Source organism: Trichosurus vulpecula, chromosome 1, assembly GCF_011100635.1.
Source record: "Trichosurus vulpecula isolate mTriVul1 chromosome 1, mTriVul1.pri, whole genome shotgun sequence".
NCBI lineage: Eukaryota > Metazoa > Chordata > Mammalia > Diprotodontia > Phalangeridae > Trichosurus > Trichosurus vulpecula.
In genome coordinates this window covers 205,661,840-205,806,018 of record NC_050573.1, presented here as the reverse complement: position 1 = coordinate 205,806,018, position 144,179 = coordinate 205,661,840, and the positions used below count along the sequence as shown (strand labels likewise).

Genomic DNA, 144,179 nt, shown 5'->3' with positions numbered 1-144,179 from the left:
GTCATATTGAATGTAACAAACCAAATTGATAGGTTATTTAATTGAATTGTAGGGCTTTGATGTTATGAAGTTATTAAGGGCTTTGTAGTTCATTTTCAGAAGATCATTGAGATAGATAGATAGATAGATAGATAGACAGATAGATAGATAGATAGATAGATAGATAGAAATGGCACTTATTAAGTGTTTACTATGTGCCAGGCACTTCACCAAGAGCTAATATCTGGGGATCTAAACCAGGGATGGAGGGGTGGGGGAAGGTTTAACCCATTTAGGAGCAAAGTACCTGATGTGGAGTTGGGGCAGACTGACAAGTGAGCCAAGAGGAAAGTGAGGAATGTGGCTGGAACTTCTGTTGACATGGCAGTTCCAGAAAGGAGTCACTAATCATTGGGGTGGTCTCAGGGTGGTGTTGTCCTCAGAGGGAGAAGACACTTAGAATGGAGATATGAAAGTATGGATTTGGAGCAATCTGGAGAAAAGGCTGTGATGGAAGTGAGTAGCATGGAAGTGAGACCTCTCTGATGATATGGTGGCTCCAATATACAGCTTGTAGGGACAAAGGCCATGTAGTCCAACTTTCTCCTTTTACAGATGAGGAAATTGAGGCCTAAGGAGACTGATTTCTCCAAGTTTGCACAGCATCAGAAGTGAGATTTAAACCCAGCTCCTCTGTCTCCAGAGCCAGTGCTCTTTCGATTGTATCACCCTTCTTCTTGGTCAATACTAGGCTGAGTTCAAATAGCTACATATTAAAGAGATTTTTTTTTCTGTTCTAGGCATATTCCTTCAATATCTCATATGCTGAAATTTTTTTTTATATTGATCTCTCTAGCATTTAAAAATAAATTAGGATTCTGTTTTTAAATCACATGGGAGTTATAGACTTTTTCACAATAATATTCATTCTTTTTATTCAATTAATATTGTATATTCCCACTAGGTACTCTGAAGCAGTATGGAATATAGAAAAAATCCTTGTCCTCAAAGGCCTTGGAAAAATTTGCATTGATTACATAGAAAATTGCTATCAGCAGGAGAGAATGAGATTTGTCATGCTGTATATATTATTTCAGAATAACAATAATAGCAATAATAATAATAGCAGCTCTCATTTATATGATCAGTTATGTTTACAAAGTGCTTTCCTCACAACTGAAAGCTACATTTCTGGATGCCGCAATGACAGTTGGGACATTGATTTTGTTTTTGTCAGAATACGATAGTTCTTTGCCCAACATTCCCACTTGCACATGGCAATGCTTCATCATGTCTGTAACTTGATGCCTCCTTCTTGACCACTTAAGAGGTAATGATACCCTTTGCCCTAGAGATCTCAATGCTAGGCCAAGGAAGGGGAAGGCAACAAGCGTTTATTAAGTATCTACTATGTACCAGGCACTATAATAACTACATTACAAATATTGTCTCATTTGATCCTCACAACAACCCTGGGAAATAGGTGGTTTTAGCCCAGTTTTACAATTGAGGAAACTGGGGCAGACAGAGATTAAGTGATTTTCACAGAGTTAAAAATCTAGTAAGAGTCTCCAGTCAGATTTGACTTTAGGTCTTCCAGAATCCAGGCCCATAGGCACTGTTCTACCTAGCTACCTAATCTTCAAGATTAAAGTCAGAAAGAAAGATCCAAAATAAACCATAATATTCATAGAGGTACTTTTTGTGATACCAAACAATCTGAAACAAAGTAAATGTGCATTTGATTAGAGAATGGCTAAGTAAAATGTAATACCTAAATATAATAGAATATTGCTTCATCATAAGAAATAATGGATATAAAGAATTCAGAACAGAGTGAAGAGACTTCGATGAACTGATAAAAATTGAAGTGAGCAGAAGTAGGAAAACAATATTCACAAAGACTATAGCAATGTAAATGGTAAAGAAAAAAAACACTAAAATTAAATGTCACCTAGCCTGTCCCAAAAAGAAAAAGATGAGAAAATGTACCTCCCTCCCTTCTTGGTTGAAGTAAGCAAATCATCATTAGCAACAAATATTTATTAAGCTCCTACTATATGCCAGAAACTATGAGAATTACTGGTACTGGTTGATTAGAGTAAGGAAGACTAGTAATGAAACTATGACATAAGAGGAAATGGACTGAATTTGGAGTCAAAAAAATCTTGGTTCAAATCCTGGCACTTGCTACCATTACCTACAAGAGAAGTCACACATTTCTTATCTTCTCTGGGCCTCAGTTTCCTCATCTGTCATACAGAATTAATAGTATTTATATTACATATCTTCCTACCAGTGACATTGTAAAGGTCAAATTAGGTCATTTCAAATGCTTTCCTACCCTGAAGTGTTACATCAGTGTTAATTGTTATTACTTTAGCATTTCAAAAGATCCATGATTTGATTATTATGAATAATCCTCCACCAATGTAGACTACAACACTCACTGTTCCACTTACAGACTTGTGAGCTGGTGGGATTAAAAAAAATTCACAGGTCAGTAGCCACCCTTCTGGCAGTAAACTTCTCCAAATAGGTGCTCAGATGACAGATTCACTGGTCCTATGTTCGAAGCTTTCCTAGCTTGTTAAGACTTACTGAAATCCAAGGTCCTCTCTCAAGCCCAATGGGACAAAGCGTCGTGGTTCAAATGGGATCCCCTGAACAGTCTCCTCCCCGGAATAATTTGAGAGGACCCCAAATTCTTTAGACCCAGATCATGGATGGTGTCAGGTATTATCATTATTTCAGGATAGCCAGCAAGGAGAAATCCAGGCTCACAAATCCCGTAGTTACCCTCAATCAGGTTTCCTTTTTAGAAAGAGACAGACCTGATCTAAACAAATCAAAATATAGCATTTGAAGCCAACTGCTCCCATCTGACAGCTCTAAAGAGAACAGCCATTGAACAGAGAAGAAGGTACCAGCTACAACTTGATCGTGTTGCTTAGTCTTTGCCTGGCCACTCCAAGAACCTCTCATAGAGCACTTTCCCAAGGTCAAGATCATAGATTTAGAGCTGGAAAGGGCCTTAGAGGGCACCTTCCCTACTTCCCCATTTTAGAAATGAGGAAACTGAGATCCAGAGTGGCTACGTGACATCCTCAAGGTCACACAGGGAGTAATGATCAGCAGTAGGATTAGAACTCATGTCTTTGTTATTCCAAGTCTAGAATTCTATTCATCATACCATTCTGACTGTCAAGGTACAAATATTGTTTTTCATGTGCTCTTTTCTCTGGTTCTGAAGAAATCCATAAAAGTGTTGGTTTTTTGGGGTTTTTTTTTGGATTTGGCTTGGGGTGGGGGGGAGGGTTTCTGTCCCTGAGGTTCTAAAGCACATTTTCAGGCAATAGTAAATAACTCAGATTATCAAATGGATCTGTGACTCCACTGATGTGGGTTTTCTGTTCAGCAATGATCACAATCAATCCAGGTCTGCCCAAAGTTCCTAAGGGACTTTTGTCTATGTCTTGCCATAAGCTGACACAGAGCTTCTGTCTTATGTGCTGTGGGCCTTCCTTGATTTCCCTTGACAATATGAGAATAACAGGGTAGGAAGCTGTCTTTCAGCCACCCCTCTCTCATCACATGACCAGCCTATTGTATATTTCTTTAATGTTATCCTTTTCGCTTCATGGAAATAAAAATCTGGATAGAGTTTAACATCCGCATGAAAACAGAAGACCCTAATTCTCTTGGGCAGGTCACAACCTATACTTAATATTGTAAAAACAGAGCAAAACAAAATAAATAAGGACAGGAGCAAGGTAAGGTGGCCTTGAGAATTTTAGCTAACTGAAAATGCAGTGTTTTATGTTAAAGTTATAATCAACCTACCAAAAAACTGAAGTTTTTCCTGTTTTCCATGTGGAACACTTTGCCCTACCTTTCACTTTTATTGAGTCATTCAGTTCACTGGAATACTATTTAATGCACACACATCCCCTCTAAATAGACTCCTAGTCCTTTCTACAAAGCAAGAATTAGAGTTTGTCTGCAGACTCAGGAGGTGACTCAGAAAAGGCAGGAAGAAGACACATAGAATGTAATAAATCCTCATCATTTCAGATTCTGTTGAATCAGAATTGATAATAACAAGGCCCTTCTGCATAAAGCAAACCTCACCTTTCTTTGCCCTGTGGGAAAAAAAAGAGCTGCTAAGTAAATGGAAATGTAATTTATAAAAAGCATATATAATCTCCATATAAAGCAAACTCTTTCCCTAGAACCCTCCAACACTTTAGAAGTATCCATTGAGTTATAAATAATTCACAGACTAATTATAATTATGAATTATCATTTAACAAAGCAGTTCTCCCCAAGGACTTCCACTAGGCAACATTATGCATTTAGGTTCACTAGCTTTGTGTGCGTCAGAGTAAAAGCCTTATAAACAAGTTAAGACTTTAGGGCAAAATTACCAAGGTTTTGCTGTTTTCCTTTCCCATAGGCCCACTGGTTGGTTACTTGGAAAGTAATAACATACTGTTGCAATTGAAGTTCTGACTTCTCAGTCAAGTGTATTGGGTAAGATTAATTCAGTTCCTGCTGATGCTTTATGGTACAACTAGGCATCAGTTTGGAATGTAGTAGATCAAAAAGCTATGAAATTAGCTGATACTGTTGATGCCTTAGTCAGCAGCTTTCACTTAGACCAGGAGTTCTTAACCCAAGGTCTGTGAACATTTAAAATACTTGATAACTGTATTTCGATATAATTGGTTTCCTTCGTACTATGTATTTGAATTTATGTACTTAATTATGCGCTTATTCTAAGAAAAGGTCCACAGCTTTCACTAGACTATCAAAGGGATCCACAACAACAAAAAAAGAGATAAAAAAATTCTGACTTAGAGCATATGCTTTTTTTCAGTTGATAATAAAGACAATGATTTGAAGTGCTATTGGCCCAAGTCAAAAAGTGGTAAATAAATGTTATTAAATGCTGAACCTGAATGCACTTCTAGTGAGAAGAGCAAGGGGTCATGGTGGAGAAAAAAGTCCACAAAATCAGGAGTGACACTCAAAGAGAAATGAAGGAATGAACATGGAGTGGTCTGGGCCCTGCCTGCCCAAAGAAGGAGGTTCCAGGAAGAACTCACCAATCAAAGAAAGAAGCTGAAGGGGTGGAGGGGTCTTCCAAGATGAAAAGGCTGCTGGAGAAAGGTGAAATCCAGAGGGCTGAGTGGAGTCCAGTGGGTTATAAAGGAGTATTCAAGAGATTTCTTACATATTTGAGTCTTGAAAAACAAACATATTCATGGTTGTTCAGATTTCTCTCACTAAAATCCTTGAGAAAAGAGACTGTTCCTTTTTTGTATTTTTATCCCTAACAAATGGCACAGTGCCTCATGCATAGTAGGTGCTTGGTAAATGATGGTTGGATTGAATTAAATTGCCCTTGAGACACATTGAGATCATTTCATGATGACTCCCTCTTCAAATGTGCGCGGGACCCTGAAGAAGCCCATTATCTAGTGCACTTTTCTGTAACCTGAAGATATGTACATCATCAATCAGTGTTAATTAGTTCCCCTCTATGCTTATCTTAGAGCATGTGCATGGGAGAAATCATCCTGGGTCTATTCCATTGTGGTTGCTGAACTGCCAACCACTCAATCCTACAGCTGACAGCCCTGAGCTCAGGGCTGTGATCCTTCCACAGCACCTTCCCTAAGATAAAGTGCCAAACAGATCATTGACTTTAAGAAGTCATTACCCTTTGACACTGTAAATAATCACCAGTTCCATTTTAATAATAAATAAGCAGCACAAAACTGGGGGAAGGGCGGGAAGGAGGGGGGAAGGAAGGAAAGAAGGAAGGAAGAAAGAAAGGAAGGGAGGATGGGAAGGGAGGGAAGGAGGAAGGGAGGAAGTAAGGGAGGAAGGGAGGGAGGAAAAAAGGAAGGAAGGAAGGGAGGGAGGGAAGGAGGGAGGAAGGAAGGGAGGGAAGAAGGAAGGAAGGTAGGTAGGAAGGAACGAAGGAAGGAAGGAGGGAGGGAGGGAAATAAGGGAGGAACAAAGGGAGGAGGAAGAAAGAGGGAGGAAGGAAATATGGAAAGAAAAAATGAGAAAACTAAAGAATGAGAAGAGGAAAGAAAAAAGAAATAGAGAATAAAAAAATAAAAATAACGTAGGAAGAAAGAAAGAAAAAAAGGTTTTTTTTTTCAAAGGAGGGAAGGAAGGCCTAAGGACATCTAAATTTTCTTGTTATTAAAAAGCATGCATTCTCCTCCTCAGTAAACACCTTGCTATATTGCACATGATTACCCAAAGCTATCCATTTATTGGCCCATCTTTTTATCTATGTTGGAATGATTAATTGATGTTCATAAAGTTAACCCAAAGTAATGCAAGCTACCGCAGCATCTTTATAATCACCAAAGTGAGATTAATCTTGCTCAATGGTGTTAATGCTAAGTGTATTTTATCATCTTGTTATTCTTTGACAATTGGTAATGCATATGTTGTATATGTGTGTGTGTGTGTGTGTGTGTGTGTGTGTGTTCTTTATTATTCGGAATGTTTGATTAGCCAGAATACCCCTATTTCCAACAACATCGGGACCCAGGGAGTTTTTGATGCTTCTTTTAATCCACTTTTCCCCACCTCCTTTGATGGAGGCTTGGGATTTCCTTGGCATAGGGAATGCCTCAGAGGACATAAGCCCTCTGCATCAATGCAACTCCTCTGCAATGTAGAGTCTTAGACACTTGCTTGAAACATGGAGAGGCTAGATGAGTTGCCCAGGGTCAAACAGCCAGTGTGTGTCAGAGGCAGGGCTTGACCCTGGGCCTTCTTGACTCCACAGCTGGCTTTCTATCTGCCATAATATTTAGAAAATACACAACAAAGTGCACTGCTATTTTAGCACACAAATTCTTCACTATTCATTGACTTGCAGTGATTACTTTCTTTTTGTCTTTTTGGAGGGGAAAGGCAGGGCAATTGCGGTTAAGTGACTTGCCCAAGGTCACACAGCTAGTAAGTGTGTCAAGTGTCTGAGGCCGGATTTGAACTTAGGTCCTCCTGATTCCAGGGCTGTTGCTCTACTCACTGCACCACCTAGCTACCCCTGCTTGCTTTCTAAGGTTTGAGGTGGACTATGCCAATCTTCATTTTCTCCTCATTCAATATGAGGTGCCTTTCCTTTCAGCGTGTTGTAGCACACCAAGATTCATCTGTAACTTAGTCATAGTTCCTGAAGAAAATCAAATGATAATTGATGAACAAAAAAGAAATTAACAGAGGTGAGAGGATGCTCTTGTTCTCTGCAGTCATGGATCTTCCTCTTTACAGGGTTGGAAAGGCAGCATGACTTAGTGAATAGGATGCTGAATAGAGTGCAAGAAAATCACTTCTGATACAATCCATGTAACCATCGGTAAATCATTTAACCTCTCTGAGCCTCAGATTCCTCATCTGTAAAATGGGGAAAATTAAAGCACCTACTTCACAGTGTTGTAGTGTGAGTCAAAGGAAATGATGTCTACAAAGCACTTTGGGGACTTTAATGTGCTACGTAAATATCTGACCTTAATGTGATAAAGAAATGTCAGCTGTATTGCATAGAAGTGAAGTAGAGGAGTCAGGAGAGATAGGAAATAAGAGAGACACACACACATAAAATAAAGATCAGGAGTAGAATTTATTAGGGGGAAAAAAGTGGGGGTAGTAATCATGATCTCAGACAAAGTTAAAGCTAAAATAGATTTAATCAAAAGATAAAAATAGGGAAACTACACTATATGTCAACCATATTAATCAGTATGGTTTTAGACTATTTAAAGTAACTGGACAGTAAAAGATTGAAATATTGCCATAGTGTAGGAAATGATGAATTGGTAGATTTAGAAAAATATGGAAAGACTTGGACTTATGAAGGAAGATGTAGTCCACCTTCAGAGAAAAGAGCAAACATAGATGCATATGAATGTATATATATTTACATGTGTATTAATATAGATATCTAGGTGTATGTATGTGTATGTAAGTGTATGTAGGTATATATGTCTTTATGTATGTACATATGTTTGTGTGTGTGTGCGCGCACGTGTGTGTGCACATGGGTGTGTGTGTGTGTGTGAGTGTGTGAGTGTGTGTGTGTGTGTGTGTGTGTGTGTGTGTGTGTGTGTGTGTATCCATGCTTAATTATAGCCTCCTTGGGGGCAGGGAGAGGGGGGAGAAGAATAAAGTAAAAAGTGCACACAGCGGAGAACAAAATAAAACCTACAAGGAACTAAAGAAAAAATGGACAGCTCTAAACACAATGTGTAGTATTTATTATATAGGCTTTCTTGAAATGGAAATTTATCACTTCGTATTTTGAATCCTCTCATGTTCTGCTGTGCTTGTGGCAAGTTCTTTTTTCTCTTCTTATTTTGTATTTAAGTTTAAAATAAAAAAAAATTACAAATACATAAATGTCAGCTGCTGTTGCTTTTATAGGGCTCAACTCAGAGGGGCTTTTCATCAATAAATAGTTTATTACCAAAGAACCATTTGTTATTTGCCTTTTTAGTGAGTGCCGATGGAACATTGTGTATGACTGATCCCTGATCTTGTGAGACTCAGGAATTCCATAAGGAATAACCAGATTTCCTAAGAAATCACATGGAAACCTGCCCAACACCCCAGGGAAATGTGTGTAGCACTTGAATGACAATTTGTCTCTACCTATATAAAGTGGTTATCAGTAATGTTGTTTAGATTCTGGTCCCACATAGTCCTGGAACTATATGAAGGTATTCCATGAGAAAAAAACTTGGTGTCATGGAAGAGCACTGGCTTCAAATCCTTTCTCAGACACTTACTTACTTAGGCCAGTCCCTTAAATTCTCTCTTTCTTAGTTTCCTAATCTTTGCAAGGAGGGAATTGGATTCAATGTCCCTTAAGGTTTCTTTCAGCTCTAAACCTATAATCCTATAAAGTTCTCCATTATCAGAACAAAAGACTAGAGGATTTTGCTTCACATTATTTTGACTGTCCGTACCTTCTCCCAGCCAATTTCTATTCTCAGCCATCACTGAGAAATAGTGATATTACTGCCTGTGAAGAAATTTGCAGGTCTCTGTACAACAATGATACAACTTTAGTTTCAGCAATTTGAGGAAGAAATGAGTAATTTGTAGGAAATGGTCCATTTCTACTTTTTTCTTTTAAAGTATCTTTTGTCGGAAGTAGGGTTGTTTGTTATCTTGTATTTCACTGTATTCCAAGTGCTTGGTGGGCTTCTCACTCACTGGAGCCTAAAATAAAGGACTCAAACAACAGCCTGGTGCTTACAACACACCCAAATGCAGATTGAACCAGATTAAAACAGAATTAGGAAATATTTAACAAAATAAATAAAAATACAATACAATATAAACAGTGTTAATGTGTGATTTTCTAGCCAATATGTAGCCTTCAGCGATCCTTATGTAAAGTTGTATGACCCCATTTCTATTTAAGTTTGATACTACCAACCCAAGTCACAATAAATTTCTCAGTCTAAGGCAATGGTGCTCAAACCTTTTTTTTTCCTCATGTTTCACTAATATTTGCTGAGGAATTGTGACCCACTGAATTTTTAAGCTGGCAGAAGAAAGGTTTCCAGGGTAATTCAGTCTCCAGACTTACTTCCTTGGCTTTGAGATACCTCCACTTCTTTACTTTCCTCACCTTTTCTTTCTTTAATTACCTGGCACTCTGTGATGTTTTTCCTTCTTTATTTCCCTAGGTCTTGCTACGGAGGAAATGACTGCACCTCCAGGGATAAAGCTGCTCCTGTTGCCTTTCCAAAGGCAAGTTGAGAAGAGCAGCTGCCAGACCACAGCTCTGATTAGAAGTCCAGGGCTGGCAATACGGAAGCTTTCTGGTATACCTAGCCAAAACCACAACCCTGAGAAGCACTGGGTTAGGAGTTAACCAGACAGTGTACTTGGGAGAGAAGGATGGGTAACTTTGGATTGTAGGTGTTCTGGGTCAGGGCTAATTCAGACCAGCCCAGTGGTTCAGACTTGAGTTTGGAATAAAATGAGGTACTCATAGATGGCTTACTATTTAGTAAAAACTATTTCCTTAACAATAACATGGAAAAGATATTCAGCAAGATTTCATTTGGGTGTAGCTCTCCTGCCAAGGTGTCACACTCTTGTCAGAATTTAGTGTCTAGTTAGACCAAATACCAACTCCTTTTCTTTTGGGTTTTTGTACTTAAGTGACAAGAAGCCACATCAAAAAAAAAGTTGAACCTTAATTTTCTGAACCAATTAGGCTTTGAAAAACTAACCTAGTCCATGAGACAGGGACATTAGGAGATATAGCTTTTCCCACAATGGGTTAGGCTCTAATTAGAGTGAGTCTTGTGCAGTTTACCTCTCCCCTCCCAAGATTATAAACCTGGCATAGAATGGGAAAGACTATTCTCACATCCAAACTTCAAGGAGGGTTGATTCCTTTGCCTAAAACATAGAGAATGGAGAGGCATACCTCTGTGAAGATATCACAAAATGTCATTTGTCGTATTACAGCTGTGTTTGGGAATTTAATGTTTTGGGCCAGAAACTGGTACAAAGTGGGGGGAGGGAAAATTTGGCTTAGCAAGAGTACAGAATTTTGATATTTATGGAAGAAGATAAGGAATATCATTTCTTTTCCTCTTTCTGACTGGAAATAAAGCATGCCTTGCTTCTAGAGGCTTATGAACCTTGGTGGAGCCTTCTCTTTTGCTTTTACATCACCTAGATTTCTCCCTATATACTTTCTCTTACCTCTCCCGAAGAGAAAACTATTATAAAAATATTTTTTAAAAGAAAGGAAAAAAACAATCAGCAAAAGCAATCAACACAGTGGGGCAGAGCCAAGATGGCAGCTGGAAAGCAGGGACTTGCTTAAGCTCTCCACTGGGTCCCTCCGAACACCTATAAAATGGCTCTGAACAAATTCTAGAGCAGCAGAACCCAAGAAATAGCAGAGGGAAGCAGGACTCCAGCCCAGGAAAGCCTGGATGGTTGCTGGGAAGGGTCTATCACATGGAGCTGCAAGCAGAGCAGAGCACAGCCCAGTGTGGGTCCCACCAGAACCAAGCAGACCAGGAGCCGGACAGAACAGGCCATAGTGCCCTGAATCATTGAGCTGTGCATTTACCAGACTTCTCAACCCACAAACACCAAAGACAACAGAGAAGGTTAGTGGAAAAACTTCTAGATCTGAGTGAAAGGAGTACGGGGCCCTAGCCCCAGGGGCGCAGAAGTGGTGCAGCTCTGGGGCTGCTTCCAGAGCTCCAGTTGTGGTTGCTTCCAGGTCCCAGGCTCACCCTGTGGGAGGAATTAAGCAGCAGATAAGAGCAGGAGTGCAAAGCCTGCTTGGATCTGAGTCATGGTCTGGGCTGGCAGTTATTGGGGAAGGAGGAGTGCTGGTGTGACAGACTTTTCTGTGTAGAAGTACCTCTGAAAACAGCAGCACAGCCCCTAAAGCTTGGGACAAAGTACTCTCCTCTTGGCAAGCAGTCATATGCTGACAAAAAGCTCAAGGGTCAAGTAGTTGGCTGGGAACATGAACAGGCAGCAAAAATGGACCCAGATTCAGACTCAGACTTTGGAGTCTTTTTGTGGTGACAAAGAAGATCAAAATATACAGCCAGAAGTAGTCAACAAAGTCAAAGACCCTACATCAAAAGCCTCCAAGAAAAATATGAATTGGTTTCAGGCCATGGAAGAGCTCTAAAAGGAGCTGGAAAATCAAGTAAGAGAAGTAGAGGAAAAATTGGGAAGAAAAATGAGAGTGATGCAAGAAAATCATGAAAAAAAGTCAATAACTTGCTAAAGGAGACCCAAAAAAATACTGAAGAAAATAACACCATAAAAAAGACCAATCCAAATATCAAAAGAGCTTCAAAAATCCAATGAGGAGAAGAATGCCTTGAAAGGCAGAATTACCCAAATGGAAAAGGAGGTCCAAAAGACCACTGAAGAAAATACTACCTCAAAAATTAGATTGGAGCAAGTGGAAGCTAGTGACTTTATGAGAAATCAAGATATTATAAAACAGAGCCAAAGGAATGAAAAAAATGGAAGAAAATGTGAAATATCTCATTGGAAAAACCACTGACCTGGAAAATTGATCCAGGAGAGATAATTTACAAATTATTGCACTACCTGAAAGCCATAATCAAAAAAGAACCTTGATATCATCTTTCAAGAAATTATCAAGGAGAACTGCCTTGATATTGTAGAGCCAGAGGGTAAAATAGAAATTGAAAGAATGCACAGATCGCCTCCTCAAATAGATCCCAAAAAGAAAACTAGGAATATTGTCGCCAAATTCCAGAATTCCCAGGTCAAGGAGAAAATACTACAAGCAGCCAGAGGGAAACAATTTGAGTATTGTGGAAACACAATCAGGATAATACAAGATCTAGCAACTTCCACATTAAGGGATCAAAGGGCCTGGAATATGATATTCTGGAGGTCAAAGGAGTTAGGATTAAAACCAAGAATCACTTACCCAGAAAAACTGAGTATATGCTCCAAGGAAAAATATGAACTTTCAATAAAATAGAGGAATTTCAAGCTTTCTCATTGAAAAGACCAGCGCTGAATAGAAAATTTGACTTTCAAACACAAGAATCAAGAGAAGCATGAAAAGGTAAACAAGAAAGAGAAATCAGAAGGGACTTACTAAAGTGGAATTTTACATTCCTATGTGTGCAATTCATGAGACCTTTCTCAGTATTAGGGTAGTCGAAGGGAATATACATGTATATAGACAGAGGGCACAGGGTGAGTTGAATATGAAGGGATAATATCTAAAAAATAATAAAATAAAATTAAGGGATGAGAGAGGAATATATTAAGAGAGGGAGAAAGGGAGAGATAGAATTGGGTAAACTATCTCACATAAAAGTGGCAAGAAAACGCAGTTCATTGGAAGGGAGGAGGGGGCAGGTGAGGGGGAATGAGTGAATCTTGCTCTCATCAGAATTGACCTGAGGAGGGAATAACACACACACTCAACTGGGTATCTTACCCCACATGAAAGTAGGGGGAAGGGGATAAGAAAGGGGGGACAATAGAAGGGAGGGCAGATGGGGGAAGAAGTAATCAAAAAGAAAACACTTTTGAAAAGGGATAGGGTCAAGGGAGAAAATTGCATTAAGGGAGACAGGACAAGATGGAGGAAAATATAGTTAGTCTTTCACAACATGGGTATTTATGGGAGTGTTTTGCATAACGATACATGTGTGACCTATGTTGAATTGCTTGCCTTCTTAGGGAGAGTGGGTGGGAAGGGAAGAGGGGAGAGAATTTGGAACTCAAAGTTTTAAAAGTAGATGCTCAAAAAAAAAGTTGTTTTTGCATGCAACTGGGAAATAAGATTTACAGGCAATGGAGCATAGAAATCTGTCTTGCCCTACAAGAAAGTAAGGGGAAAAGGGATGGGGGGACAGGGGGAGTGGGGTGACAGAAGGGAGGGCTGAGTGGGGAATGGGGCAATCAGAATATATGCCATTTTGGATTGGGGGAGGGTAGAAATGGGGAGAAAATTTGTAACTCAAAATCTTGTGGAAATCAATGCTGAAAACTAACAAAATATTAAATAAAAAAATGAATCATTAAAAAGAACTCCCAAAAAAAGGCAATCAACACATTGAAAAAAGCCTGACATATGCAGTATTCCATATTCATGGATTACTTTTCCCACAACCAAATGCAAATATTTCCCCAAATGCAAAGCAATGGGAAGAGATTCCTTCTTATATCTATTCTTTGGGGCCAAACCTAGGCATTGTAGTTTTGCATCATTGTTTCTATTATTTTTTAGTTTCGGTTCTTTCCTTTTATATTGTTGAAGTCACTGTGTGCATTTTTTCCTTACTTTGCATCAGTTCATGTAAGTTCTTCCCATGCTTCTTCATATTCATCTTGTTTGTCATCTCTTCTGATGACAAGTGTAGCAGTATTTCATTCATTCATGTACCATAATTTGTTTAGCCATTACTCAACCAGTGATAACTACTTGGCTTTTATTTCTTTGCTCCCACAAAAAAAAGACCACTAGAAGTATTTTGGTATATATGGAGCTTTTCTTTTTTGTTACTGACCTCCTCGGGTTATGTAGTTATTTCTCTTGGGTCAAAGGTTAAAATTTAGTGACTTTATTTGTCTAGTTCCATATTGTTTTCCAAAATGGTTATACCAATTCACAGCTCTCCCAAAAATTCATTAGTGTGCACTGTTTTTCCACAACCCATTCAATATTTACTATTCATAACTTTTGTCATCTTTGCCAAGTTGGTGAGGGTCTAGTGAAAGATAAGGGTTGTTTTGATGTGTATTTTTTTATTATCAGTGACAAGGAACATTCTTTCCAATTCTTATTAAGAATTTGTCATTCTGAGAACTATTCGTTAATATCCTTTGACCACTTATCCATTGGAAGATGGTTTTTAGTCATATATTTCTCTTAGTTGCCTATCAAACCCTCAACAGAGATATTTGATACAAAGTTTTTTTCCAGTCCATCGTTTCCCTTTTTATCCTAGTTACATTAATTTTGTTTTTGCAGAAGCTTTTCAATTTCACATAACCAAAATTATCTAGTTTTGCATTTGTTTTTATCATTTGTTTGTTTAAGAATTCACTTCCTACTCATAGCTATGAAAGGCATATGATTTATTTCTCTTCTAATTTTTCTGTGGTATGATCTTTAATATGCAAGTCATAAAAACACATTGAACTGATTGTGGAATACAATGTAAGGTGCTACTCTAAGTCTTAATTTCTGCTAGACTGCTTTCCAGTTTTCCTATAAATTCTTACCAAATAGGAAGTTCTTTCTTAAGTAATTAACATTCTCAGATTTATCAACTCTGGTATTGAGTTCATTTCTTTCTAATTCCTCCTTATCTAGTCTCTTCCACTGATCAACTTTCTATCTTGAAAATAGTGTCAAATGATACTGATTAATGCTGCTTTATAATATAGTTTGAAGTTTGGAAATGTCATTCCCTCTTCATTCTTATCTTTTTTCCTATTAATATTCTAGACCTTTTGTTTCTTCAAATGAATTTTGTTATGATTTTGTCTTAGTAAAAGATTGTTTGGGTAGTTGATTGGTATAGCATTAAATCTGTATTCACCTTGGTATTATTGTTATTTTTTATATTGGTATGGCCTACCCATGAACATTAAAAACTTCTCTGGACATTTTAATTATTTTTTTCTTTTTTCTTTTTTTTTAAGGAACAGTATGGACAATATAAATGTCTCATTTAAGTACCAAAAATAAGATACATGAAAAAAATGTATGCTCATTTCTTCAGACAATTTCACCATAATTTGCAAGTAGGGTTTTAAAAGGGATTGCTCTTCATACTTTTTAATTGAATTTCTTGATAATTTAAATATGAGATTTTTACTTAAAACTGCACTGAAACTTTTAGTGCACCCTGAATTTTAGTTCATTTCTAGCACATTATCTAGTCTTATAATACTGGTTCCCAACTCTTCCTCCCTTCCGCTATTCTACACAGAGCTTTAAGGCTGTACCTCCTCAAACTCTCCAGGGTCTCGCTTGTTAAAGCCTCATGGAAAGGCAATAATGTATTTCTTCAAACAATTACATTGTTCCCTTCTTTCTTAATTAGAAAGGGTTTTTTATCTTTTATCAAGTGTTCACCAGACAGGACCATAATTTTACAATGTTTAAGACTTCGTTACCACATTAAAGCCTCACAACCTGTGACTAAATCCTCTTAGGCTATCAGCAGAGTTGGTGAATGGTGAATCATATAACTCCAAAAGACAACAAATGATGAAAGCATATTGTTTGTATTTTATAGATTAAAGTTGCAAGGACTACTGTCACCTAGGATTTGAAAAGCATATTCTTTATCGTGGCAGTAGAATGTAAGTTCCTGGGGGGCAGGAATTTTTTTCCATTTTTGTCTCTATATTCCCAGTACCTTGCACAAAGAAAGCATATAATAAGTACATCGAGTTGAAATTGAATTATCAAAAAAGTTTTTATCCCTCTATCTCGTTTTATTCTCATACCATTCCTAAGATTAAGGAATGGTAGGTGTTCAAAACAAATTTTTTTCTTTCTTTTTCTAAAAATATAAGAATTTATTTTCTCTCCCTCTCTTTCCCTCTCCTCTTGAACAACAAAACAAAATAAATTGCAAAGCAAAACCCTCGTAACAAATATAAATATTCAAGCAAGCAAATTCCCCCATTATCCAACCCCAAAAGGTATGTCTCATTCTGCATTTTGAATCCATCATCTCTTAAGTCGGGATGTGGAGAACATGCTTTATTTTCAGTCTTCTGGAATCATGATTTGTCCTTACATTGATCAGAGTTCTAATGTTTTTCAGAGTTGTTTTTCTTTATAAAGTTTCTGTTAAGTAAATTGTTATACCAATTTAATAATTGCTTACTGCTTACTTCAATCTATATCAGTTCACAGAGTTCTTCCTAGTTTTCTCAGAAACTGTCTGCTTAGTCAAATTTATATCTGGAAGGAACTGCAAAAGTTAACTAATATAATTCCCTCCTTTTACAGATAAGGAAACTGAGGCCTGATGAAGTTAAATGATTTTTTTTTTCCCAAGGTCACATAACTAGTAAACATCAGAGCTAGGATTTTAATTCAGGCTAATTCCCAGACCAGTGTTTTTTCCCCACTACATCACAGTTAAACTCACATTCAAACAATCTGTGAGTTCTATGATTTTTATCACCAATGCTTCTCTTTTGTGTCACTCCCTCCCCCTCACTGCAGAAGCTGAAGGGTGTTGCCCAAAATTATAAATGATTTTTATTTTTCTGCTAAATAAGTGGCTGTGGATATGATTCCCTTTGTGCTTAAGTTGGCTTATCCTCAGACAGCAGACACCATTTGTCATTGGAACTACACATGAAGCCCTTTCATTTTAGTAGAACCTGCAGGAGTTTGCACTTCCATGGCACAGCCTTTGAGAACTTAGGCCCAACTCCATGACATTAGAGAGACATTGGACTAGAACTCTTGACTAATTAAGAGAAGGATTACCTTAATAATATTTGAGTCCATTCTCTGCCATTATTTAATTTAAATTTTATTTGTTTAACTTAGACACAGAGGAAACAAAACTATACTTTTTTGCTGATGAGATGATAATTTACCTAGAAAATCTCAGGAAATCAGCAAAGGAACTAATTGAGACAACGAATGAATGAATTTCAAGTATGTTGGAGGCCAGAAAATAAACCCACAAAAAATGACAGCCTTTCTGTGTAATAATAACAAAATCCAGGAGGTAAAATTGTAAGGAAGGAATCATGTAAAATAAGTACAAAATGCATAAACTATTTGGTAGTCAATCTACCAAAGTACACTCGATATATGAACCTCAATTATAAAAACATTCCCCAAAGAAAGAAAGAGAGGCATCCATCTCAGGGCTTCTGCCACAGAAAGAGAAAGACTCTGAGCAGCTCCCAGTATGGGACAGTCCCTGAGTCTCATAGCAGCAGAAGAAAGGCACTAGCATCTGGGCAGCCCCTGAGCTCTGGCCACAATAAGAGAAAATCCCCAAGTTGGCCCAATCCAGTGTCTGGACAGCCTGGTTCTAACCACAAACAACACCAAACAATTCCTGCAGAAGTTAAGGCCTAATCTTAGCCACTGAACTTAGAAACAAACAGGGCCTATGCACACCATCTAAGTTTGACTCAAGTACAAACTCCTAAATCAGATAATGAAGCTGATAACAGGAGTAAACTAAGGAAAATGCCCAAATACAATGAAGAAAAAACTTGAACTAAGAGACACTCCAGAGGGAAAGGCAAATGAAGAGAGTAACTCAGCAATAAACTCAAGTGGAAACTTAGAGAAAAAATTGTCATGGACACAAGGTTTATAAGAGCACCCTGAAAGATATTAAGAAGTAGGTCAAATACAAAGAGAAAGAATCCACCAGCCAGCTCTTGAAAGAAATATCAAAACAGAAACCCAGGAACATCATAGGCAAGATCCACAGCTTCCAAGTCAAAGAAAAATTACTGCAAGCAGCAAAAAATAAAAACTTCAAGCACCAAGGAGCCACAGACAGGAACACGCAATACTTGGAAATTGCCAACATAAAGAATAGTAGAGCTTGAAATACAATATTCCAAACAATAAATACTCACAACCAAGAAAAACCTATCTGGTAATACTGAATACAGTTCTACAAGAGGAAAAGAACCTTTAATCAAATAGAATATTTCCAAAAATCCTTGATAAAACTTTAGAACTTTGCAATGGGAACACAAGAATCAAGAGGAAAATAAAAAGGTAAACATATTTAAACAATTGGAAAAGACTGTGTGGGTATGAATTTTACATATCATGTGTACATGATAATAGAAGAAAAAACAACATATATCTTCTCAGAATCCAAATGTCTACAAGGGTCATAGAGAAAGAGAAATAAAACAGAGAGAGGTCGAAAGGTGGTTTTATTATATTTTGATAGCCTTGGAAGAAGAAAAAAATGAAAGGAATAAAGGACTATACTGAGGAGGAAAGGAGGAAGAAAGAAAGGGAAATCACTATCTCACACAACAGGGTTAGATGAGAAGAAGAATATCCAAATGTAAAAGAAGAAATAGGGATAGCAAGCATCCCATGAACCTCACTTTCATCTGAACCAGACAAAGAAAAGTTGAACACAATCACACACACGCACATGCATACACACAAAGACTGTGGGATATTTCCCAGGGACCCATGAATTACTATAGTGCTGGAGAAACCTAAACACATTCATATTAAATGAATCCAAAAGACTTAAATAATGGAAGGATTCTCAAAGAGGACAATAAAAGAATTGACTGATTTGGATCTATCTCTGGAAAAAATGCCACAATCTTTGTATGTATGCACGTGCATGTTAAAATCAGATACAACTGAACAAATGAGCAACAATAACAAACACCCCTAGGCACAATAAGAATTACCATTTTCTTATATACTTGGTCTTCTTGTCTGGTAGTACTGTCCTTGTGAGAGGCATAGTCAATGAAACTATCACTAGCTGCAGCTTATGTGCCAGTATCTGGAGTAGAGGATGAAGAAGCAGAAGAGTTTTATAAGAAATAAAGAATTCTGAGAGTTGGAAAGGAGCGTAATCCATCCTAGAAAGAAAGAGTTACTCTAATTCGCCTGACAGGTGGTCCTCCAGCATCTGATGGAAGACCACCAATGAGAGAGAGCCTACTACTTCTCAAGGCAGTCCATTCCATTTTTAGACAACTCTTAATTTTAGAAATTTTTAATTCTGACATCAAGCCTTAAACTGCTTCTTTACAACTTCCATTCACTGCTCCTCAATCTTCCTTGTAGAGTCAAAACCCTTTTCCCTACAATAGCCTTTCAATATCCCAACACAGCTGTCATATTCTGCTCTAGTCCTCACTTCCAAGCTAAATATCCCCAGTTTCATCAACAAATCCTCATGGACTCAAGGCCCTTCACCAATCTAGTCGCCCTTATCTGAATGTCCACTGATTTATCAACATTCTTCTTAAACTGTGGTGCCCCAAACTGAACACAATACTCTAGCTGAAGTCTGACAAAGGCGGAACACAGAGACTACCACACTCTTGTTTCTAGAATTTCTTCCCTTTTTAACAGAGCCTAATTGGTCTTATTAAATGAAACATTTTGGCTGTCACATTTTGGCAGCTAGGTGGCACAATGGATAGAGTGCTGGGCCTGGAGTCAGAAATACCTGAGTTCAAATTAGGCATCAGATACTAGCTCTGTAACCTTGGGCAAGTCACTTAGCCTCTGTTTCCTCAACTATAAAATTTGGATAATAATAGTACCTGTTATATTATAGTATAATAATAGTATCCCCAGCATTGTCATGAGAATCAAATGAAATAATATTTGCCTGGAATACACAGTAGGCCCTATAATTAATGCTAACTATCATTATTATTGTTATTACATCATACTGCTGACTCATTTTGAGATTGCAATCCACTAAGACTCCTAGATCTTTTTCAGACAAATTGTTTCTAACATGGCTCCCCCATCTCGTAATTGGACAGTTTATTTTTTTTGTACCCAGGGTAAGACTTTACATTTATACCACTTCAATTTAAATTTCTTATTAGATTCATCCCAATGCCCAAGATCCTTTTGGACTCTCACTCTGTTATCCAGCGTGTTAGCCTTCTCTCCCAGTTTAGTATTATCTTCAAAAATGATCAGGATGAGCATGTGTACCATCTATGCCTTTATTCAAGTCATTGATAAAAAAAAATCTTAAACAAAGCCAAGGCTTTGATCCCCAAGACACTCTAATGAAACTTTTATCATGTTGACATTGAACCTTTAATAACCGCACTTTGAGTATGGCCAACCAACCAGTTCTGAATCCATCTAATTATATCATCATCTAGCCCATATCTCTCTTCATAAAGCCTTGCTAAAATCCATGTGACTAGATTTTTATAGGAACTTAATATAATCTTTCAAAACAGATCCGCACATACCTTTACACTTAGTGTCTTTAATGCAAAGGAGAACATTGAAGTGGTTAAAAAATACATTAGAAAATATGATTTTGGACTAAGAAATGGAAGAAGACAAATATTTGTGGATTACTTGGAAGTCTCATACTATATAGCACAAATACTATCTTTAAGAAGAGACTTGGAAAGTGCTAGACATTTTGAGCACTGAACAAAATTACATATACACACCCCCACACACACATATGTATACACACACACATGCACACAGAGTGAAACTGACTGTATCTTAGCAATAATAATAATAACTAATATTTATATAACACTTCTTATGTGCTAGGTACTATGTTAAATGCTTTATAATTTGATCATCATAATAACCTGGGGCAGTAGGTACAATTAATATCCCCATTTTACAGTTGAGGAAACTGAGGTAAATAATGGTTAAATGACTTTCTCAGAGTCACACAGCTAGTAGGTAGTAAGTTAGTAAGTGTCTGAAACTAAAGTTGAACTCAGGTTTTCCTGACTCAAGGCCCAGTACTCTATAATGTACCTATAATGTACTCTATGATCTACCATGTAGCTGCCTCAGCATACAATCAATGACTAGTTAGTGAGATAGTAGTCATTTCAGAATAGGTTGAGTACAGCCAGATAGTTGACTGGTTAAGGCACAGGTCAAAATTAACCTCAAATTGGAAAAGAAGAAATTTTTTAAACTACATCTATGATTTCATCTTAGGGATGGACTTCCAGTGCTGGAAGGATGGAATTCCAGTGAGAATTGCCTGGAGGTCCTCAGAGGTGGTGACTTACACAGTTTTACAGAAAATATGAGAAGTAGTAATCGAACCCATGTCTTTGTGACTTCAAGGCCATCTATCCATACTGCCTCTATGAAAAGAGGAAAGGATAGCATAAGATGGGGAAAAAATTACTGGGAATAATTTAACAGCTCCAACCTGGTTTGTTTTTTAATTAAAAAAATTTTTTTCAATCAACAACAGTTTGCCTTCTCTCCCTTTCACCTCCATCTGCCCATTTGAGAAAGGAAGAAAAACAAAACCCCTATTAGAAACATGTATAGTAAGGCAAGATAAAATGTCATATTAGTCATGTAGAAAACATAAATTTGTCTCAGTCTATGCTCTGAAACCATTACTTCTCTATCAGCAGGTGGGTTTCATGATTCATCACAAATCCTTTGGAGTCGTGGCTGATCATTGCATTTATCATAGTTTTTAAGGTTTTCAAAGCCATTTGTCTTTAAATTATTGTTGTCAGTTTATAAACCATTCACCTGCAAATGCTGACTTCACTTTGCATGCAAGTCTTCTGAAACTTCTGAAAGTTCTCTGAAACCATCTCCTTCATAATTTCTTAGAGAACAATAGTATTCAATCGCACTTATACATAATAAATTGTTCAGCCATTTCCCAATTGATGGGCACCTTCTCATTTGCTAATTCTTTGCCACTACTAAAAGAACTGCTATAAGTATTTTTGTACATCTTTGGTTAGAGTTTATTTTGCTTAGGATTAATCCTTCCTTTAATCTACACTTCCTCTTATTCTCCCTTTCTTCCTTTTCCCTTTTCCCTCCTGTTTTCCTGTTGAATAAAATGACTATGCAACTCTGTGTGTGTGTTTTCTCTTCCTTTAACCAGTTCAGAGTGAGGTTCAAGTGTCACCTGCCCTCCCACCCCTTTCTCCTTGACTTGTACTTGTGTACTCCAATTATAAGATAATTTTCTCCTTTCTTTCTCTCCCTCTTCCCCTCCCTTTCCATTCTTTATTTAAAACCTTCAAAACATAATAGAACCACTCCCGGACCCTCAAAATAATTAGACTATCTCCATGACCCCTGATGATAATAGAGTTCTGAGGGAATGTGTTATCCCCCCACCATTAGATTGTAAACAGTTTATACTTATTTAGTTCTATGTGACTGCTCATGTTTGCCTTTTCATGTTTCTCTGAACTCTTGGTTTTGTACTTCAAAGCTTCTATACAGCTCTGATGATTTTACCAGGAATACTTGGAAGTCTTCTATTTCATTGAAGATCCATTTTCCCTCTCTAGACTTATCTCCACTTTTACAATATGAATTATCATTGGCTGCAAGCGTATATTCTTTGATTTTTGAATATTGTATTCTAAGTTCTTGAAAACACTTTATAGTGGTGGCTACTAAACTATGTGTGATCCTGACTATAGTTCCTTGATATTTGAATTATTTCTGGTTCATTGTAGTATTTTTTCTATTGCCTGGAAGTTCTGGATTTTGACTATGATGTTCCTGGAGTTTTCATTTGGAGATTTCTTTCAGGAAGTCACTGGCAGATTCTTTCTATTTTATTTCTACTTTATCCTCTAGTTTTCTCTTAGGCCAAATCTATCCCATTTGTTTTTATGTGGCACATCAGCTAAGAATATTTTCGGTTTTGGTTTGTATTTTTTTTTACATTTTGAAGTATTATATTTGTAAAATATCATTCTAAATTATTCTGAAAGATCCATTCTAAAAGATCTGGGTAATTTTCTGACATGATTTCTAGTGTCTTTTTTCTTCATTGCTTTGAAGCACTCCAATGAATTCTTAAATTATCTGTCTTCTTTTTGTTTTCCAGGTCTGGCTTTTTGTTTGTTTTTCGCAATGAGATACTTTATATTATCTTCTATTATTTTCAGTCTTTTGACTTGGTTTTATTATTTCTTATTATCTCATGAAATTATCTTCTACTTGGTCTATTTTAACTTTTAGGGAGTTTGTTGCTTGGGTAAGGTTTTGTACCTATTGTGCCAACCTATTAATTCCCTTTTCAAATCTTGCATCCATAAGTTCCATTTATTTTCCATCTACCACTCTTATTTCAATTATAAAAAATATCTTTAATTCTTTAAAAAAAAAAACATCTTGCTTTGGGGCAGAGCCAAGATGGCAACTAGAAAGCAGGAACTGGCCTAAAGCACTCCCCCAGGACCCTCCAAACACCTATAAAAAATGGCTCTGAACAAATTCTAGAACTGCAGAACCCACAAAATAGCAGAGGGAAGCAGGGCTCCAGCCCAGGACAGCCTGGATGGTCACTGGGTAAGGTCTATCACACTGAGGTGGGAGCGGAGTACAGCAGAACCCAGTGTGGGCTGCGCCTAGACCAACCAGACTGGGAGCTGGGCTGAACAAGCCCTAGCGCCCTGAATCAGTGAGCTGTGGAAGTTACCAGACTTCTCAACCCACAAACACCAAAGACAACAGAGAAGGTTAGTGGGAAAAATCTGCGGGGACAGAGTGAAAGGAGTTGGTGGTTCAGCCACTGACCAAGGGGCAGCAGAGGTGGTACAACTACAGAACTACAGCTGCAGTTGCTTCTGGCCCAAGGCCCACCTGGTGGGAGGAATTAAGTGGCAGATCCGAGCGGGAGTGCAGAGCCTGCTCAGAGCCGAGTTGCGGTCCTGGTTGGCAGTTCTAGGGGGAGGAGGAGCCCTGGTGTGGCAGAGCTTGCTGTGTAGAAAAAGCTCTGAAAACAACAGCACAGGCCACCAGTCTTGGGACAAAGTACTGTCTACTCTACAAGCAGTCATACCCTGATGAAAAACTCTAGGGTCAAGTAGTTGGCTGGGAACATGGCCAGGCAGAGAAAATGGACTCAGATTCAGACTCAGACTTTGGAATCTTTCTTTGGTGACAAAGAACACCAAAACATAGAGCCAGAAGAAGTCAACAAAGTCAAAGAGCCTACATCAAAAGCCTCCAAGAAAAACATGAACTGGTCTCAGGCCATGGAAGAGCTCAAAAAGGATTTGGAAGAGCAAGTTAGAGAAGTAGAGGAAAAATTGGGAAGAGAAACAAGAGTGATACAGGAAAACCATGAAAAACAAGTCAATGACTTGCTAAAGGAGACCCAAAAAAATACTGAAGAAAATAACACCTTAAAAAATAGACTAACTCTAATGGCAAAAGAACTCCAAAAAGCCAATGAGGAGAAGAATGCCGTGAAAGGCAGAATTAGACAAATGGAAAAGGAGGTCCAAAAGACCACTGAAGAAAATACTACCTTAAAAATTAGATTGGAGCAAGTGGAAGCTAGTGAGTTTATGAGAAATCAAGATATTATAAAATAAACAAAGGAATGAAAAATGGAAGATAATGTGAAATATCTCATTGGAAAAACCACTGACCTGGAAAATAGATCCAGTAGAGATAATTTAAAAATTATTGGACTACCTGAAAACCGTGATCAAAAAAAGAGCCTAGATATCATCTTTCAAGAAATTATCAAGGAGAACTGCCCTGATATTCTAGAGTCAGAGGGTAAAATAGAAATTGAAAGAATCCACCGATCACCTCCTGAAAAAGATCCCAAAAAGAAAACTCCCAGGAACATTGTTACCAAATTCCAGAGTTCTCAGATCAAGAAGAAAATACTGCAAGCAGCCAGAAAGAACCAATTCGAGTATTGTGGAAACACAATGAAGATAACACAAGATCTTGCAGCTTCTACATTAAGGAATCGAAGGTCTTGGAAAATGATATTCTGGAGGTTAATGGAGCTAGGATTAAAACCAAGAATCACCTGCCCACCAAAACTGAGAATCATGCTCCAAGGCAAAATATGGATTTTCAATAAAATAGAGGAGTTTCAAGCTTTCTCAGTGAAAAGACCAGAGCTGAATAGAAAATTTAACTTTCAAACACAAGAATCAAGAGAAGCATGAAAAGGTAAACAAGAAAGAGAAATCATAAGGGACTTAATAAAGTTGAACTCTTTTATTTACATTCCTAATGGAAAGATGATGTGTATAATTCATGAGACCTCAGTCTTAGGGTAGCTGAAGGGAATATACATACATACATATATATATATATATATATGTATGTATGTATGTGTGTGTGTGTGTGTGTGTGTGTGTGTGTATATATATATATATATATATATGTATAGACAGAGGGCACAGGGTGAGTTGAATATGAATGGATGATATCTAAAAAAATAAAATCAAATTAAGGGATGAGAGAGGAATATATTGAGAGAGGGAGAAAGGGAAAGATAGAATGGGGTAAATTATCTCATGTAAAAGTGGCAGGAAAAAGCAGTTCTGCTGAAAGGGAAGAGGGGGCAGGTCAGGGAGAATGAGTGAATATTGCTCTCCTTGGATTTGACTTGAGAAGGGAATAACATACACACTCAATTGGGTATCTTACCCCACAGGAAAGAAGGAGGAAGGAGATAAAAAGGGGGGATGGTAGAAGGGAGGGCAGATGGGGGAGGAGGTAATCAAAAGCAAACACTTTTGAAAAGGGACAGGGTCAAGGGAGAAAATTGAACAAAGAGGATAGGATAGGAAGGAGGAAAATATAGTTAGTCTTTCACAACATGAGTATTGAGGAAGGGTTTTACATAATGATACACATGTGGCCTATGTTGAATTGCTTGCCTTCTTAGGGAAGGTGGGTGGGAAGGGAAGAGGAGAGAGAATTTGGAACTCAAAGTTTCAAAAGCAGATGTTCAAAAAAAAAGTTTTTGCATGTAACTAGGAAATAAGGTATACAGGCAGTGAGCCATAAAAATTTATCTTGCCCTACAAGAAAGTAAGGGAAAAGGGGATGGGAGGGAGTGGGGTGACAGAAGAGAGGGCTGGCTGAGGAACAGGGCAATCAGAATATATGCCATCTTGGAGTAGGGGGGAGGGTAGAAAAGGGGAGAAAATTTGTAATTCAAACTCTTGTGAAAATCAATGCTGAAAACTAAAAATATTAAATTAAAAAAAGAAAAAAAAAGAAAACTTATAAAAAATAAATTGATTAATTACACTTGGGAAAAAAAAACCTCTTGCTTCATCTCTTCCAGGAATTCTAGTCGAGCTTGTTCCCAAACTGTGTTTTAATTTGAGGCTTTGCTTTTAGATGTTTTGGAATCATTCTCCTCTCAGTTTGAGTCTTGAGTGCCATATAGTCATAACAGTTTTTAGGCTTTCATTCTTTTTTTCTTTTTTCACTCTTCTTTCCTACTTTCTCACTTCAGAATTTATAGTAAGACTTACCTCTACACACTTCTGAAGGGGATGTCCAGGATAGTCCTGCTGATGCTCTTTTGGGGTATTGAGTATTGTGTTACTCCAGTATCTCAGGAATGGTTGAAATGGGGACCTGCAAGATTTTGGTTAGTCATTTAATAAGCATTTATTATGGGTCTATAATGTATTAAGTACTATGCTAAGTACTGGGGATACAAAGAAAGGCTAAAGAAAGACACCACTAACCTCAAACAGTTCACAATCTAATAGAGTAGTTCATATTTCAATGCTCTCAAAACAGTCTGAGCTAGGGCTTATTTCTGCCATTCTGATCTGAGTAAAAGACCTATGGGCTTGCTCCACTTGGAGTTTCAGTAGACTGCTGCCGGACTCAGACACTATTAACCCACTAAGAAGTTTGGCTAATTCAAATGGACAGAACTGCAGATTTCCTTTTAATCTGGGATTTCTGCCCTGGTTGTACACTTGCAGACTTTAGACTGGACAGGAAGCTGGAACTTAGATCTAAATCCACTCTTGAAGTCAGAGCCACATGACTTGCTTAAGAAGATACATCTTGCTTGGTACACAGTCTAGTACCTGTGATTGTCCCTCACATTGGAATGCCAGCTATAAACACAAGTCCCCTCTTCAGTCTTCCCTGGATCTGTGACCCAGGATCAGGTAGTGAGCAAAAGAACTTCCAATTGACAATGATTCCTGTACTTTGCACAACTTTAGGCCCCTCTACACTGGATTTAAATTTTATTGTCCTGGTATACAGCCTCTTCCTGCACTTGAATGCTCTGTGTGGTTATTCATGTTTTGACCTTATCTCTTTGACCTTATTTTATATGTTCACAGATCTCTCTGTCTTTCTCTATCTGCTAAACTGAGCTGGAAATGAATGACTCTATGATTTTTCTTCTATTTCCTGACCAGGATCCAGTCTGGCGTGTTTTCTAGATCTGTTTAGAGGAGTTTTGAGCTAGAATTTGGCTGTACTTCTTTCTGCCACTGTGCCATCTTGGCTTTTCCCCTTCCCAAACCCCACCCCTCAGGTTCAACTTGTGTCAATTTTATTCTGGATCTGAAAGTACAAAAGCATAGTCATGTCCACTTCTGCTCTAACTGCAGGGTTTATTAATAACATGCAAAGCACTGATAGAAAATTCACCAGAATGATAGACAAAGAAGGAGCAGGTGATAAATTATATAGCACTTATAGATTGTCTACAAATATTATTTTAACTGTGGATGTAGTGGGGAAAGCCCTGGAGTTGGAATCAGAGTCCTGAGTGGGGAAAAAGAATATCATAAAGAAAAAGATATGAGGAGACCTCTGCTTCCACTTCACTAACATTATTGATTACCATCCTCTCTTTGTTTCTGAAAAATGAAACCACACTTGTAACCACAACCGGCTCTGGGCAGACAATAGAAGGATTTAGAGTGGCCCAATGGTGAGTGTAATCTGTGTGGTTTTATATTGAGGTAGACCAATGGGGCAGCTAAGTGTGGCAATGGATGGAGCACTGGCCTTGGAGTCAGAAAGACCAGAGTTCAAATCTGACCTCAGGCACTTATTAACTGTGTGACCCTGGGCAAATCACTTAACCCCTGCCTGCATAAAACTGTTTTTCTTGGAGGCTTTTGATGTAGGCTCTTTGACTTTGTTGACTTCTTCTGGCTCTATGTTTTGGTGTTCTTTGTCACCAAAGAAAGATTCCAAAGTCTGAGTCTGAATCTGAGTCCATTTTCTCTGCCTGGCCATGTTCCCAGCCAACTACTTGACCCTAGAGTTTTTCATCAGGGTATGACTGCTTGTAGAGTAGACAGTACTTTGTCCCAAGACTGGTGGCCTGTGCTGTTGTTTTCAGAGCTTTTTCTACACAGCAAGCTCTGCCACACCAGGGCTCCTCCTCCCCCTAGAACTGCCAACCAGGACCGCAACTCGGCTCTGAGCAGGCTCTGCACTCCCGCTCGGATCTGCCACTTAATTCCTCCCACCAGGTGGGCCTTGGGCCAGAAGCAACTGCAGCTGTAGTTCTGTAGTTGTACCACCTCTGCTGCCCCTTGGTCAGTGGCTGAACCACCAACTCCTTTCACTCTGTCCCCGCAGATTTTTCCCACTAACCTTCTCTGTTGTCTTTGGTGTTTGTGGGTTGAGAAGTCTGGTAACTTCCACAGCTCACTGATTCAGGGCGCTAGGGCTTGTTCAGCCCAGCTCCCAGTCTGGTTGGTCTAGGCGCAGCCCACACTGGGTTCTGCTGTACTCCGCTCCCAGCTCAGTGTGATAGACTTTACCCAGTGACTGTCCAGGCTGTCCTGGGCTGGAGCCCTGCTTCCCTCTGCTATTTTGTGGGTTCTAGAATTTGTTTAGAGCCATTTTTATAGGTGTTTGGAGGGTCCCTGCTTTCCAGCCGCCATCTTGGTTCCACCCCACTGCCTGCATAAAACTGGACAAGGAAATAGCAAATTATTCTCGTATCTTTACTAAGAGAACCCCATGGACAATTGGTTCATAGGGTTCACAAATTGGTTCACAAAAATTGGTTCACAAAAATTGGACATGACTAAACAAGAAGAAGAAGAAGAAAAATGGGGCTGAAGCTCTTTACAAAAACAGCAAACTGAAGTAAACAGGTCTGAAGTACTTTTGACTACACCAATCATGAGTAAATCAGAAAAAGTATAAACATCAGATAGAGTAGAATTTCTTCAGTCAGGAACTGCACGTGTGGATTGCAGCTATATTCCTGTCCTCTTCCAGCTTGCATGAGGTTCTACTCTATTATGTAAGCTGTTGACTCTGGCAAACAAGAAATGAATGAAGTTTAAATATTGACTCTGGCTATCACCATTTCCTAGGGGGATTTGACTGATGTAAAATAATTGTCACTATGAAGAGACTGAAAGAACCCATCAACTGCCTTAGCCAACAAGTGTGTGTGTGTGTGTGTGTGTGTGTGTGTGTGTGTGTGTGAGTAAATGTCAGGAGCTTGAAACCTAAACACATTGCCCAAATAAGTGTATGCTGGAGTTTGCAGCAGCATCAGACAATGAGCCACTATAAAGGACCCAATCAAATACTGTATTACACAGCATATCTGAATGGGCCATTTTCAACATCCTACTCCTCTTCATAAGAGAAAGAGGGAAGGCCAGGAATGATGCAAGGGAACCTAGAGCTTAAGAAAATGCAATGAGGTAGAAAAGTGAACATAAATTCCAGGGCACAGCAAGTAGGCCACTTTGACTGGGGTAAAGAATGTTTAAAGGAAAACAAGGTGAAATAAATCAGGAAAGGAAGGTCAAACCCGGAAAATGCTCAAGTGTCATATGTGAGGAATAGCAAAGCTAGTGTGGGATGTATAAAAGCATGAGATAAGGAAAGTAATATGTAGCGAACCTAAAAAGGTATTTGCTCACATTCACCAATACCTTATAATTTCTTACCCATAACATCAAAGATAGACAACCAACTAAGCTGCCTTGATTGAGAACCTTCCCTATGAGATGCATGATGTCCTATGGGCTCAATGATCTGTTCTCATGAGAAGATGATTTCAAACCAGGTATCCTATATTATCTCAGAGTGATGGAGCCATGGGCAGACCTGTTATGTGCCAAGTCTGAGGGTAGGCTTTCCCCATACATCATTGTTAGCCATCTAACTGTCCTTTTCATTCTGAGATCTAAAAGACTGTTGAATTCAAGGTTCTGATGACCACCCTGATTAAATTCCTTCTCCTACCCCTACTCTCCCATGTTCCTGCCCCTGAATATTTAGTTTTAAGGCTTGAGTCTCACTTTTTATGAGGCAAAAGTTACAAGTCTTGAAAATTCAAACCTCTACATTCCTTATATCTATTCCCTTCTGTCCACTCACATGGGCAAAACATTCATTCAGACCTTTATCACCCAACTTCTTGGCCTTCCACTGACTTTCTTCATTTCTTACGGTATAATAATATTAGAGTCTTCCCTTCTAAGATTACCTTGTGTGTGTATATATATACATATATATATATATATACACACACACACACACACACACATATATATGTATATACATACATATGTGTGTATGTGTGTGTATATATATACACATATATACATATATATATATATATATGACACATATACTTACTTATATTTGCATTGTTTCCCAATAAAGTGTAAGCTCCTTGAGGGCAAGAACTGTTTCATTTTTGTCTTTGTATGCCCAGAACCTAATACAGTGCCTGGCACATAGTAAGAGCTTAATAAATGCCTGCTTGAAATAAGGGGTACAAAAACAGGGTCTAGAAGAAACCACACAAAATGGCAAAATAATGGAACATACCCAGTGTTCAAAGCAGAGGCTTCCTATTGTAATGTTATCTTACTAATCACAGAAAGACACACAGGCCTTAGATTTTTCATATTGTCATCAAACTGGAGCAGTCATAGAAGGCTTCAGGGAAGAGATGGAACCAAAGCCAGACTTATTACTTAACAAATGAGTGATGTAATTTTAAGTCTGTAATTTTTTCTCTTCTCAGTGTTCCTCTGGAGGGAAAATATCTTCTCTTTGTTTTCAGTGTCTGCTACTTTGAGAAATCAAAAATTTGATTACCTCATATAGAAACAAATACTTTAGAGCAGTTGGAAAAAAAGCACCAAACTATAATCCTGATTTGCTAGGGTGGTAAAAAGAGTCCTTCCAAGTTGGCTCCAACAGAATCAAGAAGTAATGTGATGGTGAGAGAGGGAAATGATGAACAGTTTTGGGACATGTTTACCAAGCAGTTAACTGCAAAGCACTAAATCTTGCTATTTGAATGATATGCTGCTTTCAAAGGCTCCAATGATCCTTTGGTTTCTTGTGTGTTGGTGAACTATGTGCTCATGGTATTGTCAGAAGGAAACATATTCTGTGTGCACATATATAGTAGTAAATTAACATGAAATGGACAGGCCATGTGTTGAATAATGCAACAGAACTTCTCCCTGAAATAAAAGGTCATGGGTATATTGCTTGTCTGCTTCTTATCTTTTACTATTTCAGTTTATTTATTGTAGCCCAACTGCACTGAGCCATATTGCAGAGGCTTTTTTTTCAAGGGAACCCATTTTTTGAACACTAGTGGAATAAAATTTGGGACTGTTGCTTTGTAATGAGAAATATCTTCAGCATGTTCAATAAGGTGTATTGATTTTTGCAGTTTTTGCTGTGAACTTCCACTAAGTGACAGTGACAAGTAGAATCTTTGTACTCAGTCTGCTCCTCTACCAGATGGAGGAGAGGGCAGAGAGGTTGCAATGACAAGGGGAAAGGAGGAAGCTTTTAACTGGTGCATCAAGATTCTCTTTTATTAGCTTCTTAGAGTCAGTCTATCAGCATCTTTGGCATGAACTAGCTGCAGCCAAACATAAGACACTTTTTTAAAATTTGTGGCCTATGAGTTTGCTCCCATATTTATTCCATTAGAAATTATTTTTAAGAGGCCTTTGAGACTCATTTTTGTTGTCATTGTCAAGTGGATTGAGTAATTTCAAGTAAATTATTTTCATATTTTGCCTGGCTTTTCCAAATGATGTGTGTGTTAGAAGGGCTTTTTTGGCTGCTTCCTCAAGTCCATGGTACCCTACCCTACAGCACTCAGAATGTCTTTCCCTGGTAGCATCCCATGCTTATTTCCCCCCCCATGAAACTTGGGCTTATTCCCTCAAGCCCTGGAGTCTGATTTCCAAGAGATAAACTAATCCACACTACTGTGTAACTGTCCTAGGAGAAGGCACTGTGATTGATTGTGTCAGCATTGAGAGCTCCCTCCAACAACACATATCAAAATTGCCTGTGACTTAGATAGATTATAAGCCCTCAGGCCAAAGTCCTTAACCATGACATCTTGGCTAACTGACTTCCTCAGGGTTACACAGCTAATAAATATTAAAAACAGGATTTGAACCCAAGTCTTTGACTCCAAGCCCAGCACTTTGGTATAATACACTGCAATGATAAGTGTGTTAATAGGTATTAAATGTGTTAGTGTCTACCTCTTCTTCCTCCCTTCTTAAAATATACATTTTAATAATGGCCTTCTAGATAAAATGTGTTAGTCCAAAAAACAATTTTAATAATAAGAACTTCTATCAGGTAAAATAGGAGATTAGTGTCATGACAAGTGGGATTAAGGACTTCCAGTCTCCTAATACCTACTCTGTCTACCCTGGTCCTATCAGTATAAGGCTAGTCTTGAATATCAACTTTCCAAAGGGTAAAAAAAAGTTATTTCTGAGTAATAAAAGAAGGCACCCTGTGATCAGGGAAGCTACTTATTCTCCTCCCATAAACAGAACATATTTATGTTATTTGTTATTTATTTCTCTTGTCTTGATCAATTGGTATGAAGCAGGAATCAATCTTCACATTTTCCATCAAAAATGGCATAAAGTAAACAAAACTTTCTGTTTTAGGAGGAAGCAAGTACAAATTTAGAGTTATAAGGCTCAAAAACAATTTGAAATAGAAGGTTTTTTCTTGGTTAGTCTTTAAATAAGTAATGTTATCATATGGTGTGCTACAGTAGAAAAAGCATTAGACTAGAAATGAGATCTTGGTTCTGGTCCCAGCTCTGATATTACCTAGCTTGGCAACAGTAGAAAAAATGTAGTTTAACCCTCTGAACTTCAGTTCCACCATCTATAATACAAGAGGGTTGGACTAGATGATTACTAAGGTTTCTTCTGCATCCTATTAAACAATTAAATTGAATAAAATCTGTTAATATTTAAGAGGTGAAGAAGAAAAAGAAGAAAATGATTATTTATTAAGTGTCTACTTTGTGCCGAGCACCATACTAAGCCCTTTGCAAATGTTATCTCATTTGATCCTGAAAATAACCCCGCAAAGTAGGTGCTATTATCACCCTCATTTTACAATTAAGGAAGCTGAAGTTGACAGAAGGTAAGTGATTTGCCAAGGGTCAGACAACTAGTCAGTATCTGAGGCGGGTTTGAATTCAGTTCTTCCTGACTCTAGATTCGGTGCTCCATCCATTGTACCACCTACCTGCTCAGGAGCAGGTCTTTAACTTGGAATTCCTGTGGCAAATTCAGTTAAGGAGAATTAATTTTTTTATAACCACCAGGATGACTTGTTATTTAGCAGAACATGTCATGATGTGATTCAAAAAATTTGTTATTTAATTCTCGGGCAAATTCTGAAAAAAAAACTATAGAAATTTAAAAGAGAAAGAGATAGGTTTTTAAAATGAGATTATTTTGAAGATGAAAGATCTACTTTAGAATAAGAAAAGGCTATTTATGTCAGGATGTGTTGGTAAGAAGATATATCTAGTATATATTCTATAATGAAAACTTCTTGGTTATATTTAGGCCCTTTTGAATATAGTTATATTTATGTTTCCATTAAAATAGCATGATATTAACAATAATAACAACAAAAATTGATTTGGAAAGTATTTTAATAAAAACTTATATAATATTAATGTGACACAGGATCCATTACTCTAAGGCAGTAATAAAAAAAAAAGAATGCTTTTTTGGGGAGGTGGGGGAGAGAATGTGTATTGATAGGTTTTCTCAGTGCACGTGATAAGCCAGTCCAAAACCTATGGAAAAACTGAGAACAAGCAAAAAAATCATTTTGCCAAGCAGTAGTAGAGAATAACAATAAAGTCATGCCATTGAGTTTGTTGAATATAAAGTAGTTTACATGTAGATGGAGCCTATGAAAGGGTTAAGATCTAGGAGAAGAATCAAAAAGCCATCAATGGGTGATATCCATATGAACTCAGCCAACAACAAAAAAGCACAGAACAATGGCTGATTCATGGAGATTGGTTTATGGAAATGGAAAAGTTTGTAATGGCAATTCAGAACCAGCTCCACCAGAATTTACAAAAGGGTTAACCTCAAGGAGCCTGGGCTTAGTGATCATTGCCAGTGATGCAAGGAAATGATAAAAACCACTCAACACAGCATTTCAGGCTACAAAAATTTAGCACCTAAAAAACACCTAGTAAGATATGACGTAGTGGCTAGTTTTACTCCCCCAATCCCAGAAACTCACTATCTTTTATAGACTGACAGATGAAAAATTCCTACACTATAAATAAAGCATTTTAAATATCCTTGAGAACATGTTGCTGATGAATGCAGGGCAAATGTAAGAAATAACTTCATCCTTAAAAACAGATTGAGGAACAAGAATTTAATTCAAGGAATTATTAAAATCCAAAGAGGAAAAATTTGAAGAACCTTAGGCCATTGAAAGTCTTCACTTTACATAGACAGACTCCATAAATTCTGCTTCTATAATAAAATGGAGGACAAAAGTAAATTATTGTTTCCAAAGATTTTGAAGAGGAGATGGGCAAACTTAGACTGGAATTTTGAAAAGCCCTTAATGAATTTTATAGCATGATTCCAATTAGTAGGCCAAGTATACCAAAATATAGATATTTTAAAAACTAAAATTGCTATTACCATCATAAGTGAGTAATTTTCTACAATATTTGGCAGAAAGTATAAAAATATTTCAAGATTTTCGCCAAAGTACATATGTTGTGGTATTGCCATGGTAAAAGCCACAGAAGGAAAGCTATCAAAGAATATTTCAAAGGACACATGTCAAACACCACCATGGTGGGAGCACCTTGAGAAAGTTATTGAAGACTTACAAGAAAGACATTGGATAACTGCAGCAATGTCTGGCTGGTATGTGAAGGAAAAAAAAATTGGATGCCTTGTCTGTCACTTAAGGGCAATAAAAAAGAAATATGTATAATGGAATCCAGAAAACAGAAGCTTATCGGAAATTCTAGATTCCCTTAATCAACACTCAAAAGCAAAACTGAAAAGACTAAGGCTATGTAAAAAGTCAAAACAGAGAACAAAATAAACAATTCAGCATCAATCAAAAACCACTTGAGAACTGGGACTAAAGAACTTGAGAACTGTTCTGGCTTTTCTGTTGGTGCCCCTAGTGTTTAGCACTGTGCTTTGCACATAGTAAATGCTTAATAAAAGTGTTATTCATTCATTTGTTCATTCATTCATTGAGAACAAAAGAAACTAAAGGAGAAAAACAACATTGGAAAAATAATTATGTTGAAAATTACTGGTAATCTACATGAGTGCAAGAGGTCTAATACAATGAAAACACAAGTCGGGTGAAATGTGAACTAGAAAGCTTGTGAACTATTAATATAACAAATGACAGAACAATTATATTTAGGGAAATAACTGAAATCTTGGGTTCTTTGTAAAATTGGAAAGCAATGGGGTGGATAAGATCCATAATTATTGGCTCAGATACTTCACAGTGGTATATGAATTACTAGCAAATAACTTTACCACTTGCCTCTGAAAGGCAAGCTTGATCCTCCTTTTTTTTTTTTAACAGAAGGCAACGCATATCAACATAAAAGGCAATATTTGCTAAAGATCTCTCCTCCTCCCATTGCCACTTCTTCCTTTTTTTCTTTAGTCACATTCCCTATCCTCACACAGCATACATCTACCCAAAGATTCCAAGATGCTAGAGATCTGGAACCTTTTCTCAGTTACGCTTCTCCCACTCCTTTGTGTCCCCATCTCTAATCTGGATTTCCCCTCTCACCCTTACAACTCACCTCTTTGCAAAATCACGATCATACTATTATGATTCCCTCTTCCCCATTCCTGTCCCTAGACAGTATAAAGTTTCTGCTGTGCTCCAACATTTTTGGTATCAGTGGAGGTAGAATGGGCAAATAATCAAGGATATCTTCTTCGATTAGTGGGATAGAGATTATAATTAGAATGTGCTTTTGAAACTAAGATGGCAATGAGCATACTCAATCATAGATGTTTTCTCCTCTAATGGCTAAGAATATGCACTTAGATACATACAGTTTGTGGCCAAAAAGAAATATTTCCTTTGAATGAAACTGAGGACCCCAAATCCTGTGATACAGGGGACAGGAGCAATATATGTTACTTTGTGTGTGTGTGTGTGTGTGTGTGTGTGTGTGTGTGTGTGTAATGAATAGTCTTAAGGCTTACATGGCAGCAAGAAAAGTTTTTCCATAGAACTAACAATGAGAAAAGTCCAAAAAATGTGGTTTGGCTGTGTAAAATGTCATTCTAATTACAGTCCTGTGAACTGCTCTCTTTTTATACTTAATGGTATAAAAGTCAATATAAATAATTTAAATGCTTTCTTTGACTGCAATACCAAGCTCAATATCTACGTGCAGGCTTCAAGAGTTGTTGTTTATGTATTTTGGTTGTCTGCTCATGAGATCTGATTCTCCGATTGAAATGAAAAAATTAGAGAGAACATTGATAACCACTACCAAAAAGATCACTATGAACATGTATCCCTGGCCACCTTCTCCATTCTCATTCTCTTCTATGATGTCCTTTAAAGTACTGGACCAAGAATAAAAATCAGCCCTCTCCTATCTCCACACAAGGATCTTTCTCCTTAAATTACCCTCTATTTACCTATCTGGGTACAAGTGTGAATCCCACAGTCAAATGTTAGAGTGCCTTCCTTGAAGGCATGAATTGTTCCAGTTTTGTCTGTAATGCCAGGATCAAGCAGAGTGCTTTGTACTTAGTCAGTACTTAGTAACTATTCGTTGAGTTGAATTGAATGAGTTGAAAGCAGTACATAGTGCTGTGGAAGAAGGTCATGGGATCATGGCTTTAGACCTGAAAGAGTCCTTAAAAACCATCAAATCCAAACACTTTCAGGTAAGAGATGAAGAAGCTGAGGTCCAGACTGGTTAAGTGACTTGCTTAAGTCTGTGAGAGTTAGAGTTTGAACCCAGACCATATGACTCATATGCTGTGCTATTTTTTGATGCACCGCACTTTGGAATCAGAATACCTGGGTTCAAAACCAGGATCTGTCATTTATGGGCTGTATTGGGCAAGTTACCCAACCTGTCCTGGAATCAGTTCTTCATCCATAAAATTAGATGCTCAGAGATGATCTCTAACTGTCTTCTTAACCATAAACCTCTGATCTGATCCTAAAATTTTCTCTAAATGTTATATAATAGGCACTTAATAAATTCTTGACTATCTTACAGGTATAGCAGATTAAGAAGCTGAAATTGTTATTGGTCATCCTTCATTTCAGAAAGGACCAATGACATCACAGGGAGATGTCTTGACTCTTGAGTGAAGTGGACTTAAGTGAGGCAGAGCTGCACAAAGTCATCAGCCTCATTCTCTCTTCCAGAGTCATCAAAGTCTTCAATGTCTGACCAGGCTCTAAGTGCTCCACAGCACTTTATGGATGCCTTTATGGCCATTGGAACAAATCATTCTCATCTGCCCATTACACTGGGGGATGTCCTCACATGCTTGAGGTAGACGTCCCCCTAACTCACTGACAGATTTGCAGATTTAAGACCTGTTGGTTACGCTCGACCTGGTTTGGCCCATCTGCCAAGATAGTTTACAGGGGAGTGGTGCCTACACATGCTACATCTTCTTGGAGCCACAACTGAGAGTTGAGTGAATCAGGTGGAGACCAAAGGTAGAGGAGAAGCCCTGAAAAGGGCTCAGCAAGCCCTCACAAGAGAGGTGCTAGTCCTCCTGAATACCCTATACGCCCTGAGAAATAAATTTAATCTAAAAGAAATTTGCTTAGCAATATGGAAAGTAAGAGAAAGGAACTCAGTTAACAGAATGAGGGAGGTACTTACCATTGTGAATGGACTCAATTTACATTTTGTGGTTTGGTGAAAATTTTTCATGGGCTCAAAGATTAGTTTCATTATAGGGGTATTTGGTTCCTTTAACTAGCCATTTACATGACTTTTCACAGAATTTTTACACTGGAAGTTATGATTTATCATGTAATCCAAAAATCTTGATTTTATTTAATTGAAAACTGAGGCGCAGTGGAGCAGGAATGATATTCTGGGTCACAGAGGGAGTTACATGGGACTTTATATTCCCAGGATCAAGCAAATTGCCTTCCTTGCACTTGTCAGTACTTATTAAATATTTGTTGAATTGAAATGAATGAATTCAAAGTGGTAAATATATTTATGTATGTGTGTATATACATATATATATCTTTTTACAAGTTTAAGTAGCTTTAAAATAATGGTAATTCTTAAATAAATGCTAAAAAATAAGTATTGTAGTTGAATAGATAGATGTGAGTAGATGTTTATGAATGGGATAGATACATGGGGAAAGTACTGCCTCCTTTACTAGTGAGCCTTTCTCTCCACCTAGTATAGAACTCCCAGGGGATCAAACTCCTAAGATCAAATATATTTCTTGGAAGATCCTAAAAACCTACACAATGTATCATTTGTATGTCTTAGGCCAATTCTGAATAGTCTGGATAAGCAAGTCTTTCCCAAAAGAAAGTTGGCCACGAGTATTGAGAGCATGTATCCATGGTGAGGTTAACTTTATCTATGAACTACATTATTCAGCACAAACAGTAGAATGTGCTACTGAGGAAATGAAGAAATGACTGTACCATCAATGACATTCTTCTAAAAGAGGGAAGAGATGTTTTCTGAATCAGCTTACTTCTTGTCTCTTCACTCTCTTCACGCCCCTCCTCCACATACTCTCTACTTCAGCTGTTTTCTACACAGAAACCAGACCTTTAACAGTTTGTCCAGCCATTAAACACTGAAAATTCTCAGACTGACAAAGTAGAGGTTTGACCCTTTAAGTAAAGAACTGTCTTTTCCTAATATCAAAAGAATGCTAACTCATTGGAAATTTTTATTTGTGTAACACTTTCCATGGAAGCTCAGCTTATTTCGATTATTTTCTGAGGTGTTTGCCAGACTTAGATTATCCTATGATAGCAAGGGCCAGTCCTTGGCATAACTGGAGACAACAGCATACTTCTCATTATTATATGAATAGTAGAGGAAGACCTTCCTTCCTCTACCTATCCTCCTGTGAAATTCCCCCTAGCAAATTAGGTAATAAAAATGGATATATTAACTCTAGAAGGCCACAGTTAAAACATATGCATGTCACCTGGGAGCAAATCTTTAACCCCATTTATTAGTACAATAACATGTATTCTTTGATCAGATTAATTATCTACATTTCAAGCTCTAAAACAATAAAATATAGAACAGGTAAATTTCATCCAGGAGACAGGCTGCGAAAGGAGCTAACACCCCAATGGCTAGCCCTGGGAGGTCAGAGAGAGCAGAGCATAATAAGGACAAAAAGGACAGGCTTTGGGGAGAAAAAGAAGAGAGAAATGGAGGTAGGGTGGGGTAGGGGGAGTAGTGCCACAGAGTGTGTAACACTGACTTCTATTTAGCAGTTTTGCCTAAGGTGGTCCACTACAGCTATTGGCTAGTTTACTCAAATTTTCTTCATTCTTCTTTCTTCAAATACTTTAATATGAAATCTTCTTACTGCATACGAACAAAATGATTCTCTTAATAGTAACCTCAATGTAAAAATTTCATTTTCTTTTGAAATTTAGCTTATGATTGAAGTTTTAGTTTGAGACCATATTATAACTTTTTAAAAGATTGCATTTATCTGAGTTCTGTGACTATTTTATTAAACAAAAATTAAGTTGTTTATGTTTAACTTTTTTCAACCCGTTTATTTCTACCATTAGCCTTATTCTACTAGGTTCTTTCCTCGATAAAGAGTAGACCTTCCAAGGAGAGGCAACATTATATAGTAGTTAGACAGCAGGCCTCAAAGCCAAAAAGAACTAGGTTCAGGTCTCACCTCTAGCCTGTACTGGATGCATGACTCTAGGCAAGTCACTTAACTCCCCAATACTCTAAGCCAATGACGTCAAACTCAAATAGAAATGGGAGCCACTAATCTATACATAAGGATCCCTACAGCAGAATATGACTTAATTTTTTAAATGTAATGTTATCTATTTTTTCTTGTATTTTTATTTATTTTGTTAAATGTTTTACATTTCCATTTTAATCTGGTTCAAGCCACATTGGGAAGTATTGGGGGTGCATGTGCCCCTCCACAGCATGCTTGCCACCTCTGCTCTAGGCAATTCCTTAAGATCCTAAGTGGCAGAAGAGATGCCTCTTTACTAATGAAATTACAGCTAGACACCCCAATCCCTCTAAGCTTTTATGACAGGTGAAGCATTCCTTTCTCCAATAGAGGACAGACTGCCACCATGTCTCTAAAGGGACAAAGAGGACTTTTGTCAGAAATGATTCATAAGTTTTCACTAAAGAGAAAAGACTATTCATTTTTGGTAGTGAAGGTAGACTTTCTTCTGCCTTCAGGAAGAGATATGACCTGAGCTTTAGCTAGGTGTCACAGTGGATAGAGTGCTGGGCCAGGAGTCAGGAAGACTTGAGTTCAAATCCAGCCTCAGACACTTACTAGCTGTGTGACTCTGGGCAAGTCATTTGACCCTGCTTGCCTCAGTTCCTCATTTGTAAAATGAGCTGGAAAAAGAAATGGCAAACTACTCCATTATCTCTGCCAAGAAAACCTCAAATGAAGTCACGAAGAGTCAGACACAACTGAAAAACAACTCAACAACAACAACAAAGGATTCCCTAAGACAGAGAAGAAAGACTATAGGTCAATTATTAATCAAACGTTCAAGACACAGAGATAGGAGATGGAAGGTCGTGAATGTAAGCAGGCCGGTTTGACTATAATATAAAATACCCAAAAGAAAAAAAAATGTGTAAATAGGCCTGGAAAGGTAGGCTGAAGTCAGATTGTAAAGGGTTTTAAGAATCAAACAGAGCAGTAAGAGTAGTACGATAAGGTACTCCATAAAAGGAATTTTTGTCTTATTCTGGAAGCAAGAAGGAGCCACTAAAACTTCTTGGGAAGGAGGGTCACATAATCCGAAGTGTGTTTTAGAAATATCAGTTTGGTGGTGATTAGAGGGGGGAACCAACCAGGAGGCTATTGAAATAGTCCAAGTGAGAAGAGGTAATGAGGGCCTGTGCTAGGATGATGGCTGACAAGGGGATAGATTGAAATGATATATTGAGATATATTGTGGAACCCTAGAAATTTTCTAGTCCAATCCCCTCTTTTTACATATGAGGAAACTAAGGCCCCACAATATTAAATGACTTGCCCAAGACCACATAAGGAGTAAGCAGCAAAGACAGAATTTGAGCACATTTCATGGTACCACTCCTACTCGTTGGGATCTTTCAGATATCAGTGACAATAGCTCTGCAATTAAATCCACCAGTTCTTTCAGGATACACTAGATCTAGGAAAGTGATTAAATCTGGAGATTAGGATAGCAAAGTACTTTTTTTTTTACTATCTCCTTACTTATTTTGGTATCAACTTCCTGAGGCCCCTTTTTATTCTGTCTCTTCTAATTCAAAGGTCATTCTCTTTTTCAGGAAAAAGAAAAAAAAACAGACATAAAATGGGAATCGAGAGGCTCTTCATTTTATCTGTTGTCAGTTATCATCACTCCAACTAAATTGTGCCACAGTTCTGTCCCTTGTTTGATTCTCCTCCTTTCCCCAATTTAGCTAAGATTATTGCCACCCTACCAGCACCATCACGAGCAACCTTTTTTTTTTATCCTAGCCTTTTTTTCTTGGACCTCAGTTTATTCAGAGAAAGTATGGTATGGTGGGAAGAATATTATATTCAGAGTCAGGAAGGATGCTCACAGAATCACAGATTTGGTGTTAGAAGGGATTTTTAAGTTCGTCTAGTTCAATTCTCTCATTTTGTACAAAAGGAAACTACAGACAAAGTAGACTACAAATCCTTCCTCAAACCCTTACTAACTTTGTTATCCCTTATCATGCCACTTAATCATCTACATATTGCATTGTTTGTTTCATGTTATATCTTGTATCTTTAATGAGATTACAATAATACTAGCAAACGTAAAATACATGTGTCTTATGCTTTGTGTTTATAAAAACAGAAGTAAATTAATCAAAGATAAAAATTTCATTAGAATGCATATGTAGTCCTAGGTGTCAATATTTCTTAAATCTTGTTCCAGATAGTATTTCTTTCTTTATATGTACATTAGGTACTTCAACAATTCTATTGTTAATTCAATAAAATAATGTATTTGTACAGAAAACATTCAAATATTTGCTTCATCACATATCAAATAACTACATCTGGAAAAGAGCCTAATCCATTTTGCCAGCATTCCATATACCACCAGGTATGTAGTGCCTACAAGAAAAAAAAATCATTCTCCCGGAAGCATTCTTCAAATTCAGCCATATTGCAAAGCTGATCATTTCCTTTAAATCATGGTATTTTCTTTGGTCCCCAATACTGTGTGGGCAGTTGCAGCCTTTGAGGGCAATTGTGTCCTTTATTTCAAAGCCTCACCAGCATTTTGCACTTCATATAACATCCTGTAACATTATGTACTTTTCTCAGAAATTGTAATAACCAACCAAGAATAAGTCATAGTCTGTGAGCAGCTAATGACACATTTAGAATAACTTGACTCAGCAAAAGAGTCTTTTCTAAAAGGCAAGCACTTGGCTGAAGTACAAGTTCATGAATGGAGCAGGCAATTCAAAGTCAGTGAATAAAGTTGGGTCCTAGGCATCAGTGAACAGCAAGATAATTGGAGATCAACTCCGCCAGATTCTGAAGAAATGCTGTCTTATGCCAGTCCTGTAATTTTTGCTACAGTGGCATGTTTAGGGCAATCAGTAAACATGCACAGTTGTTGCTCTGAAGAACATTCAATACTAGGCTAAAATTTAGCTGGCTCTGTGAGGATCTCTAGTTGAGTAGCTTTAAAATAACAATAATTTCCTTTTGAAGGGATAGGGAAAGGAAGTTGAGAATTGTGTCTTGTCCAGCAAAAAGAAAGGGACATGATGTCTTCCTTTAAGAAAATAAAGACAACCAAAAAGATTATTGTTTTAAGTACACCTAAATCACTATTAAATGTCATATGACCAAAAACACACTCCTTCCATCTTTTCCAGTTTTGGTAAGACAAATTAAAAGCCCAAGAGACAGAGCTTCTGGGTAATTAATAATCAATTTATTGACTAAGCTAGCTGATAATCAATAAATTGATGGTTAGCAGTTTCTCTTGGTAACTAAAGACAAAACCATGGAAATCATCAAATGCTTTGGAAAAGTGGGTGCCCTTGACAGGTAGAAACCAACCCTGATTGGTGAATAATTAATGAGGAAGTAGACTTTCAAATGATTAGGTGGAGTGAAAGCCTTCAGCTCCTTCTGCTGGGAATGTGGCTTGATCATGAGACTCAGGTGCCTCCAGCAATCCAGACAAGGAAATCAATCTCTATTCAGGCTACTCTGGTTAGTTTTCTCTTTCATAAACTGGGTTATCCTAAACTCCAATGAAGGACTACAAAGACATGGGCTTATTTCCTATGGGCAGGAATTCACCTAAATTAGATTTTGTTTACACTCTAAAGAGAAGTAAGGTCTTCTAGTTGGATGGGGCCCCACCCAAGATCACAGAGCATGTACTCAGAGGATTTGGGCAATCTCATCTATCCGCAATGTCCTTCAGGGACTGACTGGCCTACAGGGGCTGGACCCTGAATGAGGAAAAAGGGGGAGGGGAACCTTAATCACAATTTAATAATTGGTTACTAATACAATAAAAAAATTTCTCTCCCTGGTCAAAGTCTGGTCTGCCTAAATCCTATCTCCCCTGTCCAGATTACAAAGGATCAACCAGAAGCTACGCACTATGTATTCCTCAGAGGTAGGTGGGGATCTTGGGCCCTATGCTGCCTAGGCATGAAAGATAGTACCACGTGTAATGATGATAATAACAATGATGGTGCTGATAGCATTCAGCTGAAACTGTATGTATTATTTTGTTTGATCCTCGTAATCCTGTGAAGTAGGAGCTATTATTATACCCATTTTACAGATGAGAAAACTGAGGCTGATAGAAATTGTGCATAGGCTATAAGTTTCCGAGGCAGGATTTAAAATCATCTCTTCCTCACTCAAAAGCCAATGATCTTATCCACTATATACATCATCTGTCTGCCTATAATTTAGCCTAAACTTCACCTGTGGCAAATTTGGTTGAAGTGGGTATGGCACCCACAGAACAGTCCAATGAAAGATGGGCAGTGGATGATCCTGCTGTGGATACAGTAACTCTGAGAGATCCAGAGGCTCTGGTAAAGGAAGTTCCTGTAGGAAAAAAGCATGAAAGCACAGCCTCTAGTAGAAGAAGGGCATCTCATCTGGAGGAAGAATGCTTCACTAGACGTCAGCACCTTAGACAAAGTTCCATTCCTTGGTTTTCTAGTTACGGCCAGCGTGCCACAAGGAAGATCTTGAGTAAATTATTAGTCCTATCTTTAATGATATATTATAGAATCTTTCCCATAAGTGAAGTAAGGGTAGAGGTGATGAATTGTTTATCTTCCCCTTTTTGAAAATTGAAACATATGACCTTTCCCACTCAAGTAATACCTCTGTCTTCTCCACAATCTTTCAGATATCACTGACAGGAGTTAAATCTATTAATTCTTTTAGGACTCAAGGATATAGCTCATCTGGGAGAATGCCTTGAATTCAGGCACAGATAGGTACTCTCTTTACCATTTCCTGACTTATCTTGGGTATCAGTTTCTTATTAGTCACTTTTGTTCTGACCTTTCCAATCTTAAAGCCATTTTCCTTGGCAGAGAGAACAGAAACAAAGTAAAAATTGAGAAGCTTTGCCTTCTTTCTGTTGTCAGTTTTTATCATTCCATTCACTAAGACCAGTGATCTTATTCATTCTTTGATTCTCCTTTTTATCCCCCCCCCCATAATAACAAAGCATTTTCATTGTCCTTGATAGCTAATATTCTTTTTACAGGAGTGTGTTGTGCTTTTGTTATATTATCTTCAGTTACTTGCTTTTGTTTCCATCCTCTGTTCTGAATCCTAAGTGGTGCAATGAATAAAGTGAAGGACCTGGAATTGAGAAGACCTGAGTTTAAATCTGACCTCAAACACTTATTAGTTGTGTGCCCCATTTAAGTTCTGTCTACCTCAGTTTCCTCATCTGTAAAAAAAATGGGGATAAAAATTGCACCTATCTCCAGGGTTGTTATGAGGATAAAACAAGATATCTGTAAGGCATTTGCTAGTCTTAAAGTGCTATATAAAGATATGTAGTAGTAGTAGTAGCAGCAGCAGCAGCAGCAGCAGAAGTAGTAGTAGTAATTTGAAGAGGAGGAGTAGATCTTTCAAAAATCAAAATAGGTTCATGAGTTCCCTGTGCATTTATATTAGGTGCTTTATATATATTTTTCCCCCTTCGTGGGGATTTTTTTTTTCCTATTTCATTTTTGAGAGTTCCGTCCCTCCTGTGCTGATTTCTTCTTTAGAATTTTAGTCTATGGGGTCCTAGCTATCCCTCTTCTAAAACTTTTGAGATCTGCTCTCTCTAAATCTAGGTTGTCTATCACGCTTGACTTTCTTATTCTTTGCTATCACAAATACTAGGAAAAAGTCATAACTTTACCCCAAGATTCCCATAATGTCTGCCTGGCAGTTCTTCCTCTGTTAATGGGAGTCATATCAGGTATAGAATTACCTTTTGTTTCTTCCACTTTTTGATGAGTAAAAATATCATTAAGAGCAAAGAGGAAGCTTAGCTAAGGTAAGAATGGCAGGAGAAACTTTTCTCAAGTCCTTGTAGCAACCTAAAAGAGATCCACTGACCTACCCTTTCTTTAACATGTGGAATCAATTAAGTTGTTCTCTATAATAATAATAGCAACTACAACCAAAAGAATAATGTGATAACATAAGCATTCTCTCAGTTATCCACACTTAAGACATTGGCATTGTCTTTTGTTCTTCTCTCTCCCTTGTCCTTCAAATCAAATAAGTTATTGAGCGCTGTCAATTCAATCTCTCTACTTTCATCTATCTGAATATTTTTATTACTAGTATGACACTTCTTCAATCTAGGCCCTCATTCTGTGGTATAGCAACTATTGCCTCCAAATTCATCTTCAGTCTCTTTCTCCCCTCCACTCTGCACTATTTGCCATTTCCAGATCAGTTCTCCTAATCTTCAGATTTGATCACATAACTTCAGTGCTCTAAAATTATCTTCCTGCTCCATCTACAAAATAACATTCAATATCATATAGGGCTCTCTATAGGTAATATCATTAGCTGGGCAGATGGGCTCTACACTTGAGCCAAACTATGTGTCACTCACCTAAACATGCACCCTATTTCTTTGCCACTTTACCTTCTCTTACATTGTTCCCTGTGAACATCCTTTTCCTACTTCTTTGTCTGTTGAAATCCTACCTAGATCAAATGGCACTCCCTCCATAAAATTTTCCTTAGTGCTTCCAGCTGAAAGTAGTCTCTCCTTTTACTGAGCTATCACAAGTATTTTTCCATATCTTCTTTATTCATGTATAATATTCTAGCAGAAGCAGCAAGGCACTCTAGAGACAGGAGGCAATTTAGCTTGCCAGGCAAATCAAACCACTACCACCCTCTTAAACACCATCTCCCCTCAGACTCTGATGGAGACAGTGCAGGACCCTGAACCCAGGAGCCTTTGGAATAAAAAATGCTTGGAAATAGGCCAGTGCCCATAAATCATCATCCTGCAAAGCGACCCCTATGGAGCTATAGCCTGGCAAATGCTCCTGCAGGTGCTAAAGTAATATCATCCCTTGAAGGCCCAGGAAAGAAAGTTCTTGTCACCAAAGTCTTTGGCAATGTAAAATGGTTCAACATCACAAATTTTTATGATTTTATTAGTGTAAGTGACATTAAGGAAGAAGAATTGCCATCTGCTTTGTTGCTACACCCTAAGGACCATGGGACTGTTCCATCTGGCTTCCAGCAGAAACTTTCTATATGTGTTGTCTTCTCTATTTGAGTGTGAGCTTGTTGAGAGCAGGGATGGTCTTACTTTTATATTTGTAACCCCAGTGATTAGCATAGCACCTTGCACAGTGGAACATCTTAATAAATGCTTCATTTCTTCATTCTACCTTGTTTTAGAGCTACTGGTCTAATAGGTCTTAATATGTTCTATTAGCTCCTCTAATTGAGGGACTGTTTCATATTTATCTTTATATCTTATTTAGTGCCTAGCACATTTTCTTGCACATAGTAGACTTAATAAAATTTGCATGAATGAGTAAAAGAGTATATAGCACCTTTGTACAAAACCAGACATCGTATGGTTGTTTAATATGGGTGAATTGAACTCCTTATTTATTCACTAATCATTATTAATTTTGCCATAGAAACTAGTCATGATATAGTGTTGTGGTGTAATTTGGTTCAGAAAAGGCCTTTGACTTTCAAGTTGGAAATACTGCCTTTTTGTTGTGTACTCGATATAGAAGATTCTCTTTTATCGGCATGGTTCCTGTTTAACCTAAACTGCTCAAATTCTTCTAAGGGTATCTCCAACTTCACTAGCAGAAATAATCTTGTCAGCTCCAAAATCTCTCTAATTTTGACAGATTCATCTTAGTAGGATATGCTCAATCCAGTAAACCATACACGCATGTATATAGGCATGTGTGTATGTGGAAATATTTTTCTTTAATTTCTTTTAATTTTAAATTTCTCTTTTTTGTTGCATGGGGTAAAAATATGCTTATTACTCTGGGCAAACTAGTACTGATCTAGCAAAGTATTTCTTTCAACATGGAATTTTAGCTTAAACACAAGATCATGGTCATTTATTCATATACGAAACATGAACACAAAAAGGAGATAAAATTGGATGAAATGACTGCAGAGATTCTGATGAATCTTGAAGGAAGCAATTTTAAACCTTATCTATCAGGTTTCAGTTTCTCAGGCACAAAGGTCCTAGGGAGCTGCCAAAGACAACAGATAGCCACTGGATCCAAAGAGGTATCTTTGATTAAAAGGATCACCTTATCCTTGTTCTGTAGTCTTATTATTACCACCAAACTCAAACCCATCAAAAGGTTTCACATACCTTTGATAATAAGGATTACTTTAATTACATATTAAAAGGCACAATAAGGAAGAAGGAGGTCAGACACGCTGTTCTTCATGATTGGGGTGAATGAGAAAAAGAGTATATAAATATAGAGAAAAGGGTTGGAGAAACAGAAATCTGATGCATTTCATCTTATCTGAAATAGTAAAATGGGGATTTCAGAGAGAGAGAGAGAGAGAGAGAGAAGAGAATTTGTTTGAACTCAACAAGAAACCAGCAGGGATGAGAGGGGACATTAAGAAGGTGGATAATACTGGGGAAGGAATAGTCATAAACAAAATACATTTCTCATCTTTTTATGATATGCAGTGTAGATTTTTTTATATGCAGTGCCTATCAACTAGGGAATGGCTAACAAATTATTGTATAGGGGTGTGTAACTGGGGTTTGTTCTATGCCCATAATTGTGCTTCAGATAGTGTCTACACGTGCAGAATTCTAGAGGACTGCCATCTGCAAGAATAGTGAGGGCAGTACCTTGGACAGAGATTGCAGAGCAAGTGATATTCTTTAGCTGGTTGTGGTCATTTAAGACATATTGAAGAGCAGGCTCTTTGGCTACAAAGGCATGCTAAAAGGTCTGTCTGCTTCAGCTAGAGTCTCTTTGACTTAGCACTCTTGAGGGACCTTGGTGACCCTAAGAGGGTAGAGTCTCTGACCTTGAGAGTTTCAAAAGATCAAGAGAGTGAGCCACAAGAACCCTGGAGTCAAAGTGCAGGCTGGGTTTCTCAGACAGTGCATTATCTATCACTTGGGGAGCAAGAGGAGCTTGTTACGAGTATAATGCAATATTATTACAGCATAGGAGATTATGAAAGAGATAATTGCAGAGAATCTTGGAAAGTATGAATTGATGCAAAATGAAATGAGTAGAACTAGAAGAACAATTTACACAAGGGTAACAATTTTGAAAAGAAAAACAACCTTGAAAGATTTAAGAACTCTGATCAATGCAATGTTTCCAGAGGATATGTGATGAAATGTTACCCACCTCCTGACAGAAAGGTATCACGCAGAAGGAGACATGCATTTTTTTTAAATTGGCCATTGTGTGGACTCATTTTGCTTAACTATGCTTATTTGTTATGAGGGATTTTATTTCTCTACTAATTTTCTCTTAGATTTTTAGTTGGGGAGGTTAGCAATAGAGATACAAAAAAAGAGAGAGTAATTAAAATATTTTTAAGGAACCGAATTCAGAAGGAACTACAACACGTAGATCAGTTTTGAAAGTGTATGTGGTATTTATTATACACTAAAAAAAGTAGCAAGAAATGGCAATTCAGGGTCCATGTACAATCCTCTTTTTGTATTTTGAAAAGACAGTGTGAGAGTAGGGTGAGAAAAATGCCTCGATCTCCCTTCCTTCCTCCCTTTTTTCCTTTTTTACTTCTCCCTTCCTTCCTTCCTTCTTTCTTTCCTTCCTCTTTAAAATATAAATATTGCATTCTATTCAGTGCTGAATACTTCCTATTGTCTTCCTTGTTGCTTTCTAGATTGTTTAAGAAGACTGGTAAGTGCTTCTCTGATGGTAGTTTAGGCTTCTTCAAGTCCCATCCGTGCCCATCAGGTTTTAAGAAAGGTACACTAGCCCATGGTGGGACCAGGCTAATTGATACTAAAGAAGCTTCTTCTGTACAATTACTTTGCTGAATATTCTAAGACTGCTGACCTGGCCTACTCTGCCCCTACAGTCATCTCATTAAACTGCTATAATGCAGTTTGATTACTCATGGCTATATAAGATAAAACAAGGTGATAAATTTTTAGACTGCTAATATCCCCAACAATACACAGAAAAGTACATTTTTGAAGAGGAAATGTTTTGGTTTGTTTCAGACTTCAAGCAAGCAAGGAAGAGGGATTGTATGTCAGAAAAAAATCACAAAAAAGAGGAGATAACACACTCTATTGGAAATTATGGCCATAACAAACATGATCTGCTTTAGAGGCTTTCTGCCTCTAAAATTTTATTCAGAATTTAGGCTTTATTTGTTCTGCACATTGAGTTTGGGGCATATAACTATAATTTTTCTTCCTTGTGCATTCTCGTATTTATTTACCATGAACCATTTACCAGGAGGCATCAGAGGTTGGCTTGATTACCGAAATGCTACGTTCTTAAGAAAGAAGTACAAGAACACCAATCCTCATGGCTACAAAGTGGGTTTATGTAAATTGCATTGACTCACACTATAGTACTACTCATTGTTTACAAAAAATCTGTACCAACAGAACATATACAGAATGACCATCAAAGTAACTAGAGAACCCCAAGCAGCAAATATTTGGGGCAATGAATTTACCAAGCAAGATCCATTCATAAATGTTCATTGGAATCCTGAGGCTGGAAGGCTATCCTGAACAATAAGGTCAGACAAACTCCTGATGCACTTTTGGTTTTAATTAATTTTCTTCAATTCAACAACTCTGTTAAATTTGACAAACATTTATTGTTTCCTGTTCTATGCTAGACACAGAGCGATGTGCAACTCTTATCCTCCAATCAGAGTTTTACTAAACTCAAATGTGACCTCTCCCATAATACTTAGGCCAGTGGCTCTAACCTCCACTCTGCTCCCAGGATATAAGGGAGCATAAGGATGCATGACATGTCCTAACATCAACACAGTTGACCCCTTGCACTGGGCTGAAGGGTCACTATGACTCTTTCCATTTTCTTCCCAAATTGATTCATCAATAAACATTTATTAAGCACCTACCATGTGACAGGCACTGTGCTAAGCAGTGGGGATATAAAAAGGCAAAACATATTCCCTACCCTCAAGGAATTTACCATCTAAAATGTAGAAAGGATATAAAGTAATCAGAGTATTTAGAATTGGGAGGGTCTAAGTGAAGATCTATTCTAATATGCAACTGTTTATAGATGGGGAAATGGAAGTAAGAAAACTGAAATGACTTTGCTCATCATCTTAAAGGAAGTAAAAAGCAGAGCTGGGAAAAGAACTCAGGCACTCTGATTTCCATAACTGTGCAATAGTTCTGAGCAACAAGCACATTGCAGATGATTCACCAATACAAAGTTTCAGGGAAGAAGGAAAAATTTATTAAGTGCCTATTATATGCCAGACACTTGACAAATGTTGTCTCATTTGAAACTCACAACAACCCTGAGAAGTGGATACTATATTTATGACCATTTTACAGCTGAGGAAACAGAGGTTAAATAACTTGTCCAGAACCACAGAGTTAATAGGGGTCTGAGGCCAAATTTGAACTCAGATACTCCTGACCCCAGATCTGGTGCTCTATCCACTCAACTACCTAGTTGTATAGCTGGAGAAAGATACTACTACCCCTGTTTTAGACATAAACATACCATATAGAGTCAAATAATAATTATAACTGTCATTAATGTAATGCTTTAAAGTTTGCAAAGCCCCTTTCATATATGATCTCACTTGATCTTTGTAACATCCTTATGACACAAATGCTGTGGATTATTATCCCCTTTCTTGGTCCCTTTCCCTCTGTTTCCCTCCTCCTCCCCCAATGCTATTTTCTGTATATGTTTTATGTAGAAATCTTAATGTATGTGTTGTCTCTCTCGTCCTTGAAGGCAGTGACTATTTTTGCTTTTTCTTGGTATGTACATCATGGATAACAGCACCTGATATATAGTAAATTCTTAATATATTGATAGATGAGAAAAGCAAGGCCCAGAGAGATCACATGCCTCATCCAGTATCACACAGTAAGTGTCAGAAGTGGAACTGAAGCCCAGGTCTTCATGACCACAAGTCCAGCATTCTTTCTACTCTATCACGTGGCTTTCCCAGGGTAACTTGAGGAAATGAGTCTGGGTTTAGACATGAATTCTTATATTCTTAGAGGCTTTGGATATGTCCATGAGAGCTTAGTGTCTCTCACTTTGTGTTCTATTTACAGCTGCCCTGTCACTAAAATAGAATTTTCTGTTGTCTGTAGATTTAGAAACTTTACTTTGAGACCAAAAGTCTGGTAGGATAATGAGCTATGTGAAATCTCTCTCCTAGTCATTCTGAAAAAGAAAAAAAAACATTCTGTGTCCAATTCTTTTATGGATGGCAACATTTTTAAGGGTGTGAAAAGTTATCCATGTAATTTGAATCCCCTGTGTTTCATGGTGACATGGTGAAGACTATAGCTCTTATGTGCCCAAGCTTACACAAACCTGAAAACCATAGCATGTAATAAATCAATTAGTGTGTTAATAATTGCCATTTGTGTCATGAAACATGGTGATCTTTCAGAAACAGAAGAGACCTGGTATAGCTAGTAGGGAATACGCTGGATCAGGAATGTAGTCTTCTTCTATTCCAAAGATTCCTTGACTAGTTGGTTCACTTGACCTGTCTGAGACTCAATTTCCTCATCTGTAAAATCAGTGATTTGGGCAAGATCTATGTGCTCCCTTTGAGCTCTAAATTTTAATATTTGATGAAAAACAGATAAGAATGGGGAAATTGGTTAGGAATCTAATGAATTCACTAGACAATTAATAGACTGGACAGAAGCAGGGAGGTGTCAACTTTGCGATTCTATGGGCCTTCTGGGTAGACTTAGCAATGGTCCTGCAGACACAGAAGCTGTGTAAAATCCTGAAAATATAGCTGGACAATGAGAAGAAGATGATAGAAGCTCCTGAGGCACTTTCAACTTTCTTTGTGGAAAATAGCTTACTTACCCAAAGAAATTTCCATGGACATATTGAACACAGAAGTTTATCCAACAACAAGAATTTGTGAGCCTGCTGAAGGAAGTAAAAGAGCTTGAAAGCATAAATAAAGATGTGCAAGCAATGAACAATTGTTGTCAAGACAAGATAAGTTGCCTGCAGGCAACAAAGGAATAGACTCAAGATCCGATAATAAAAACTAATAAGCTTCAAGCAAAAAAATCTGCTTGGTTTCAACTTCATGGATCATACTTCACTCAAAATAAGCTGATCTCATCACCATTCAGATTGACTCAGTTTTTGATGTACAACACTCTGAGTGCCCTCTGCTAGGGAACAGAGTAGTAAACTTTCAAAGCCCTCCTTTATAGAGGGCTCTGAACTTTCAGAACTTTCCAGGTAACTCTCCATTCTCCTCTAACAGTGGCTCTCCTTGGTTTCAACTGTGTATATCGCCTGACTGACCCCTACCGACTCCCACTTTTCAGATTTCTTTAATGTGTTGTGTTATAAGTTCCTTGACATCAGAGACTGTATTTTCCTTATTGGTACCAATGAGGAACATTTTATACCATTTTATATCATTTTTGTAATTTCAATAAGACTCAGAGTCTGAACTGATTAACCAGAAGAAAAGCCTGATCCTAACAGTCTCTTTGTTTTCTGAGTAAACTCAGAATACCTCTGCCCAGATGGAGGACTCCTTCCTCAGCCCATGTCCATTAAGGATGAGACCTTTAGCTCCAAGGAATTATCTTGAATTATGTAACTTTTTCTTGTCTTAATATTTTATGGGCATATACTATGTTATGGAACATTAATGGCAAATTAAACACAAAGATCCTGGGTTGTAATTCCAATTGACACTTTGTCAACTATCCTGACTTATCATATTTACAATCTATTCCATTAAGGAAAATCCTCTTCTTGTATCATGGTTAAACATACATGGGTTCATAAAAGTGAGGCTTGTTGAGTCTGCTAAAAATAATGTATACAAGCTTTCTCATTTCTTTGTTCAGACAGTCAGAACTTATGCTCTCCTTGTATGTACAAGTAAGCTAGCTCCACTATGCTTTAAGAGAAGATAATAAACAATATGGATTTTTCTATCACCTAGCTTGTTTGCCTCCTTTAACCAAACTTCCAGATTAACACCCCCAACACTTAGCAAAGTGCCTGGCATATAGTAGGTGCTTTATAAATGTTTATTGAATTGAATTGTAAACCCACACTTAAACATTCTACCAGTATTTATTAAGCACCTACTATGTGCTAGATGATAGGGATCCAATGACAATAACTTACTCAAGGAGTCTAAGCTCCCTTGATAAAACCTAAACCACATGTAAACATATAAGAATATACTATATATACAAAGTAATTACAAATTAACATATACAAAGTAAACACAAAATATATTGAGCACCTACTATATGCAAGAACCTGTGGAAATACAAAGATATATGCCCTCTAGCCCCAATCTCGTTGGGGACAAAGAGGGAAAATAGTACAGTGATAAGAGAAGTGGACCTGGAGTCATAGGACCTGGGTTCAAATCTTGACTCTACTATTTATTACCTGTACTACCTTAACACAAATCATTTAATTTCTCTGGGCCTCAGTTTCCTCTTCTGTAAAATGAAGCTCTAAATCCATGATTCTATGATGAGCTATAATTGGTTGAAAAGCTAAATAAATTATTTCAGCAGCATTTTAAGTAAGCAGTAGAATTGATGTCACAAAGCTACGTGTGATTGTCAAATGAATTATACAAAGGATAATCGCTCTAAGGCAGATGTGGGGAACCTGCAGCCTGGAGGCCCCATGTGGCCCACTAGGTCTTCAAGTGTGGCCCTTTGACTGAATCCAAACGTCACAGAACAAATTAGGGATTAGAGTTTCCCACCCTTGTTCTAAGGGCTCACCTGAAAGACTAGATTCCATCTTAGGAGCCCAACCCAGAACTTCATTTGTCTTTTATTCATTCAACATCTGGAGTTCCTCCAGAAAATATCCAAAGTAAATCCTGTGTAGAGCTTGTATCTAAGTTTTCTCCAAGTGGGAGCGAAAGAGTTCCCTAGCTGCAATATAAGCACTCAAATTAGCACATGCAAATCCAAAGATGCAAAGGACTCACACGAGCCCATAAACAAATTCAGAACTATATACAACACTCAGTTAGCTCATTAGTTCACTTCAGAAGAAAACTGAACTTGGGCTGCCCTCTCAGCCATCCTCTGAAATTCTGTTAAGTCCCTCTGTCCTATAAAATCTTCTGTAGTCCCCCCCCCCCACCAAGACTTGTAGCATCATCCTATTACTTAGACTCCCCACAGAAGGTAAACATACTTTGAAGGCTACTTAACAAGCAATTCCCTTCGTTTTGGACCTATTCTGTCCAAGTAATTTGTGAACTTTACTCTCTAAGTTGGACACTGATCTGGAACTATGTGGTTAATTCTCTTTCTTCTCCAAAGAGCAGACTTCATTAAAAAATTTCCTTCTCTTTCTAGGAGGTCTGTTCCCTGAATTCTTGGGGCATAGAGGTGTTCAGAAAAGACTAGCACCTCTGGTGTGAGGGCTACCAAGTCCTTTTCAAGGTTGCTTTTCACCTTTGGTGTCCACTTGCCACCTAACTCACTTGTGGCTCCAAGAACCTGCAGCATGTGCAGTGCCCTATCAAACTGAAAGTCTCTATGAAACCTGGACAGTATACCAGTGCCATGCCAGGAAACTCAATTGCTTCCATTTGAATTGTCTTAGGAAGATATTGAAGATCACCTGGCAAGATAAGGTACTGGACTCTGACGTCCTTTCTTCAGCTGACCTGCCAGGCATTCTGACTCTACTACAGAGGGGACAGCTCTGATGGGCTGCCACATTGTTTGAATGTCAAAAGTATGTTTGCTTGAAAGACTACAGTGTTCTACCAAGAACTCACACAAGGCAAGAGCTCATGTGGAAGTCAGAAGAAATGATATGAAGACACTCCCAAAGTCTCTCTAAAGAACTTTGCAATCAATTGTGAAATGTAGGAGACACTGGCACAGGACCACCCAGAATGGCATGCCCACATCAAAGAAAGTGTTGTGCTCTATGAGCAAAGCAGAATTGCAATAGCTCAAAAGAAACATGAGATGTGCAGATTTTGAGACATCTTCACTCCAAATGTTCATATGGACTATTTGTGTCTGACCTGTGGAAGAGCCTAATGAGTTCACAATGGTCTGATCAGCCACAGCCACGCCATACCTCGACCAAACATACTGATGTGATTTTAATCCTCCTCAAGCATAAAGGACAACAACCATAGAACTGTCCCTAAACTCTCAAATTTGGGAACTGACAAACCTGAGATCACTTATGGGGCAATGCCTCAAAGCCTGTGTTGCCCAGGAAATCTCCTTCCTAGGCAAGAGAACTAGATTATTAGTTCATGATGACTAATAAATTCAGAATGCCCCCATTTTGCACAATAGATTGGGGTTTGTGAACATTACCTCTGCTGCGTGCTTCTGCAGAAATTTTCTTGGTGCCTTGACTTCTACTTGACTTCTCTTGGGTTGGAAGGATGTGACCTCTAGTGCTGAGGTGAAAATGGTTCTTCAATCCCTAGGGTCTAGAAACTCTCCTTTCAGGTCACATAGGATTTAGCCCCAAGGCTTCATTACCTGTTTGTGGGGTGGGAGCAAAAAGAGAGATCTCTTTCTCCCCTTCCTCCCCTTCCTCCCCTTCCCACCTCCCCACTTCCCAACTTTAGTAGAGAAGGGAATAAGTATTTATGTAGTATATAAGTATTTATATAATACCTAGGCACTGTGGCTTCCTGCGGGAAGGAAGAAAAAGGGGAAAAGAAAAAAGGGAAAGCAGAGAAAGAAAAGCGAAGCAGAAAGAATGACAGAAAAATGGTAGGAGGAGAGACCAAAGGAGTTAGCTAAGGAGAGAAGGGAGGACAGGGGAAAAGAAATAGTCTGTTACTTTTATACATGATGGAGAGGAATAGATCCTCAGAAACAAAAGATTTCCAGAATCATAATCAGCAAATTATCCAGAGGTTTTTTTTAGATGTAATTTTTAATCCATTCAGCAAAGGTGTCAGTGGACATGCCTACATTCCATGTAGGTGATGTTCCTCGGATGCCTCGGAACAAAGGTTCTATAGTCTTATTAGGTGGATTGAGGAACTCATTAAATTAATTAGGGACTCCTATGACCATATCCCTTACTCCTTACACTTTGTTAAAGTATCAGAGAACAGGTCAGAATGACTTCTAATGGTCCCCAGGTCATCCAAGGAGGTATAATTTTGCTTAGGGTAAGAGAATGGAAGAATATAAAGAGTTTCTAAATCTGGGAGTTAGAAAAGACCAGAGTTCACATTTGAGCTCTGACGTGTTACAGTCGTTTGGCCTCAGATAAATCTCACCTCCTTAACCCTTAATTTCTTCATCCATAATATGGAGACAATTGCACTTACAGTAACTACCTCACCGGGTTATTGTGTGGAAAATGCTACCTAAATGAGAGTAGTTAATATCATTACTTTACCTAAATGATACGAACTATTGCATCCATTTAACACTTCTTCAGAATCCCCTGTTAGGTATGTAATCCAACAGGACTTGGTTCTGGAAGGAAGCATTGAGTCAGCTAAAATTACAGTAAGGGTGGGGCTGAGGAGGATACTTGTTAGCTTTTTATGTATATGTCCCACGTCCCCTTCTTGATGGCTCCTTTAAGGTTAGGGGTCAAGTCTAATCCCTCTTTTTATCCTCAGCACCTTGCATGGCTTCTTATATGTAGAAGCAGCTTAATAAATATTTGTCATTGTTATTGATGGCAATGATGATCAATTGTTCCCATGGGATTTTAGCTCCAATACTCTGATTCTCTTGGCCAAGAAAGTGTTGTTCCATATTTATTAATTATGTCAAAATTGCTAAATGTATGTATTTGGAAGAAGGTTAATCACTAGAGAGAGGTTTTTTCAAACAGTTCAATATTGTGTCTGACCTGGAAACCTGCTTAGCCAATGAGAATTTGTGATGTGTCTCACTCTCACTGGTTATGAGTTCTGTCCTGCTCTGTCTTCCTTTTCTGTTTTCAGCATGAAGTTTATTTAATTGTCTCAATAAAACTTTTTATCTTGCCTTTTATGTAGTTGCTATTAAATCTCTTCTGCTGTAATTTTAATGACTCACTTCAACACCACTTATCATAGTTCTCAGTAAGGCATTCCATAGTCCTAGTGTTTATGCCTTATCTCAAAGACAGCATCTCTCTTGGCACTGGCCTGTCATACCACAGAGAGATCAGCAATAACTTAGAGACAGACTTTTTAGGGATTGAGTAAACAGATATACTTCCTACCACAATGCTTTGGATCCTTGCTTTTCTGAAATGTAGCTGGTTAAAGATCAGTTTGCTATAGATTTTAGAACTGAGATTCGTAATCTGGGGTCCATGGACCCTAACAGAGTCCATAGAATTCTGAAGGCCTGTGGACTTGTATGGGAAATGTTACATATTTATTTTTGTTAATTTCTAGCTGAAATTTAATATTCACTCCAATTTACTTAAAACGTTGTTCTGAGAAGAGGTCCATACATTTCACAGACTGACAGAGGGGTCTATGATATGGAAAAAAAGATTAAGAACTGTTTTATTTTGGGGTTTTTTTGTAAACTACCAAACCCACATTGATATTTCTCACTGAATTATGATAGCACATCTGTACCTATAGCCCATAGGGCACTTAACATGTACTAGCTTGTAACATATAACTTTGTGGATATATATATATATATATATATATATATATATATATATATATATATATATGTATGTATGTATGTATGTATGTATGTATATATATGGTTTCCTCAATGAGAATATAAGCTGTCTGAGGGCAGGGACAATATTCCTTACTGCTGGCTCTTTTGCACTTTATACAGGGCTTAAAATAGTGCTTACAAATGCTTGATATGTATTTGTTGAAATGAACTAAACATCTAGGAGACTCTGGAATCCATGAGAGTATAAGCTCCTTGAGGGCAGGGACTATCTTTTGTCTTTTTTTGGTTGCCCAGTTCTTAGTTAGCATAGTACCTAATCAAAGAAGGCACTTAATTAATGATGTTAAATGATTGGTTACTTAATGTGATTGTCTCTTCAAATTTTGGTTTTACTATCAATTCTTGATTATCTATGCCGTTGGAGGAAGTTAAAGATATAGATGGTATAAAATAACAGGTAATCTAAAACCATTTCTCCTTGCTTTGGGAATAAACTCTGTGTGTGCATGCATGCATAAGTGTGTATATGTTTGTGTGTGTGTATGTGTTTGAAGTTGTCAGACCTATCAGATCTAAATTTCTCTTTGCTTAGATAGATGTTAAAATTTGTTTGGATTCCCCAAGCACATTAAATGGGTGTGGAAAAGCCCCAGAGAATGGCTGGTGGCAGAAAAAACCCAAGCTGAGACTTAAAATCTGTCCTAGATAATCCACTAAGTGAATAATCTATACATGTTATTGATAGGTAGATATATTTAAAAACTCATAAAATATCAAGTCACTTTGTACTGCCACAGTTGTGTATGCGAATGTGTATATGTTTGTATGTATACGCATGTGTGTATGTGCATTTGGGTGCATGTGTATCTGTTAAGCACTGACTATCAAAGCATTCTGGAAGAGTTAGTTGGATACCCCAAATAGTGCTAATTTATTTATGCTAAAAACAACTTGAAATTATGCAAAGTAGACTTGCAAACATTTATTATAAACTATATATTCACTTAGGGAATTATCCAAGTGTGTGTATGTGTGTAGTTGTATTTTGTCCTTCATTTTTAAAGAGGACCAATGACATCATGGAGTGATGACTTTTGAGTCAATTGGGTTTAAGTGAAGCAGAGTTGCACAAAGTCATTAGCTTCACTTTCTCTTCCAGAGTTAATTGAAGTCCAGTGGCAAGACAAAAGTCAAGATGGCACATAATAATCCAGTTTGCAGTGGATAACCTTGGCATTTTTTTTAATTTAAATTTATTTATTTAATTAACATATTTGGTTTTCAGCATTGATTTTCACAACAGTTTGAATTACAAATTTTCTCCCCATTTCTACCCTCCCCCCCACTCCAAGATGGCTTATATTCTGGTTGCCCTGTTCCCCAGTCAGCCCTCCCCTCTATCACCCCCCTCCCCTCTCATCCCCTTTTCCCTTCCTTTCTTGTAGGGCAAGATAAATTTCTACGCCTCCTTGCCTGTGTATCTTATTTTTTAGTTGCATGCAAAAACTTTTTTTGTTTTTGAACATCTGATTTTAAAACTTTGAGTTCCAAATTCTCTCCCCTCTTCCCTTCCCACCCACCCTCCCTAAGAAGTCGAGCAATTCAACCTAGGCCACACATGTATTATTATGTATAACCCTTCCACAATACTCATGTTGTGAAAGGCTAACTACATTTTGCTCCTTCCCAACCCATCCCGCTTTATTGAATTTTCTCCCTTGACCCTGTCCCCTTTCCTAAGTGTTTGTTTTGATTACCTCCACCCCCTTCTGCCCTCCCCTCCATCATCCCCCCCCCTTTTATTTTTTTTTATCTTCCTCCCTCTTCTTTCCTGTGGGGTAAGATACCCAACTGAGTACGTATGGTATTCCCCCTCAGGCCAAATCTGATGAGAGCAAGGTTCACTCATTGCCCCCTCACCTGCCCTCTCCCCTCCTCCCACAGAACTGCTTCCTCTTGCCACCTTTATGCGAGATAATCCACCCCATTCTATCTCTCCCTATCTCCCTCTCTCAGTATGTTGCTCTCTCATCCCTGAATTTCATTTTATTTCTTTTAGATATCTTCCCTTCATCTTCAACTCACCCTGTGTCTGCTCTCTCTCTTTTACATATATATATAAACACACATATATATATACACATACATACACATACATACATATACACATAGATATATACATACATACACATTCACATATATATATATACATAAACATATATATATATATATATATATATATATATATATATATATATATATATGCATATTCCCTTCAACTATCCTAATACTGAGGTCTCATGAATCATACACATCATCTTTCCATGTAGGAATGTAAACAAAACAGTTCAACTTTAGTAAGTCCCTTGCAATTTCTGTTTCTTGATTACCTTTTCATGCTTCTCTTGATTCTTGTGTTTGAAAGTCAAATTTTCTATTCAGTTCTGGTCTTTTCACTGAGAAAGCTTGAAAGTCCTCTATTTTATTGAAAATCCGTATTTTGCCTTGGAATATGATACTCAGTTTTGCTGGGTAGGTGATTCTAGGTTTTAACCCTAGCTCCATTGACCTCCGGAATATCGCATTCCAAGCCCTTCGATCTCTTAATGTAGAAGCTGCCAGATCTTGGATTATTCTGATTGGGTTTCCACAATACTCAAATTGTTTCTTTCTGGCTGCTTGCAGTATTTTCTCCTTGATCTGGGAGCTCTGGAATTTGGCGACAATATTCCTAGGAGATTTCTTTTTGGGATCTATTTGAGGAGGGGATCGATGGATTCTTTCAATTTCTATTTTGCCCTGTGGCTCTAGAATATCAGGGCAGTTCTCCTTGATAATTTCTTGAAAGATGGTATCTAGGCTCTTTTTTTGATCATGGCTTTCAGGTAGTCCAATAATTTTTAAATTATCTCTCCTGGATCTATTTTCCAGGTCAGTGGTTTTTCCAAGGAGATATTTCACATTGTCTTCCATTTTTTCATTCCTTTGGTTCTGTTTTATAGTATCCCGATTTCTCATAAAGTCACTAGCTTCCTCTTGCTCCAATCTAATTTTTAAAGTAGTATTTTCTTCAGTGGTCTTTTGGACCTCCTTTTCCATTTGGCTAATTCTGCCTTTCAAGGCATTCTTCTCCTCATTGGCTTTTTGGAGCTCTTTTGCCATTTGAGTTAGTCTGTTTTTTAAGGTGTTGTTTTCTTCAGTGTATTTTTCAGTATTTTTTTGGGTCTTCTTTAGCCAGTCATTGACTTGTTTTTCATGGTTTTCTCGCATCCTTCTCATTTCTCTTCCCAATTTTTCCTCTACTTCTCTAACTTGCTTTTCCAAATCCTTTTTGAGTTCTTCTATGGCCTGGGGCCAGTTCATGTTTTTCTTGGAGGCTTTGGTTGTAGGCTCTATGACTTTGTTGTCTTCTTCTGTCTGTATGTTTTGGTCTTCTTTGTCACCAAAGAAAGAATCCAAAGTCTGAGACTGAATCTGGGCGCGTTTTCGCTGCCTGGCCATATTCCCAACCAACTAACTTGGCCCTTGAGTTTTTCAGTGGGGTATGACTGCTTGTAGACTAACGAGTTCTATGTTCCACGTTTGGGGGAGAGGTGCCAGCTCTGTCAGACCCGCACTACTCCTTCCCCAAGAGCCCCCAGTCCAGACTGGGCTTAGATCTTCAGCTGGCTGTTGCACTCCAGCTCTGATCTGCCACTTAATTCCTCCCACCAGGTGGGCCTGGAACCGGAAGTAACAACAGCTGTAGCTGCCCCACCTCTGCTGCCCCCGGGGCTGGAAGCTGAACCGCGAACTCCTTCCACTCCTGCAGCTTTTCCCACTAACCTTCTCCGCAGTCTTTGGTGTTTGTGGGTCGAGGTGTCTAGTAACTGCCGCAGCTCACATATTCAGGGCTAGGGCCCCCTCCGCCCGGCTTCTGGTCTGGATGGTCCACGTCGCTCAGGCTGGGCTCTGCTCCACTCCCTTCCCAGCTCCCAGCTCCCAGCTCCCAGCTCCCAGCTCCGTGTGGAATAGACCTCACCCAGAGACCATCCAGGCTGTCCTGGGCTGGAGCCCTGCTTCCCTCTGTTGTTCTGTGGGTTCTGCCATTCTAGAATTGGTTCAGAGCCATTTTTTATAGGTTTTTGGAGGGACTTGGGTACGGAGCTCACTCTAGTCCCTGCTTACCAGCCGCCATCTTGGCTCCGCCCCCCTAACCTTGGCATTTTCAACATCTGACCAAGCTCTAAGTACTCCACGGCACCTGCTTCTGCTGCCTTCATGGCCAATGGAAGAAATTATTCTCATCTACCCATTCTGCTGGGGGTCATCTTCACATGCTTGGGGTAAAAATCCCACTACCTCACCAAGGGTCAGTTACCCTTAACCTGGTTTAGCTCATCTACAAAGACAATTTTATTAAGGTGTGACTGCTGAGCATGCTACAGCTTCTTGGAGCCATAAGTAAGAGTATATATACGTATGTATATGTGTGTGTGTGTGTGTGTGTGTGTGTGTGTGTGTACACATATATATGTGTATATATATATAAAATACATATGTGTGTGTTTGCATATATATATACATACATATGCATACTATATATAGTTGGACTGAGTTTATATATGATAGAGTTTAGGGGGAACAGGGGTCTAGACTTGTGATTTCACTGGCCTAGATAACTCCTACTGAACAAACTCCTTCAAACAATTCAGATCAGCAACTCCTCTGTGAATTATAATCTTCCAAAGAGTTGCCTGAGGGGTTTAAGACTTAAATGATTTGCTCAGAGTTGTTTCAAGGCTATCCCTCTATCTACTACATACCATCTACACACTAGAGTAAAATGTCATATATGTACATATATGTTAGCACATAATAACAGCAGCTAATGTTCATATAATACTTTATTATTTAAAAAGAATTTCCCATTCACTGATTCATTTGGTCTTGATAACAGTCCTGTGAGATAGTGAGAACAGATGTTATTTCTGATTTTACAAACAGAAAAGAAGTAAAATTACTTACTCAGGACCACATAACTAGGAAATAGTGAAGCTAAGACCAGAACTCATCTCTCCTAACTCCCACTCAAAATGTTCATTATATGATACAAGCTGCCTCTCTGTAATGTTGTGTATCATGTACCTTCAAAGCTATTTGTCAATGCATTTCTAGCAACACAAACACACAATCATAGTAATATGATTTTATAATATGCCTGCTGGGGACTTTCTGTTTGTGGAAAATAATAATTCATGTGGTTTATGATCTAAACAGCAATATTTTTCACCCAGCTGAGTAATCATTTTTATCCAACATTAGTTAGCTATCTTAGTCCAAAAACTCTTCCTTCAGAAAAGATTTTTTTCTTTTTTACTGCTAGTTTTATATGTTCCCACCTGGCTCAAAGACGAGAAAAAAATAAAGGCTGCATGCGTTCATTTGTTCTAGGAAGTTCTGTGGAGGAGGCTAGTGGATCTGCAATCAGTATGTGGAATGATTTCAGAGGGGGTGTGTGAGGAGGAAGCTGAGAAAATAGATTAAAGTTTATGAAGGTATTTCTCCTTTGCAGAGAAGGAGCATAGAGTCTTTTGAAAGCAGAGTAAGTGATGAATGAAGGGAATGCAAGAAAATGGGGAGACCAACAGAAAAAAAATGGAATCGCTCAGGCTTTCTTCTATGGCCCAGCCTGCAAACGGAAAAAAAGAAATGAATAGAAAGATGACTTTTTCCTACAATGGAATGCATGTAGCTCTATAAGCATATATGGGTTTACACGGAAAGCGTTCCAGAAGTCTTAGTGCATCTTCAACTATTAAAACTTAAAACTACCCTAAGACTTTGAGGACATTCTGTAGACAGAAAGATACACACAAATGCATATTCTTCAGTACTTCAAAAGGCTCTTGATTTCAGGACTCCTTCCACTGACCTTGATCACAACCTCTCCATATTTATTTTTTCCCCTTTCAGACCTGGGATTTCATCAGCACAGGGGACTTCTTGGTGTAGAAACTCTGATCACCAAGTCCTTTTGGACTTAGCTGCCTTGGACATTGAGAGGTTATGTACCTTGGCTGTGGTCACAGAGTATGTGGCAGAGACAAGACTTCAAACCAGGCTTTCTTCACTCTGAGGCCAGTCATCCACTCCCCACTCCCTATGCCAAACTCTCTCTCTTCCTTGTTTTAAAGGATCATTTTCATGAGTTATTCTGCCCAAAAAAATTCCATCACCTCATGAACAACCTTCCGGTAATAAACCTCTCTAACTGACAAAGCCAACCAGTATTCTACCTAGTTATTCTATGCCCCTCAGCTGTCCATTTCCAGTGCTAACTCTCAGCAACTTTTCAAAATCAGGGTGCCAAATTTTCAAATCCTGTTCTACATGTAGGGAAGTGCCAGCTCTTAAGAAAGACCAGGTAATGTGCCAGTGTACCAGCTGGGGGCAGGTACCTGGCACAGGTGTGAACATGTAGGATCTGGAGAAGGAATGTGGTACTAGGCAGGGAGGGGGAGCTGTGAAGAGTGGCACAAGAAAATCTTTGGAGGTATTTGGATGAGTGGGGGGGGGGGTATTTTCAATAGTGACCATTCTGTCACACATGCCTTCTTTGGCCTATATGCTGTAGGTGGTCAACCTCTATCCAGTACTACCCCTTTAGAAACACCAAGGTTTGTTACTGACTTCTGTGCTGCCTCTGATATTCCTGGGTCAGCATGAAAACCTCACTAGTCTCCTTTGTTCTTACTGAGCATCTGGAATAACTTCTAGGTAATCTCAGCAGCAAAGTTTCGCTTCCCAGGAAACCAAATCCTTGGTCTATCTGCCACATGAGTTGTTGTAACCCCACCCCCTCCCATCTTTAATTTTCAGTTTCAAGGCTGTGGAACCTAAATTTTTTTCCCTAATTGTGTGTGTGTGTGTGTGTTATTGTTGTTGTTAAAAGATAGGGCTTGCCATTATAGTAAGTAGTTGCTGATGCAATTGTTCTATTTAGCTCTGAAATAAGATGAAAGGTGAAGATAAAGCTGCTCCTAGGGTTCAAATAGGGTTTGGTTCTAGTTTTTTTATAATATTAAAGGACTCTATACAGCTTGAATACTTACCTACTACTTTCTATGAAGATGTCTACCTGCCCTTCCCTGTTGTAGCAACATGAGGCCAACTTCTACATAGGTTGGCATTAGGGGCACTAGAATGTATAAAAAATACCGTAGCAAACCTAACTCCACGGCTCATTAATCTTCACTGCAGTTCTCAACTCCTAGCAAAGTGACCTGCTTTGAAAATGGCATTGTTCCTGTAGTTAGAGTCATGTCATTAATAAATAAATGCAGTTTGGAGGGCCATGGAGCATGGGCTTGCCTGAGGTACAGGCAGGCAGACAGGAAAAAAAAAATTGAGGTTCTCTCTCCAGGGATTAATGGTCAAGGTTGGCCCAATGTATTGATTCTCAAAAGAATTTCCAGTAGTGTAGTCAAGATGACCCTTGAATTCTATTTTCTCCTGGTCAAAAACATCTTTAGGGGCTGACTGCTGTGAAAGTTGGGAAAAGCTGAGCACTGTCCTTTAATCCAGACACAGACTATGTACCTCAGGACAAATTTAAATGGAACATAATATCTAAGATGAAATTAAGTGCTTTTTCCCCCAGAGCAATAAAAAGATGAGATATTTTCCTTTGATTATATAATTGTTTATCTAACTGCATGGGGCATAAATATGAGTTGTTGTTCTATGACTGGGGAGAGAAATCCAATTTGATTTCTTTTTCTGCAGCATGTTCATTTTCACAGGAAGATTCAATTACTGCCTCACTTACAAGGCTATAAATGAGTTTGCTCGGCCAGTTACCGTCACAAACTCACTCATCATTATTCAGATTAGTTTTCACTTTTCTAAACTGGTCTTCTGCCTACTGCTTTTGGAACCTAGCCAGCCCTCAGGAACAGGATTAAATAATCCTTCTCTCACACAACTGCCTACATTTTGTTCTATTTTGTTCCTTTCCAAATGTCACCCCATCATCACATACACGTTTCCCTTGTGAGAGTGTTTGAAGTGCAAGCTGTAGTTATCTCGTGTCTGGGTCAGAGGAATGGAAGGATGAGAGGGTCCAGTAATGATGGGCGGGCCTGGAACCCGGGAGCCAGCAGCCTTCCCCAGGCCAGCTTCATCTGTGCTTCAAGCTGTTGCCTAACGCTTTTCGTTTTCAGGAAACCAGGCACCACTATACTTACACACAGATGAATCAGTCACACACTGGTGGAAGCAGAGGCTGGGAGAATCAATGGGGATAAAAGCTGAAGACAGGAAGACAAAAGGGGGAAATTTGGAACAGACAGGAGACAATTAATGCAGCTCAGAGAATTTGTGGTCTCTGGGCCAGTTTTGTTTCTTTTTTGTTGTTGTTGGGGTTGTTTTAAGGTAAAGACCATTTGTACAAGTGGATAGCTGGATTAAAGGTTCCCCTCTTGCCACTTGTCATGGACAAATTAAGGGCAGTTTTAAGTGTCCTCATAATACTAGATTGGAAGTGTTTGGAGCAGCTACACATCTAGTGTTTCTATGATGAATCATCTGAGGATTTCCAGGTGTTGTGTCTTCAACAATACAGACTCATTCATATGTAATGGTTCCAAGGTGAGACAGTGGGAGGATAAGCTAGATGACCACTCACAGGCTATTTTAGCTATGGAATTATGTATAGTCTCCTATCCTCTCATTTTTTTTTTGTAGTTATTCAGTTCTGTCCAACTCTTCAAGATCCCATATGGGATTTTCTTGGCAAAGATACTGGAGTAGTTTGCCATTTCTTTCTCTAGCTCATTTTTACAGAGGAGAAAACCAAGGCAAACAAGGTTAAGTGACTTGCCCAGGATCGGACAGCTAGTAAATGTCTGAGGCCAGATTTGAATTCAGGTCTTCATGACTCCAGGCCCAGAAGGCTAGCCACTGCATCAACTAGCTGCCCTATTATTGTCTCATTATTCCCTGCTTAGCCTAGGCAGGTTGCTAGAGGCAATGTGGCATAACGTAAGGAGTACTGGTCTTGGAATCAGAAGACTCTGTTACATATAAAATAAGGATAATAATATTAATATTACCTAGAGATGTTATCAGGTTTCTAAACCCTGACCAAATGACCAAAGAGCCACAGCAGCTCTGAAACTGCTGTCAACTCTAAAAAAAAAAAAAAACAGAGAAGTCACACGGGTTATCAAAACCACAGTCAATTCTAACTATAAAATAAGATACAATCAAAATAAAACCAAAGAGCTAACAGTGGTTACAAACAAAAAGCTTTCTTTATTCTGTTAGAGGAAGGAAACTAGACACATACATGCTGTACCCCCCCCCTCCCAGTAGGAGACCCATGTTAGTGTGGACAAATCTCAATATTTATACCAGTGGCTACACAGTGAGCTGCGGCCCTGACAATGAGGGGTAACAGTAACAATGAGACAAGTTTGAACCATGGCAGGACCTCATGACCAGAACCTGGATACAGCAGGTGCTTGGGTCAGAGACCACCTGATGCTGATGTGAAACAGTTCTGGGATTTTGCTGTGGCTGAGATCATCCAGAGGGTGAGTGAAAAAAGATTGTTGTTATGCTATGCTGAAGGCACAGCTTGTTTGCTGGGTCTTAGTGCTGGAAAACATGGTGTCTCCTAATAGTGAAAAGAAAGAAGCAAAAATAGAGGGGTGATCTTGGTATAGGAAACCTCACATTTCCCCCTTTTGGCCAAAAGGAAGGGGTCTAAAAGAACCCCTCCCATTCTGGCCAATAAAGGAGAGGAAGATATAAGCCAAGATACCATGAAAGGCCAGTTGAGATGTTGAGTTGAGGGACAGCTGTGGTCTTAACTTAGAGGTTAAAGTGGCAGATCCTTTCCCCTTAGCAATGATGAAATGGCATTTTTATCCCAGGAGGTCAGGTCCTTGCAGGGACCTATTGGGAAAGTATGTCTCAGGTTGGAGGGCCAAGAATGTAGAGAGAGAAAATGCCAACACACACTTGAATCAGGGCCTTAGTGGTTGGGTACATAAAAAAAGGAAAAAGGGGGAAAAAAGCTGACAACATATTCAGTCCTCATCTGGAATCTTGGGTTGGCTGCCTCATCTGAATCTCAGCTGCTTCTGGGTCTGCACTAGACAAACCTTGAGGTCCCTGGGGGGTTTTGCCATTCACTCAGGAGCAGGGGCCCTCTTCAGATGGTCCAGGAGTCCATAACCATAAGTTTGGCAGTTATGAGATTAGTCAGAAGGACCTGGTAGGGACCCTTAGAAACAATGATTGATTAATCAGTATGGGGCCAGTTTTCAGATAAGACGTGTGGGTTGCTTGAGATGTACAACTGTGAGAAAAACTCCTTGCATCAATCTTTGGATCTGGGTTTCTGGTCAACATAACATAGGTCCTTGGTTAAGGGTTTCTAAACAGCACATAAAGATTATCCAGGTTCCTAGCCTTGCAGGGCCAGGTTCAAACAATACAATAAGGTTTTTCATAAATTCATAATAATAATTACAATAATGACATTACATTAATGTCAGGTAACAGTCACAATGGACTAGTTTTGAGAAGGGAGATTCACATGTCACCAAGGTAACCAAGGAGAACATAAATATAAACCATGGAAAGCAACACAATAATTTCTGCCAATATTAACTAACATCGTTTGCTTGTATCCTAGTGACCCAGTCTTGATATCCATTTAATCAACATATTTTGAGTCCCAGATGTCTAATGCAATCATCTGGTCCCTAAACATCTTTTCTTGGACAACAGACTTGGTTTTCAGGACAGCTCTAAAGGGGACTCTGCTTCCCTGGTTCCAAAACTGGAGGTTTCTAGATAATTCTGCACTCAAATTTGGTTTTCCAGTTTTGAAACTTCAGAGAATTTCTATTTGTATTTCATTTTCTATTTCTATCTTTACATTAATAATGGGAAAATAATTTTCCTTCCCTTACCATTGTCAATACAATTTATGTGTGAAACTTGAGATGACATCAATTTAGTTAATTGCATTTCCAAAGTATCTCATACAAAAATCATTAATCTTATTACCTTTGGCATTTTAAATCTATTTGTTTTTATCTTTATTCTGGAATCACTTCTAAATTGTCCTAGAACAATGAAGCTATTCATCTTGCCATTTACTTTCAAACTTTTGGAATTTAATTTTTATTTTTCCTTAAAACAAATTCTACAGAGTGGCACCCCAAAACTTGGTAAGATATTTCAGAAAGGAGTGAGTTCCTGGAATTACTCCAAATCCCAGGAGTTCTCTCTTACAATCTTAAAAATGATAAATCTCCAAACTCCTTAAAAATTAACCTCCAAATCTCCAAAATCTGTTAAGATGTTTTTAGCAGTTCTACACACTTTGACTATATGACTTTATTTCTATAATTCCAATGTGTCCAAGGCTGAAATTACAGGATTTTTTTTATTTTTCTCTTTTTTTTCTCTCTCTCTTTTTAATAACCTAATCTCCCTTGGAAAGCCTAATGTAGGAGTTAGTCCTACTTACTGGGACAATTCTTTCCAGTATGTAAGTTCATTCATCTTTCCCACTGTTCTAAATCCTTTAGCTATGGCCCTTAAAAGTTTTTCTGGCTGGATGTATTTTCTTTTTTTAGAAATCTTTCAAGGTAATAGAATATGCAAACAACACAAGACAGAGGTTTTCCTATATTTTACAAAGACACAAACACAGTAAAAACAAGACAGACACATGGAGAGACAAATCTATCTAAGCTTTTCTTAAGGGAATCTAAGATACAAAAGGCTTCTTGCTTGGTTGTTTTGAGTATCCATGCACTATATAAATAGGGAGTTATTCCTAAGTTCTAGTCCACCTTGAACCTGTCAGAATTCCCATATCAAGACCACCTCTCTCTTTTTATTCCTCTCCTTTTACTATTAGGAGACACCATGTTTTCCACAGCTAAGACTCAGTAAGCAAGCTGTGCCTTGAGCTTGGCATAACAACAATCCTTTGCACACACCTCTGGATGATCTCAGCCACAACAAAATCCCAAAATTGTTTCATACCAGCATCATGTGGTCTCTGAGACAAGCACCCGTAGTGCCCATGTTCCTAGCTGTGAAGTCCGGCTATAAATCAAACTTGTCTCATTTTTGCTGTTACCCCTCATTGTCAGGGCTACAGCTTACTGCGTAGCCATTGGTATAAATATTGAGTGAAAGAAATAATATGCTGGCTTTAGAAAGAAAGCAGAGTAGCCAGTAGGTAGGGGGAGAACTGCATCAGTAATTCTTCACGATTGACATATACTCCTGGATAAACAACCTGGATGTAGCTGCAAGGGAGTAGCATGTTGGGTGAGAGAAAGTCATTTGCCCAGGGTGACAGGATCCAGGTGATAATAATGTTACATGTAAAATAGGAGTAATAACTGGAGAAAGTATTTTGTATATGGTGGACAAGAACTTCCTAATAACTCATATTTATATAGTACTCTAAAGTTTGTAAGGTGTTTTCCCCACAATTGCACTGTTAGGTGGGTAAGAGATAGGACTTGGACCTAGGATTTCATTACTATAGGGAAATCTGGATGAAGAAACTTCCTATACCAACATTGGTTGGCATTTTCTCTGTAACTTAAACTGATAAACCCTAAAACTGTAGTTCTTATCCTGGGATTTGTACACTTGTTGTTTTTAAATATTTTGATAACTTATTTCAAAATGATAGTTTTCCTTTGTAATCTTATGTATTTTATTTTATACATTTAAAAGCAGTATTCTGAAAAGGATTGATAAGTTCTACCAGAACGAGTCTGTGACTTAAAAAAGGTTAAAGACCACTGTCCTCTAGGACACACAAATGTCAAGTAACTTGCTTAGGGTCACACAGCATGTGTCAGAGACAAGACTCGAAATAAGGTTGTCTTCACTCTCAGGTGGTCTCTCTGTTGACTGTAACTACTGTCTTCCTGGGCTAGGTAAGGAAGGTTAAAGAAGAAAACAGAAATGGAAACACACTCAAAAAAGGTGAGGTACAGCCCTGACAATCTGAATAACGGGTTGGTACAACAATGTCAAGTGACTTTTTCTGCTTTCCTACTTAGCCTCTATACTTCCTGTCTGGCAAACACCCTCAAACACTAAGGTGATGCCCACCTGGAATACCTTATTTCACAAATATGTGCTTGCCTCCAAACTAACAGTTTCTTTTATCCTAGATATCTACCTATTGCTTTCATAAAAAACTAAAAACTGAAAAAATCAATAGCTAGCCTTCCCCTCTAACTGCTTGGCTCTTTTTTTCCTCACCAGAACCTGCATTCCAATTGAGCTCACCCTCCAGCAATGTTTTTCTCGTTTCTCTCTATATGTTCACTTCAATAGGAGATTGTATTCCTATAGATCAGGAGTTCTTAATTTTTCTATGACTTAGATCCCCTTTTCCAATCTGGTGAAGTTTATGGACCCCTTCCCGGAAGAATATTTTAAATGCATAAAATAAAATAGGACCACAAGGAAAGCCAATTGTATTGAATTACAATGATCAAATAATTTTTTTAAATCAAAGACTCCTTGAAATTTATCTAGGGACCCCCTGTTGGTCAATAGATTCTAGGTTAAGAACCCCTGCTATAAATAATGTGCCCTTTGCTTTTCTCCAGTCTCTTTCTTTCTCTCCCACCTCACAATTCAAAGGGAGAATAAGATCTATTGACCTGTTCCTCACTCCTTGGTGCCACTTTCAGACCCTTGATGTGTAACCTGGATTCCTTTCCTTTGAAATTGCAAATGCTTGTACCTATCTTTTCCAAACTCCCACCATGTTTACTCAGGGCCTTCCAAAATCAGTTCCACCCTTCTCAGTGACATCAGCACTTGGCTTACATTCTGCTGCTTCACCTCGCCCTCTGCTCTTATCCTTGGCAATTTTTACATCCACATGGATGATGCATCTGGCACTTCAAAGAAATTCAAGGGAGGTGTTGTATGAGGCAGCAGGATAGGAGGTCTTCACTGAAAAGTTCTCTCTTGGAGAGGATGCTTTGCTAACCTCCTGCCTTGGCTCACCAAGGGGCATGTAGCAAATTTGTCACTGCTTTGAAATAGAAATAGGATGAGTATTTCAATACTGTTGCCATTCATTGATATCAAACTGAACACAATTCTTCACATGGCTTGGAATAGTAGAATGAAAATCAGAAGGGGCCTTAAAAGTCATCTGGTCCAACTCCCTCATTTCACAGATGAGGAAACTGAGACTCATGGAGGGTTAAACATGGTCATCATGAGTGACTCAGCACAACCCTTTCCCAGGTTAAACAGTACCTGTACACTCTAGACAACAGTGGAGTTAAAAGTTAGGTGCCTATTATTCTCCCTTTACCAACAAGAAGACAAAATTCCAGGCAGAAGAGCTTGCTTGCCTCACCGAGTCATTTGAAAATATGGAAGTAGAAACAAAAAGTCATTATCTCAACTTTCAGTCAACAATCGATTCCCTAGATGATCCATTATATATACTTCTTATGTAATCTAAATATTTAAGGTGTTTTAAAGAAATATACTTTACCAACCAACATAATTAACTTGCAGGAATAAATAGTACATATGTGGAGCCTAGGCATTTGGAGTCCAAATGATTCAATGTCCATCTGTTTCACCCGCCATTTGCCTGATTTATTATAGAAGGATCAGTGAGTGTGGGTATAAGATCACAGACTCACACAGTGCAATTAAGTGTACATCTGTCTTGGGTATGTGCCCAGAGGCTTGGTGATGGGCGATTTAAAAATCAATAATAACAGTAATAGTCAAAATGTAAGGGAGCTTAATAATAATCCCTAGTAAAACATGTCCTAACTTTGTAGTCCTACTACTAGTAGTGTGCTGGGCACTTTCCATCATTTAAGACCCAGTTTAAATGCTGTCTTTTTCTTATGGCCTTCCCTCCTCCCCTAGACAAGAAAGATCTTTCCCTCATTGGATCTCAAGTAGCACTTTGTTCATGCTTCTGGGGGCCCTTTCTAATTTAATCTTTATATTTTCCCCAGCTCTTAGCATGATGTATGCATATTTGTATGCATGTGTGAGCATGTGTATGTGTATGTGCATGTGTGTGTGTGGTCAGGATCTGTGATTTCATCTGTATAATGACCTGTTTCTGTAAGCTCTATCCATTGATAAAGAGTGGCAACTGGTCTATAACTTAACCTATATGGTCTATAACCCAAAGGCCATAGATTTACACCTGGAAGGGACCCTGGAGATTGATTTATCCAACCCCCTCACTTTACAGATTAAGAAACTGAGGCCCAATGAGGTTAAGGGACTTGTCCCAGGTCACATCAGCTAGGACATCCTGATAGGTTAAGTACCTCCCCAATGGAGACACTGCTAGTATGTGTGAGAGGCAGGGCATGAACCCACACTTTCCTAACTTCAAGGTTGGACCTCTGTTCACCACCCCATGCTGACTCTCAAATTACATATAAAATATATTTAATAAATATTTGTTGAATGAAGTATTTTGAGTATTCAGGACCAACTATTAGGTGGGTGAGAAGTAGTGCTAAATTGTATTAAACTGCTGATGAATATCTTCGTTATTGTTCATGCTGATAATATGTTGTAACAGTAAACTTCACCCAGTAGTTCTTCCAATTCTTTCTAGTGATTTCCTTCCAATCTATACACCCTTTCCATCTCTGTCCCATCTTTCCCTTGATGTAATTACTATTAGAATATTCAACCTTCACCCCAAGATTCTGATTTTGATTTGCATCAGCCTCAAGCCTAGCTGCTAGAATCTTTTGACTACTTTAATGGCCATTTCTCAGTCCTTATGTACCTGCAAACAGATGGACAACCTAAGTGCATCACAGGTAGCCACAAAATGTAAAAAGACTCTAGAGGAAAGCTTCCAGCATATTAAATAAATCCTCTCCAGAGTCTCTATGGCACAGTGTGAACACGATTTACACAACACAAAAGGACATGTCTGCTATGATAGAGAGAATACCCATATAGACAAATTCATGAATGCTTTGAAAGACTGCAGTATAGATTTCACGTAAATGTATAAATGTCAGTATTTTTTTATCTGTTAGGATTTCTACTGCATAGTATAAAATGCACAGATAGTAACTATATCATTAACTAAAATAGAAGAGCTCAGAACAAAACAACTAAAAAAAAGACCCTTTTCCTGGATTAACCAATTTGACTATTTAGATTGAATTTAATTAGTTGATTAATTGATCTCCCTTTAACTTTGTAGCACACACACAGCCATATAATTACAAAAATAATGCCCATTCTGGCTTTCTTTCTTTTCAGGCTTGAGCTAGTAGTTCACAATTTCAACAAGGCATTGTCTAGTGTGGGTCTACCTGTCAGTCTTCCAATCTGACTTTCCTAAGCCTGAGGCCGAGCCCAGAGCCCTGATCCCATGTCCTACCATGGCTACCTACAAGCTCATGCTGATCTAGCATGAACATCTGAAACTGATGGAACTATTTCGATAACTGGTATGTCCTAAATCTGAGTTCTTCTGGGTAGGAGGAGGCCAAGTGAACAACCAAGTACTGTGAGATGCTGGCTATGAATTTGATATCTGTTTCACCTCATTTCAGAAGAGAGCAATTCATACCCTTTGGACAGTGCTAGATGCCACTGACCAGATATAGTTGCCTGTGGTTAAGGCTTAGTTCCTCAGTGAGAAGCTCTATGGGGTTCTGACAGATCCCAGGAAAGCTGAGATGGATGCTGAGCAAGAAGACGTCTAGCTGAAGAGCACGTGATGCTCCTAAAATATCCCACCAACTCCCATGGCATCCAACCACCCCTCTCTGGTGACATCAGTAAAGATCATTACTCTGAGGACCAGCTGCTCTCCTGTGAGAGCCTGAAAGACACCACTGCTCAGGTTCTACCCTTCTAGAACAAGGAAATCATTTCTCAGACCTAGGAAAGAAAAAGTGTTGTGATTGCATCCCATTATAATAATAGCACTGTCAAATATCTTGAGGTTCTGTCTGAAACCATCAAGGAGATAAATCTGCCTGCTGGCTTTCCCATGTGCATGAATTGGATAAGAATGTGAAACCCATCAAGCCCATGTGGTTTCTAGAAAATGACAAGACTGTGGGCAAAGCCATAGAGGCTGTGACAGCATAAGGCAAAGCCAAGAAGTCAAAGAAGGCTACTGGCACACACACACATGAACCACTTCCTTCCCTTTTTCCTATCCCTATCCCATCTCTTCCCTGCCTGCTCCTTGCGCTGACCCCTGCCTTAGGGATCACAGAGTATAGCTGCAGGTGGGGAACTGATGATTCCTCTTCTCAATTCTTTATTATTTCAAACCAATCAATTTCTCTCCTGTAGCCCCTCCCTTCAGCTACTCAGTCAAAGCATCCCCTGTGTGGTTTAGCTCAATAAGAACCTAGCTGGGAGTTAGAATAGGAACATGGCAAAAACGTATCAAAAGGGAAAGGTTAAAGAATCAATTTCTCCAGTTAGCCCTATGAGCTAGTCCTGCCAATAGGGCAACCCTCCCGGGGGGCAAAAGAAGCTGACTATAACCTCAGTGGTAATTTAAGAAATGATTAAAGTCTTATTTTGATCATATTTCAACTCAGAAGAAGTGGATTCTGGGAGGTTGTGATTATGCCCAAATATTTATTCATTGCATGTAATTTTACAAAAGAACCTTCTCCTAGACTGTTTAATATTAGTGACTTTTGAAATTAAACTGACCTATATGATAGTCATCAGAGATCTCAAGCCACACCAAAGATTTTCTTGTTTTCTAAGGGATTGAGGAGTACTGAGGAGTTTTTTTTTGAAGCCCTTCTCTGTCTAGTGGCAGTGAAATGTTTCTAGATCATGTCAAATGGGTCTCACATAGTCCCATTTCCTTTCCACATCATATCCCAGCTACCTGGACCTGTCACCTGGGTCTTGTTAGCAATTTTAGCATAACCATATTAACCCTTTTTTGTCGTTGTTTTGTTCACTGTAGCAAAGGAGTGATGTGCAAATTTTTAAAAGATATCATCTTCTGCGTTTGAATTCCTGGCCCCTCCTTGTCCTGCTATTTCTCCCCTGCTGATCCTCAATCCTGGCTTATCCCCTCTCTACCTTCCTGCCCCACCCTCGTATACCTTCTCTGCACCAACACTAGCTATGAGTCACGAAGGACAACTGGAAGAACTCACAAAACTTTGCTGCAAATTTATTTTCTTGATCCTTAAATGCATCTTCACTGTTAATGTGGTAATTCCTTTAGTTATCTCTAAATAACTTTTCATCACATTCCCCATGTCAGCTATTCCAAATTCCATCCCCAACCTCCTATCTCTCAGTAGATCTCCTCTGCTTTACTGCGAAGATGGGGCAATGGCAAGCTCTCTCATTACCTTTCCTTCACATCTCATTTTTCCTTATGTCTTCATCAACCATTCCCTCTTTCTTCCTCAGAATAGGAAATGACTCTTCCCTTTGCCAAGACATACTCCCTGTACTTGTACTTTTCATCCTTTCCCTCCTGTCTCCTCTGGGATCCCCTTCCATCAGTTATTCTGTATCTCACCCTCAAGTTCTCCCTGTTGCCTGGGTCCTTCCATGATGCCTGTAAAAGGCTCACAGCTCTTGTCCTAAAATGAAAAAAAAAGCCTTCCATTGAGCCTGCCATTAACTCAATGTCTTATTGTTTCTTCCCTTTCATCGCTAAACTACAGAAAATATGTCTCCACTTCATCCTCATCCTTGAAATCTGATTTATGGAGCCCCAAACAACATTGAAACTATTGTCTCCGGTGTCACAGTAACACATTAATTGCCGAAGGACAATTAACTCTGCATCTTTCTCCAGTCTTTGCCACTATTGGCCACCTTCTCCTTCTGGGAATGACACTTCTTCCTTGGCTCTCTCGTGGTTCTTCTACTATTCCTTCTTGGTCTCCTCTGCTGGTTCATTGTGCTCCTACCACTCCTTAAGTTTGAGTGTCTTTCAAGGCATTCTTATTTTCTCTCTGTTGTCTTTCTTGGTGATTTGATTTACTCACAAGCCTTCAACTTTCATCTCTCTGTAGAGGACAAATCTCCATTTCCATTTGCAATTTCATCCCTGAGTACCAGCCCTATATCTTTAATTCTTCATTGTCCATGCATGAATGACCCACTCATACCTCAAACTCAACAAGTTCAAAACTGAACTTATCATAGTAGTACCACCATCCTCTCAGTTGCTCAGGCTTAAAACCTTGGGATTCAACCCAATATATTGTCCCTTTCTTTTCTTTTATCTATCACATCCCATCGATAGTCAGTCTTTAGCGATCTGACCTCCACAAACTTTTTCAAATTCATAGCCAAACTATACAACCAGCTGTTTCCAGATTTTGTACTGTACTTCTATAACTAGTATTTAGAATTCATATATGATTTCAGGTTTACAGAGCTCTTCACTCATACCATCTCACTTTATCTTCATAACAGTCCTGGAAGGTATTATTTTATCCTCATTATATAAATGAGGAAACAGGAGTTAAGTGACTTGATCAGGGTCAAAAAGCTTCTAAGTGTATGAAGTTGGGTTTGAAGTGAGGTTTTCCTGATTCTGAATTGAGTTCATTCTCTCCCTCTCTCTCTCTCTCTCTCTCTCTCTCTCTCTCTCTCTCTATATATATATATATATATATATATATATATATATATATATACACACACATACATACATATATATGTATATATATACACACACATATATATACTACTCTGCATATATAAATTTACATCCATATACATATATATCCATATGTATCTAGATAGATAAAGATATATATACACATATGTACATATATATACATATATACATATACATATATACATATATATACATATACATATATATATACACATACTATGCCTCCTATCTGCCTTTCCCATCTTGCCTCTGTGCTTTCACACATGTGTCCCATGTCTGGAATGTACCTCCTCTTATCCTCAGCCTCCTGAAATTCCTCTTTGAAAGGGAATGATAATATTCACAATACCTAGCTCACAATACCTTGCTTTGTAAACATTAAATCATTATATAAATGTGATTTTCCAAAAAAATTCTTATATCTTACCTCTCCCCCCCCATTAGACTATAAAGGCAGTGTCTGTGTCCTCTCTCATTTTAGTGCCTTCACCTTAATAGACACTTAACAATGGGTATTTAGTAATACTTGCTACTTAAATTTCAGTTTGTGGAATGGAAGAGATCTTTTTGTAAGAAGTGGGGGGAATCAAGGGTTTCTTATAGCAAATAGAGCACAAGAAGCAAGACATATTAATACATTTATATCTGCAATAAACCCTCTCTTTGAACACAGCTCTTATCAATACTGACTCATTTTCATTGTCTAGCTTTGGTATTAACACAATTAGCTGTCATTTAGGAGGATGAGGTGGGGCTCTCTGACTGTTTTGTGGATCAGATGAATAGAGTTAGGCCACTTGGGACTGGATTAAAAACCCACAGAACCACATAGTCCAACCAATTTTTGTAAGCTTTGCATCATTCAGTCTTTTTTTTCAACATCCCCAATGTTTTTCTTCCTGGAATCTTGCTTTGATCTTTAATCCTGATTATGACTCTCCTGTCTGATAGCATTGCCACCTTGTGCTGAATGTTCAGGCTCTAGAAGTAAGTGTGAAAGTCCCTGATACATGGTACTTCATTGCAGGGGTTAAAGCTGTCATGTTTCTGGTAGCAAGCTTTTAGTTGTCTGATTTATATGTTCAAAGTGATATTTTACTACTTTTATTGGTTTCTATCCTTGTTTATAGCCATGATGGACTCAAGCAATTCATCCAGAGGTATGCTGGAGCCAGCCTGAACTGGCTGAGGAGCCAATTGTTAAATTTTAAATTGTTGCCATTTACACCTTGGAAATCAGCAAATGCTATAAATCAGAGCTTGCTTTATTGTTTTGTTGCTTTATAGACCTAAGAAAGTGATAGAGAAAATATTAATGATGATTAAATTTAAAAGTGTGTCATAAGAATATTTTTCCCTTGGAGAACCAGTTAAACATTTACCAGCATACCTCTGAATTAATCCCATTGCAATTCTGTTAGTGTTGGGCTTACAGGGAGCCTGTGGGAATTGGCCTTTTTCTTTGGTGTTTTTAGGGAAGTTATATCTTTTAAGGGTGATTCTCTAATATCTTACTTTGATGTAGGAATGGAGGCTGATTTTTCTTAAGCTAGCCATTGGATGCAATGCAGGACCGACACTGGGAAGTTTTAATGATTGTTCACCCTTCTCATCAGCAGTTGTCCAAGCAAAGTGAATGACAAAATGCATTTGCTTCCTTTGCTTTTGGAAATTGGTTATACCTGATTAGGATTCAGCTCCATTTCAGATGACCTTTAGGTTCATGATTTGGACTGAATTAATTTTTTTTGTATTAGCTTTTGTGTTTAAAATGCTTGGAATCCCACCAACCAAGATACAAATTAAAGGCCTATTTCATATAGATTGATTCATGACCATCTTAGTCAGTTTCTGACCAGGGTGGCCAGAAAATGAAAGCCGGTCCCCAGGCGGGCAATAAACAACACCATAAAATATCCTCTGAAGGACTGGTATCTTTCGCCATAAAAATTCATTTGAATTTACAGCAGTCGATATTATTCTTCCCAGCTGGTTCTACGAACTCACATTCTGCTTCTAACCAGGCAGTAAAAGAACTTGAGTCAGGTGGATAGTTCATTATATTATGTAAGTGTGAAGGCACTTTTCATGGATATAAAGAAGCTATAAAAATGCATTAAAATTCAAAAGGCTTAGATAGTTTCTGTAGTTATTCAAATGCAATAAGAGACAGATTGAAGTATATTAGTTTTGAACCAAATATTTCTTCTTTTATTAATACTCTTTCTGGGTATCTCATTATTTGATACTTTATTTTCATTTAGCAAAACACAGAAGTAGTAGAATGTTTAAGAAAATAGAGTAAAAAGAACTCAAACTTTGACATTATATATCTCTATTTGGGGCTTCTGTGTTGGTATGTAAAGTGTTCCCCCCCCCACCCCCTCACATCTAGTTACTCTTCTGCATGGATGGATGGGTATATTGCCAGAAAATTGTTCTTTGCAGACGGAGTTAGAAATATATAACCGTACAGGACTTAAATTGAGAAGTTGAGGGACAGTGCCTCTGATATAGTTCCTTTCTAATGGTGGGTCTGGGAAGAAACAGTGGGGAAATATTCACTCAGCTGGAAAAGAGATTGAGAAGTGCATTACCTTTGGTGTTAGTTCTCCTTTCTCCCTCTCTCTCTCTCTCTCTCTCTCTCTCTCTCTCTCTCTCTCTCTCTCCATCTCCCTCTCCTTCTCCCCCCTTCCCCTCTACCTTCCCCACACCCACCACCAAACTCTTTTTTTCTGTCATGAATTTGCTTGGTGTTAGGTTTGACAAAATTGTCAGCTCTTTGATGCTGGTGAACAGTGTTTCCTGTGGAATCCAGGGCAGCAGCCAGAAGCCATTATCCTGACTGAAACTATCCCACTTTGGGGAAATAAGAGAGGTTTCACCTGAGATATTCCAGTTTAGGCTGTGGGACAAGTGAAGGTGTAGGGAGAATTTTATCAAGCAGAAATTGGCCAGATATTTAGTCCTTAGAATGGAAAAAAGTGGAAGTAGTCATGGTTGCTAATAGGGTCATCTAACCCTAGATCTGATTGGGCCAAAGACAGTAACAAAACTCGAAAAAAGGACACAGACCTCAAAACTAGGACCACAACCAAGTAGAGGGGGTGTGGAACAAAGAGCTTGAGGAAATGAGATCTGGGGTTTAGGTATCTAGATTTCTGTGCTTGGCAACCAATAGCATAGAGGAGAAGAATTCGCATTTTTCACACCTGCCTCTATAGTGTGAAAGGGTGTGTGTTAATTTTAATCTTGGCCACATGTGGCTGGCCCCACTGAGTCATGACTTCAGCTTCCCTTAAATTCCCTTGAGCTGGAAAGCTCATGCTGCTGCTTTCTTGCCATACCAGTCATCTCCCATAGCCAACCATGGATTCTTCCCTAGAGTAGACAAGCAAGAAACAGCAATCATTTCTCTGGTAATACCCATAGAACCTCACTCAGTGCTGGGTTCATAGTTGGTAATCAACAGCAACTAACAGAAGTTCATGGACCTTAGAGAGGCAACCTAGTAATAATTCCCTTCATTTTACACATATGGAAACTGATGCTAGAGAAGTAACTTGCCCAAGATATCACAGTTTTGTGGCAGGACTAAAGCTAGCATCGAGATGTCAGCTTCTGGACTGGAAATCCTTGTATTATATCAAGCAATTTTTTAAAAAAGATATACAGAGAACACTAGATTTGGAGTCAGAGGAGGTGCTTTTTTTTCTTCTGGCTCTGCCACTTACAACTGAGAGGACCTTGACCAAAACATTTAATTTCTCTTGGTCTATGTTTGGAAAATGAGGGAGATTGGAATGGATAATCTCAAAGGTACCTTTGATCTGATTGATTTGGTGAATACACAAATTTTAGAAAATTTCAGTTTCATGATTTATATTTGTATCCTTAGTACAATGTAGTCATTTAAATGCTTGTAGGAATTTCCCCTCTCTTGTTTCATGCAGAATTCAATTCCCAAAAGGATTAAATCTAGCCACATTTTACTTTGTTTCATTTTTTCCTGTAGTGTGATGAAGCAGATAGAGTTCTGGGCTTGGATTTAGAATGCCTAGCTTCAAATTCTGACTTTGAGATTTACCAGCTGTAAGACCGTTAATAAATCACTTAATCTCTCTGAACCTCAGTTTCTTCATTTGAAAATGTGGATAACAATACTTGAAGAAGAACCTTTCTCAAGGTGTTATGTGAGAATAAAATGAAACACTATATGTAAAATGCTTTGTAAACCTTCAATAATGTTTATAAAGCACTTCACAAACCTTAAATGCTAACTATTATTATTAAGATATAAATATCAACAGTATTGATATTAGTTAGAAGACAGCTGCTACGCCAAAATCCAGCAATCACATAGAAGAAAAAATGTAATGCACTTGGCAATCTTTAAAACACTATACTGTTAGCTATTTTTATTAATAATAATAATAAAATCACAAGCATGGGGAAAATGCAATTTAAAATTTACAGCATTAAAATAGGACCTCACATCATTCTCCTTTCTAGCAGGAAGGCCCAGTTTTTTATATCTGTTCTATTCAGTCTTTTTCAGTCATGTCCAGCTTACACTTCATCAAAAACCAATATTTCTCTATCAGGAAAGTCAGGAAAGTTGTCTTTTTCAACTGAGCTTTGGGAGTACACAGGACAATGAAGCAGAAAGGGAGCACCTGCTTAGCAAGTCAGATTAGTCAAATTGACCTTAGACATAATAGGGTGACAGATGTTGTAGTCAGATTGCCCTTATATCCAATGAGACATAAGTTTTCCAAGCCCAGAGATCCTTGCATCATGGCCTTCATGTGTTTTAATCCTCTCTAATGTTCATTTTTTCCACTTAGTATGTATAGAAACTAACTCTGAGGAGTTCATTGTGATCAACACTTGTTATTGATTCAATTAATTAATTGGCAATTCAATTAATTGTCAATTAATTCTGATAGTGCAGGAAATGAGTGGAGATTGTTTTTCCTATCTTTCAAATTGCACAGAAACATGAAGATGGGAGGTTACTGACTTAAGGGCAACACAGGGAACTTCTGGTGGAGCAGAGCCCAGCTCTGTTTCTTCAAACTGTATGCTGCTCATTAGATTATACAATGTTCATGGTGGAGGGTCAAAGAAAATATATTGTACATGATCCGTTTTCGTTGTAAAACTACTCTTTTTGCATTCTACTATGTGTGTAGAGATGTTCATTTGGTGTTTAAGTTCATAATAAAAAATAAACAAACAAAAAGATAAATATATAAGTTATGGCCCAAGACTGTTCCCTCTCCTCCATGACTCTAGGCTCAAAGAGAATAGGTTCAACCCTATAGGCTGATTCCAAGAGGGATTTTCTCTCTTTGTACCATTCCTTCCACATGGAGTTACTCCAGGAAAAAAAATGTAATATTCCCATGCTATAGTTAATATTTAGGGTTTCCCAAATGTGGGTAATGATGATGCAAGTTCCCATTCAGCACTCAAGTTACCAAATACACGGTGGGTACAAGGCGGTCATCATTTCACCCTATTGAAAATATATAAGATAAGGATTCCTATTTTACCTACTGAAACGCCAAAAGCACTCAAACATCCTATTAGTTACCCTATGCAGAGAAATGAACTTCAGGATGCCCATGCAGCAACTCTCCAACATTCCAGAAAAATTCCTCTCACCTACAGCATCAACTATAGTCAGTCTAAAATTCATACTACAAGCCTGAGGTATGGACTCCTCCTGTACTTGGTGAACCTCTGAACAAGAAATCCGATTCCCATTGGACCTGCACTATCTGAATAACTCACTGGCTTTATTCTCCTAGTAGGAATAGATCACTTTCTTTTGCTAGGAGGCATCAGGAAATCCCCTTTTCTTTCTAGAAAGTCTAAACCTGAATCCTCAAATTTGGAATTATCAATGAGAAAAGTCCCAAAACTAGTGCTTCCAGGGAAATCTCCTGTCTCTGGCTAGAACAACAAGGTTCTAGGATTATTCTACATAGGAAAGTCAAAATCTCACCTTCTCCATGTAGGAATGGGGATTCAGGAACTATTTCTGTTATCTACATGACCATGTACTTCGGCTATAATCTGCAATCAACTGCACCTGAGAATAGAGGGAGTGATCCCCAACCCTCCTTGGCATACCCCAAAAGAAGGCTCAAAGGAAAAGATAGAGAGTTCTAAAGAATCAGAGAGAGGGAAAAGGGACCAAAATATTCCATACCCCTTTTATATGCTATAGAGGTAGGCATCAACTCCAATGAGGTCACCCTAGCCCTGTTATCACCAAAATGCCAGTGGATATGTTCATGTTTCATGGAGAGATGCTCCTTGAATCTGTTCAAAGGCCCATGCCCCATAACCTTGTTAAGATCATCAGGGAATCCATCAATTTTCTTACAAATGCAAAACAAAATCCTCAAACAAAATTCCAAATGAAAGTGGATTATATTCGGACTTACTAAGTCATTTAAAAGATCTAAGCCTTAATTAATTAACTAATTAATTAATTAATTAATAAGCATGATTTGTTTTGTTCTTAAAAGTTTCTTGTACAGGAAAAGAGGTCAGTACAATCCCTCTTGCATTTTCAAGATGCCTCCACAACAAGTGCAGAGGGATGACAGCAAACTGCTAGTTTCAAACAAAAAATATTTTATTGCCCTCATTATCTCCCTACAATTTTCTTTAAGCGAAGGACAAGCATTTTCTTTGTGCACATTACTTAATAAGCTAAATCAATCAATGCCTTAGATCATCAAAAACCAGAGTGTTTAGCTGAGAGAAACTAGTTTTATCTGTGCTGATATTCAAAATATAATGCACTACTAGTCATCTCTAATAAATGGCTATCTTTAGGAAGAAGCTGTATTTTCTAATGTTTTAAAATGCCTTGCTCTTGGCTTTTAAAAGAAATAATTGTGGAAAATAGTAGATGGCTAGAGGTTTTAGTTTCTATTGTTATCTTTCTATATCATTACAGTTCCTATTACATTTCCAATATGCTTGAATTCAATTAAACAAGTCTTTCAAGTACCTCCCAATGTCCCATGAATGTGTGGGACTACATACTACATATAGAAGCCAATGCATATTACATAGGCATTGTGCACACTACAACAGAAGCCAATGAGGATGCAAAGATTAGTTAGGCGTGATGCCTGACCCCTAAGAATTTATATTCTAAAAGAAGAAATTATATGCTTAACCCATGGTTTAGAACTCTGAAAGCTTTGGGCAAGGATATGAAACTCCAATCTTCTTTTCCCCAATGCAACCATTAATGGTTCCTGGTAGGAGAGGAGGTAGGGGAGAAATTTTTTTCCTTACCACCATTGCATTCTGGGAAAGGGGGCACAAGGTGAAAGATGAGCCCAAAAAACAAGTCATTCAAGTCATTTATAGGCCCCCGGAAAGGATGGCTCCTTCCAATAGAGTCCAGCTTCCTAAGGGGAGGTCCTGTCCCTTAAGCCTAATCTCCTCTCTGGTACCTAGATGTAACTCTAAATCAGTTTTGGGATATTCCCAGTCTGACACCTAATCAGCAGTTGTCTTTTGTGCTTTTAATAAATGTCCCCCACTATGGATAGAGAAAAAAAACAAAATTAAATACCAAAAAATGCTTTTAATTATTTTGTTCATTTTACAAAGAAAGAGAGGCTTAGAGAGACTAAGCAACTTTCTCCAGGTCATAGTAGTAAGTCTTACAATAGGATTCAAATCCTGGTCCTCTACCTACAAATTCAGTATTCTTTCTCACTGAAACCAATGTGTTCTGGGAAAAGAGTATGGATGAGATTGGTTGGACTACAGGATATGAGTAAGGGGTAGTGGTAGTCAATGAAACTGGAAGAATAGGCTGGGATCAGGTCATGAAGAGACTCAAGTGTGATGCTGAGTAATTTAGACCTAATTTGATAGACAACAGGAATCCTGCATAAGATTTTATAGTGGAGAAATGACATTAACTCATAATAGAATCATACATCTAAAGGTAAAAGAGACCTTAGGACAGCACCTAGTTAAACTTATTTTACAGATAAGGAAACTGAAGCACAATAGGGTTAACCTTCTTTGTTTCTTTTATTCTTGTGGGATCTATAGGTCCTGTTTTTTTCCTGGCTAACCAGAAGAGCTGTTTTTACAAGAGTAATGAAATCAATAAACCATTATCTAGATTGATCTTTTTTTTTAAGAGATAGGATAATCAAATTACCAAAATAAAAAAATAAGGAGATAAATTCACAATGAATGGAAAGGAAATAAAAAAGGATTATTAGAAGCTACTACATGCAATTGTAAACCAGAAGAATTAGAACTTAAATGAACTGGATATCTGCAAAATGCGTAAAAGAGCCAAATTAACAAAACGAAAAATAGATATATTAAACAACCCAATCTCTACGGGAAGAACTGAAGCCCTAACTCTGTCCAGTCACCCAGCAAATGTCTCGAGGGGAAATGAGTCAGTGTATCAGCACAAATTTCTCATAGAAATGCAATTCTCAAAGCTGTTGAGTCATTCAAAAGATCAGCAATCAACAAATATTCGTGAGCACTGGCTATGTTCAAGGTACGATGGCAGATGCAACAGAAATAATACCATTTTCATTGTATACAAAGGAAACAATATTGTTTTATTACAGAATCACAGAAGCAAAGACTAGGAAGAGACCACATAAGCCACCTAACCCAACATCTAATTAAACCAGAAATCTCTCAGGGGAATCCCCAGCAAGTGGTCATTCAGTTTCTGCTTGAAGAAATCTAGTAAGAAGGGATTCACCACTTCCTAAAGTAGTCCATTCCACTTTTGGATAGCTCTAACTTTTATTATTTTTTTTTATCTTTACATCAAATTTAAATCTTCCTTTCTGCAACTTTCACCCATTGATTTCTGCTCTTCCTTCCAAAGTAGAGTAAGTCTGATCCTTCTTTTACATGGCAATCCTTCAAATATTTGAAGACCGCTATTAAATCACCCCCAAGACTAAGCTCTTCTGGGATAACCATTCTCAATTCTCTTACCTAATGCCCATATTACATAATCTTGAAGCCCTGTACCATCCTTGTCATTCTCCTTTGATCACTGTTCCTTACCAATGTTTTTCCTAAAATGTGTCACCCAGAAATGGACATGATACCCCTACACCGCTCAGATTAAACAGAAAGAGCACAAACTTTAATGGAGCCAGCATTGTGATTTCCTGATGCAGCACTTGTGCCTAGGAATGGGAGAAGAGAAGATGGATGGTAGGGGTGACCCAGAGCTGTGGATTAGCATGGAAGAAACAGTAGAAAGACAATGGGGCAAGAGATATGAGGATGGTGAACAGGATTTTGCCAGAATGGCTAACGATAAGGTCAAGACTTTCAAGGAAGAGAAGTAAAACCAAAATAATGGTAATATACAGAGAGAAGGGAGAGAGACAGAGATAGATAGACAGACAGAGACACAGAGAGACAAAGAGAGCATAGAAACAATGTTCAAATTAGAAAAGCAAGTTTTAAGAGCTATAAAGGCAGTGGATTATTGAGTCATGACTGTAATCAGAGAGGAGAATTTCAGAGTTCGGACTGATGTCCTTACATAAGTTCTCTTATAATCTGCTGATATATTCACATAAATTCTATCTAATTTACGCAAGACTTGTGAAATAAATGTGATCTTGTCTAGGTCTTGATATTGGAACAAAATGAGTCACTTGGTTTATTCAACAGTGGCGGGGGGTGAGGGGGAGCAATTATTTAGCCCTAACTAGAGAAAGATATTCAGCAGAGATAAGCTTTGAAGACACCTTTACTTGACTGAATCTAATAGAGCTTCCTTACCTAAGCTGCCCACTGGGATCCACCAAACAAGCCTCAGAGTAAACTCCTACCCCCAGATTCCTCATGGCTGCTATGCAATCAGGTGATGAGGAAGTGACTTCAACAACTTGACTAAAGAGTCCCCTGAGCCACCGAAGTCTCAAGGAATGTCTTAACAACTTTTAAGGAAAAACCAGTCTAATTTGTATGAGGGGAAGAGTTAGGATATTGCCCCTACCACAAGGTATCTGTATTAATTTGGTTTACCTTTTACATAAACTTGTGCAGTAGGGTTATAATTTCATAGTTCTTAATCTATGTAGTTGACACTTTGGGAGAGATGGCGACTACCCCTGTGGGTGGCTGATAAAGGAATCATTGAAATTGAGCCTGATGAACTAGGATACCAAGGTGTTTTAAGTGTCTTCAACAAAAATAACCAAACCATCAAGGAAAATAGGAGATAGAACAGAAAGAAAGCCTTTAAGCTAGGTCCTGAAGTAATTGAGGAAGGTAGAAAGTGTCCTAGAGATTAATAGATGACAACAGCACTGATTAAAATAAACCTTTGTATGTAGTCAGAAAATAGCTACTTTACTGGTGAGGATTTTAAGTGATGATGGCAGAGCAATGATCTGGAAATAGTAGAGGAAGCAAAAATTATGTTGAATCTTCCTCTAGGCCTTGTGAGATAAGGGCATTAGAAAAGGAGAATCTAGAATTGCAAGAGTGGTAAAGTATTTAGTATCTTTGGAAGAAAATCCAAATTTCAGTTGACATCAAAGAAGGGATTTGTTAAAAACAGGACACAATGGATAGGGCAGACCCTTAAAAAAAGGATGATTTTGATATCAGTTTCAGGTCCATGATTCTAATATATGACAGTATTTGCATTTATCACACTTTAATGTTTACAACATACTTTCCTCCCGACAACCTTTGGAGATAGATAGTGTATTATTATTCCTATTTGATGGGCTAAGAGAACCACTAAGTAGAGATTTAAACTATATCATACAAACATAGCCTTTTGAGCTGAGCCTTAGAGATCACCTCCTCTAATTCTTTTATTTTATAAATGAACATCCTGAAGTTCAGAGAGGTTAAATGAACTGTCCATAGTCATACAGCTAGTAAGTGTTAAAGCATGGATTCAAACTCTTTTCCCAACTTGCATTCCTTGTAAAAGAGAATGGAATAAGAGGAACAGAATTTGAATCCTGAATCTGCTACCTACTATACATGGGGCACGGCTCTGGGCTATAGTTTCTTTATTTGTTAAAAAGAAATAGACTAGATTGAATTTAATTCAACAAACATTCTTTAAATACTGGCTACACGTAAGACGCTATACTACGTTCTGAAGATACAGAGACAGAAATGAATGACAATCCCTGCCTTCAAGGGACTTACATTCTAGTAGATGATCTCTAAGGTCTCAACTAATGCTACTGAATCCAAATTTGACTATCTTCCCAGCCAATCAATGATTATTTATTTAGCACCTCTAGGGTGGGGAACCTGCAGCCTCAAGGCCACATAGGGCCCTCTAGATCTTCAAGTGTGGCCCTTTGGCTGAATCCAGACTTCACAGAACAGCCAGTGAAAATAGCCAGAATTTGTCTTAAGGAACAGCAAAGAAGCTGACATTAGTGCATCAGGAATTGTGGAAAGGAATTAAGTATAAGAAGACTGGAAAAGTCAGAGCAGACCAGGTTCTGAAGGGCTTTGAATACCGAAGGATTTTATAACTGATCCTAGAGGTGCTAAGGAGTCACTGTAGTGTATTAAATGCTGAGGGAAAGGGGGATGACATGGTCAGATCTGTGCTTTAGGAAGATTGATTTGACTGATTAATTTGATTAAGATTAATTAATTTGATAAAGATTAATTTGAGCTGAGTGAGTGAAATGGGAAGATGCTTGCAGGAGGGAGACCAACAAGCAGGCCATGCTATAGTCCAAAAATGAGGTGATGAAGGACTGTACCAGAGTAATGGCAGGAATCAGAAGAGATAAAGGGTCATATATAAAAGAAGTTGCATGGATAAAATTGTCAGGATCTGGCAACAGATAGGATATGGAGGACGAGAAAGAATGAGGAATTGAGGATAATATATAGGTTGTGAGTCTGGGTGACTGAAAGGATAGTAGTGACCTCAAGAATAATAGGGAAGTTTGGAAAGGGGAGAGTTTGAGGAGAAAATAGGAGTTCAGTTTTGAGGAGAAAAGATAGTGTGTTTAGCTTTGGACATGGTGAGTTTAAGATGTCTTACAGGACATCAAGTTTGGGATGTCTAATAGGCATTTGGAGATGAGACTTGGCTGGATAAGTTGATCTAAGAATCATATCATAGAGATAATAATTAAAACCACAGGAGCTGATGAGATCACCAAGTTAAATGGTATAACAAAAGAATATAAAAGGGACCAGAGCAGAGCCTTGTAGGACACTCATGTTTAGCAGTGGTTACCTGGATGAAGATCCAGCAAAGACTGAGGAGTGGTCAGATATGTAGAGCAAGGGTAGAGTAGTGTCTTGGAAACCTAGAGAGAAGAAAAGTACCGAGAAGAGGCTGATTGACAGTGTCAAAGGCTGTGGATAGATCAAAAAGGATAAGGATTGAAAAAAGGCCATTAGACTTGGCAGTTAAAAGATTATTGGTAACTTTGGAGACCATAGTTTCCATTTCAGTTAGAAGCCAGACTATATAGACTTAAAAAGAGAGAAAGAGGAGAGAAAGTGGAGGCATTGATTATAGACTGCCTTCTCAAGGAGTTTGGCCACAAAAGAGAGATAGAATATGATTTGATACCTAGTAGGATGAATGACTCAAGTAAGGAATTTCTGAGATGAGGGAGACATGGGCATGTTTATAGGTAAGGAAGTAGTCAAGAGATATAGAGACAGTTAAAATAAGTGAGAGGGTGGGGATAATGGAGAAGACAATCTACTGGAGAAGAAGAGATGGAAATGGATCGACATTGAGAGGGGCTGGACTTGGCAAGAGGAAGGGGTTACCTGGCACTATTGAAAATTCTAATAAAATGAAAATTTAGTATGGCCTAAGGTCCTTCAGTGTGAAAAGCTACACTAGGATTCTTTGGTCCAAAAAATCCCTGTCTGGTATTTCCTATTATCAGACCAAGCCAGAATGTGAGTTAATTTAAAGCAAAAGGGCATTTAACCAAATTGAATGGAAAAGTAAACAGCATCGAAAACTTTATCTGCCCCTCTAGCCCCTCACATTCTCATGTCATGATTGCCAGTAGTAAAACTTCTTCTGAGACGATGCATACACCAAACTGCATACCAGCTGGAATGCACTTCTGCCTCTAAATCTGCTGCCTTTTCCTTCAATGCAGAGCTATTGGTGTCTGCTGTTGGATCACTTTCTCTGTGGAGCTGACTTCTGAACATTTACCGCTTCTTCTGCAAATGTATGCTCCTAGGCTTCTTCCTGCTGGGCTCCTGAGTCGCATGCTTCTCTACTAAATCGTTTCTTTTCCCCAAAAGGACAGGTTTATTGCTCTTCTGGGAGACAGACTATGCCTTCTACTATTTTTTTAGCTTTTTTTGTGATTAGCTCCACAATAGTGACCAAATTCCTCTCATCTCTCATCATGCTACTTTCCTTATGTTAGTAAAATAAGAGGTAGTATTTTATGTGACTAATATTCTCTGTGGATCCCTGAAATTAGCTTAAATGGATTTAAAGAAGAATTCAGTATGCCTTCTTAAAAGAGTTATATTTGGCCCTATAGCAGTGGTCCCTAACTAGGAGATCTGGTATCATGGTATAGACACTAGAAACACAAAATTAAACTTATCCAATGTCACTGGAGTAAAACTATAAACATTGAATGTCAAGTATAAATGTAGCAACTTGACACCATTCATCCACAAACATTTGTTAAGTATATACTGTGGGCTAAACATGGGTGATAGACAAAAAAAAATTAAATATTCCCTGACCCCACAAACATTTTACTTTTTCTTGGAGGCAGCAGTATCATGTATGTAGATTAATACATAAAAATATTTATGAAGTCAATGAGAACCAATAAAAAGATACGGTACATTGACAACTAGAGAGATAAGGAAAGGTCTTATGTACAAGTGGCATTTAAGCTAGTTCTTGACTGGAACTAGGGATTCCAAGAAATGGATGTGAGAACAGAGGGTATTTCAGGCATGGGTATAGCCTGTCGAAAGGCCTAGAAATAGGAGATGGCATGTTATATATAAGCAAGAGCAAATAGATCCATTTTAGAGTATATGAGGCCTGGAGAGAGATGTGAAATCAATCTAGAAAGATAGAGTGGAAAAAGATAAAGGATTTTAAATGCCAAATGGAAAAATTTGCATTTTATCTTAGAAGTAATAGAGAGACACTGAAGATTCATGAAGAAGGGAGTAACATTGCCAATATGAATATAAATTTGGCAGCTGCGTGGACTATGGATTAGAGAAGGTAGAGACTGAAATGAATTGATGAAAAAGCATTTATAACCCACTTACTACGTACCATCTTGGGCAGTGAGGTGGCACAGTGGATAGATGGCTGGGCCTGGAGGCAGGAAGACTCATCTTCTTGAGTTTAAATCAGGCCTCAGACATTTATTAGCAGTGTGACTCTGGGAAAGTTGCTTACCTCTGTTTGCCTCAGTTTCCTCATCTGTAAAATGTGCTGAAGAAGAAAATGACAAACCATTCCAGTATCTTTGTCAAGAAAACCCTAAATGGGGTCAGAAAGAGTCTGACACAGTTGAAATAGCTGAACAACAAAAGTACCATAAGTGCTGGGAATGCAAATATAAAATCAAAAACAATCCCTGCCCTAAAGGAGCTTACATTCTAAGAAGAGAGGATATAATACATGTAGAAGAGTGTTAGCCTAGGAGAGAAACATTGGGCCTGAAATTTAGAGCAGGATTTTGGGGGAGAAGATTGACACACTCCATCCAGAAACAATGGCAGAGTTGATTTGATATGGTTCATGCTTCCAGAACTAGGAGTGGAGTGGAAAAAAAGGAAGAATGAGCCTACTGTGGCAGCAAGGCAGTTGGTGAGAAGGTGACTAGAAAGAAGAGAATGAAGCATGATTGAGGTTTTTCCTGAAATAGTGTCCCAGGAGAGACAGTCACCAATAAGGAGAGAGGGGCTTCAGAATTTCCTTCAAGGAGGAAGGGAATAAACATTTATATAGTGCCTACTATGGGCCAGGCACTGTGCTTTACAAATATTGTCTTATTTGATTCTCACAACAACCCTGGGAGGTAGGTGCTACTATCATCCCCATTTATAGTTGGAGAAACTGAGGCAGACAGACGCTTAGTGATTTGCCCAGGGTCACACAGCTAGTAAGTGTCTGGAGCTGGATTTGAACTCAGTTCTTCCTGATTACAGGCCCTGATTCTAAGATTATTGTTACAGTGTCATATCTTGACTCCACCTTCTCTGCATATCTTTTAAAAATCTAATTTAGTTGACAAATTTCCTATGCTTCCATATTAGTAAATTCAGGCAGTTGTATTTTTCCTCCCAATCAAAAAGGAAGAGATGGGGAAAATATAGCCAGAATTGGCAACTGATTTGATATGGGAGACAGGAAAGATGAAATGGTATGGCTCTAGCCTGACCTGGCCTGAAATAGGGAGGTACTGGGGAGTTAGCAGAAGCTCCAGGGAGTCTGTACCAGCTATAATATATATCCAAGTCTCATCCAAAAAGAAAAGGTGAAAGGCTGAGTTGACCATACAATTTCAAAAATGTGGAGTGCCAGAATGTCTCTTTGTAGCCTGTCAGGCTGTCTTTCTAGATGAGGGCTAGCTACACCTCCTTCCAGAGCCCATCATCTGTTCTTTAGCTGACCAAAGAAAGCATTCAAGAGTGAAATGAATTCCTCTTTATCTCTCTACAAGGACTGAGCTCTGTGCTGTGAAAGGGAGCACAATAATTGATCTTTCACACATTTAAATGAATAAATTAGACCCTGGGTGCTCATCAGCAATTTAATGCCATAATAGACAATAAATAGCTACTTCTGAAATACTTCACCCACACAGACTTCACCAGCAGGACTAGACATCTTGGAGGGTGTTATTCTACTCCCCGACCCTGTGAGAGCCACCAAAGGAGAACACTTACCACATAAGGTCAGAACAAGGTCCTGGAGGTAAAGGGCTCATCACTCTTTGATCATTGCAAAGAGCAACGGTTTTTCTGGCAATTTCCATATCAACCTCCAATGACCTCAGAGACTATAGTGTGGCATTATGAAATCCCTGGTGCCTCCTCAGAGCTTTAGAAAAATCAATTGTACACAGAGCATCCTTGCTGTTGGATGAACTTTAAAACATAAAAGTCAAACAGTGCCAAGACAAATGAAATAATACTTTATCAATGTTGCTATTTCGTGCTAATAAAATTTCCATAACTTAAAAGGACGCATCCCCTTCACCTAGCCTTTACTCTTTAGGCTCTCTGCTTCTATTTAGATCCAAGACCTATTCTCAGTTAAAATATTTCTTTGGATTATATGAAGATGTAGGAATATCTTCTAAAATTAATAAAATAAAAAGATTCTTCTTGCAAAGATGGTATGAATTAGGTTGGACTGCTTAGTCAATATGCAGCTAAATCTGCCTTTCCCCAGGGCTTAGCACAATGCCTGGCACATAGTAAGCACTTAATAAATGTTTGTTGACTTGCTCAACCAAAAGATAACATTTTGTGTAATGTTGGGTTGATTTGCTTACTTCTTCAGGTTTTCACTACTTTGATTAAAATATCTTACACTTTTTTTCCTCTCCCAAGAATAATTGTTTCTTCCTGTTGTCTGTCTAAGGGGCATGAATCATAATTTATCAAATGGCTTTAGTCCCCATTCCAATATCATCTAATCTCTTTCTAAATTCAGCACAACTCCCAAAAGACTACTCAGACACATATAGATTAAAGTACAATTTCTCAAGTGAAATTAAAAAATGAAAGGTACAGGGTTCAAATCTGCCATGAGTTAAATCCCATCTGCTTGTATTAGTCCGAACTTTCAAATTCCCTGTCACCTTGACACTGCACTCTCTAGAATACCAAACCTACAGACACTGCCTTGTGGGATTTGACCCACTCACCCCAAGGCCTTTTACTATTCTGATTAGTAAGTATATGAATCTATGGACCAATATAACTAATTAGCCCCAGCCATGCTCCAAATTGCAACCTCCATACTACTTGTTCTTCTGCTATATGAATATCTTACCTCTGTTCCCCATTTCTCTTTTCTACCTCTTCCTCTGGTAACCATAATCAAATCAACACTGCCATTGCTACTAGAAAGGGCATGTTAACCAATCAAGCAAGGAAGAACTTGCTAAATACCTCATGAAATAGTTTTGTTTTGTTTTTTATTTATTTTTTCCACAATATTTTGAGTTACAAATTTTCTCCCCATTTCTACCCTCTCCCCCACTCCAAGATGGCATATATTCTGATTGCCCCTTTCCCCAGTCTGCCCTCCCTTCTGTCATCCCACTCTCTCCCCCACTTTATCCCCTTTCCCCTTACTTTCTTGTAGGGCAAGATAGATTTCTATACCCCATTGCCTGTACATCTTATTTCCCAGTTGCATGTAAAAACAACGGGTTTTTTTGAACATTTGTTTTTAGAACTTTGAGTTCCAAATTCTCTCCCTTCTTCCTTCCCCATCCACCCTCCTTGAGAAGGCAACCAGTTCAACATAGGCCACAGATGTGTCGTTATGCAAAACACCTCCATAATGGTCATGTTGTAAAAGACTAACTATATTTCCCTCCATCCTATCCTGTTCCCCTTTATTCAATTTTCTCCCTTGACCCTGTCCCTTTTCAAAAGTGTTTGCTTTTGACTACTTCCTCCTCCAATTTTCCCTCCCTTCTATCATCCCCTCCTCTGATCCCCTTCCCCCTACTTTCCTGTGGGGTAAGATACCCAACTGAGTGTGTTATTCCCTCCTTAAGTCAAATCTGATGAGAGCAAGATTCACTCATTCCCTTTCACCTGCTCCCTCTTCCCTTCCATTATAACTGCTTTTTCTTGCCACTTTTATGTGAGATAATTTACCCCATTCTATCTCCCCCTTTCTCCCTCTCCCAATATATTCCTCTCTCACCCCTTAATTTTATTTTTCTAGATATCATTCCTTCATATTCAACTCACCCTGTGCCTTCTGTCAATATATATGTATATTCCCTTCAACTACCGTAATACTGAGAAAGGTCTCATGAGTGACAAATATCAGCTTTCTATGTAGGAATATAAACAAAACAGTTCAACTTTAGTAAGTCCCTTATGATTTCTCCTTCCTGTTTACCTTTTCATGCTTCTCTTGATTCTTGCATTTGAAAGTTGAATTTTCTATTCAGCTCTGGTCTTTTCTTAGAGAATGCTTGAAAGTCCTCTATTTTATTGAAAATCCATATTTTGCCTTGGAGTATTGTACTCAGTTTTGCTGGGTAGGTGATTCTTGGTTCTAATCCTAGTTCCTTTGACCTCTGGAATATCATATTCCAAGCCCTTTGATCCCTTAATGTAGAAGCTGCTAGATCTTGTATTAACCTGATTGTGTTTCCACAATACCTGAATTTTTTCTTTCTGGCTGCTTGCAATATTTTCTCCTTGACCTGGGAACTCTGGAATTTGACTACAATATTCCTAGAAGTTTTCTTTTTAGGATCTTTTTCAAGAGGCAATGGGTGAATTCTTTCCATTTCTATTTTACCCTCTGGTTCTAGAATATCAGAGCAGTTTTCCTTGATAATTTCTTGAAAGATGATGTCTAGGCTGTTTTGCTGATCATGGCTTTCAGGTTGTCCAATAATTTTTAAATTATCTCTCCTGGATCTATTCTCCAGGTCGGTGGTTTTTCCAGTGAGATATTTGACATTGTCTTCCATTTTTTCATTCCTTTGGTTCTGTTTGATAATTTCTTGATTTCTCATAAAATCACTAGCTTCCACTTGCTCCATACTAATTTTTAAGGTGGTATTTTCTTCAGTGGTCTTTTGGGCCTCCCTTTCCATTTGGCTAATTCTGCCTTTTAAGGCATCCTTCTCCTCATTGGCTGTTTGGAGCTCTTTTGCCATTTGGGTTAGTCTATTTTTTAAGGTCTTATTTTCTTCAGTATTTTTTTGGGTCTCCTTTACCAAGCCATTGACTTGTTTTTTATGATTTTCTTTCTCATTTCTCTTCCTAATTTTTTCCTTTACTTCTCTTATTTGATTTTCCAGATCCTTTTTGAGCTCTTCCATGGCCTGAGACCAATTTCTATTTTTCTTGGAGGCTTTTGATGTAGGGTCTTTGACTTTGTTGACTTCTTCTGGCTATATGTTTTGATCTTCTTTGTCATAAAAAAAGATTCTAAAGTCTTAGTCTGAGTCCTTTTACGCTGCTTGCTCATTTTCCCAGCCAATTACTTGGCTTTTGAGCTTTTGGTCAGGGTATGACTGCTTTCAGAGTGGAGAGTGCTTTGTACCAAGCTTCAAGGGTTTTGTGCTGCTGTTTTCAGAGCTACTTCTATTCTGAGGTGGTGTGATACTCCTTTCCTGGCCTATGCTCTGGTCTGTGAGTGCAAGCACTCCTTTCTGCTGTGTGACTACCAGAAGGACTCCCTCTCCACAGTTACCACAAGCACTGCCACACCAGCACTCTTCCTCCCCCAAGAACCACCAATCAGGACTGGGACCCAGGTCCAAGCAGGACGAAGTAAGAGAACCTTGCCTCAGTGCCAGCCAAGCAATCCCTGCACTCCACTCTGATATGCTGCTTGATTCCCACCACTGTGTGGGCCAGGGGCTCCAGAAGCAGCTAATGCTGGAGCTCTGGAAGCAGTCCCCAGAGCTTTCTGCTGCTGCAGCTGCTTCACCTCCACTGCCCCAGAGGCTGGAGCTGAACCACACACTTCTCTCACCCAGATCCAGAAGTTTTCCCACTGACCTGCTCCTTTGTCTTTGGCATTTGTGGGTTGAGAAGTCTGGTAACTACCACAGTTCAGTGATTCAGGGCCCTGAGGCCTGCTCCACCTGGTTTACTCCTAGCATGATCTGTCCTGGCGAGGCCCACATTGGGCTGCACTCTGCTCCCAGAATGGTGCAATAGACCCTTCCCAGCGTCTTCGGCTAGAGACTTGTTTCCTTCTGTTATTTTGTAGGTTCTGTAGCTCTGAAATTTGTTTAGAGTCATTTTTACAGGTGTTTGGAGGCGTTTGGGGGAGAGCTTAAGGGAATCCCTGTTTCCAAGCAGCCATCTTGGCTCCACCCCCAATAATCCCTGTTCTTAAGGAGCTTCGTGTTATGAGGCAAGACCACATGTACAGAAATAAATAAAAAATAAATATAATGTAGCTAAATCTATGGTAATTAGTGATGGAGGGTACTAACAGTTGAGGGGGATCAGGAAAAACGTTATATAGAAGGTAGTACTTGAGCTGTGTGTTAAAGGAAGTTAAGGATTCTATGATGTGAAGGTATATTCTAGTCATGGGGTATAGCCAATTCAAAGGCACAGAAATGGGTGGAGGAGTGCAGTAAGAAGTAGCCCATCATCCTTGTGACGCCAAACCAAAACATCCACCCATGGCCCCAGTCTCCAATAGGTGTTATGTCCCTTATATTTGAATGTAAGTTCTTCCAGGTTTTATTTTCTTAACTACTAACCATTCTTTCTTAATCTCCTTCGCTGAATCTTAATCTATCATTTTCCTCTTCTCTTTTGTCTATATGTTATCTCGCTTGGTGATCTCATGAGCTTGCAATTTTCAACTCTATGTTAATGATTCATATATATGAATATGTACATATGTGTATAATATATAATGTGTACAGTGTATATGGTATATAATACATACATATGTAATGTATATGTGTATGTGTTTACATACACACATACACACTCATGCGCACAAATATATATATACATATATATACATACACACATATATATACATATATATATGTCCCAACAAATAGACAGTTGATAAATTCAACAGGGCTAGAACTCAGGGAAGAGACTAGAGATGGACTTGTCTATTTATCTATTTATTGGGATATATGTGTATACACACACACATATTCAGGAGTAAATCAGTAGTGTCAAAGGCTTCAAAGAGGTCAGTAAGGATTGAGAAAAAGCCATTAGATTTGGAGATTGAAAGATCTCTGGTAGTTTTGGAGAGGGCAGTTTCAGTTGAATGATGACATCAGAAGCCAGGTTAGAGAAGGCTGATAATTAGGAGCTGATGAGATCACCAAGTGAGATAGTATATAGAGAAAAGTAGAGAGAAACGTAATAACTTAAGATTCAGCAAAGATGATTGAGAAAGAGTAGTCAGATAGATTGAAGATGAACTGAGAGAGCTGGGTCATGAAAACCCAAAAAGGAACGAATACTCAGGGGTAAATCATCAGGCTTCAAAGAGGTCAAGAAAGATAAGGATGAGACAAAACCACTAGATTTGCCATTAAGAGCTCACTGGTAGTTTTGCAGTGGGCAGTTACTGTGTTGAATGATGACATCAGAAGCCAGGTTAGAGAAGATTTAGGAGAGAGTGAAGTAAAAGGAAGTAGAAGCACCTACTATGGCCAGCTTTTCCAAGGAAGTTAACTGAGAAGAGGAGAAAAGATAATAGGATGATAACTAGCAGAGATGATCAAATCAAGTGAAAGTTGACTTTTCTTTTTGTTTCTTGTTTTTTTTTTAAAGATGGCCAAAAGTGAGGCAGGGTGACTTGGGCATATTTGTAAACAGCAAGGAAAGATCTAGTAAATAAAGAGATACTGAAGAGGTAGTGGGGGTGATAGGGAGGCAATATGCTAGAAAAAACTAGAGGATTGGGATGAGATGAAGGATGCATGGAATTGCCCTGGCAAAGAAAAGGACCAGTTCTTCCTTAGAGACTGGAGTGAAGGAGGAGATGATGAGGAATGATATCGGGAAGATATTAGATGGGGAGAAGGGGAAAAGACAGTTACCATCTAGTCCAACCTGTATAGGAATAAGAATTCCCTCTATAATAAACCTGACAAGGGGTCATCATTCAATCATTGAATATCTTTAGTGAGCATGAACCCACTATCCCATAAGGCAACCTACTCCATTTTTGTATGGCTCAGATTGTTAGGAAGTTTTTTTCCTAACATCAAGGTAGACCTGCCTCTCTGCAACTGTCATCCCCTGCTCTGAGTTCTTCCCTCTGGGAGAAGCAGAACAAGCCTATGACTAAGAAAAAAGCAAGGTACATTTAAAAAATAAGTAAATTGAAACACTTAAAATGGTTAGGATAATTATTGCAAGAAGGCTTAGTTAGTGCACCTTTGTGTTTGAGAACAAAACAAAATTCATTTCAAAAAATGGAAGTCAGACCTTTAATCTGTTCTCACTGCTAGGGAGTCTGGGAGATATCTGAAAGGCACTTTGCAATTTAGGCAGTAAAGGAAGTCACGTTGATAGGTTTTATACCGTTAAATACTCTAGCCCAAAGAGATTATTTTGGAAAAGAAGGAAAATATTGTTTCTTAGAAATTACTCTATTACCTTACATTCTCAAAGATGATAGAAGCTTAAAGGTAAAGTACTATTGATTGCATATAATTCAATCTGTGTCCAATCTATATTATGGTACTTTATGACTATAGAATATATTTTTTAATATATTAGAAGAAGAAAAAGAAGCCAAAATAGGTCCCTTAAAACAACAAGCCAAGGATTTGAATAACATTATGGACTTTCCTTTGTTGTTGTTATGCATGTGTTTTGCTGGAGATTTGCATACGAGCTTCAATAAATCTGAATTTGAAGTTTGGGCTCTTCTCCAGGAAATACATTACAAAGGCTCTGGAGAAAAGCAAGTTGATAATTTAATGAAAATCTAAAGTAAGGCAAAGCTGTGTGCTGCGGCCAGAGTTTTGCCTCAAATCTTATGAGCCTGTTTTAGCTTCAGGTATTTAAAAGTTGCCACTGCTTTGACTGAAAGGTTTCCTAGCAGAGATTTAAAGAATTTGGGAGGGGTAATCCAGTTAATCCCAGAGATAATTGCAGTTGAAATGTTTAATTTAAATTTTCTTTTGGGGGAGGAAAAAAAAACCCCTGTAATAATAGTGAGCAGGCATTGGCAGGCAATTCATCCACGTTATCTGCTTTTGATGTTTACATTAACCATTAAAAGTATTTCCAGATCAAAGGCAAAGATTGAGAATTGATCTACTCGGGAATATGGAAGACATGCTTATTAGACTATTCTTACTCCTCCATAAAATCAAAATATGATAATATCCTTTTTATTTATTATAACCAAACATCATATACAGATATACATATAATACCACACATAAACACAAATATCGTGTATATATATATATATACACATATATATATATACACACACATATATATATATATATACATAAGCCAACATTAATATAGTGCTTACTATGCGCCAGGCACTGTGCTAAGTGCTTTACAATTATCATTTCATTTGATCCTCACAACAACCCTGCAAAGTAAGTGCTGTTATTATTATCTCCATTGTACAGATGAGGAAACTGAGGCAAGCACACAGCTAGTAAGTGTGTAAGGCTGGATTTGAACTCACGTCTTCTTGACTCCAGGCCCAGCAGTCTATGCACTGCCCCACCTAGCTGTCCCAATTAGGTATGCCTAGTTGAGTACTGCCATTAAAAGCTGACTGATGCTTCATTTTATGATAATGGTGACTCTGGGTTCTTGGAGGTTGTATTTGGCTTAAAGGAGTCTTTGACCCAGGATACCAATAAAAAGGGGAGGCATACTTCTTCCTGGTGGCAACCGCTATCTCTGCATCTCACCACGAATTCTTTCATTAGCCTACAACTACTATAAGGCACAATTGCTTGTGGTCTGCAGTCCTCAATGACTCCCACAATGCCCAGGGTCAACTTTCCCTTCTATACTCTAATACCCAGGGTAGTATGAGTGTCAGACTCTTTGGGGAAGGGCCACCCTATCTCTCAGCATGACTACACCTACATTCAGACTTTTCTTTGTCTTTTCCCTCCCAAGATCCAACTGGGCTAAGAAGGCTTCAGGTACAGACTTTATGACAGACTGTCATCCAGGCGCTATCCCAGATCTGTAACTGGCTGTAAGGTGACACATCTGTTTTGCCCTAATTATGCCCATTATAGGGTAGCATACTTGACATGCTTGGGTAGACATCCCCCTAACTCACCAATGGGTGTGAGGCCTATCAGTTTCCCTCAAACTGGTTTAGCCCATTTGCCAAGACCATTTTATCAGGCTGTGGCCCCTGCACATGCTGCAGCTTCTTGGAGCCTCAGGTGAGATTTGGATGAAGGTAGACACCAAAGGTAGATGGGCAGGCCTGAAAGGGGTTTAGCAACCACCAGAGGTGTGATACTCTTATTAAAGAAGTTACTTACGTAGCATTTAGGACATGTGTATGAGTGGTATGAATGACAAGAGAGGGCCAAGGGCTAAGAAGTTTAAGAGAGAAGAGTGAGAAGGAATGTAGAGGGAGTTATTGGAAAAATGGCTACAGAGCCAGGCTGTCTGCCTTTAGCAATCTGCTATTCCTGGGACTTTAATAGGCAGGAAGTATTATTACATACTCCTTAAGGAGAAACCTTCAGTCTTGCCAAATATTGAAAGGACAGAGATGCTTATCTAGTTGCACAAATCTGGCCTTGAGTGACAGAGAGGGGGTGGAAATGGGGAGTCATTGCCAATTGAGAATTCAGATCCAGAACTAGAGAACTATCATGGAATACTCCTGTAAAGGGGATGTTCTGTACCTACAACCTCATTAAGTACAGAAGGACTGGACTTGATTGAATCAACCAGGTCTATGAACTAGGTGTAAACAAGGCCTAGCCATCTTTATTGAATCAATCATCAATCCATGAATCAATCAGCCAATCAATCAAATGCATTAGACTAGATCAATTTGGAAGGAATCAAAGCCACCAGATGAAATGGAGTGAAACTACTTAAGAAGCATATATCTTTGGTTGGAGGGACTTGGTCATACCCTGTGGATCTTATATAAGATATCAAATGATTTTAGTGGTGAGCCAGGATAGAGAAGTTCGACTCAAGTCACTGAGAATGAATTGCTTTGGGGAGCGAGAGAAAGGAGAAAGTCTTCTTTCTCCTAACTTCCTACCTTGACCAAAGGAAGACCTTATGAACGTTTTCGAGATCAGAGGATTTGGACCTATCGGCTGTGCCCTAGCAGCGACTCTGGAATAACAGTAGCTAGTAGCAGTGTTGGGAGCCAAGGACAAAGTAGACTCTGAGGAAAGTCAATTTTAGGAATCTACAAGGAGCCCAACAGAAAGCTATACTTTGTCTGAGAGGACCTCCATGAGGACCACACAATAGAGACTTTCAATAATCAAGACAGACAACTTTATTTCTTTGCTACATGAGCTCTATACACTTGATCCCACTTTCCCCTGGACAATATATAGAGATAGAGAGATAGAGATATATACTTGTGGGAAAATGTATCATGGTTTTGTGGGGGGAAATGTATTATATTGAATATTCTTAATATTGTTGTTGTCCAGTCATTTCAGTCATGGCCAACTCTTCTTGACCCCATTTGGAGTTTTCTTGGCAAATATACTGAAATGGTTTGCCATTTCCTTCTCCAGGTCATTTTACAGATGAGGAAACTGAGGCAAACTGAGTAAGTATCTGAGACCAAATTTGAACTTAGGAAGGTGGGTCTTCCTGACTCCAGGCCCAGCGCTCTATCCACTTCGATACCTAGCTATCCTATTCTTAATATACCACTTTATTAAATACCCTTACTTAAAAACTAATTAAGTTTGGCTAGCTATTGATATCAACTGATAATCTCTGAGGGAAGCAGAACAGAGGGGGCTGATGAACTATAGTACTAGATCCCCCTCCCCCCCAAGTAAGAAGTAGCAGTCACCCCCTTGGGAGCCAGCCTGCCAAGGTGAATCAAGGTTTGAAACAGCAGTTAGAGCATGCTATACCCCACAATAACACAAAACAGCAGCAACAACAACTATTCCTAGTGCTAATTAACATTTATATAGCACTTTTATATACTTTACACATATTTCATTCAGGCCCCACAACAATCCAGGATACAGGGGGAGCTGCCTCTAGGGGTCAGGCAGGGCTAAGGGCAGCTGCCAATATTTGGAGTTAGCAGCTAATGCAGGCTCTTTAACAGACTTGCTGTGACTTGTTGGACATCTCCCATATCAAACTACTCTTTTTGTTGGGACAGAGACATATGAAGTGGCACAGGAACCTAGGCACTTGGGTGGAGTTTGACTTTCTATTAGATAGTGATCAGTGATCAAATTCATTGTGGTCCACTTCACTCCACACTTCAGTTGTTCCATGCCACCCAGGTGGTGAACCAAGTGTGGGGACAGGCCACTAACCAAGGGCTGCAGGGGACAGGGGGAAATCAGCCATGTGAAAGTGTGCAGAAGCCAAGAGTTACCAGTAGGTGTCCCCCCCCTCCACCCATCCCAGCTCCATGGCCATTGCCTTGTTGGGTCATAATCTAGTGGGCTCATTACAGTCCTTGCACAAGTGCTGCTTCAGGAAGAAGGCCAGCTCACTGAGCTCTGACATGTTGTTCTAGGATACATAGCTGATTAGATTATGTATCCTAGAACAAGGGGGGTTTGTTTCCACAATCCGGCTAGCAGCTTCTGTGGGGGTGTAAGATCCACCCACAGCCAGCACCCAGAAAGCTGCCGGCATGCTGGGAAAGCACAGGTTCTTTTGATCTGTTTTAATAAGGAAAGCAAGGTTAAAGGGGTTGACAAGTTTACTTTAATCCAGCATACAGACAGCATTCACTTAGTTCAGGGGAAAAAGCCAACACCCTGAACTTCAGAACAAAATACAAACAAATTACAAACATCAACAGACAGACCCAATACAGATTCATAGTTACCAACATCTAGGTTCAGCCCGGGAGCTCAGAACGAGGGCTGGCCCAGAGTCACGCACCTCCACTGCTGTGAGTAAGACAGCTCCAAGGAACAGACAGCCAACCCCTGGTTTTTATATCTTTTTCAGTGACAGGGGTGAGTCACACATGCGACTCACCCACGTGACCTAGAATCGTCACAGAGAGGCAGACTTAAACCCACATGGTCTAAAAGCCTCTGCTCTCCCAGACATATAAACCAGGCCCTTGCTGGAGTTAGCCCCACCTTGGGCCCCACCTTAGTTGCCAATCCACACCCACTAAGGTTTTACACCTAATAGGGGTTTGGGCCTGGGGCTTAGCACCTAGTAAGGCTCAATGAATTACTCAAAGTGAACAAAAGCCAAACTATTCAAGGCCACTTGTTGAACTAAGTGCCAAGGAGCCCATTTTTGGTTGCCAACACACATGTCTATCAGGGTCACCTCAGGTGTGGCAATCCAAAGTCATTCACCTCAGCCCCCAGTGTGGCTTCCCAGAAGTGGTTGAGGTGAGTGGCTGTTGGTGGCCTGGGACACCTGCCTCCCCACTGGTGCATTGTGGTCCTCCGCACCCAGCCTAAAGCTGGAGACACCAGGTAGCAGCTGGGGGCCATGGAGCAGAAGAGTCAGTGGCCAGGTTTTCTTGGGCTGCTTCTTCCTTCAATGGTATTTGTAATTGGGTTTATTGTAGTGTATATATAAATATAACACATGTATAACATATGACATATAAACAATGCACATGTAATAATAAAATGCATTCATGATGAATAACACACAGTGACAAAGTGACATATCATGCCTGTTATATAAATGTATTTTTGTACATATAATAAATAGCTTATAACAGCTCAATGTATGATTTATGATGAATGAGCCACAATAAATGATTTGTTACATGTGTGATAAATGACAAATTATAGGTGTGTGATAAATATATGCAGCATATATAATATATAATATGATGGTGTAATTCATTGGATTGTCCAATCTAATGCCTAGTGTTTCAAAACTTTGCCAAGGTTAACACCAAATATAATTAATATGAAATATGAAAAGGAAAATGGCCTGTAAATCCATCTCAGGTTTTTCCATCCAACCTGATTGGGACTTTCTGTTTATTCTCTTGTCAACAAAAATATATCATGATATCCAGAAAGAAAGAATAAAGAAATAGGGTGTTATTTGTTGCTGACCAATAGGATAACTGTTCCTTTTACTTAGAAAATAATTTTGAAACAACAATGTAAATAATTTAACATTCGCATTGAATTTATGTTAACCTTAATATAGGACTTGAGTTGAACAGAGAATTCAGTGAATAAACCAATCACCAAATATTTATTGAGTGCCTACTAAGTGCCAGGCATTGTGGTAGGTACTGGGGATACCAGTATGAAAATTGAATCAATCCTAACTCACAATGAGCCTACTTGTTCTAATGGTGGAGACAAGTACAGATAAAATATATGCAACTTAAAATATGAAGTTAACAAACACAATTATATACAAAGAAGTTAAATACAAGGTAATTTTGGAGGCAGTGACTAGCAGTAGGTGAGAGCATCAGGAAAGTTTTCATGCAGAAGATGGTGTAAGAGCTGCATCTTAAAGAAAGAGAGTGATTATGTGAGAAACAGGTAAGAAGAGAGTACATCCCAGGTATGTGGAATGGTCAGTTCAAAGGCACGTACGCTGGACATTGAGTATCCTATGAAAGAAGAAGAAGACTTAGATTGGCTGAATTTCAGGTTGCAGGGGGTGGGGAGAAGAGAGGAACATCCAATGAGAATAGAAAGATAGTTTGAGAACAGGTTACAAAAGGCTTTAGAAGTTAAACAAATATTGTTGCACGGAAAAAACACAGTTCTAAATCACTTACATCAACTTACTTCATTTTTTTAGTTCTCTCCCACATTTTTTATTTTATTTCTGGCTGGTAGATGTGGTGAGCAGGCTAATGAAAGAGACCTGGTCCAGATAAACAAAGTAAATGAAAAGTTGAGGCAATTATGCCCAAAAGCTAACGTGATTATAATAATTTAAATGTTCTTAGCCAAATGGCATTGATTAAGCACCTACTACATTGTGCTAGGCAATAAGGATGCCAAAAAAAGAAAAAAAAACAGTCCCTGTTCTCCAGGAGCTGATTCCAAGGTATAGTTTATAAAGCATCTCACTCCTAACCACACTGTAGGTGGTATATTTATTAGTCTCATTGTATAGATGAGGAGATCGAGGCTTTATGTGGTTTGCCCAAGACTACATGACTAATAAGTGCTTTTCTCTCTGCTATGAAGTCTGGCATATCATAATTCTTCCTTTTGTCTTACTTGTCTAGATATTTCAGGGCAAAAGAGTTGGATGGGTCTGAATTATTTGGATAGTAACATCAATTTACTACCTTACTTTACCAGAACGGCTCTAGTCAGAAAGGCAACAAGATTTAGAGCTCTAAAGCTAGGGAACAGGTTGTTAATTCCAATCTCACTACCTTGGTGGAAGGCCTTGAGATCCTTAACCTTTACTTCATGTCTTTCACCTATAAAATAAAGTCACTGCGAACCTATCTCACAAGGTTGTTGCATGAAACTGAAGAAAGATGTCAACGTTTGATCCAAAATGAAGAGATCTGTAAATTTTAAATTCATATGATGGGGACTATTGTCGGTAACCACAATCTTTAAATCTGAGTTTCTTTTCCAGAACTGTGTCTGCTTATTATTGCCAAATGTTTCCTATATAGAGGTGAAAAATGAAATTGGACCAAACAACATAATGATTTGCAGTGTGAAACAACGAGAGATGAGAGTTGGATACAACAGCAATTTGCACTGGTGAACTTTGTGGCATATAAATCCATGAGACGCTACATTGTGGTAACAACCACAGGCAGAAACCAAGCTCGATTTAGGCATTAAATTTGTCCTTTACCCTGTATCATTCTCTTGAATATACTTGATAAATATGATTTCTAGGTTTTTAATGAGGTTTTAATAAAACCAACACTGTGTACTAAGCTGTACACACTGAAAAGTAGCATGGTACAGTGAAAAGACCACTGGCTCTGAAGTCAGAGGACTTAGGTTCAAATTCTGCTTCTGAAACTACATGTGTGACCTTGGGCAAGTCACTTATAATCCCTGAGCCTTGGTTTCCTTATCTCTAAAATGGAAGGATTAGACTGGATGATCTCTAAGCTTCTTTCCAGCTCCAGATCTATGACCCTGAGATTCTTGTTTTTGCGTTGTGTCTTATATATACCTACGTGTCCACGTCATCCCCCCACCATTGAGAAGGTAAGAAATACAATATTGATTGTACAAGTGAAATCATGGAAAACATTTCCACATTAGCCATGTTGCCAAAAAAAGAAAAAAAAAGACAAGAAAAATAAAGAAAAATTTTAAAATATGCTTCAGTTTGCACTAAAAATTCATCAGCTCTCTCTCCCTGGAGGTGGATTACCTTTGCTCTCAACAGGCCTTTGGAATTGTCATGTATCATTGTATTGGTCAGAGTAGCTAAATTATCCTTGATTATCATTACAGTATTGCTATTACTGTGTATTACTCCCTTAATTATGCTCACTTCACATCATTTCGTATAACTCATTCCAGGTTTTTCTGAAACCATTCTCTCATGGCACAATAGTATTTCATCAGAATCATATACCGCAACTTGTTCAGTCATTCCCCAATTGATGGGCATCATCTCCATTTCTAATTCTTTGCCACCATGAAAAAGAGCTGCCATAAATATTTTTGTAATATGGCCTCATGGTTTTCTTTGTGTCTTCATATTTTCATTCATGAGAACTTCTTGTCCTTGGGCTAATTTTCCTTGTACAGCTTGTCAATGAAATCTTGCTTATTCTTCTTATGAACCCTTTGAAATCTGCTCTACCAAAATCTATGGTACCTGTCAAATTTTCCCACATTTGTTTTTCTTCTCTACACCAAGTTTTGAGATTGAGTAATTATTGTTACCATCTTGATCTTCTTTTCTGAAGAATAAAATAGTTTGTTTCCCTTCTATTATTTGGTTGTTTCCATCTTTGAAATATTTTGTAAAATGACCTGTCACTGTTTTCAAGAACATATCATCTTTAGCATGATGTCTTTGGTGTATAATCTGTAATTTTGTTCTAGGTCAACTCCACTTCCTAATTTCATTTTCTTATACCCCACTTGTCCTCCTCTTATATGATGCAAGACCATAATATTCACCATGCTCTTTATCTGACAAGTTTGTACTCTAAAGTGTTGTTAGTCTAGCCTCTCATTGTCTCGCTTCAGAGTTTGGGAAGAAGACAAAAAGTTTGCTGATGAAGATGCTTTCTGGGCTATTTTGACTTCCTTGTTTTAGTAACTGTTTCATATTGTTTAAACTTTTGCAGAAAATGGTGATATTGTCATAATCTTTACTTTTTATCATTTCCAATTTTTGGTCATTGATGGCTCATTTAAATAGATCAACTTAAGTCTATTTCACAATATCTTTTTTATCTCTATTTTTAACTTTTAATTTTATTGTCCATTTTGAACCTTTGCTCTAAGCAAGTCAACAGTCTGTATACATAGACAACTTATTCTGATTCAGTTTCACATCAGTAACTAGTCATTTATCAACTATTAAGATATATTCAATTTCATTTGAAGGGGTAGAGGCAATGTTCTTCACTTCTTTCTATGGCAGGTGTCCTATGATTCTGCTCTTAGAGGAAGTCTTCATGATATATTAGTGTGAGATTATTGTAATGTATAGTCTTACAAGCCTTTAGCCTCTTCTATTTCTCAATCCCAAACAATCTTCCTCCATCTTTCACTGGGTCCACCTTAATATTCTCATCATCGAATGAGTCTCAGAATAAATATTGAGTTGCTTTGAAGGTTCTTGCCACTTTTTCTATAAAATTTTCTAACTTTTTCATTCTGTGGTAGATGTTGGTGTATATTTAACTTTATTTAAACATTCTTGCTTGCTTATGTTCATTAGAAGCATACCACTGAACAAGATTATGAAGTATCCCATATCCAACTTCCTCTTTTCTCCTGCTTTTTGTTATCATTTTAATATCATGACTGGTGTAGTCCATTTCTTCCAACAATATGTGAATTCCAGAGGACCAACCTGCCTAAATGAGAAGTCAATCACTAGTAGAATGGGCACTACTGGTGAATTCCGTAGTCATGGAAAGCCACCTAACAAAAACAAATTAAGAATAACCCTTGCTTTTGTGCAAGATCCCAGCATTTTGAAAGACATTGAGAGATTGGTTCTCAAAAGGGCTGAAAAGAGAATGGAAAAGAAGATGTAACATGACTGGGGGAAAAATGAACATTATTATTATCAAAAAGGAAATTGTGCATAAAGAATGATACCATAAGCAAATTAGGAGAGCATGGCATACTTGGCCTGTCATATCTATGGTTAAGGGAAGAATTTAGAACTAAACAAGATATAGAGAGCATTACAAAATGTTAAATGGATACTTTTGGTTATATAAAATTTAAAAGTTTTTGCACAAATAAAACAACGCAACCAAAACTAAAAGGAAAGTAGAAAACTAGGGAAGACGAGGAAGGGAGGAAATTTACAACCAGTATCTCTGATAAAGGCCTCATTTCTCAAATTCATAGAGAACTGAGTCAAATTTACAAGAATACAACTCATTCCCCAATTGATAAATGGTCAAAGGATATGAACAGGCAATTTTCAGGCAAAGAAATCAAAATTATCTACAGTCATATGAAAAAAAATTCTCTAAATCATTATTGATTAGAGAAATACAAATTAAAACACTCTGAGGTATCACCTCATACCCATCAGATTGGCTAATGTGACAAAAAAAGGAAAATGATCAATGTTGGAGGAGATATGAGAAAACTGGGACACTAATGCATTGTTGGCGGAGTTGTGAACTGATCCAACCATTCTGGAGAGCAATTTGAAACTATGCCCAAAGAGTTATAAAACTGTGCATACCTTTAGATCTAGCAATACCATTACTAGGTCTGTATTCCAAAGAGATTTTTTTTTAAAGAGAAAAGAGCCTATTTGTACAAAAATATTTATAGCAACTCTTTTTGGGGTAGCTAATAAATGGAAATTGAGGGGATGCCCATAAATTGGGAAATAACTGAACAAGTTGTGGTATATGATTGTAATAGAATATTACTGTGCTATAAGCAATGACGAGCAGGATGATTTCAGAAAAAGATGGAAAGACTTGGATGAATTGATACAAAGTGAAGTACACAGAACCAAGAGAATGTTGTACACAGTAAGAACAATATTGTATGAGGAAGAACTCTGAATGACTTAGCTATTCTCAGCAGTGCAATGATCTAAGACAATCCTAAAGGACTCAAGATGAAAAATGCAATCCACCTCCAGAGAAAGAACCAATGTTGTCTGAATACAGACTGAAGTATACTATTTTTCACTTTCTTTTGTTGTTATTGTTGTTTGAGTCTTTTTGCACAAAATGACTAATATGGAAATGTTTTACACGATTGCATATGTATAACCCATATCAGATTGCTTACTATCTCAGGGAAGAAAGAGGGGAGGAAGGGAAAGAGAAAATTTGAAACCCAAAACTCAAAAAAAACCAATGAAGGTTAAAATTGTTTTTACATGTAATTGGGGTAAAATGAATACTTAAAAATAAAGATAAATTTAATAAACAAAAAGAAAAGGCAATTAAGAAGACAGTAGCTACCAACTTCTGTGCCTACTTTTCCTTTTCCACAAAGTTCACCAAAGTAATTTTCTTTTCTTTTTAAAATTTTTTTAACATTCTTATTTAGTTTTGAGTTCCAAATTCTATCTCTCCCTCCCTCCCTTCTCCCTCCCCTGCCCAGTACGCAATCAGATATAGGTTATACATGTGCAATTATGTAAAACATTGAAAGTAATTTTTAAATGTATCAAGAACTTCCTTAATGGAGACATGAGATGAAAAGGACTCAGTGAGGTTTCACTACTTGTTCACAAAGTTTAGGAGCAACAGAGGTGAGATTTAAATCCAAACTTCCTTGATTACAATTCCATTATTCTATTCTAAATACTTTGACCAGAAAAGTAGGTCGACAATTCACGTAGTGAGCAGGATAACAGATGAACAGTCAGTGTGCTTGCCTTGCATGTAACATCAAGGGATCTAAAAGAAAACATCAAGCATGGTGGTTGGGAGTCTTTTAGGGGATTTATAGGAGGTCCTGAACAAGAGTCACACCAGAGGAGAAGGCATGAATGGTTGTGACCTGCACCACAGGAGGAAGTAGGCATATTGAAAAGACCATAGATCCACGGAAGAACAAAAGTGCGTATGTTTATCACCTTTGATTTCCTGTCCTGGAGCTTGCCCAGTGCCCTGTATGTAATAGGAGCATAGTAAATGGTTTTTGATGTCATTTAGCTAACATTTCCATTTTTGGTTATTCTAGAGGTAAATGCATAAATTTCTATGTGATTAATACCTTATTTGTCCACATCATTATTACCTTTCCTCAGACTCTGGTTTGTTTTATTCTTAAATATTCAACACTACATTTTCATCTGTAAAGGGAACTACAAGACCTTTAAGAAATAGGCAGGTTAAAAAATATGTGTAATCAGCTTAAATTGTGGGACTCAAAGGATGGAGAACTATCAGCTTGGATCTCCCACCCTGAGGGAGATTTTTAAAATCCTAATTTAAAAAAAAATTCTCAGAATTAGATAACATATAAATAGGCTCCATTGATGATTTGTATAAAAGCATATAATTTGGGAATGAATTTGCCCATTGTCAAACCACTTAATCCATCAAAATTTTGGAAACCTGAACTTGAACTTTGTTTCTAAAAAGGAACTCATCAGAAGACTAGGGTGATTGTGCCCTTAAATTTTTTTCCAACTGATTCATGGGATTAACAACAGTAACAAGCAGACACTGTGCTAAGCTCTTTACAAATATTATCTCATTTGGTCTTCACAACAACCCTGGGAGGAAGGTGCTATTCTTATTCCTACTTTATTGATTGAGGAAAACTGAGGCAAACTGAGGTTGTGATTTGCCTGAGATCACACAACTAGTAAATATCTGAGGCTGAATTTGAACTCAGGTCTTCTTGACTCCAGACTCAGTACTCTACCCAGTGAGCCACCTAGGAAGAAAAAATTAATTTGAAAAAAACCTTAAACTTCAGAACTGTTGACCTTATATTACTTCAAAATAATCCAATATATAATTTCTCCCTATGTCTAATCTTTGCCCATGGGTTAACTTGAATCTAATTCATTGAAGGATACTTCAGCTTGAACTATAGTTTAGGAAGTTCCTAAAGTCCTAGAGATCTCATGCTAAAAATAAGGGCTATGATACCAAGAGAAGAAACATATGCTAGGGGAAAATAGTTAAAGGAGCCATAAGCCAATTTAAAAAAAAATATCAATTTCCTAATCTTAGCTGACTAACAGATAACCCACATTAGTTTAACTTGGGCAAACATGACTATATTTGTTTGTGTTTTAAGTTGCTTGATTGTGGTACTGTCTTTAAGCATCACTCACAATATTTAGGCTATCGTGATCATGCGTCATCCTTGAAAATCAGGTACCAAATCACTGTGTGGGGCTGACAAAATTAGGCAACTTAAAAACACTCAACCTAAATACGTCTTAGAAACTAGATACTCTGCTGGCCTCAGAAGGAGAGGTTATTGTAGTTTTCTATAAATAAGAGCTCATTTATAGCAGCAGGAATTAATGTTGCTGAGCCTTTTCAAAGGAAATTGGAGCAAAGGGGATACTGAACTGTCCTATTATGCATACAGTTGGAAAGGAAACAATAAAAATGTTTTTCCCACTTATTCTAGCCATGTTATATGAGTACCATTTAAAGTCCATTATTCGCTCCATGTTACCTCATTTTAAATTTGAGTTTACAACTAGGTTAATTTGAAAGTAACCCCATAAAGGCCTCAGTTGTTGACGTTATAGTCACTTAATAAAAAGTTTTGCTTCTTTCATGTCTCCTTTTGCTCATTTCCATTTGTGACCACTCTAAATATTCCCCATAGAAATGGAAAGAATTTTATATGTTGTTGTTGAGTCATTTCAGTTGCTTCCAACTCTCTGTGACCCCATTTGGGGTTTTCTTGGCAAAGGTGCTGGCGTGCTTTGCCATTTCCTTCTCTAGCTCATGTTTACAGATCAGGAAACTTCGGCAGAAGGAGTTAAGTGACTTGCCCAGGGTCACATAGCAGGTGTCTGAGGCCAGATTTGAACTCAGGAAGATGAGCCTTCCTGACTCCAGGCCCAGCACTCTATCTACTTTACCCTAGCTACCTAGAATAAATCTATCCAGGAGTGGGGAATCTGTGGCCTCGAGGCCACATGTGGCCTGCTGCCCTTTAAGACCTATAGGGCCACTTGTGGCCCGGAGGCCACAGGTTTCCCACCCCTGATCTAGACCCTCTTATGTATGATAGCCTTTCAAATATTTGAAGATAATCATTCATAAGTCTTGTCTTCTCTACGCTGAACATCCCTAGTGACTATTTCATGATGTTATATTGAGGGCCCCCTCACCAGATTGATAGTGCTCCTCTCAGTGTGTGTTCATTTATCAATGCCCTTGCAAAAATGGAGTGAAAACACAGAAGTGAAAAGAGACTTTAACATCATATTTCGGATGTGATCTATCAAGGACAGAGAAAGGAGACAGCGGCACCTTCCTCACTGCAGATACTACGTCTTTTTTAATGCAGCTAGAAAAGCATTCTCTTTTCTGGATACTGTATCACATTATTGGTTTTGAAGTTGGATATTGAAAATTGAAATAAGAAAAAATTTCTCAACATTAAGAATTATCCCAAAATGGAGTGGGCTTCCTGGGAAATGGGGATAGGATAGCAATTTTCCCCCTTATTTGAGGGCTTTAAGAAGAAGCTAGATGACTACTTGATGGGTATTTTGTAGAGGCATTCTTGGTCAGATATGGGTTGGATTATATGGCCTCTCAGGACCCTTCCAATGCTAAGATTCTGTGATTCTTTGACACATAATTAGCATGTAGCTTACTAATAACCCAAGATATTTTTTTCTGAGGAATTGTTGTTCAGCAATAGCTCCCATCTCCTGTACTTGTGAAATTGAATTTTTGAACCCAAGTATAGAATTTAATTTTTGATCTTATTAAATTTCATATCAGATTCAGCTCAAATCTCTCTGAATCCTGACTTGGTTATTAAATATAATTTTTTTAAAAAATCTGCAAATATGAAAAGCCTCCCTTCTATGTCTTCTTCCAAATTTTAATAAAAATGTTGAACATCACAATGTCCAAAGAGACAGGGCACTATGGTATTTCAATGTCATTTCAGATAGTGACTAGATGCATGATTACAGAAAAGATCCAACCCCTTGGAACATCAGATTTCTCATCTATAAATTGGGGATGGTAATGATGTCTTGACTACCTACTTTACATGGCTGTTGCCATGAAAGATTTTTGAAAATCTTGAAGCAAGACATAAATGAGTTATACTAAGGGCAGTTAGATGCCTCCTCTCTTACATTTAGCTTCAAATTCCTATTATTCATTTCCATTCTATTCTTTCTAGTCTAAGAATCATTATTCTTTGCACAGTTTTGAAGCTCCTTACCATCTTGGTTTCTATGTTAAAAAGGCATCTTATTCTGGTACCCAACCACCACCACCCCTTTTAGCTAGTATAGCAAGTTTATAAGTAGCTAGCAAAAGGTAACAATAGTAGGAAATAAGATTGCAAAGAGGAGCCTAAAAGTCACTTATAGACTGTCCCCTAAATTAGCATATAGCAGTTAACTTGCAAACTGCCTCATAAATTAGGAAAATATAGAGACCACTGAAAACTGTCTCAAATTAACTAAGGCCACATCCTAAGACTATGGGCTAAATTAGGGGAAACCAGCTAGGCCTTACTGTAAGGACCCTGGGTCCTGTTAACTGCTGTGCCTCAGAAAAGCTGCAGATATGCACAGTGAGACCAACAGAACATTGGCAAGCATTATGCTAATAAACTAACCCTAAGATGGTGCTGATAACTTTGATGTTTTTTTAAATTTATTTTTATTTTTTGAGATTTTTTATTTTTCATTTATAACACATGGTTCTACATAATTTTGAGTTCCAGATTGTCTTCCCCACCGCCCCAACCTTCTCCCCTCCCTCCCCAAGACGGCACGGAATCCGATATATCTTCTACGTATAACTTCACATTGAACTTATTTACACACTAGTCAAGTTATGAAGAAGAATTATGACCAATGGAATGAATCATGAGAAAGAAGAAACAGAACCAAAAAAAAATCCCAAAAACAAAAACAACAGAGAAAAAAAACAAGGGAAAAAAAACAGCGAGCACAAAGTGTGCCTCAATCTGCATTCAGACTCCATAGTTCTTTCTCTGGATATACATAGCATTCTCCATCATGAGTCCTTTGGAGTTGTCTTTTGCACCTTGTGTTGCTGAGAAGAGCAAAGTCTATCAGGGTTTGTCATCACAGAATCCATATATCTGTGGTTGTGTATAATGTTCTCCTGGTCCTGCTCCACTTACTCAGCATTATATCGTGTAGGTTTTTCCAGGTTGTTATGAAGTCCATATCATCCCTATTTCTTATCACACAATAGTATTCCATTACCTTCATATAACACAATTTATTCAGACATTCCCCAATTGATGGGCATCCCCTTGATTTCCAATTCTTTGCTACTACAAAAAGAGCAGCTATAAATATTTTTGTACATATGGGTCCTTTTCCTATTCGTGTGATCTCTTTGGGATACAACCCTAGAAGTGGTATTCCTGGGTCAAAGGATATGAACATTTTTATAGCCCTTTGGGCATAGTTCCAAATTGTTCTCCCGAATGGCTGGATCAGTTCACAACTCCACCAGCAATGTAACAATGTTCCAATTTTCCCACATCCTCTCCAGCATTTATCATTTTCCTGTTTTGTCATTTTAGCCAATCTGACAGGAGAGATATGGTACCTAAGAGTTATTTTGATTTGCATTTCTCTAATCAGTAGTGATTTTGAGCATTTTTTCATATGCCTATAGGTCTCTTTAATTTCTTCCACTGAAAACTGCCTGTTCATATCCTTTGACCATTTCTAAATTGGGGAATGACTTGTATTCCTATAAATTTGGCTCAGTTCCCTGTATATTTTAGAGATGAGACCTTTATCAGAGACACTGGTTGTAAAGATTTTCTCCCAATTTCCTGCTTCCCTCCTAATCTTTGTTGCATTGGCTTTTTTTTATACAAAAACATTTCAATTTAACGTAATCAAAATTATCCATTTTGCATTTTTTAATGCTCTCTATCTCTTCTTGTGTCATGAATTCTTTTCTTTTCCATAAATCTGATAGGTAAACGATTCCTTGCTCTCCCAAATTGCTTATAGTATCAGCCTTTATTCTTAAATCATGAACTCGTTTTGACATTATTTTGGTATATGGTGTAAGATATTGGTCTATGCCCAGTTTCTGCCCTATCATTTTCCAATTTTCCCAGCAGTTTTTGTGAAATAGTGAATTCTTAGCCCAGATTCTTTGGGTTTATCAAAAAGTAGATTGCTATAGTCGTTGACTTCACCATCTTGTGTACCTATCCTATTTCACTGATCCACGACTCTGTTTCTTAGCCAGTACCAGGTAGTTTTGATGACTGCTGCTTTATAGTACAGTTTAATATCTGGTGTGGCTAGGCCACCTTCCCTAGCATTTCTTTTCATTAATACCCTAGATATTCTAGATCTCTTGTTCTTCCAGATGAATTTTGTTATTATTTTATCCAACTCTGTAAAATAATTTTTGATAGTTTGATTGGTATGGCACTGAATAGATAGATTAATTTAGGTAAAATTGTCATTTTTATTATATTAGCTCGGTCTAACCATGAGCAACTGATATTTTTCCATTTATTTAGATCTGACTTTATTCGTGTGAAAAGTGTTTCACAATTATGTTCATATAGGCCCTGGGTTGGTCTTGGCAGATAGACTCCCAAATATTTTATAGTGTCTACGGTAACTTTGAATGGAATTTCTCTTTCTATCTCTTGCTATTGGGCTTTGTTAGTAATGTATAGAACTGCTGAGGTTAGATTTATCAAGTTCATAGAGGGGGTGGCTGAGGTCTCCCATTATTATAGTTTTCCTCTCTATTTCTTCCTGTAACTCCCGTAACCTCTCCTCTAAGAATTTACATGCCATACCACTTGGTGCACATATGTTAAGCAATGATATTGCTTCATTGTTTATGGTGCTTTTTAGCAGGATGTAGTGTCCTTCCTTATCTCTTTTAATTAAATCTATCTTTACTTTTGCTTTGTCTGAGATTAGGATTGCTACACCTGCTTTTTTACTTTAGCTGAGGAGCAATATATTTTACTCCAGCCTTTTACCTTTTCCCTGTGTGTATCCCCCTGTTTCAAATGCATTTCTTGTAAACAGCATATTGTAGGATTATGGTTTTTAATCCATTCTACTATCTGCTTCCGTTTTTTACATTTTGTTTGACTACTTCTTGATGCCTCATAGAGTCATTAGCTTCCACTTGCTCAATTCTAATTTTAATGAGTTGCTGTCTTCATTTTGCTTTTGAGTCTCCTTTTCCAATTGGTTGATTTTACCTCTCAGGGTGTCATTTTCTCTATTTAGATTCTGAATCTCCATAGCCATTTTGCCAATCTTATTTTTTGAGGACTTGATTTCGTCAGCATTTTTTTTTCCATTTTTCCATTTTTCCTTTTACCTCCCTAATCTGGTTTTTAAAATCCTCCTTTAGCTCTTCCAGTAATGCTTTTTGGGCTTGAGACCAGTTCACATTTCCTTTTGAGGTATCAGATGTGGGTATAGTGTCATTGCTATCCTCTTCCAAATTCGTATTTTGATTGTACCTGTCTCCATAAAAGGAATCAATGGTCCTCGGGTTTTTTTTTTTGTGTGTTCTTCTTCATGTTGGTTAGCTTTTTCCTGGCTTTACAGTGAATTTCTGCTTTGGGGGCTCAGGGCTCTCTGTCCCAGGTTTCTTGTTCTGGGGATTGTGAGTCTAATTACTGGCTTTGTGTATTATAGCCTTCAGTTTCCTGAGGTGTGGGGGAGGGGTCTGGCTGCCTGAAGTCTCCTCTTCCCCTGGGGCTGCTCTCCAGCACTGTTGCTCTTCAGCAATGGTCTCAGCTGTTTGTTGTTTGTGCTGGTATCTGCCACTTCCCCTGGGGGTGCAAGGGTATGTCTGGGCTCCTGGTGTTGACCCTTGCTGGCTCTGTCCTTCTGGGACTCAGGAACTCCCACTGCTTGACCACTGAAGCCCCACTTCTGTCTCCTCTATTCCAGCATTTTTTCCCAAGGAATTCTCTAGGTTGGGGGGGGGCAGGAGGGATTAGAGCCGTTTGCCTGGCCATTATGTCTCCAGGAAGTTCAAGAAGACACGTCTCATACCTTTGGGCTGCAAGTCTCAGGAGTTCATGTCTCATGGCTGGTGGCATTGCACTGCTGCCTCTCGTCCCTTCCACAGACTCCCATTCTGTGTTGGGGGGCCTGGGGATCTCTGCCGGTTTCAGGTGCCCAGCTTTCTCCAAGCCTGTCTCACTGGTTGGTTTCCGCAGCTGCTTCTGCTTTGGTGCTGTCTGGCGCAGCTCAGCACGCCAAGCACTCTCCCAGCCTACAGATCTATCCCATCGACCTTTCAGACTCTCCTGGCTTGGAAGTTTGCCCCGCTCAGACTGCTAGCAGTTTCTAACTCTCTCAAATCTACTCAGATTCACTTTTTTATTGGTATCTGACAGAGCTTGTGAGAGAGCTCTGGTAAGATGCTGTTTTCACGGGGCTGTCTTGGCTCCAATCCGATAACTTTGATGCTAACAAACTAACCCTAAGGTAGCATGGGTAAGAATCAGTCTGTTCCCTACCACCAAAACCATAAAAAATGAGACTCCAAACTCCTGCTCCCTGAGCATTTGTCCATTTGCTATGGGCCCATGCTGCTTGAGTGCTCCCAACTTTGATCCAAGGTTATGTAACTCTTTGTGCCCTTCTCCCCTCCCATTCTCTTCCCACACTGCCTGCCCTTCTCTTCCACCTCCTTCCCTATCCCTGCACCCTCTGCCTCTGTAGTACCCTAGCTGTCTGCCCTCTGTAACCTTGTGCCACTTATTTCTGTACTCTTATTAAAGTGTGAATGAACCATTACCCTCTGATTGTTGCCATCGTGGTCTTTCCTGGTGAGTATTTACCCCTTGACACAGAGGGACCCCCACTGCAGTCTCATTCCCTTACTCATAAACTAGGAACACCAGGAATGAGACTATAAGTTTTCAAAGCCACACCTATCCCTGAACAAGCTGGGCACAATGAATTCAAGGGTGGAAAGCTAGGATGAATAACTGAGATTTTTCCCCTTTATCTGGGTCACAATAACTCAATTAATAATTCCATAAAATAATTGGCAATTCAGTTGACCTCTTTGGGATGTGCTCTAACTTACCAATGTCCTTCCTGAAATGTGATTCCTAGCATTGACCAAACTATACTCCAAATGAAGTTTAGACTAGGCAGAGTATAGTGACCCCATTCTCTCTCCCCCGCCCTCTGTCTCTCTTTCTCTCTCTGTTGCTCACTCTTTCTCTGTCTTTCTGCCTCTCTATCTCTCTCTGTCTCCCTGTCTCTGTCTCTCTGTCTCTCTCTTTGTCTCTCTCTCTTTCTCTCCCTGTCTCTCTCTCTCTCCCTCTTTCTCTGTCTCTGTCTCTGTCTCTCTCTGTCTGTCTGTCTGCCTGTCTGTCTGTCTCTCTCTCTCTCCTGTACTTCTCTTAATTCACCCTAAGACAATGCTAACTTTTTTGGCCACCGTGTCACACTGGTAACTTATCTTGAGCTTCTAGTCTACTGAAAAACCCAAATCCTCTTCATGCAAACCATTCCTAGGCACATCAGTTTGATTTTACAAAAGTAAAAAAAAAAATTTGGTAGCCTAAGAAAAAAAGGAAAGATGATCCAATGGGGACTGGGGACACTCAATAGCAAAATTGTGTTGATGATATATGGAATATTTTAATGATAAAAAAAAACAGGAGGAATCTGAAGAGATTGGTGGCTGCTTTTTTTTAAATGAACCATCTTGATGAGCAGCTTGGATTCGAAATAGACACACAAGGAAAAAGAGCAATGGCCGTGTAACTTTAGGATGAATACAAAAGAGTGACACAGACCTGTGAGAATGATATCAGTGGGGCTCAAACCCCAAGTGATTTGAACCTTGGAAAAATTCTAAGGACAAACAAGTAGACATTTCTCTTCTTCCTGCCAAAATGTTACAAGCAAAAAGGACAAAGATGGGCCATATCCACTGTCTAGGGGCAAGTAGGGTAATGATAATAAAGGAAATAAAGAAGAATTTCTCAACTCCTAATTTGTTTCTGTCTTTTCTAGCAAGATGGATGATCTTCAGACTGAAAATGATAGAACAAATATTATTTGGAGGCAACTGAAACCTAAGAAATGTGAAGTCATGACAACATAACACCCAGTCACATCAAATGAGTTCAAGTCACCTGGTGAAATGGCTTCTTAGGTTATTAAAGAAACTTGCATTAACCAGTAAGGCTCTATATAGGAGTTCTGGGGGCCAGATCTGAGTGAGAAAAGCTGAACTGGTCACAGTAATAAGGCATCAATTGGCTCATATTTCCATTTCCAACAGGAACTCTCTTTGAAGTACTTGCTTCACACCATGACCACCGTCTACCTTGGCTGTTACTATGGTCTTAGTTTACTCTTTTTGACAGAGGCTCAAGATATTTTTTTTCTTTGTGAGCCTATCTTAGTGCTTCTTTGTAACCAAATTCAAAATCTGCTACATCTGCAAATCCTCCCTTTCCCCTCTTCCACCAGCCATTGTCTGACTTTTAGCCTCTGCTTCTCTGACTATACCTCTTGCCACAGTCCTGTCCTCTCTTACTCAACGTAAACCAGTTTACTTGTCTTTGTTTCCTGCTAACTCTCCTATCCACTGCCTTGCTGCCTGATAAAGGGCAAAAGGAATTTAACACTCATTTTTTTCATTTAAAGGGAAGCTCTTTGGAGACCAGAAACTAAGGTATCAGTGGTTCCACAGGGAAGTGAGGAATTCCAGAGTGAATACAACTTCTCTGTTAGGCTGATGGCAGCATAAAGGGAATTCCTCTCTTCTTTATTATTGTCTTGGGGGAGCAGTGTGCAACGAATGGAGTCTCTAACCTTGAGAGTTTCAAAGACTGGGAGTCCAGGAATTCAGGCTGAGTGTTACTGAGCATCATCGAGGCCTTGTGGAAGATGGAGCGATTATCCGGAGTAACCTTTGTAACACCAGCCCAGCTGATCGTGATGCTGCCCTTGGAAGTGAACTTGTTGGGACCAATAGTTTAACTTCACACTGCCTCTATGATGGCCCAGTGCTTTATCTTGAATCTCATTCCAGTCCTGGAAATGACCTTGGAAGTATATTCTATTCCGGAGGCTGCTTCCCCTAATTCTGATAAGCTTCTCTTAGAACCCTTATTTAAGGAGGGCCCTTAACCCAGCTATCTTTCATTCCAGTCCAGGCTTCAGTCTGGACTTTCTCTACCATGACCCCAATACCATTGGCTCCCGTCCCTCTCTTTTCAGCTTCCTTTTATGTGTCGCCTTTCCCCTTCAGAATTTAAGCTCCTTGAGGGCAAGAAATGCCTTTCTTCTTACTTGTATTTGTATTCCTAGTGCTCAGCAGAGTATCTGGCACATATTAAGCATTTAAAAACTATGTCTTGACTAACTGACTAGTGGCCGCCCATTATTGCTCATTACTCCTGACGTAGAAGCCAAATTCAGAAAATGTACATATACATTTTTTGGCCATCCATATTTTGACCATGAATATATAGCTGGCTTACATAAAATAATGGCCTTTTTTTGGCAAGGCAGTTGGAGTTAAGTGACTTGCCCAAGGTAACACAGCTAGTAAATACCAAGTATCTAAGGCCAGATTTGAATTCAAGTCCTCTTGACTCCAGGGCCAGTGCTCTATCCCCTGTACCACCTAGCTACCCAGATAATGGTTTTCTTATATAACCATAGTGTATATTCTTCCTAGAAGGACAAGAAAATAGAATTGGGAACCATCCAGGAGTTATCAGTGACTATGTATTAATGTGGTATGATAATAACGATTCAGACATGTGATTTCATTAGTAAAGCAAACTCCCTCTACCAATAAAAGTTGGCACCTTCTCTGTAAATTAGATTCTTAGCTCCCTGGAACACTGAGAAGTTAAATGAATTGTCCAGGATCACACAGTTAGTTAGAAAACAAGCATTTATTAATCAGCTATATGTCTAGCACTATGTTAAGTGCTAGGGACATAAAAAAAAAAAAACAAAAAACAGTCCCTGCCTTCATTCTAATAGCCCCCAAACCAGTATGTGTCAAAGATGAGACACAAATCCAGGTCTTTCTGGCTCTGAGGCTGCCTCTCAATCCACATTGCTATCCAGCCTCACATCATCATCATCATTAATAGTAACAATAGCCGCTATTCATACAGAACTTTAAAGTTAGCACTGCTTCGAGTAGGAAGGTCACTGGATTTGGAGTCAGAAAACCTGAGTTTAAAACCCTAAATCTGCCACTTGTACCCGTGTGACCCTGAGCGAATCACTCAACCTCTCTAGATCTCAGTTTCCTCATCTGTAAAATGAGGAGACTGAACTAGATGGTCTCTGAGGTCCGTTTCAGTATGAGATTGATAATTCCAATGAAGTAACATGCATCCAGACTACTGAAACTTTTATGTCTTTTGCATTGTTTAAACTTCTTTTCTTTTCTTTTTTTCATCCCCACAGAAGCATTCTTTTCTATTCATGATTAAAAGAGTGTTAGGCAGTGCTGGGTAGGTGTTGACTACTTTTGCTATTAAAAGCAAGCTTTATCCTCCTCTAGCTCACACAAAAGCACTCCGAAATAATGGATGGAACAAGTGGGTGAGGTGAGGTCTCTGAACACAAGGGTAAATACTCTTAAATAATACTAATTCTCTGTATGCCTCCACAGATATGATTTTGAAGGCTTGAATTAGTGACTATTAGGCAAACTCTCTTCACCCTTAAACTTTAAGGAAATTAGGTGACTGGTGATTTTTGGAAAGAAAAATAAGATGAAATATAAATAGAATGAGAAGAAATGTACTCCACTTTTGAAGCAGGTCAGGTAGCAAAAGGGTCTGTCACATTTAGAGATTATAAACGGTTCTTTTGGGGCCTAAGCAAATGGAAGTGTCGATAATGAAAAAGGGGCAAGTCAATTCGTTTGATGTAGGAGACAGGTTGGCCCCAGCAAAATTATGATGAGGCAAACTTTGTCTTTGTCCCCATATTCCTCATTCTATGCCCCTACTGCCACTCTATATAGCCTACTTAGAAACTTCCTTAACTTTCTTATTTTCAAATGGTCAGTGATCAACTCTGCTTCCCCCACATTCCCTCCCCACCTCCCTGCCCCCGCCGTTAAATACTTTCTTTCAGGAAAAACTAGTGTATCTGTCATTTATACATCACCATGGGAATTTAATTCAATGTTACCTCTCATAGGACTATTATAGATTGAAAAGTCTTTTGTCCCGTCTTAAAGGAGTTTCAATCATCAGTCAGCAGGTCAGGGGGATGTTTGGGGAGCTAAGAACCATTCCAAGTGCCCTTGAAATAATGCTACATGGGCTGGGGACTACTCTACCCACAGATTAGGCCTGCCCTGGTTTAAAAAAAATGGCTTGTCACTTCTGAAAGTGCTACCGCATTCTGCTCTCCTTTAAACCTATCAATCTGGCAAACACTGGCCTTTGGGGAGGAGGCATAATGAAGCTGGTGATATCCTATTTCTTATGATTTTGACAATCACATTTTATCTTTTATTCTTGTTCCATTGATGGCAGCAACATGTACTCCCCAATCAATGTTCTTAGATTTCCTGGGGGCTTCTATCTTGCTAACACATGCATCAAAGGACAAAGAGACAAATAGCAGCAATGGTACCTTGGGGACTCTGTCATTTCTTTGGACACTGAAAGGCGACAGCTGCCCTCCAGAAAACCAATACCACCTTGGGAAGACAATGCAACACTAGAACATGAAGGCTCACCCTGGTTTAGTTTAGACTAGGGCAGTAATTCTTTAAGACTCCATAGTGACTTTTGAATAGACTTGGATAGATTTAAATCCATTGGATTGTTTGCTCAGATGTAGCTGATTTCAAGTATTTCATATCCCAGCAAATGTATTTGTGTATGTATACATATGCACATGAATGGTATTCTAATGTATGTGTATAAATATGTATATATGTGCACACACACATATAGATATCTACATATATAGCAATGATGTGTTTATGGTTAGCAGTCAGGGCTGTCAGTCATTCTTACTTCCCCGCTATGTTTTTATGGATGAAGCTATTCCTCCCCCTTGGGCGTGCTTACTCTCCAGTCACTTCCTGTATTTCTCCTCCCTAGGAGTAGCTTTACTTTCAAATTAAGGAAACTTGGTATATCCCTGCACACTCTCCACCCCAATCAGTGCCAGCCCAGCCCAGCCCAGCCTATTAGATGGCCACTACTCTAGACTTTTTTTTTTTTGGAGAGATCCTGTTAGAATAATTTCTTTCTACTGAGAAGTTTTTAAATGAATTTAGAACTCTCTTCTATAGCTCTGAATCCCCAACCAGATACTCAGCTCTAGCAAAATATCACAGTTTAAAATCTTTCTCCTCCATAGAGTACTCCCCAGTTGTCCCTAATGGCTATATTTTAGCAAGAACAATGCACTCATTGAATGTGTGAATGTTATTACTATTCTTCCTTTTTGAAGAGGATCAATGACATACCACGGTGATGTCTTGCCTCATAAGTGAATTGGATTTAAGTGAAGCAGTTGCACAAAGTTGTCAGCCTTACTGTCTCTGACAGAGTCATCAAAGTCCAGTGGCAAGACAAAAGTCAAGATGACTGGCAGTGGCCCAGGATGCCATAGATGACCTTGGCATCTTCAATGTCTGACCAAGATCTAAGTGCTAAGCCTACTTTAGCCTACTTCAGCCACCTTCATGGCCATCGGAACAAATTGCTCTTATCTGCCCATTCTGCAGGGGAAAGTCTTCACACGCTTAGGGTAGACACCCCCCTAACTCATTGACTGGTCAGTTAACTTCAACTTGGTTTAGTCCATCTGCCTAACTGATTTTACCAGGATACAGCCATTGTACATACTACAGCTTCTTGGAGCCACAGGTGAGAACTAAGTCCTAGGCTGACACCAAAGGTGAATGGCTACCTCTGAAAAGTGTTCAACAAACCCTCACACCAGAGATGTCAGTCCTACTTGAACCCTCAGAAACCCCATGAGTATTAGTAGTATTTATTCCAATGACCATCTTGAGAGTCAAATATTTAAACAAAGAAAAGTCAACTTTTTAGCCACAGGGTAAATTTCCTATGCCTAGGAAAGCATTAGGTACCTACTCACTCTGAAGAGAGGGAGAGGGGAAAAATAGGGAAAAAAATTAAGGATCCCTTGCTATAGTATCAGGAACACTAACTAGTTCCAGAAAGTTAACATCCGCTCTATGTCTCTTACATGATTCAATAATATGATCTCTGTCCCGTAGTCCAGTGCTGACACAGCCTCTCTCCTTTTCTCCACAATTCCTTAGGATATAAGGGGCTAGTCAAAGTCAAGCCCTGCCAGTCCCAAGGTCAGGAAAAAATTCTCTGGTCATCAAAACAGAGAGGGAAACTAGGGAATCTGTCTTGCTAGTAGGCATTTATCTCCAGTGTCTTGATCTCTTTGGCAATGCTTAGCATGTCATAGCCAATATAGTGTTACATATATGTGTGTGTACTTGTATATATAAGTATATATGTGTATAAACATAGATATATAGCAGGAGCTATCAAAAGTGATACAGTTACCTCATCTGATAGCATCGTGACATTTAAAAGGTTCAAGAGACATGATTTCTAGGTGATGTAATCATTTTATTAATAGGACTAGCATGTTTATTAATAAAAGGATGGTCATTTGGTCTTCTCTCTTAGACCAAACACCTCTCATGGCAGTTTATATGCTCTTGGAAAAGCAGGTATTCCTGAGGGTGGCAATCAACTCTAATTGGTTAACAATTAATGAGAAAATTAATATTACAATGGGAAGATGGGTTATTTTACAATGAGAGTTTTGGGGTACGTGACTAAAACAGTAAGGCAATAATAACAATGTAGATGATAATTATCAAAATGCCTATGTAGTTCGGTATCACAAAGTATACAAGACTCTCCACATAGAAGGTAGAAGAATTAAACCATTTATTCAGACACCAGAGAACCAGATCCCATAACCAAATGCTCAGCTCCCACAGCCAGGCAGCCCACTTTATCATAAGAGCAAGGAACTTAAAACACCATATGACAGACTGGAGACTCACCATCCCAAAACTTCTCCGATCCCCTGTCGGGGTCTTCCCAAAACAAACTCACAGTACAGCTAAGTCAGTCTGTTCAGCTCTAACAATCACGAGGGCGGCCATTAGTAGCCATAACATCTTTCTCTCTCTCTCTCTCATCATTTCCTGTGACATAACTTCTTTTCCTGTCAGGAAGCTCCTCGTACCACATATGTCTTAGGCTTTCTGTGACATAAGCAGGTCACATGGCCTACTAATTGGGTGGGAAAGATCTTCGAATCCAAATTGCTACTACAGTGACTTGAGTTACCCAAATCTTGGTCAAAGAGACTTACTCATTCCCATATCACCTATCTGACAAAAGAATTAACATTTTCTGAGACCTGTCTGAACAAACACAATGAGCAGGAATGCACCCATTAACCCAAACTGATAATTTCTTTGATTAGATCACAGCCATCCTGGCTGGGTGAGTCTTTTGGAAAGGTTTCCCACATTTGTTAATTTCTGCATGAGGAAGTAGAAAAGGAGAAAAACGTTGGTCTCAAGACAATAATTAGTTGTTAATACAAGAGAGAAATAATCATTTCTCACAGCATATACTACATTCCACATCTGTAATCCTCAACTACTGAGAAGAGCAAGGTGTATTTCCTTATTAATTTTCCAGCACTGAGTTTCACATTAGGTTTTTGTTTTGCTTTTTGCTTTTTTTTAATTTGCTGCCTTTTTTGGAATGCTGACCATATTCAGGCTGCAGTCCATTAAAGACCTGACATCTTTTTTCACAAGAACGACTAGTTAGCCATGCCTCCTTCATCTTATAATTGCAGAGTTAATTTCTGAACCCAAGACTGAGACTTTGCACCCTTAAGGATTGTAATCAGCAATAAATTCAGACTATTGGGATTGATTCAACAAGCTTTTATTGAGTTATGTGGCAGACAATTTGTTACACATACAAAAAAATGGGGATTTCTCTGTTGTAGTTCAGGTGGGGGGTATGCCAGAGCTAGCTCAAAATGCTCCTGGGAGTCAATCATTAAGTTTTCAGTGTCAGCTTTTATACAATGGAAATCAGCAAACAGTACAAATCAGGCTTGAGTTATTGTTTTGTTGACTGTCTAGACTTAAAAAAGTGATGGAAAAGACATTAATAAGGCAGATAAAGCTTAAAAGTGTGTCATGAAAACTTTTTTTTATTCCTCCCCCCCAGAGAACTGGTTGTTGAATATTTACAAGCACATCCCTGGGCCCAGGCCTCCAGTTTTAAACCCTTTAGCAACAGATAATTAGAATTCATTTTTGAAGAAACATGAGATTAATATGTGAAAAAAAACTAGAAAAATAAATAAGCTCTATATAAATTAATGGCAGCAGTATTATTATTTTTGTCACTTTAAGTAAACTTGGCCATTGCCCTGAAGGTCCTTTTTAGAAATCTGCATGTTTCAGTATTCCCTCATAATTTTCCTAGCATTGTTCCCTTAGTAATAATTGAGACACACAGAACAAAAGTAGGGAAATGTATAATATAAAATCAATCACAAGGGAATTCAAGGAAGACTGATATGAAGAGAAATACTATGACATTACGATAAATTATTGTGAATCTTCAGGGTTATGCTTCATGTTCACCATTCAGTTTGATTCCACAATCATTTCATAGGATCATAGATTTAGAATTGGAAAGGATTTTAGAGGCCATGGAGGCCCACTCCATCATTTTACAGATAAGGACACTGAGGCACAGAGAGATTAAAGTTAAGTCACACAACACGTGCCAGTAAGGATTCGAACCCAGATCTTCCTGACTCCAAATCCAGTGCCTTATCTACTATACCATGATGTCTCTCATTTAATAAGCACATTGTTATTAAGCATCTTCTGTTCTTATACAACTCTGTTGTTATATAACTAAGCTCCTTGAGGGCTTTTATTTTTGTTTTTTTATCCCTAGTACCTAGTAGGTAGACTGGGATATAGTTGGTGCTTAATAAGTGCTTGTGCAGTTACACTGAGTTGTAAATAGGATGCAAATCTTGGAAATAACATGAACATTGATAAGGAAATACTACATATATATATATATACACATATATATATGTATACATACGTGTGTATGGTATGCATATAACAGTAACTACGCTGGACCCACTCAGTTCATTGTGCCTGTGTTCTTCACCCTCTGGATACAGTAAAAAAGAAAATACAGGCAAGACTGCACAAGAAAAAGAAAGAATGTCCCTTTTCCATCCAGTTTTAAAGACACAACCTCACTATTTAAGCTCATCAAAAGAGGCTACTCCCACCCACGTGGCAGAAAAATGCAGGATGCATGTTGGCCAATCTGGGCATGCTGGTCAAGCCTCCAGGGATATACAAAGCAAATACAAAGCGGGGTGGGGGGGGGAGGGAACTAGAGAATATTAGCAACTTGGAGAATGAGGAAAAGCAACAAGTGAAAAGTAGCACTTGAACAGAGCTTGAGATTCTAAGAGGTGGAGGTAGGGAAAGAGAACACTCCAGACATAGGAGAAAACCTATGCAAAGGCAGAGAAGTGAAAGGTGTTATGTACAGAGAACACAAAGTGGGACATGAAAGTAAAAGAAAAGAAAGTAGAGTCCTGCATTTGAGAGCAAGTTTATCCATCTTCTCTTTGTGATTCACTGGCAGCGTCCCCTTACAATTCTTATTGAAGTAAATGGATTATAGGAGTTTCTTTTGTTCTAAGTATCGTAATAAAGAGGAAGAAGCCAACTTGACATGTGCCTCATCTTTATTGACATGGCATTCTTTTCAGTCAAAATATGATTGTTGCTATGGCTGACATAAATAGTAACACCATTTCAGATAAATGTCCTTGAAAAGATAGAGAAAAGTGACACATTATTAGCAGAGGGAGGGAGGGAGAGAGAGAGAGAGAGAGAGAGAGAGAGAGAGAGGAAAAAAATCATGAACCATCCAAGTACCAGTAAGCCATTTATCCAAATGGTCTTTTTGAAGATCAGTTCTTTAAATCCTGAAAATGCTGCAATTTTTCCCCTCCTATTCACTGGGGAAGGGACCAGTCTTTAAACTACGGGTTTTAGAGACATGTTTCCACGCAATAGAAAAATAACTAAGCCAACAGTACTCAAATACTCATATGAATCTGTGATCTCAGTGGTTCAGTTTTTTTCAATGATGCAGAGTGAAACCTATTGTTTGTCCAACCTGTGGACTCTCAAGTACATCCTTCTAAAAGTTCCCCACAGGGGATTCATCAAACATGATGGAGGCCTTGTTGCCTCTTTTCCTACAGCATGAAGTTGCCAGTGAAGCCTCTTGGCCATGTTCCTGTCACTCTCTGTGTTCAACATGTTCTCAACAAGCTCATCATTTTCTGTCATACGATTTCTGTTGACATCATTTAATCCTATTCTTCAGAGATCTTCACTGTTTTATATGCTTGCCTGCACTCACCACACACCTTCCATTGCCCTCTTTCTGATGCTTGTTTTTAAGTCTGGAGTTTCACCCCTCATTGCCATACACCACCAGTAAAATGTTTATAGTCAAAAGATGAGTCTTTGCCATTACTGAAGCTTGAAGTCACTGTAAGTCCTTTGGATCTTCCCAAAAGTGATCCATTCTATTCTCCTCTCCTTTGGAATTGTGGGCCTAGCATTCTTCTCTTGTTACATCTTCAAAGGAATCTTAACTGATTTTAATATATGGATGGGAGGCTATCTTTTCTACCAAGTTGAATACTTTTTCATAATCACAGACAATAAACACTATAGGATCTGATATTCTCTCCTTTTCTGCCAATTAGGAGATGGCATCCATTTATACACACATGATCCTCAAAGATTTTGTACCCATAGGAGAGTAGGCATATAGGTCATTAATTGTTGATATTTTCTCAGTAATTTGGAGGGGGCAGTTTGAGGGGGGAGAGAAAGGACAGGAATCCATAAGATTTGAGATTTTCTTCCATTCTGTGATATTTTCTTCATCTTTAGACACCTTGTAAATCATTCCCTCAGTACCCTCACAATTATATAATTGATTCAATCTGATTGCTTTTGCTGTCTTTGTTCCCAGTGACATTTCTATGTCTTTTGTAGACATCTCAAGTACTGTAAACTGGACTTTGTGTGGTGGTTCTATTTATTCTTGAAAGAAAAAACAGTTTGTTGTTGTAAGTTTTGCAAATATTTTCCATTTTTCTTCTATTTGTGATCCTTGTTCTGTTTTCATCCTTGAATGTCTTTGGGATGATTTTGCATAACTAAATATCTTGCCAAACTTTGTTTAAACTGGCTTTATCCTCTATTGTTTCTCTTTGCTTCATGAGAACACTACTTGTAATCTCTTATTATCCTTCTTTTTAAGCTTTTATAGATGAGGTAATAATCTAACCCAGTACTGCCTTTGCCAATCATCTCTCCCCCTTTGGCAAGTAAGTCAAATATTTGTGGACTAAATCATTTTCTGGGTTCTTTTGCTCCCCTGGTTGTATCAATTAATTTACATTGTTTTAACTTCTGGAAGAAACTATTTATAACTGGTGTTGATGTCATTTCTATTTCATTTTCAATTTTCTTTATTTTTAATAACATTTAAATAATTCAGGATAAGTTTTCTATTACAGTTTGCTGAACTCTAAATATTCTGACTTTGTATGATCAGCTGACTTAGGAACAGCTCTCAAGTCCAAAATGAGTCTTTTCCTGAGTGATAAAAATTTAGTCACTTTAATTCTTTTTTTTTTTGGCACTTTCCATGCCCAGTGCCTACTAATTTTTTTTCTTAAAAAAAAAAAAAGAGTTCATGACATAGGGACATGAGGCTTCTCTATAATTATGTCTTTAGTATCTCTCATTTCTTTTTCCAGAATCATGCTTTTCTATATTTTCCCATCCTTTCTTCCCACTTTTTTCCATAAAAGTCAGCAAATATCAGAGCATATTATAATATAGCCAGCTTTATAGATTTTTAAATCTAATATAACATTGCATTGGCAGTTTAGTGGGCATGTTGATATGGAATATGGTATGGCCATTTGGGATGTGGTATAGCCAGCTCGATTACATCTTACGGGGCTGTTGTTTGTGGATTCCGAGTTATGTCTCCATGCTAAATAGCTCCCAGCTGCTGTTTCTCCCTTAAAGAATTCATCAGATTCTCATTTTGTTCTTTAAAGAAACACTTTTTTTAAGATGTAAATTATTCTTAGACTCTTTCAGTTTTCTATCACACTTAGGTTATGTCTACGATTATGTCTTTGCTCTTTGTCTTGGCAAAGATTTTTCACTGTCCTTGCTTCCCACATCTCTTTAGATTGGGATGAGGAAGAGAAGAGAAGAACAAAGAAGTAATTCTAATGATGATGATAAAGTTTTAATTAATAGCATTGTCTTGAAAAAATCAGACAGTAGCCTACAGCAGGAGCAACCTGCAATTTTTTCCCCTAGTTTTACAAAAATATTGGTATGTTCTGCACAACTATATCCTGTACCTGGATTTAGGACCCAGGAAACTGTTGTGGAAACTACTGATTTTTTGTACCACTTTTTTAAATAGAATAGTTGACAAAGTTTAAATGAGTTCAGCAAAAAGAAGATGGCAACAGGAAATGAAAACTTGTCGTTTGTGACTGAGATGAACTGCCCATGCCAAGACTGGTTTCAATGTTTTAACAAAGTCTGAAGCTAAAGGAATGAAATGCTAACTGTGGAATTACAGACATCAGCAAGGAGGTGGCAGGTGGTTGGGATGGGTTGGAATGAGTGGCATACTTTGAGGACAGCAGAGACTTTTCAGAATCACTAAAATTATACTATGTAAAAGTCAACTACTCTGTGTAAAGCTGAGGCCCCCTAATGGTATCCAATTGATATTTGGATGAATGATTAAGTATGCTTATCCTCTTTGAAATCTAGCAAGGGTAGTCAGGACAGGAGAATGTAAGTATGAGGTAGATGTATTAGATCACAGAAGGCCTGATAAGGTCTGAAGGAAAAGGTAGTCCTCAAAAGTCAGGTCAGCAGCAAGTCAGTCAGTTTGGACCATGGTACATAAAAGCAGTGAAGTCAAGGCAAGTGGTGAGATAGAATAAGGGGTACAGATGGGAAACAGACAAAGTAGTGTCCCAGGATCAGTGAAATCTGGAAGCAAGGCAGAGGAATGAGGAGCCTGGGAGGGATTGAAATGGGACAAAAAGAATAATTCACCGGCCAGAAGGATATGGAAGCCCAAGCAAACGTGTTGGGGAAAAAGGAGTCAGAAATCCACACAAGGGGACTGGGCAATATGGATCAGAATCTAGGCAAGGCAGCTGTCCCCCTTAGCAGGTAAAGAGCTCATTACTGAGCCAATCATTTGCCTCATTCCAAATTTTGTACTCAGATTAAGGCAGCAATGAATTCCTAAGTTTAGCTAGTCTGAGAACCACAAATAGAGATGTAGGGGAACACTTGATCACAGTGGTAAGCATAAGAATGAAGAGCTAGGTAGTCCCTGACTGGTAGCATGATTCAAAAAACAATCATGAAGATATATTGGTTTTTCTTGGAGGACAAACACATAGATTGTATCTGAATGGGAGCAGCATTTTAGTTTAGATGAGTTCATTTGGATTTGTTTTCTTAATACCAAAAGTGGATGGCCTTGGCTGAGCAATTTGACTAAAAGTGATGTAGCAGTACTGACAAAAACACAAACCCAAGTAGATTGTACCTACTGACAGCAGCAGCAACAGTATGGTGAAAAAGCAGTAGATAACAGTTATACAGGCAGGCTAAGGCAGCAAAAGGCGGAAGTATTTGTCGATTTCTAATAAAGACAAGATTTGCCAGTTTTCCCTTATTGGATGGCTTTAGGGATAGATAGGTCATAGAGAACAGTATTATCAGTCAGAATTAATGGAAGAGAACTGTAAAAAATGGGATACTTTCTTGAAATAAAGCCTTATGATTTTCAAGTAGACAATGCTATTGACAGGAGAAGGTTGGTCAGGGACGTACCTTAGTAATCTTGCAAATGTTGGAGCAAACAGGTAAGTTGTTGTTCAGTCATTTCAGTCATGTCTGACCCCATCTGGGGTTTTCTTGGCAAAGATACTGGAGTGGTTTGCCATTTCCTTCTCCAGCTCATTTTACAGATAAGGAAACTGAGGCAAATAGGGTTAAATGACTTGCCCAGGATCACACAGCCATTAAGTGTCTGAGTTCAAATTTGAACTCACATCTTCCTGACTCCAGGCCAGGTGCTCTATCCACTGTGCCACCTACACTGCCAAACAGATAAGAGGCCCCCTGTATTCCTCAGCTGTGGGCTTCAGCTTCCTCAGTAATAAAATGGGAAGGTTGGGCCAGATGATGTCTAAGGTCCCTTCCAGCACTAACATTTTGTATGCTATGGTTTATATTTAGCACACATTACGTGATTACAAATCTTGCTTCTTGAGGCTTCAGCTCAAGTGGGAGAATATTTCCTTTGCTTACAATATTAATTTGCTTAGCAAGCTCTCCCAGAGCCAAATAAATCCCATTATAAGGATTCTATGTGACAAACACTTCCACATCTTTGGATTTAGCCTGTAGTAACAGTGCTGGCTGCTGAGCTGGTTAAATCAAATTCACTACAATGAATGATCTTGTCAACGAATGCTTTATTTCAGCTATGACCTAAAGAGGTACAGATAGGAAAAGAAGAGTGAAGGGTGATCCAAGAGCTCAAATGAACCCTACAGGCCATCCAGGCTAATATCCTCATTTTGTAGTTGAGTAACTGGGGCCCATATAGATTAAGTAATTTGCCTAAGGTCACTAAATAGCAGCGCTAGGATCTGAACCCAAGTCTGCACTCAAAATCCAGTGCTCTTTCTTCTGCAGCATGCATTGCCTCTAAGCTAAACATGGAAGTAGAAACCTTGGGTCCTTCCATCCCTCCTCGAACAGAATGGAAACTTCTCAATGGCAGAGCTATTTTTATTTTTGTACAAAAACGGGACAGTATCTGAAACAAAATAGGTGCTTAACAAATGCTCGGTGAATTGAATTGAGTCCTGGCTCTGTCTTTTAATACTTTTATATCTGTGGTCAGATTTCTGTGTCTCTCTGTGATGAGTTTCCTCCTTGGTAAAATGAGTGAATTCGCTATATAGAATGCCAGGTCAGGACCTAGAAGGGACTTCAAAAGTCAGCAAGTCTGACACCTTCATTTTATATGTGAGGAAACCATATCCCAGGGAGATTAAATAATTTGTCTAAGGTCATACACACAATAAGCATCCAAGACAGGATTTGAACCCAGGTCCTTTTATTCCAGAATTATTTCTCTTCCCCTGGACACACAACTACTAAGTGTCAGAAGTGGGACATGAACATCAGTATTCTTAACTATGCCGTGCTGCCTTTCCAATAGCAGCTAAATTGAGAGTTACTTAGAATCATGCAATGGCTAAATGAGCTCGATGGTCCTATCTATATCTATATCTATGACCCCATAGACCTGGATTTAAATCCTAGCTCTGCTGCTTTGCACCCTTGTGACTTGTTGAGAGGAGGTTAGGCTAGATTATTCCTAAAGGCCTTCTAACTCTAAAATCCTATGACTCTATGATCCTATGTTATCACTGAAACTCTTGAGGTGGTAGATTTTTCCCTTTTGGAGTTCTTCAAGAAAAGAACCGATGACCACTTGTTAGAAATGTTGTAGAGGGAATTCTTTTACAGGTATGAGTCAGATTAGGGGGCCAATGAAGCCCCTCTCTGAAAACCTGTGATTTTCTGAACTTCTGAGTTATGCCTTCTGCTAATCTCACCAACTTCTGCAATTAAAATGCCTACAAAAACTGTTTAGTAATGTTAAGTATTGCTTGGGTGATACTCATACATCCTCAAATGTCTTATAGCTCTCATCAGTAAAGCCATCCAACATTTTCTCAGGAATCGGACAGTTCAAGTCCCTTCTTTTTGCTTAATACTTTCTGATTTGGGGCAAGTTACCTGTAAAATGAGTAATCTGTAAAATTTTTAAAAAAAACCACTAAGGTCTATTGCAGCTCTAACTCCACAAGCAAAATATCTCATAATCTATGATCCCATAATGATATTTTAAAAGATTCATTCATGTATATCCTTCCCCCAAAGAATATTAATTTTAACTTCTTCATGTCTTAGTAGATATAGTAGAAATAGAACTATCCACAGTGTCTATCAACAGCCATGAAATTCACTTGCAGACTTACTCAAGAAAATTAACTTCGTTAAGTATTAAATTAAAATATTTCCATGCAGGGCACATGAGTTTCTGTGGGTTAAAAAATCATCACCTGGTGACCCACTTTCTAGTGATAAGACTTTCTGGCTTTAACTATTATAGTTCTGAAAAGAAAGGTTTGTACATCCATACACAAAACTCTCCTAACTTTATAGAACTTCCAGAGCTTGTACTCTGAGGCAGAGTTCTCCTCCATGTTATGATGAATGAGGCACTAAGATCTTGGGAAAGTGCTAACTGGATAATACTGTTCATTTATTGAGCTGTGAGATCTGCTATTAATTTGTTTCTTCATCCTTGCCATTGGTAACCCAGCGTTAACTTACATACTTTCATCTCTCTGACTTTTCTGGCTCTTAAAACAACTCCATAATGTGTTCTATTATCTGTACTTTCTCTTTTGACAGCATCTTAATCTGTCTTCTTTTCTTTTAAGCCTACCACCACTGTTCTCTTCTCCCACACTCTGACAACCCTAGTTAATGCCTTTATTATTGCTTAACCTTCTCTTATCACCATGATCACATATATATGGATTTCTCTCATTTTATCTTTGATTTTTTTTCTATTGCTAGCAAAATGTGCTACTTTGCTCTAATTTTCCCCTGTAATTTCTCCCTATTTATGGGCTCTGTTAATTGTTTTTGCACTTGGGAATACTTTGTTTTTTTAAATTCTTCAGTTTTGTTCCTCCCCTTGAGAGTCTTCTTTATATATAAGAGCAGATGGAGGGGCAGGCGGAGGAGGAGGTGGAAGAGGAGACAGGACCCCTTGTCAATCAATAAACATTTATTAAGTGTCTGCAATGTGACAGGCAGTATGTTAAGAACTGGGGATATAAAGAAAGACGAAAGACTGCCTCTCCACTCACGAGGATCATAATCTGATCTAATGGGGAGAAAACATAGGAAGGACAATGTTCAAACAAGCTTTCTATCGCAAATACTGAAGATAATTGCAGGGGTAAAATTTTGTGCACAACTGTAACAAAATGCTGAAATAAGGAAAATAATCCATGCCAACCCACAAGGTTAGAAAGCAGAAAAAGGAGGCAATAAAGTTGCTAAGTTGCAAGATTTCATAACAGGAGATGTCTGGATGTTCTTGGAAACGGAAAGTCTTTAGCATCAGAAAAAGGACTTGTGTCAATATGTCAGCTGGGGAACAATGTTTGATAAAGAGAAGAAACCAGAGTTATTTGATCAAGATATAAAAATTGGACCAATTTAGGAGAATTTTGTATTCTCTTCTCAAGGGCTACCCGAAAGCATGTATTCAGATTACATTTATATATTCAGGCTACTGCCTATGACAATCAATAAACTTCTTATTGACTTGAGATAGTTTCTGCCTCCTGCTTTTTGCCACCTAACATAATCAACAGAGGGAAGGCCAGGGTTACAATTCAGTTTTTTAAGATCATTGATTTAGAACCAAGGCCTGTAGAAATTAAGTGACTTGCTCAGGGTCATGCATTCTGTTAGTATGTATCTGAAAGGAAATTTGAAACCAGGTGTTCCTCGCTCTAAGTCCAGGGGGCCTTTCCCCTATACCCAACCCTTACTATCCTATGTGACATGGGTCAAGTCAATTTACCAAATGGGGCTTGATTTTCCTCATCCATAAAATGAGCCAACTGGACTAAAGTTTCTCTAAATTAATGTTCAGTTTGAAATCTCTGGTTTGCTTTCCTCCAGGACCTCAAGACCCCAGAAGTACACCAGCTGCGCCCATTTCCCAGTCTGTCCATGTACCCTCTGGAGGTGGGATCCTGGAGCTCTGCCCCAAGAAGTCAAGTGCCAGGGTCATGGTAGAGTTTGGGCTGGAGCAGGAGACAGGGCAGCACCCAGGGAAGAAGCCACCTCCCCTTTTCCCTGCTCATGATCCATGAACTAGGGGAAGGCCACCACTCCAAGAGGTCAGGCTTCCTAGCGTGGATCCACAGGAACCTGAGCTTTGGGTTTGCCATAAGGAAAAACAACCCAATCATGAGAGCTTTCCCCATGTGTGAACTCTCCCAAAGTGAGAGCTCTCAGGCATGTTGATCATAGCTGAGCTCTTGAAGTAGAGGCTGGTTAACCACCTGTTGGGTATGGTGTAGAGAATTTCTTTGTTAGAGAACACATTGGAATCAATGGAGCCAGAAGGAGGTCCCTTCTGGGGGTGGAGGGGCACAACTCCTGCACTCTGCTACCCCTCAAGAGCTCCCTGCCTCTGAAATAAGTCTGAGTCTGTGGTTTTGGTAAGGATAAAGTGGGTTCCCCAAAGAAGGAGCCCAGGGGTCCCTGAAAAGCAGGGGGGCGGGGGGAGGGAGAGGGCGGAGGTCGATACCCAGGGAGATGAACAGACTGATGCTTAGGGCCTATGGCCCGGGGAATGAAAGGGGTGATGCCAAGGAGGACACCTGGGGCAATGTCAGAGCATTGCCTGAACACAATCTTAGGGCAACACCTGGGGCATTGCTGGGAGCACCATAGAATATTGCCCAGGGACTTTTGGGGAGTAATACGTGGGCATTGCTTGGGGGGATGTGGGTACCTGCCACCTTTGGTGAGAGCACAGCCCAGGAGGACACAGGAAAAGGTAATACCTGTTTCTTTGAGTAGTCTGAGCCCATCTTACTGGATAGAGACGCTAAAAGAGTAGTCCTGGTCATTCAGACTAGAGTGTGCTTAGGGCAGGGGCAGTGTCTGGGTCGGTGTGGAAGGGGACGGGACTCATTTCCAGTCAATAAATGTTTATTAAGTGCCTTCTAGGTGCTAGGCACAGTACTAAGAACTGGAAATACAAAAAAAGGCAAAAGACAGTTCCTGCTCTTAAGATCACAGTCTAATGGGGAGAAAACATACAAATGATGACGTACAAACAAGCTTTTGGAGAAAATCAGCGGAGTGAAGCAGGCGTATAATTCTGCTACTTAAACTCCCTATTCCCAGCAGTCAACACTCCTGATGCTTTTCTCCAAGCTATTCCACAAGATTAGCTAAGTGGTTTTAGTTTGTAATTTATAGATGTTCCCTTTGGTCCTGGAATCAGGAAGACCTGAGTTCAAATCTGGCCTCAGACACTTACTATCTGTGTGACCCTGAGCAAGTCACTTAACCTCAGTCTACCTCAGTTTCCTCTACGAAAAAAAATGGAAAGAACAGTAGCACCTACCTCACAAAGTTATTGTGAGGATCAAATGAGATAATATTTGTAAGGTACTTAGCACACTGCCTGGCACATAGTAGGCATTTAACAAATGTTCTCCTCTTCACTTCACCTTTGCCAGTTGCATAATTAAAGGTTTGCAACTGGTAGCTTTCTTGAGTTGATACTGATGAAATCTCCCACCTTCATTTTCCTGTCATTATGTTCAAGACATCCCACCCAAGGTGAATTCTGTACTTCTAAAACAAAAAAAGTTTCCTCTGTGATTCAGATGTCTGAAAATGATTCCTGTACGGTTTTCTGAATTTTTTTAATGTTCATCTGTCAAAAAGGCAATTTTTTAAAAAATAAATACAGAATTTTTAAAGATTAGAATCCAGAGTTGACCAGAAAGGCACAAAAATTCAAAACATTTCATATCTATGTTCAGTTTTAAATACAAGGGTTAGCACTATAAAAGGTAAAATCAATCTATGAACATTTAACTTTTTTGAAGAAGCTATGGATTAATGCCTAGAAAATACCAAAATTAAGTCTATGATAAGGATTAGAGTACTAGCCCTTCATAAATTCTTATGGATTGTTGAATGAAGAGCAATACTATACTATACTTCTAGCCACCCAGACTTACAAACTCCGAATCACTCCCTACTTTCCCATCTCCTTCTTTCTCTACAATCAATAATTTGACAAATCTTGTTGATTCTACTTCTGCCATCATACTTGTCCTCTTCTTTCTATACACACATTTAGCATCCAGGCTTAGGTCCTCATCACTTCTCATCTGGATTTTTGTGACAGCCTTCTTATGGTCTCGCTGTGTGCAGGCCCAACTCTCTTCAATTCATTGTCCACATGACTGCCAAATTTGAACTTCTAACACTCATGTCTGACCATGTTACCAACTCAAGAAAAAGCAGTCACTCCCTATTGCCTTTAGGAAAAAAATATAAACTTCTCTATTTGACATTTAAAAGCTTTCACAATATGGCTCCGACCTACCTTTTGTATTCCTCTCCTTCATGCACTCTTCTTTTTTTTTGCAAAGCTGGACTATATCTATATATACTCTTCCTAGTACATGCCATTCCATCTCTTACATCCATGTCTTTACGTAAGCTGTCTCTTGTGAATGCTTAGAATATTCGTCTTCCTCACATCTGCCTCTTGGAATACCTGGCTCCCTTCTAAGATCAACCTAGGTACCATTTCCTGATCCCCCAGTTGTTAGCAGTTCCTTGCTCCTGTGGAAAAAAATAATCATAGGATAATTTTACATTAACTTTGTATACTTAAAAGTTCAAATAGATCTATGATCTTCATTGATTCAGGAGTTCCCTTCAACAATGTAATGTTTCCATCCTATTACTCCTCTTTTCTTCTCTTTGCCCAGTGCCCCATCACACACTCTCTCCCCTTTTCTTTCTTTCCTTGAGGCCATTTGCCAAGAGCTTCCTATTGTCTTCTCCTCCTCATCTCACATCATGCAGACTGCCACTATCTCCTCCTTCACCACTCTCTCTCATAGTGAAGTGACCTTTTCTTTGCCAATCTCTACCTGCAGAAATAATCCCAATCAATAGCATCTTCTCCAGCAGATTGCTTCCTCATTGTCACTCTCTAATTTATCTTTGTAATGTTAATGTGATGGGAAGAGTTTTCTTGCCCACTAATAGGCTTGTGTGATCTGCTTTGAGCCTAGGTCACATGGAAGCCTGAGTCACATAAGCCTGGGTCACATGGAGCCTGTGGTAGGAGGAGTTTGCCGAATGGGTGGAATAGGAAGTTGTGTGTGAGGCAGAGCTGAGAGAGCTGAGAGAGAGAGAGAGAGAGAGAGAGAGAGAGCTCAAGCAGCTAGGTGAGTGAGAGAAGGGAATTTTGCCTAAAGGAGCTTGTTTGTGGGGAGGCCTGACAGAGGGAAGGCTTGGAGATAGTGGTGCTCCCTGCATCGGTAATGTGTACAGACTTCTTAGTTACTATGGTGGATCTGGCTTTCTGGTGTTTGAATAAATGTCTTGGTTTCATCTTTGAGTAAGAGAGTGTGCTATATTTTGTGATTCAAACCTGGAAATATGCCTGCATATTCATAGCAGCTGTTGTGGGTATCACATTGGTGATATGATCTTCAGTCTTTCCCTGTCTACTAGCTGCTTCTCTACTACCTATAAACATGCTCATGTCTTCTCCATCCTCAATAAACCTTCACTTTGATCCATCCATCCCCTCTAGCTATCATCCCATATTTTGTTTCCTCTTTGTGGCTAAATAATTTTAGAATTTTATTTTAATTTTATTAATTTATTTAATATTAATATTTATTATTTAATTTTAATTTATTTTTAAATTTTAATATATTATTTAAAATGTATTTAATATTTAACTTTATTTATTTTAATCTACAATAGATGCTTCTACTTCCTTTCCTCTCACTCTCTTATTAACTCTCTGAAATCTGAACTCATCATTCAACTGAAACTGCTCTCTCCAAAATTACTAATGATTTCTCAAGTAGCAAATCTAATGGCCTTTTCTCAGTCTTCATCCTTCTTGACTTTTCTGTAGTCTTTGACACTTTTAATCACCCTTTTCCCTTTGATATATTCTTCTTTTTATTTTTTGTTTGATATTTATCTCTTCTGGTTGTCCTCCTACCTGTTTTCTGACCATTCCTTCTCATTCTCCTTTGCTGGATCTTCATCCAGGTAACGCTTGCCAAATATGGTTGCCTCAAAGGGCTCTGTCCTGGGCCCACTTCTCTTTTCCTTCTATACTGTTTCACTTAATGATCTTATTAGCTCCCATGGATTCAATTATCATCTCTATGCTCATGATTCTCATATCTACTCATTTCAATCCTAACTTCCCTAATGTCTCATAGTCTTGCATCTCCAGCTACCTATTAGATATCTCTGTGTCCCATAAGCATCTTAAACTCTATATGTCCAAAATTCTACTCATTACAATTCTCCCCCCCAAAAACACTCTCCTCTTTCTAATTTCCCTTTTACTGTTTAGGGTACCATCATCCTTCCAGTCACCCAGACTAGCAGCCTAGATGTTATACTCAATTTCTCATTCTCTCTTACTCCCCATATACAATCTTTTGCCAAGGTCTGTCAATTTTACCTTTGACAAGTTAGGCTGAAAGATGAATAGGGGGAGAATGGGCTGGATTGCTTTTGCAATAAGTTTTATTAACTGCTACTCAAAAATTATATTCAATAAAGGGCCTTTGAAGAAAGTAGTAAAAATTAGAGACTAAATATTTTAATCCTAAATAATCCCTGGGTTAAAGACCAAGTTCTAGAAATATATTTTTTTAAAATTCTCAACTAAAACACCAACAATGAGATGATATGGCAATATTTTTGTAGCAACTCTTACCAAGAAAATGTATGTCTCTAATACTTTCATCAATTAAAAAAAGAAAAAGAACAAATTAATGCATTGGACACACACCTTAAAAAATGTAAAATAATCAATTTTAGAACCCAATTTAATATCAAAATAGAACTTCTGAAATCCAAGATACGATTAACAAAATTAAAAGCCAACCATTGAACTGATAAGTAAAACTAAAAGCTGTATTTTAGAGAAAAATGATAAAAATAGATCACTAGATAAATTTGATTTTTAAAAAGAGGAGTGAAAGCCAAATTGCCAATATAAAAATGAAAAAGAAGAAATGACAGCAGATGAAGAAATAAAGAAAATTATTAGAAATTACTTTGTCCATTATATATACGAACAAAACTGACAGTTTAAATGAAATAGA

At 38.5% G+C, this 144,179-nt stretch overlaps 1 pseudogene; it reads left to right on the top strand.

Moving 5' to 3' along the window:
- Nucleotides 1-75,414: 75,414 nt before the first annotated feature.
- LOC118835735 lies at nt 75,415-139,142 on the top strand (annotated as a pseudogene).
- Nucleotides 139,143-144,179: the final 5,037 nt, after the last annotated feature.